Source organism: Delphinus delphis, chromosome 4 (assembly GCF_949987515.2).
Source record: "Delphinus delphis chromosome 4, mDelDel1.2, whole genome shotgun sequence".
Classification (NCBI taxonomy): Eukaryota; Metazoa; Chordata; class Mammalia; order Artiodactyla; family Delphinidae; genus Delphinus; species Delphinus delphis.
The window spans coordinates 125140335-125275465 of NC_082686.1; the positions used below are offsets into that span (position 1 = coordinate 125140335).

A 135131-nucleotide genomic window follows, 5' to 3' on the forward strand; every position below is an offset into this window, starting at 1 on the left:
TTTTCTTTCTTTTTTCTTTATTCTGGTCCACAGCAGTGAATTCCACCATTCTGTCTTCCAGGTCACTTATCCGTTCTTCTGCCTCAGTTATTCTGCTATTGATTCCTTCTAGTGTATTTTTCATTTCAGTTATTTTTCATCTCTGTTTGTTTGTTCTTTAATTATTCTAGGTGTTTGTTGTTTAATTCTTCTAGGTCTTTGTTAAACATTTCTTGTATCTTCTCAATCTTTGCTTCCATTCTTTTTTCGAGGTCCTGGATCATCTTCGCTACCATTATTCTGAGTTCTTTTTCTGGAAGGTGGCCTATCCCCTCTTCATTTAATTTTTTTTCTGGGGTTTTATCTTGTTCCTTCATCTGGCACATAGTCCTCTGCCTTTTCATCTTGTCTATCTTTCTGTGAATGTGGTTTTTGTTCCACAGGCTGCAGGATTGTAGCTCTTGGTTCTGCTGTCTGCCCTCTGGTGGATGAGGCTATCTAAGAGGCTTGTGCAAGCTTCCTGATGGAAGGGACTTGTGGTGTGTAGAGCTGGGTGTTGATGTGGTCTTGTGGGTTATTGAGCCCAGTAAAACTTTAATCTGCTTGTCTGCTAATGGGTGGGGCTGAGTTCCTTCCCTGTTGGTTGTTTGGCCTGAGGCAACCCAGCACTGAAGCCTACAGGCTCTTTCCTGGGGCTAATGGCAGACTCTGGGAGGGCTCATGCCAAGGAGTACTTCCCAAAACTTCTGCTGCCAGTGTCCTGGTCCCCTTAGTGAGACACAGCCAACTCCCACCTCTGCAGGAGACTCTCCAACACTTGCAGGTAGGTCTGGTTCAGTCTTCTATGGGGTCACTGCTCCTTCCCCCGGGTCCTGATGTGCACACTGCTTTGTGTGTGCCCTCCAAGAGTGGAGTCTCTGTTTCCCCCTGTCCTGTCAACGTCCTGCAATCAAATCCCACTAACTTTCAAAGTCTGATTCTCTGGGAATTCCTCCTCCCATCATTGGACCCCCAGGTTGGAAAGCCTGATGGGGGGGCTCAGACTCTTCACTCCAATGGGTGGACTTCTGTGGTATAATTGTTCTCCAGTTTGTGAGTCTCCCACCTGAAGACAGCAGTTATGGGATTTGATTTTATTGTGATTACACCCTCCTGATGTCTCATTGTGGCTTCTCCTTTGTCTTTGATGTGGGGTATCTTTTTTGGTGAGTTCCAGTGTCTTCCTGACAATGATTGTTCAGCAGTTAATCGTGATTCTGGTGCTCTTGCAAGAGGGAGTGCGCGCACAACCTTCTACTCTGCCATCTTAAGCCAGTCCTATCCTATACTGAAAAGAGAATGCAGTCATTTTGGCAAGTGTATTTTCTTTAATCGGAGTGAAGCTAAAGCAATGACTTTCAAACTTTGGTGTCTGTCAGAGTTTATCAGGCAGGGGTCTAGACATATGCATTTTTCTCAAAGCTGTCGGGAGGGACAACTGGCCCCAAGGCTATGCAATGGAAAGTTGTGAGGGCTGCTGTGGCTTTGGACCTCAGCAGACCTCAGACTGGGGCCCCATGTTCTGTGCCAGAAACCTGCACAGCTTAACCTGGGGCTTCTGGAAGGCTACCAAAACTTGTACCTTCATTGGACAGGAATGTTGTACATATATGCCTGCATAGGAATCCAACGTAACTGATTTACTGTCCTGTGTGAAAACAGTCAGTAATCAAATGGTTTCCTTTGCTGATGCTTCTACCTCTGACTTACTTCTCTCCTAGGTAAATGGGGAAGCGTAGTTCTTAGTATTCTTTTATGTTTAGTGGGAATCCTTTGTTCTTGCTGCTGCTCACCTTGTTGCTATGGGTTTGGAATGCAAGCCACCCTGGATGTCTGGCCCTAGGGTCTACAGGGAAGAATGACAGATAAGATTGTGGAGCCATCAAGTTGTTGGGGGTGGAGTGTACGGCTGTTGTCTTAACTGATGCCATCTTGGGCTCATCCAGTTCCTCCTGTCCTTCCACTGACCCTACTCAGGACTGTAGTACATGGGAAATCGCTTCTCTTTCAACAAGGGCTTGGTAGTAAATAGATATTGGTTAATGATTGTTAGGTCCAGGTGGCCTCTGTGCTCTGTTAGCCTCCAGTAATGAAGACCTTCACTGACATATTCCTGGCAAACCATGAAACTAGTTACTAATTCATAAATCTTGACTTAGGAATGTGCTTCCTGTTTCCAAGCATCTACCCCCATACCATAGGTTAACTATAAAATTGTCCCAACGGCCCCTCGGCGGTGCAGAGAGCAGCTGCTGCGAATGCCTCTGGATTCTTGTCCACCTAACCCTATTCAGCAAGTAAATTATCCTGTAATAAATGGATCCATTGATTATATGGAGCTGTCTGCCTCCTTTTTTGGTCTCAAGGTAACTTCTGAGTCACGTGGACACTTTTCATTCCCTTTGTCATCCAACAGCCAGCAAGTTTCCAGGCATTTTCTTTTATGTTTTTTTAAATTTATTTATTTTATTTATTTTTATTTTTGGCTCTGTTGGGTCTTCGTTGCTGCGCACAGGCTTTCTCTAGCTGCAGCGAGCAGGGGCTACTCTTCATTGTGGTGTGCGGGCTTCTCATCTCAGTGGCTTCTCCTGTTGCGGAGCATGGGTTCTAGGTGTGCGGGCTTTAGTAGTTGTGGCACGCAGGCTCTAGAGCGCAGGCTCAGTAGTTGTGGCACACGGGCTTAGTTGCTCCCCAGCATGTGGCATCTTCCCAGACCAAGGCTCGAACCCCTGTCCCCTGCATTGGCAGGCAGATTCTTAACCACTGCACCACCAGGGATCCCTCCAGGCATTTTCTTCTTACTCATTTTCTACTCCATGTTCAAACTCAGCCCTGTGGGATGGAAGGACAGTGACCAGAGCACAGCAACAATCCCCGAAGTCACATTTTCCAGAAAATTCTAACCCCCACACACAAATGCTCAGATAGTTACTGAGCTGATGGCTCCAGAATATATACTTATAACACTCATATTTGCAGTGAAATGAAATGGATAAACAGTAACATCCCTGACCAGTGCAAGTAAACATTTTATGGTGTAATACAGGAAGAGTCATGAAGTCATATTTCTGTCCTGTTTTGAGACAGTTGACCTTCCCATGAAAAGGCACATAGCTGCTCTGTGGCAGGAAGTGGGGAGAGGGCTGTGAGCCTCAGGACTCTGTCAATAGGAGGGACACGTCACTGAAGGTTAATAAGCAGCTAGTCGTGGACAGAGTGAACACTAAGAACCTCCTTACAGTGATTCCAGAGTTGATACTTAAAAGTGAACTTAGAATAATGCTGCGTTTGAGAATTTCTGCCCTCAGCATAGACTGGGGTGAGACAAGAAGGTGGATCCAGCCACCGGGAGAGACTCAGCTTACTTAAAGTATTTTGGGAAAGAGAAGAGAGGAATCGAGACCAGACCAAACACCCTTCCTCTTAGCTGTGTCTATCAGAAGATTTTCACCTCAGAACCCCAGGGTATAACTTTGTAGCTTGTTATACATAATTACTATATGCCCGAGTTAACTGTTTAGTAACCCAAGTAAAGTTACATGTCACAAGTTTTTTTGGTTACTTTTTTTTTTTTTCGGCTGCACCACACAGCTTTTGGGATCTCAGTTCCCTGATCAGGGATTGAACCCGGGCTCTCGGCAGTGAAAGCGTGGAGTTCTAACCACTGGACAGCCAGGGAAGTCCCACATATCACAAGTTTTAACCATTTTCCACAGTTTCTTTTCTTGTCGGCTTAAAGATTTCTGGACTGGGTGGGTCGTCTCTGCATTTAGCAATCGAGATTCTAAATGACTGGTAATGAATAAAAACAAGGAAGCAGTCTTCTTTACAGAATATTGCTCCAGCTTTATTTCTCTCTGGCAATATGCAGTCTCTCATTACCTCCAATATTCCTGATTATACTCTCTAATTTGTTTCTTGTTGACCCATGAGAACTGGCTCTAAACCTCTACTCCATGACATCAGAAAGGAACCACCCAGAACAGTGCTTCACTTTGTGACAGCAGGAGACATTGACTATAAAAGAGCAGGTCGTTCTGGCCGTGACCAGTCAGACCACCACGGAGCTATCTTTTTCACAGGAAGTTGTGTAACTCTGGAATTTCATCAGTGATTGTGGTCACGTACAGAACTTTGATAATGAGTCCCTGACCTGACCCAGTGCAGTGCGAGTTGGCTGAGCCTCTTCTCCACTATTGATCAGCTCAGGACTGTGCTGGGAATGATCGCGCAGGTAGGTCTTTGATCGCTCCATGCCCTTTGGCTGCCCATTAGTGGGTCAAGGTCCTGCTCATCACCTTCTGTCAGGTAAAGGAGTCAAAGGCAGAGGAAGAGAGAAAGCCAAAACTCTAATCTAGCAAAAGCCTTGATGGTATTGATGTCTACAGTGGTATTGAAAGGGGATTTTTTTTAATGGCATAAGGATTTCAATTACTCCTTCATTCCTGTTCTTTCGCTTCCCTTGAATGATGTAGAAATCAAAGCATATGAGTTATTAACAATGAAAAAGAACCACAATACTAGAATTAGTTTTGCAAAAGATTAAAGAATAGCATTCACAAGGTTTGATTACAAGAACATCACTTGGTGACTTTCTCGAAATGTCTTCCTCCCTTGTCTTTCCAGACCGATTCCCTCTTGCTTCTATTCCATGCCGGGCTAATATACTCAGTGCAGAACTCAGCACTTTGATTTGTGCCCTGGTCTTAATTTATAAAAGGTGACTGAGTGATGACACGAAGAGGCCAACACCACTGAAAGAAAAGTTCATTGTGACTCACAGTTAGTTCCCCTAGAAATGAGAGGCAGACGTGTCACACGGCCACACGAAGAGGCACCAAAATTGTTCAGAAGCAGGAACCAGGGGAAAGCATAGGAGGCCACAGCATTCATTGCGGTTTCTATGAAAAAGGCAAGGCAGGACACAAGGGACGGTTTAGGATTGGCTACTTTGAACAATTCCAGCGGGTTCTAGAGGCATAGGGACTGTATTTGTCTGGTACTTGTCTCAGGTTGATTTAGGGCAAGGGAAGCATTGGCTTGGTGTATGAAATCTAGATAAAGGAGGCTGTTGGCAATATGGACTTGGGATTGGCAGGTTTGTGTATAAAAGTCTGGCTCACCAACAAGTCGTTTATAATCTCTAGGAATTAACTAGCTCTGGGAGTGGCAGTCCCTCCCCAGCTAGTACGGTCCCCCAAAGATGTCAAAGCACCATCAAATATTGAAAATTAAAAACATAATTAATACATGTTTCATTTCAGAATTAACTATTTATGTGACTCTCTCCTCAGACTGGGCCTCCTTGGGACAAATAACTATGCCTTGTTTTCTATTGAATCCGAAGCACTTAGCGTAGTGCTTGACACATAGCTTAATAAATATAGAAAGAACAAATGAATGTTAACTATAATAATAGTCATTCATAATTATTAGATGGTTACTGTATGCCAGCACTGTGTAAAAGCCTTATAAATTTTCTCTCCTTTAATTCTCACAGCAACCAATTAGATAGATGCATTAGTTTTTTATTGCTGCTGTCACAAATGGCCACAGACTTAGTGGCTTAAAACAACATAAATTTATTATCTTACAGTTCTGTATGCCAGAAATCTGACATGTGTGTCACTGGGCTAAAATCAAGGTGTCAGTGGGACTGTTTCTTTTAGGAAGTTCTAGGGGAGAAGCTATTTGCTGCCTGCTCCCGTTTCTAGAGGCTGCCCACAATCCTTGGTTAATGGCCCCCTCCCATCTTCAAAGCCAACAATGGCAGGTTGAGTCTTTCTTACATTGTATCACTCTGACCTCTTTTGCCTCCTCTTCTACTATTAAGGACCCACCATGATAATCTTGGAAAATCTCCTTATCTCAAGGTTAGTTGATTAGCTTGCTTTAATTCCATCTGCAACCTTAATTCACCATTGCCATCTAAGATAATATATTCACAGGTTCCAGGGATTAGGCTGTGGACATCTTTCTGGGGGCTATTATTTTGCCTACAAGATATCACTATTAAAAAAACCACAAGGGCTTCCCTGGTGGCACAGTGGTTGAGAGTCCGCCTGCCAATGCAGGGGACGCGGGTTCGTGCCCCAGTCCGGGAAGATCCCACATGCCGCGGACTGGCTGGGCCTGTGAGCCATGGCCGCTGAGCCTGCGTGTCCAGAGCCTGTGCTCTGCAATGGGAGAGGCCACAGCAGTGAGAGGCCCGCGTACAGGAAAAAAAAAAAAAATTACTGAGTCAAAATATTAGAATCATTCTGTCAAAAAAGATAAAAATGACTTCATGAACAGTCTAAGTAACTAAGGAACTGATGAAAATCTCGGTAACAAAGACACTATTTTCATACTGAAGTTGCTAATAAAATTTATTGGAGAAAGGGGAGATGGGAATGAGAGGAAATAAAATGTCACTTGAATGTGAAAATAAAATTATTAGAATCGTGATTTAGTTTCTTTCCAGAGCTGTGGAAACAGTATATGGTTCCACCAAAGTATATGCATTGCACCCTCTCACCTCACTGTTATTGATACTATCACTGGAAAAAAAAAAAAAACTTTGCCAAATTGATGGCTTTCTCATTCAAAAAGTATCTTACTGTTGTTTAAATGCAATTTTAAGTGATTTGATTATGAGCAAGTTTAGATATCTTTATAGGTTCAATAGTCATTTGTACTTCATCTTCTATGAATTATCTGTTCAAATCCTCATGCATATATTGTAGGAATCTAGAAATTACGTTTAATTCTAAAGTATCTTTTATCAGATCAGATATAGTTACCTAAATTTGGTAAAGAAAATAAAGCTAGATTATCTTGGTCCTGTCAAAACAGTAGTCTGAATGAATGAGTGGTGTGTCACATCATGTAAATGTCCAGTGGATCAGATATCCTTATATAAACACCGAGTTTATTTAAATATCATCACTTCTAATTAATTTGGCGTACCTTTTCACTCGATTACAGTGTAAGTGCTTCCCATTCCAGCCCCAACGTGAACACTGATAAGACAATGAAATAACCAGATTCCAACATCTCTTGGATACATTTTTACAGTTTGATAGATCCCAGGAGGAAGGTCGTAAACATCAGTGGTACTCTCCCGAATCCTCAACAAAAAGACAAAACACAATTAAATAGCTTATAAGAGGTATCAGTCATTTACACACCTTACTGTTTGCGGTAACTCCTCATTTCTATGTACTTCATCAGATGACGATTAGAATGCATTAGGCATCACTGCACCTCTCCTCCGAATACAACTGAGAGTTTGGAGAAGGAAGTCCCAGAACTTCTTAGTGACAGGCCACAGGGAAAACATCTCGCTCTAACAGGATGCCTGTGCCCGTATCGGTGTTAGGTACCTTGTCAGCGTCTCACACAGAATGCTCTAGATTTCAGAGAACATCGGTTTCACAAATCCCAAAGGTTTTAACTGAAATATTTCTAACTAGGGATGTTGGTGATATGATGATGATCATTTCTCTAGATGTAGCTATCAGGAAAACTCATGGTTACAGGAAGAAGTGGAGCTACCTCTGCATTCTGGGGTTGGGCCTGAGGGCTGAGGGCTTTAGTGGCCAATTTCTATCTCATCTGTGGGCTACTTTGATTTTGATAAATGAAGCCCAGGGCCTGGCTAGGTTAGATTAGAAAGAGAGTAAGAGGGAGATGAATTTCTCTGTATAATAATATGGGAGGTATTTGGAGGATGGGGGATGTGTTGGAGAGTGCAGCTCAAGATGGGGTCTAGAATAATGTGAGGAGAGGAGAGAAGCCAAGAGAATGTGGAGAGGAAGAATACAGAGAAAGAAGTCTTGAGGGTGAGAATAAAAAGCAGGAGAGCCAGAGGTTCTCAGCCATGCATAGCGGAGGGATAATTAAAGACAAGGGCATTTAATGTCAAATGGTAACAACAAATGGTGATGCTTTCACTGTGTAATAACAATAATAAAAACCCTCTTATTTACCCCCCAAATTTCACTTGAAGTCTATGACCCACAATGGCCTTGATTTTGCGCTTGGTTAGGTGAGTCCTAAGAAATGGGGGTGTGTTCCAATTTGGAGCTGCACAGAGACATGAGGAGATACCAGCCACAGGAGGTGAGAAGCCAGAAAACTGAGCAGAAACAGGAAATGAGAGTTGGAGATGGCTAGAAGAAACTTAGGCTCTCAAGACTCCCTGGAGATATTAGAAGGAAGGGGGAAGGCTGAGCCTTCTCCCACTTGAGTCATTGCTATTTAGGGAAATTAATTTTGCATCTAAAGTGACAATGATATGCATGACATAGATATTTCTAAGATGTCAGAAAATTTGGAGAACAATATGAAACAATTTTAACTAAGAACTGACAATGTCCAAGGTATTAGTAAATGTACCATATGTACCTGGAGCCCTGGCACCGAAGGAAACCACAGCCTTAGGGAATAGGAAGTGACTGGCTGGCTTGTCCCAAGACCCAGTTAGTAACCCCAGGGGGCTGCTCTGCTGTCCCTAGATGTTCCAGGGAATACAGACCAGCAGCTGCATCATTGCTGGAGTACTTAAGTTTAACCTCAAGGGGAGGGGAAGACTATTTGAGTCCATCTGTGATGGGTTTGGAGTGAGTGGGCTAGAGTTGACAGCTGATGGTACCAGGTTCCGTGGTACAAGTAGGATAAATCTTTTTTTTTTAATAAATTTAATTATTTATTTATTTGTCTGTGTTGGGTCTTCGTTGCAGTGTGCAGGCTTCTCGTTGCGGTGGCTTCTCCTGTTGCGGAGAGCAGGCTCTAGGCATGCGGGTTTCAGTAGTTGTGGCACGTGGGCTCAGTAGCTGCGCCTCGTGGGCTCTAGAGCACAGGCTCAGTAGTTGTGGGGCACAGGCTTAGTTGCTCCACGGCATGTGGGATCTTCCCGGACCAGGGTTTGAACCTGTGTCCCCTGCATTAGCGGGCAGATTCTTAACCACTGCGCCACCAGGGAAGTCCCAAATAGGATCATTCTTAAGGGAAGCAACTTTCTGAAGAGGCTAAGAGTGAGGGGTTCTGGAGTCAGAGCCAGAGGTTCAAATCCTACGTTTAACACTTCCTGCTTGTTGGAAAGTTCTTTACCTTGTTAATCCTCCATTTCTCTATAAAATGGTGATAAAATAGTACCTCTTTCATAGGAAAGTTGTGTGGGTTCAATGAGAAAGCCATGCAAAATACTAAGCATAGCATCTGGCACATAAGGACTTAATAAAGGTTAGCTATAATCATCATTATAGAAATGTTACCATAAAGTCCACTTAATTTGACGCCTTATAATATTATCATTTATGTAGATGTAGCCCCTGAAAGATAACTCTGGTTTCTTTTCATCTCCACACAACACTTGGCATGGTTCTAGGAATATCATAGGCTTTTTTTTTTTTTTTTTTTTTTGCGGTACGCGGGCCTCTCACTGTTGTGGCCTCTCCCGTTGCGGAGCACAGGCTCCGGACGCGCAGGCCCAGTGGCCATGGCCCACGGGCCCAGCCACTCCGCGGCATGTGGGATCCTCCCGGACTGGAGCACGAACCCGTGTCCCCTGCATCGGCAGGTGGACTCTCAACCACCGTGCCACCAGGGAAGCCCTAACTTTAGGTTTTGTTTGTAAATTGGAACAACCATTATGGAAACCAGTATGGAGGTTCCTCAAAAAGCTAAAAATAGAACTACCATATGATCCAGCAATTCCACTCATGGATATATATCCAAAGAAAGTGAAAATACTAATTTGAAAATATACATGGACCCTAAAGTTCATAGCAACATTATTTATAATAACCAAGATAAGGAAGCAACCTAAATGTCCTTCAACAGATGAATAGATAAAGAAGATGTTATACACACACACACACACACACACACACACACACACACACACACACACAATGGAATACTACTCGCTATAACAAAAGAATGAAATTTTGCCATTTGCAACCACATGGTTGGACCTGGAGGGTATTATGTTTAGTAAAATAACTCAGACAGAGAAAGACAAATACTATAATATCACTTATATGTGAAATCTAAAAAATAAAACAAACTAGTAAATATAACAAAAAAGAAACAAACTCATGGATATAGAGGACAAAATAGTGGTTACCAGTGAGGAGAGAGAAGTGGGGAGGGGCAAAATAAGAGCAGGGGATTAAGAGGTACAAACTACTATGTATAAAATAAATAAGCTATAATGATATATTGTATTGTACAGTACAATAAAGCCAGTTTTATAATAACTATAAATGGAGTATAATCTATAAAAATTTTGAGTCACTATGTTGTACACCTGAAACTAATATAATATTGTAAGTCAACTGTACTTCAATTAAAAAAAAATATGGCATGGCTTATAGTAGGTATTCCACAAAACCAACAAACAAACAAAAACAGGAAAAAAAGAGCAAACATTAGCCTCACAGTCCTGCATGAAATCTTTGGGACTTTTCTTTCTCCCAAAGCAGTTACCTGGCTGCGTTGGAGCAACAGTGGACTAGTTTGTTTTCACCCCATGAGCATGAATAGAATACGGCCTTGAGGCATTGTTTCTAAAGACAGCATAGAGTTTCTCGCCAGGGCTAAGAAGTATTATGGGACCTAGGAAATAGAAAAAGGAAAATGTGTGGATAGTTGTTATTTATTTTAAATGATGAGTCATCTGTCCCCTTAAGTATATACACAGTGACTTATTCTTTTCCTTAACATGCAGCCAAATGAAACGAAAACACATTTAACAAATGGACCATTGCTGGTTTATGACACATGGTTTTTGCCTTTAAGTCATCTAGAATTGTATAAGCTCCAGCTCTAGAAAACTTACTTCGATGAGCATCAGTTAATGCCTATGAAAACACTCAATTTAGAAGTGGAACACTTTATTTTCTTTCTTGACCAACCTCATCATTTAAGCCTTTTATTCTTTTCCCCTTTAAGCCTAGTGGAGGATTGGGAGAAGCTGCAAGGCATCTTTATTGACCCAGGGCAATTATCTCTCTCACAAAGTAAAGACCGTTCATTTTACTCTCTCTCCCTTTCAACCCAAGCCAAGAACTGGAGGTATATAATTTGTTATAAAACTTCTTTCTATCTGGAGGCAGGTTGAATCTGTGGCTCTAAAAATTCTGAAACAGAGATGAACTAAGCAGAAAGAACTCTCCTTAAACTTGTGCTATAATTACTAAAATCAGAGCCTTGAAGAGACTTCGTGGACATTAGATGCTAGTGAAGTAAAGCGACTCTTTGCCTCCCGTGGCAATTCTACCTTCTCAAACACTATGCTTGTTTTTCCTTTGCTAAAAAGGGTGTTTTTTTTTTGTATAAATAATAAAGGAATCTAGAGGGTCCTATTTGGTTATTTATCTTAGTACATTTGGCCAGAATCCTAGAGAAAACAAAATAAAGATAAGAGCCCACTCAAAAGCACTGGGAACTGGATAGAATAGATCTCCCTCCAGGGGTTGCAAAGCCCAAGAGGTTGATGAGGAGCCAAGAAAAGTAAAAGTTTCTCCCCGTCAGCACGAACATCCATCTTCTCAGGGCTACAGTCAGTGATGAGAGATAAAATCTCTAAAACTGTAAACTGGCGAATATTCTTTTGATGGTACAGAATATGTATAAATGGCGTTTATAACCCCACAAGCTATAAAATAATTTTACCAAGGAGTCCGAGGTGATTTGCTTTTTCCTTCTGTGTTTGGAAGGAAGCATCTGTGCATTCAAAGTAAATTAGTTTTTTGTAAATTCCTCCAGTTCTGTTTGGGCCTTGTTCAAAATAGAGCTGGGATTCACTGTACAGAGAAAGTAGATACACAAAGAACATTTAAATTTACAGTGATCATGTGAAAAGAAAGCAAGAACCTACATGCATCTGTTTTAAAGTACTTGTAATTTATTTATAAAAACAATGCATACTCATTGTAGAAAATTTGGAAAATAAAGAAAAATATGACAAAGAAAGTTAAAATCTTCATAATCCCACCATCTCTATATAACCACTGTCAACATTTTCCATGGATATTTTTTCAGTCTTTTGTCTATACATGTGTATACAAGTGTCTGTCTGTATACTACCTACTAGTTTATCTACACATCTTCTTTTGGAATAAAATTTTAAAAACACTTGTCTGGGTTTTTTTAAGGCAGGTAGTAACCAACATTGCTTTTAAAACAACTGTGCTGAGATGCTATAGTATTGAGATGAGAGATGTCATTCTTGACTTTTTAATTCTATTATAATAACACAAAATGGAGTCCCCTGAGAAAAAGTGTTCCCTAGTAAGGAGTGATGGCTTGCAATGCTGAGACATCATCAAATTTCATAGTCAGGAGAATCATGCAAGCCAAAAGAATCTATTAATTCATACTTATTTTAGTCAATATAAAATGAGAGTTGAATCTAATTTTTGCTCTATGCCTAGATAGCCTTTTCACAATTAATACAAAATTTCCACTACATAGATTGAATTTACTGATGAGCTTAAAATGTAAGAAGAGAAAATATTCGCCTGATATAACATTCTTAGTTTTCTTAAATTTTCTGCGAGTAAATTAGAAAAAAAGTACTACGGGAAACATTATTTTTTGGTGGTTATAGAACTTGATATTTTCTGACATAAAACTTTCATTCAATAGACCAAAAGAATGAAAACGCCTGTAATCTTCAAACTGGTAAATATATTTAGCAGATGGGCCATCAGAAAAACTTTCTGTGCGCTTTTAAATGCCAATGTCACAGTAATGTATTTTAGTCTTAGTTTTTGGTTATTAAAGTTGGTAATATATCCTTAGGTGTTATTGAGTAAAAAATATTTATATAAAATTATTTAAGGATGTCATAAGAAATTATTAATTATACCCTCAGATCTTAGCAGGAAAGTACCAATTACACATGAGGAATATTTTTGAATTTTTGTAAAATTGCTCTTGCTATTGTACAAAAATTATTTTATAATTATGAGATAGTTAACAACACAGCTGATAACACCATCCACTGTGCTGTTAAATATCTCATAATTATAAAATAAATCCCTTTTAAAATTTAGCTCTAAGAAAAAGATAAGCAGTATGTTTTTCTTGGCAGTTGCTTCCAAGGCTTTTAGAGAAAAACTGTGTAGCAATGATCCTTAGGCTGAATATTTTCCAATAATTGTTATAATTATTTTCCTACCTTTATGTTATCGGTATCTTTTTATTATAGATACCTAAATCTTTTCAGGAGTAGTTAGGTTATGAAAAAGTCCAATTATCTTTATTTAACTATAAATATTTTAATTGCTGAATCATTACCTTCCAGCTGCTGCTAAATTATTTCCAGTGAAGAAATCTCTACCAGATGGAGCAGAGTTCCAAAAAATTTCATCAGCAGCAATATAATAACGTAAAACTTGTGTCCCAATAACATCTGTCGAAGGATTTTGGCAACTCCTTACATTGAAGAAGGTCTGCATACCCTCTGAAAAACAGTAAACCCAAGTAGAGAATGTTATGAAAATATTAAAACATTTTTCTTAGTCCATATGTATTTTAAAAATTGTAGCCAACAACATTGCAACTTCCCCTTCCTTTGAGAAATTTGAGGTATTTTCTTTATGGAATCTGTGTAAAAACCTGAAATGTATGAAGCAAGTATAAAACTCAGGAGGCCAAGATGAATGTTAGAGGAACATATATTAGTGGAGAATAATAACAAGCATTGGAACAGCTCCTACATGACTACGGCACCTGCCTACCAAGAGGAATTCGAGAGTCTGTTTAGCCAAAAGTATTTTCCCTTATGGGTCTGAAATTGTTACCATTAATTACTAATGAGTTAGTTGGTTTATTAGATTAACTAGTTGGCAGGCAGGAAGAAAATCAAGGCAGGTACATTTCCATGAGGGCATCAGTCCTGTGTTTTGATTTTAGAGTGACATTGATGGGAGAGTAAATTAACACAGACGTTTTGGAAGGCAATTAGGCAGCATTTGTTAAAATTAAAAACCCTTCCATTAAAAAATTTCACTTCTTCATAGTTAAGCAAGACACATATTTGCACATACATAAAAAGATAGACATAAAAAGGGGTTAGCTATAACAGTTAGTGAACCAAGAAGGTGAGAGCTATTTAAATATCTATCAGTAGGCAAATGGTTAAATAAATTAGGCTATGTCTCAAATATGGAAAACTATACAACTGCTTAAAAGAGTAAGTTAGAGGTATAGGGAATATCATGGAAAAGATTTCAAGACATATGGATGAGTGAAGAAAGCAAGCAGCAGAATAAAGAAAAACCTATTATATAAAAATAATAGCCTATTTTTTAAAGTTATATAATTACATAAAACTTATATGCAGTGTGATCTACTTATGTAGAACAAAACACAAAACAACAGCTGTGCATTTTTTATTTCTACATGTTCATATATATTGTATGAAAATGCATGGTAAACAGGTTTACAGGTATTCACGCAAACTTGCGTACAGGGATTATTCTCTGCAGAGGGAACTGGGGTGGTAGTGGGGTAGGGTTAGACTAACGGTCTATTCTTAAACCATTTCTCTAAAGGTGAACACAAAATCTGATTCTTCTTTTTCTTTTTTTGATAATTTTGGTAGTGTAAATACTCCCCCTTGGCCAATTTGAAGCTACCACAAGTTTATCAGCTGGCTTTTTTAATTCTCAACTCTCTGGAGGTCCTATGAGGTGGCTCCCAGATACCATATTAGACTTTCACTCTTTCTGTCTGCTGCCGCCACCAATTCTCCCTCCCTCCTTCGCTGCCCCCTGCCCTGGCTCCTTCCTCTTTCTTTTCTTCCTTTCTTTCCAACAAGTCTATTCATGTATTCTTGTAATTCCTAAAAACAAAACAAAACAAAAAACCAAAACCAAACAAACAAAAACACCCAAAACTGTAGGTCACAGGAAGAGAAGAAACACAGGGGAAGGCTATGGGGTCCATCAGCCAAACAACTTTCAGAAGCTTTCGCAACTGAGCCTAGGCTGACCCTATATTTTTCTGCAGAGTTGAGGAGGAAAGACCTGATTTAAAGGCAAGATCTGTAAACGAGGTAAATAGGAGGAGTGGGGCTGAGTGTACCTTTTAACCTTTAAAACGTATGTTAAAACAATATCCCTTTCTAAGTGAGAACCTTTTTATCATTAAACTCTGTCGAGTTATTATAGCTGTGTGTGGGTCTCCTTTTTCTCACAACTCTGGGAGGGACACAGCACTTAGGAAATCCCAATAAATACTTGTTGTTTAGTTGTTTAAATAATTAATTGAAGTATGATGCTAACCAACGTATGGGACTTAGAAAAAAGAAAGGTTTTTCTCAGAGAAGTAAACCCCATTTTTTTTTTTTTTTTTTTTTTTTTTTTTTTGTGGTACGCGGGCCTCTCACCGTCGTGGCCTCTCCCGTTGCGGAGCGCAGGATCCGGACGCGCAGGCTCAGTGGCCATGGCTCACGGGCCCAGCCCCTCCGCGGCATGTGGGATCTTCCCGGACCGGGGCATGTACCCGTGTCCCCTGCATCGGCAGGCGGACTCTCAACCACTGCGCCACCAGGGAAGCCCAGTAAACCCCATTTTTGTACAAAAAAAAAAAAAGAAAAAAATTCTTCAGTTCTAGTAACAATCATGTTTACTGATTGAGAAATAAAACAAAACATTTACATGATTATATGTAGAATTTAGTCATATTTAAGAATAGAGAAGATCAATAACTTCATAACAGGCCTTCCTATCATTAAATGTGAAGTGTGATTGAACAGGGAAATAAACTAAAATAAGTAGGTTTACTGGGTACTGGATTAGAATTACTTTGTCCTACATAATTCCTGGCTCTCATAGGGTTTTGGGTAAGTGTTTTAACCTCTTGGAACTTGTTTTCTCAATTTAAAAAAAAGGTGTGGGCTTCCCTGGTGGTTGTTTAAAGATACAGATCTCTGGGCTTCCCTGGTGGCACAGTGGTTGAGAGTCTGCCTGCCGATGCAGGGGACACGGGTTCGTGCCCCAGTCCAGGAAGATCCCACATGCCGCAGAGCGGCTGGGCCCCTGAGCCACGGCCACTGAGCCTGCACGTCCGGAGCCTGTGCTCCGCAGCGGGAGAGGCCACGGCAGTGAGAGGCCCGCGTACCGCAAAAAAAAAAAAATAAATAAATAAAAAATAATTTTAAAAAGGTGTAATAATACATGCTCTGTCTGACACTCAGGGTTTTCTTGTAAGGTTTACCAGCTAATGAATATAAACTTCTTTTTTATAAAAACAACAACAAAAATAGTCCCTATATACCTAAAAGTGTTTATTACCGTAAAGTTAAAGGTGTCAGAGATGTGGGTTCTGGTCCTAACTGTGTCACTGACTTTCCAAAAGGCCATCTTATAACCTCCCCAATGGCAGTTTCCCCCATTTGAAAGATGATGCATTTGTAATGGGTCGTAACCCTGGGAGTCCCCTGACCCTGTATTATGTAAAAGGAATAAATCCCTACCATGTATCTGACAGCCCAGCATCCACTCTCCAGCACCCTTGGCCACTAAGAAGGCATCTTGCATTGAGGCAGGGAAGACAGTAATGGTGTCTTTTCTGTGATTCCGAGAGATCAGAGTTTGTCCATGGGTAAAGATGGAGTGTGTGTCCAACACACCTCCCATGCCGATAAAATACTACTTGACCCTGTCCTCTGCACACATGGTGAGATTGGGCAGATTCCCATACATGTATCCATTTATTGCTGAAAACAGATGTAAATTAACCTATCAGGCATGTTAGATCAAGGCCACATGGTATACATTCTATGCATTTTCTCATCACATAAGCCTGGCAGTATCATCATTGTTCTCATGCATAATCTACGACAGGACTTGATTTGTTTTCCCAAAAAAGAGGCCATAAGCATTGTTTCTGATTAAAGCTGAGGAGCACACAAATTTAGAGGCAAGAGGAGGAAAAGTAAGCTAAAAAGTGGGAAACAGTGAAAAGGGGAAAAGAATAGAAAGAAGCTAAGTCCATGGAAGAAGAAAACAAGGACAAAGGTGACTGAGATAACAGGAGCATCTTTTCTGAAAGGTTCTACATAGAAACACATTTCCATAAGATATCTGGTCAGTTATGTCTTTGTTCTTCTATAATATTTTATTACCTTAAAATTACATCTTTGCTCTGCTGTCACCACCTAATTTTGATCAATATCAGATGTTAGAAACAAATGCATCTGTTTAACTTTACTTGCTATGAGACTTTGGAAACCGAGAGAATTTACTAGATGACTTGCCTATCAACCAGCATACCTGGGGTAAAAAACTGGGAAATAAAAACTCATTTAAACCAACTCAAACATAGGGAAATAGAATCATAGAAGTTAGAATTATAGGATATAATGAATGAGAAAGTTCTTTATAATCTTACAGCACATGAGATTTCTCTCCCAGAAGCTAGAAACTCTAGTATTAACTTGGCCAGATTCAGTATATATATTAATATTGTCATTCATATACCAGCTACGGTTTTCCAGTTATAGAAAACATCAGAACGTAAGACTCGTGGATATTTTTTTCCATGTCTCTATCCAGGGTTCCTGAAACAAAACAGCAAAACTTCCTCTTTGCAGAAATTCTTTTTGCTATGAAATAAACTGGTGATTCTAACTGATTCCACTCAAAATGTAAAAGGAAAATCTTGTACCTCCACAGACAGAAACCTAAGGAACTCAGCATGCAAGGAACAGGCAGACAGCCTCTCATCTCCCTGTTTCCTCCCATGCTGTGGTTTCAACACTTCTCTGTAGAAGGGTGACAGAGTTTTGTGTGAAGGTGACTAAGGTGACGATTACTGGGTTTGACTACCATCTAGTGTCCAACCTGCACTCCTGGACTTGAATGGAGGCATTGGACTCAAGATTGCCATCTAGAGCTCAGAGTTCCAGTGGCAACGTTACTTTCTTGACTGGAGAATCAAGGTCAAGCCAGGCAAAGAGAGGTCATTTGATAGCAAAATTCCACTGGACGAGCGAGGGAGACCCCACGTATCCCGGTTGGCTCTATTGCTACAATGAGATTTTTACAATGTAACCTCTTTTACAAGTCAGAATTGGTCCAAGAAGTCCTGAAGCCACATCTTTTAGAGTTTCTACATGGGAGTGGTACCTCCGTGTCATGCAGTTACTGTCATTGGGACAAGGCCCCTGAGTTTCTTCTGCAAACCACCGGTAAGTATACCCTGCCCCTGGTTCTAGCCGGTCATCTTCCTTTTGTGGGCCTGTAGTGTTATCAGGATAGAGAGCGCCTAGAAAACAACCTGCAGTGTTGTCACAGTAACCACCGGACGACACTGTTTTGCATGTGACCCACGCTTTCTCCATTAAGTCACGAATGGATGTTAATTTGTATTTTTAGAATAAAGTGTGCATCTCCGCCTTCCTTTCTCCCGCCTCCTGTCTCCCTAGATCCCCCTTACTTGGTTTCTACCTGAATGGCCAGCTTGGCCAGTTTCCAGACTAAATTGGAATGAGTCAGGCAGCATATTAACAGACTAGCATCACCTTTATTGATAGATTCCACGAATATTTACTGTGCACCTACTATGTGCTAGATCTTGGCTACAGAGAGCTAGGATCCTGAGTTGCCCTCCGTATTTTCTATGCTGCAAATCGGACTTTGGGACCCAGGGCCTCAAGAGCTTCCATGTCATCTACAAGCTGCCCACAGGCATCGGGAAGTGGCCTTCTGCATAGCTGATATTACATTGAGCTACTACCTTAGTCTGAAGCTGGCGTCTTGCTCTCTTTTTTTCCTTCCTCTCCTAGAATCTGGCTTCAGATCTCCACCTCCGGAAGCTGGAATCTGATAATTATAGGTAACATTCCTTCATTCAACAGAAGACTTTGAAGTGTGACCAACCTATCATTTATCATCTTTTGAGACGACCTTGCTCCATGTTGAACACAAAACCCTATTTGGTAGCTTTCTCTTCCCTTCCTTTTTCCAACACCATCAGGCAGCTGTGAGTGTGAATGTTTAGGGGAGAAGATACTTACTGTCTGGAAAATAGTGACTTCACCTGACAGTGGTGTTTTCCAAGAAGCTAATCCTCATTCGCTAGGAAATGGAAATGAGATGAAGGCGGAACAATATTTCTGCCAACCTAACATTTAGCTCATGACTGTCTCCTATCCATCCCCCAATTAGTTATTTATTTACATACGAGAAAAGTGTGTTTTCTTTTCCAGAAATTGCACTGGGTGCAGGGGGGAGGGTCCACTCATTTCAAATGAGAAATTACGGAACAATCTGGGATATAAAAATTAAAGACACCTGAAGTAAAAGTCTACATTCACCCCAAACTACTCCTAGTTCACGATTACCTTGCTTTTCCTGAGGTTTTGGTCTCATGCTCTTCACAAGCAACAGCTCAGGAATCTAAGGAAAGGGGACCCACTTACCTTCGTTTTCTTTAGTGCAGTTGATTCCGTGAGGATGGAAACTATAGTTTCTTGAAGCAAAATTTTTCACATGTACACAAATGACGTCTCCAGTCTCTGCTTTCATGATTGGACCTAAAAATCCCAACCAGGATGATTTTTCAATGATCGTTTGAAAGGTATCATCCATGTACTCAAAATACAAAGCCTTTTTATAAGCAGGTCCTATCCTATCTTGGCTTTGTTTTAGATATGTTTGGGACTGAAACCCTCTGTAAACAAACAAACAAACAAGAACTTGAACAATGTTTGACTTGAAAGAAAACAGTGTTAAATCTACTGAAACTAGAAGTAAGAAGCGTTACAGCCTAATTTTATAGAGCAAACCCAGACACTGGTGAAAATCTAGAAGGAGTCAAAAACAGGGTAGTAGGCAAGGAGAAGTTTGGAAGTTCTGGTGAAGAGATCAAATGCAAATATAGCAAGTAATATACATGGTATTTCGGTTTAAATCACTTACCAAATTCTTTGTACTGAACCACGAAAGGTTTCTAACCCTACCCTGAGGTTATTTTAGCTCTCAAGCATCAGATCAATTCCTACAAGTTAAGATTGTTTACACATTTCAATGATTCGTGGATTTGTTGGTAGAATTGGGGGCAATTTGGCACACAGAGTAAATCAGAACCCGACTCATAACCTCTAGATTCCCTCGTCCCAATGATCTGAACAGAGAAATCAAGAAGAGAGCTGCAATTTTACAATCTCTGCCATAGACTCCATATGGGAAGGAAAAGCGTTGTTTTACATCTTAAGCACCACTCAAACAAAATCGATGATAAATACAGAATTAGAGATAATCCCTGAAGTATGCATCATGAGGGCAAGAGCGGCAATAATCCCAGGAAGGAGCAATTTCTGATTTATATTAATAGCTGTCTTCCATGTCATGCTTATACTAAAAATTCAAAGGAAGCGGTTCTAATAGCAAATGTGCCCTGAAACGGTCAATCATGGAAAATTCTTTAGCAGCATTTTATCAGTGAATAATAATTATCAACGTTTGCTTCTGATAGCAGCTTTTTCAGTGTGAAGGTATTACTTACTGATCTTCTGAAATAGGCATTACATTGAGCATATATTTACCAGTAGGAGCATAATTCCAAGTAGTTTCTCTAATGCCTATGTAGTAGTGCCTCTCTATTGTCCAACCTGGAGAACTAATAAAAACCAGAAAGGTCAGTGGTAAAAGGATCTTCATTTTCAAACCTTGCTCCTGGATAGGCTAACTGAGTGATGTTTGTCTTCCTTTATTTGTGTTTGTTTACATAGATCAGGGTTGCAAAAGAGCTCATCAAACACTTCATCTACATATATGTCATTTCCATTCCAAATGCACTTAGTTTTCATTAGTCAGGCCAGGTGAAATGTTGCACAACACATAGAGAATACTGGTTCTTGACACGGTGTACGATGCCAATTAAGACCTTGTTGAATTACCGGGTAGATGGGCTACCCAGATCATTCATCAACCCCTAACGATTCTTATCTATTTCTGGATTATAGGAATCACCTCTAGTCTAGTCTAGTCTACAGACAGCCCCCGCTTTCTCAATTCATTATGTTACCGAATCAGGTTTATTTGCCCGATGGGCACCAAGTCAAATGCTGAGACACCAAGGTTTGCATCAAAGAAAAGGTTTCTTCGTGAAGCAGTCAAGCAAGAAGAGAGAAGAACAAGTTTCAAATCTGCCTCCTCAAAGGCGAGGGGCTTGGGATATTTAAGGGATAAAGAAACAGGGTGGTCTGAGACTTGGGGGAAGGTGATTGGAGGTAGGAAAAAGGTGAAGTAACTGTCGTTCTGCGCAGGTAAAAATGAGCTTCGTGTTTCTTCATGGGACACGTGTTCAGAAAATTGTGGCATTAGTATGTTCTGAGGGTGGAGTTTTTGGCCCTCTGATGTCAAAAGGTCACCTATCAGACACTTGAGCAGGCCCAGGTGAGGGTGGTCTCAACAGGTTTGAACTGGATGAGAGGTGACTCCTTGTTCCTGAAAAACAACTTGGGCACACACCTTAAGGCTCGTATGCCAGAGGTACTATTTATGGGGGGTGGTGAAGTGAGTCTTGTGGTACCTTGTCTAAGCTACGTAAAGCTTGGTGGGTATGCAATTTTGCAAGAACAAAGTGAAGACAGATTACAATTTTCTAATACCTAGACAAGCTAGTTATTGTCTAATGGATCTAACTAATAACTCTCCTCAGTTTCAAGCAGCTGTATCAAAGCTGGCAATGAACCACATACTAGTTTGCATTGTTTAAATTTTTATGTGGTATTTTCTCTACCCCGAATAGATTATAACTCCAATAGATTAGGGACCACTTCTTTTTGTTCTGTATATCTCCCAGAGATGTCGAGAAATAAATGTTAAATTTTAGGGAGACAAATAACTAGAGTGCCTTGGCCAGGATTACAAAAGTGAGGAAAAGAGTAGGAGTCTTTATTTGCCATCGATCTGTGGATCGTCATCTATTGGGATATCTATTACTATGAGGTGTTGTTTGAGACTTTACAATTTGAAAGCCACAGTGGTTTCAACAGTCAGAGTGCCGCTCTGATTTAGGTCTAGAAACCCACACTTAGAAATACTAAGGCAGCAAATATGGCATGTATTGTTCTGCAGCTTGGTTTTTATTCCTGAACTACAAGTCTTAGAGACCTTTATATATCACTACCTAGATGTCTACATCTTTCATTTTAATTGCGGCATATTTTTTTCTATCATGAATGTACTTCATTTATTTTTTAAAACACAAAAGATCAAAGTATATTTTTTTCTGGGGGTTCATACAGATAAATATGCATACTTAAGGACATAAACTAAATACAGTTCTGAGAGGAAGAGAGAGGATTATCATATTTAAAATGTTTTTTTATGAGGAGAGCACATTTCCATTTACTTGATTTAAAAAATCAACAAAATATTTGTAATTTGTTTTCTTTTTTGCATTAAAAAAAATGAGGCTATAAATATTTTCCTTATAAGCAACAGTTGCTAAATTCTACACAGGTCAAAACATGCAGGCTGGGGCTTCCCTGGTGACGCAATGGTTGAGAGTCCACCTGCCGATGCAGGGGACATGGGTTCGTGCCCTGGTCCGGGAAGATCCCACATGCCGTGGAGCGGCTGGGCCCGTGAGCCATGGCCGCTGAGCCTGTGCGTCTGGAGCCTGTGCTCCGCAATGGCAGAGGCCACAACAGTGAGAGGCCCGCGTACTGCAAAACAAACAAACAAACAAAAAAAAACATGCAGGCTGTCATATCACAACGTTTTTCACATTTGTGAATCCTTCGGAGGGTTGTAAGAGGAAGCTGGGGAAGCCGCCCACTGCTTTGGCAGATTTTTATGTCACCAGCAGATGTTGGGAGAAATTCAGAAAAGCTAGGCCTAGAGGGACCATGGTGGGTGGAGCAATCACCCACAAGAGAGCCATGAGGCAGGGATTCACATCTCTCACCCTTTGGGAAGCAGTTGAAAGGAGTGGGGAGAAGATGCATGTCAGGCATGATGCGTTTCACGAGAGAGGAGTTAGGGATGGGCTCTCTGACCTAAGTGAGGAGATCCAATCGGGCTGGAATTGTTGGATGCTACAGTCTCCCACATTTCGCTCTGGGTATGTAAGAACCTTATAACCTTCCCTGTCACTGTGACCTAGACCAGCTGCTGTAGAAGGATCCACCCATCAGGCAGAGGGACAGGATGCCTTAAATGGGTTTTCAGATGTCCCTTTATCGAAATTCTATAACTTCCTTCCTCTTTCTTTTAGGAACATTAATTTTACTTTGGAATGTAGACAATAGAAGAGCCATTCAGCTGGGATACTTTTCCCTCAGTAAGTACCCCAATAAGTTCAAAGAAGTCTAATGTATTCACTTCAAACAGATCTACCTCCAATTCTCACTCTGCCATTTACTAGGTGTGTGATTTGGGACGAGTTGCATAAACATTCTAAACTCCAGTCCCTTCCTACCTGTAACATGAAGGTAATAATAATGAAACCTCAGGGCTCCTGTGAGGACCTCTTCCAGCCTGACACAATGTAGGCATTCAAAGTTAGCATCCTCCCCTGAGACAATGACAATGGTGTTAGTAAATGTTCATTGTTCTTTTCTTTTCTTCTGAACAAATGACTAGGACTGGCTTCTGTTTTGGGGGGAGTGGGGGGGGCACTTTATCTTAGGTAATGTTGTATTTTATGGCTCATCCATAGGTAAATTATGTTTGCAGTCCTGTCCTTCCCTTCCTGCACAGCCCTCAGTAGATCAGTCTTTTGGTACAGCAGCATTTGAAGTTGGTCACCATTATTTGACTATATTCTTGGTTGGTAGCCCAAGACCATAAGGCAACTGATTTAGATACGCTTCGCTGAATCGGGTCCCAAGGTATGAGCTCAAATACCTTGGAGGGAAATTTGAATGCTTTCCTGGTTTTTCCATTCCATAACTGAAAATAAGTTTAAGGAATAAATTGAGCACATAAAAATATGCCTAAGGACCGAATGATAATAGAACTTTCTTTGTAAAAAGCTTTACAATATATAAAATACCTTACAAAACAAAAATATTACCCAAAGTCATCTTCAAAACACTCTCCCCTAGCTCCCACCCCTCATACTTGTTTAACAGATGAGGTATCTACAACTCAGAAGGTCAGGTAAGTTGCTGTAGGATGTAAAGTTTCCAGTTATGAAGCCAGGAGTCAAATATAAATCATTGGATTCCAACTCAAATGTCTCTTTCATGTGATCTTACTAATTGGCTCCCATAGTTGAAGAGTGTATACTTCTATATTATCAACAAATGTTAAGTTTTACTCAGAATGTATAATTCGAACCATATCTTCCAATAAGGCAAACCAATGCGATATAAATGGTGTGGGGACAAGATGGGGAGTTCAAAGACAAGGGGAAGATGCCAGCAATTTTTACACCCATTTCTATTATTTCTGTTACTTCTACCAATAACCACCACTTGTTGAAGTGGCCATCAGACTTTCCTTAGCCGCTTTCTAAACACTAGGTCTAACTGTGTCAGCCAATCCCGAAAGGGAAGTTTATTCAGCTCTTTTTCTAGAGGAAGAAACTGGAACTAGAGGGTTTTAAACAACTTGCTAAAGCAAGTAGGTATTATTGCTAGAATTTAAACACAGGCCTTAAAGGCTGGTGGATGCTCTTACTACTAAATGCTCTGCCTTGTAATCTAGGCTACTCTGTGGAAAACTATTTAACCTCTTTGAACTCCTCTGGGTTAGAGGAGGTTAAATAAATAGAGCAACTAGTAGCTGGGACAGATGAGTGCAGATAAAGCCCTCTGTCCTTTTCAGGTTAAGACTATATAAATTGCAAGCTTTCACAGTATGGGCTGGACTCCATGAAGGACCAGATGCCCACAAAACAAGGCATAGAAGGGCATAGAGGGAAGATATTGAGGACCGATGAGAAAGAGAAAAGCAACCCCTGACATCCAGAGCTGGCTTGGCACTCAAAGGTAGGCCTGGTGTTCTCCTGTTGGACATAAACAATTTCTAGAACACCAATATCAGACAACACCGCTGTGACCAGGATAGATCAAGACAAAAACAAGACCACTCCATAACAATGTCTGAACACACACGAAGAACATGAACATTGTCCAAACCTTTAGAATAACCAAACATTCCCGTAACCTGGCCATACTGATGGCTGCTTCTTTACCTATTACACCTTTAGCTTTAACCCTCCTACCTTACAGAAAAGATTTATGAAGACATCCAATCATACAATTACCCCTACTTCCTCACTGCATTCAATCCAGAGCAAAGCCCTACTTCCTTACGCACCCCCATAAATCACCTAACGTTAGTCCTAATCCTATAACAAGTCCTTTCTAGCACACTTTTTCTGAGATACTCCAGGTTCTCCATGGTGTGGGTTCTCTCACCTTGCAACGAGGAATAAACACAACTTATTCAACTACAGATGCATTGACACTTGTTTTCCCTAGAAAAAGAAACCTATTTCATGGCTTAAAATACTAACGTCATGACAAAAATTCAGAAATTTATGTCTCCAGCCTGGACCTCTCTGCTTAACTCGAGACTCCAGTACATATGGTTGTCTCTTCCACATCTTCATTTCATTGCTAATACAGTATATCTGAAACATCTATGTGCAGATAAATCTCCAGAAAGATCTGTGGATCTTTTAAAATACAAGTTCTGATTTTGTAGTTCTGGGGTGGGTCCTGAAAGTCTGCATTTCTGCACTGGCTCTCTGATAATGACAATGCTGCAGGTGCATAACCATGCCTGGAGTAGCAAGAATCCAACAGACACCTCAAAATCAACATGCCCAAATAACTCCTAAGAATTCTAGCTTTAACTCCAACTTGTAAAGAGCTTGGAAGCCATTACTGCCATTCTTATAACAAGAAACACTGGACAAGCCAGAATTCAACAACTTGTTTTGAACCCATCAGAGAATGGAATTTGTAGGGCAAACTGCTATCCTCACATCTGGAGAGTCAGGTGAATCTAGAAGACATCTGCTTACCGGGAGCAGAAGCCCCTGGAGTGTAATGTTAGGTACACTTGAAAGGTAATTTTAATGAACTGCTAGAGGCTGAGTATGGACTAGCATGAGAGTGAGAAACTCCAGGAGGCCATAGCCTCAGGGCCAGGCTGGGGGGTGGAGGATGGGCCATACTTTCATAGGTTTTATCTCCAGGAACCCCAGGAGGTTCTCAAGGTGAAGATCTGAGAAAGATCCCCACATGGCTCTGGAAGGGGAAGGAGAAAAATAAAACCAGTGAAATAGGCCCAGAGACTTCTCCATAGCAAAGGCTTATTCTCCAGAGGGAAGACTTGATCAGAGGCTTTTCCCAGAGGCATAAGAGAAGGGTATGTCTCTCATTCCAGCCCTCTATAGCCTTCCTGTTCATCTAAGGGAGAGAAAGGTGCTATACCAGAAGAAACACCTGTGAAGGTCACAGGAGAGAAACAGAGGCTGACTGAGATTTAGGGACTTCCCTAGCAGTCCAGTGGTTAAAACTCCACGCTCCCAGTGCAGGGGGTGCTGGTTCAATCCCTGGTTGGTGAACTAAGATCCCACATACTGTGTGGCGCAGCCAAGAAATTAAAAAAAAAAAAGAAAAAGACTATTGGAAGATTATAGAATGCTCTTCCTCTTTCATACCTTACCACTGTGCTCCAGTATAAAAAAAGCAGATTACAATTGAAAGAGCCACAAGACATGGTGTGTCCCTAAGAAGACATACTTAAGGTGGCCCAAAGTCAAGAGGGGAGACCAAAAAAAGAAAAAAAGGAGGCACTAGAAAAGTTTGAAGCCTCTGGCACCTAGAGCTACAGCAAACATTAAAAAACATTAAACCAAGCTCAGCTCCTAGCTGGATTATCATAAATCCTTATACAAAAGGCCTATTTACCTCAGTAGCCATAACCCAATACCACATCTTCCTCTTTAAACAAAAAATGACAAGCCATGACAAAAAGCAAGAAAAAAGTCTGAAGGGACAGAGCAGACTCAAATATGACAAAAATGTTGGAATTGTCAGACAGGGAATTTAAGATAACTATGATAAATATGTTAAGGGCTATGAAAAACATAAACAACATGCAAAAACAGATAAGTAATGTAAGTAGAGAAATAAAAATTCTAAGGAAGAATCAAAGGAAAATGCTAGAAATCAAAAACATTGTAACAGAAATGAAGAATGCTTTTGATGCTTTATTAGACTGGACACAGCCAAGGAGAGAATCAGTGAACTTAAAGATTAGTCAATAGAAACTTCCAAAACTGAAATGCAAAGAGGAAAAAAGAGTGAAAACAAACAAAGAAACAAACAAAAAACACATTATGTTGTACACCTGGAATTAATATAGTGTTATATGTCAATTATACCTCAATAAGACACACACATACAGACACACAAACAAAACAGAATATCCAAGAATTGTAGGAAAGTTTCAAAAGATGTAACATAGAGAAAATTGGAATGCCAGAAGGAGAAGAAAGAAATGGAGTAAAATAGATGTTTGAAGTCATAATGGTCAAGAACTTTCCACAATTAATGACAGACACAAACTACAGATCCAAGAGGAAGCTCAGAGAACACCAAAGACCAGAATAAATACCAAAGGAAAAAAAATACCAACACCAAAAATCCTATACCTAAACATATACTCAAACTGCAGAAAACCAAAGATAAAGAGAAAATCTTGGAAGAAGCCAGAAAGGGGAAATATCTTACCTATAGAGAAACAAGGATAAGAATTATGAAAACGAACTGATCTTGCTCATTCCCCCAAAAGCCATTCCAGTCATTTCCTTCTTCACCTCAGTTAGTGACACCTTCAGTATTCCAACATCCCAGGCCAAAAATCTAGGATTCATTCATAGCTTCTTTCTTTCTCACATTTCACATCCTGTCTGTCACCTGTGCAAAATATATTTAAAATGTAGCCACTTCTCACCACCTCTACTGATATACTTCCCTGGTATATTCCCACCATTATGCCCCTCTGGGGTGCTCTAAAGTCTCCTAAATAGTTTCCCTACTTCAACTGTTGCCTCCCCTCAGTCTATTCTTAATACGGCAGCCTGAGTGATACTCTTCTTTTTAGGAGAACAAAGAAAATTTCATTTGAGCCAAACTGAGGATTATAACCCAGAAAGCAGAACCATGAGTGATCATTTAAAAATATAAATCCCATCAGGTCACTCCTCCACTCAAAGTCTTGCAATGGCTCCTTATTTCTTGCAGAGTAAAATCCATAGTCCTTTCTATGGCTCTCAAAACTTCTTAAGGATCTCAGCTCCCATTACCTCTTTTCTCTCACCTCTCCTTTCCTCTCCTTTGCTTACTATGCTCCAGCCAGGCTTACCTCCTTGTTGTTCCTTGAACATACCAGCCACTCTTAACATAAGGCCCTTGAGCTGTCTTCCCTCTGCCTGATTGCTCTTCCCTCAGATATCCTGATGGCTCCCTTATTTGCCTCCCTCCAGTCTTAAATGTCACACTCCAAGTGAGGTCTATCTTGACCACCTGATTTAATATCGCCACCTGCTCCACCTCTCCTCTCCCCAGTGCTTGGATCCCCCTACTTTTTTTTAATTTAATTTTTTAAATTAATTAATTAATTAATTTCTGGCTGCATTGGGTCTTCGTTGCTGCACATGGGCTTTCTCTAGTTGCAGCGAGTGGGGGTTACTCTTCATTGCGGTGCATGGGCTTCTCATTGCAGTGGCTTCTCTTGTTGTGGAGCATAGGCTCTAGGCGCACGGGCTTCAGTAGTTGTGGCACACAGGCTCAGTAGTTGTGGCTCGTGGGCTCTAGAGTGCAGGCTCAGTCACTGTGGCACATGGGCTTAGTTGCTCCACGGCATGTGGGATCTTCCCGGACCAGGGCTCTAACTCGTGTCCCCTGCATTGGCAGGCAGATTCTTAACCACTGCACCACCAGGGAAGCACCCCCCCCCTTTTTTTTTGTCAATAGTACATATCATCTTCTAATTTACTGTAAAACTTTCCCCTTTACCAGGTATATAGGTTATTGCCTGTCTGTCCTTACTAAAATGAAAGCACCATAAGGGAAAGGTTTTTGTTGGTTTTGTTTGTTGATGTATCTACAGCACCTAAAACAGTGTTTGGAACAAAGCATGTGCCTAATAAATATTTATTGGATGAATGTGTTGTAGTATACCCTGAAACTGGCTTTGTGGCCTAGGAAAACAACAGCAGCAACAATAATGATAATAACAATTTGGGAGGTGCTTTCTTTGTGTTAAGCACTTTATGAGTTTAATACAGTTAATCTTGACAACCTCAAGAGTGAGGCAATTAAAACAGAAGGAAGGGAAGACTCAGCCCAGGTCACATAGCTGACTGGAGACAGAGCCAGGATTTGAACACCAAGACATTTCTGGCTCCAAAGCCCATGTTCTTAATCCACGTGCTGTGTTGGGAAAGCGGATTATTCTCTCTGCACCTCAGGCATTTTCCTCTTTATTATGAGTTTTTGGGCTGGATTACTTTTTTTTTTTTTAATTTTAGAATTTTATTTATTTATTTTTATACAGCAGGTTCTTATTAGTTATCCATTTTATACATATTAGTGTACATATGTCAATCCCAATCTCCCAATTCATCCCACCATCACCACCCCACCCTGCCACTTTGCCCCCTTGGTGTCCATATGTTTGTTCTCTATATCTGTGTCTCATTTCTGCCCTGCAAACCGGTTCATCTGTACCATTTTTCTAGGTTCCACATACATACATTAGTATACAATATTTGTTTCTCTCTTTCTGGCTTACTTCACTCTGCATGACAGTCTCTAGATCAATCCATGTCTCTACAAATGACCCAATTTCATTCCTTTTTATGGCTGAGTAATATTCCATTGTATATATGTGTACCACATCCATTCATCTGTCGATGGGCATTTAGATTGCTTCCATGTCCTGGCTATTGTAAATAGTGCTGCAATGAACATTGGGGTGCATGTGTCTTTTTGAATTATGGTTTTCTCTGGGTATACACCCAGTAGTGGGATTGATGTGTCATATGGTAATTCTATTTTTAGTTTTTTAAGGAACCTCCATACTGTTCTCCATAGTGGTTGTATCAATTCACATTCCCACCAACAGTGCAAGAGGGTTCCCTTTTCTCCACACCCTCTCCAGCATTTGTTGTTTTGGGCTGGATTACTTTTAAGGATTCTTTTGCATCCACAAAATTGTCACTCTGCTTCACTATTTTACTAACTTTGCTGATGGTTTTCAGATTATCAGTCAATGACTTGGTGGAACCAGGACCCAGTGGCTCTGTGGACATCATTTTGCAGATCCTTCCTAATGTTCCTACTTCCTATTTTCAAAAACAAATATGCACAACTCAGCATGAGAAATCTTTTTTTTTCCCCTCACAATACAGTGCTGACTAGTCCTGCCTATCCAGGTTCCCTGGACCTTTAAGGATGAGCAAACAGTGATTTTGCAAATCAATGTACTTCAAAGAAAACAGAACAATTTTAAACCACTAGATTAATCTAAACTAGCAGAGCCTTAACTCCTGCTGTTAGAAGTGGATCACGACTCTTGTGGGAGGGGAACTGGGGGAGCTTGATACAGCTCAGAGGTACTCAACTGCCCAGAAATACTGAGATATAAAACAGCAAGATCAATAAAGAAAACTGTACTGGAAAAAAAGTTTTTTGTCTTCTTTATTTACCAACTGTGAGCCATTTCTACTTCACTATGTATGTGAATGACATTCATATATAAGAAGTCATAGCTTCATTCATGTATTCAACATTCAGCAAATAGTTATGGAGAGTTTCTACATGCCTTGCCTTTCCCAGTTGCTCAGGGAGTAATGGCATTATAAAATCGGGCAGTATAATGACTGAAGAGGTCCTGTGGGTGACGGTACAGCCACAAGTAAAATATGGCCAGACAAGAACATAAACATTTCTTATGTGAGCCCTCAAATATATTGCCCAGTTTGTTTACTTACTGCATTACTAAAAAACCAACCCATCTTCAGTGGATGACTATTCACCATCTCGAAAGACAGTAAAAGGAATTATTGCCACAGAATTTCAGGCCGATTCCAGAGGATAAGACCACAGAACTGTTTGTAACCTTGACCCTATCATGAAAATGTCTGTGGAAGCTCCCATGGTGATGGCTTTGAAAATATCGACACTCACTTGGATATGCACATTTGGATGTGTATCTTATTAAAACAAAGTCACATTCATAATTCTTCAGCATGTTATCAGTTAAAAAATGGGTTGATTGCAAAAATTAGTTTTTAATTCATTATTTGGACCCCAGGATGACTTTTCTCCCACTGAAACAATGTTCCAAGCAGTGGGTGGATTCTACCTCTGCCCTCCAAATGCCACTGTAACCCCAAATGTAGATAAATAACCAGCGATAATTGTTACCAAAAATTCGCCGCTTAAAGTGAATTCATTTGGAACTGGAAACAAAATATTTTACTAGGATTTTATTGTTAGAAATGCAAACCAATTAATAAGCTTATTTTATCTTATATTAGTTTAAACCCTACTTTTTTTTTTTTTTTTTTTTTTTGCTTTACGCGGGCCTCTCACTGTTGTGGCCTCTCCCGTTGCGGAGCACAGGCTCCGGACGTGCAGGCTCAGTGGCCATGGCGCATGGGCCCAGTCGCTCCGCGGCATGTGGAGTCTTCCCAGACCGGGGCACGAACCCATGTCCACTGCATTGGCAGGCAGACTCTCAACCACTGCGCCACCAGGGAAGCCCTAAACCCTACTTTTTTGATTTGTAAAAATGACAGTTCCACATGGTTCAATCTAATATTTAACACAATTTTAATTTGTCTTGTAAGGCCGCACCAAATCTTAGAATCAACCAAAAATAAATCAAGATGTTGTTTAGATCCAAATGCTGTCATTTTTATTGACAAAATTTTAAGAGAGCACAATATGGAGTCCTTCATTTCACTTTTGGTTTTTGCAGCACTTTCACAAGTAGGGTTATTTTGCCTGAATACTATAGGGCATCCTAAGGGAATCTCTTAATCTATAATAGTCAAATCATTCTTTAGATATCATAACCTGTTATCATACTTTTTGACTTTTTCTTTAAATGTTTCCTATCATAATTCTGTCAGATCCTTATTTGTCAGAACCTTGTGTGTGATTTGGGTAGTTCCCCATTACTTTTAGTGACTTTCAAATCCTGCATTATTTACATTTGAATGGCATTCTATTTATAGCGCGGAGTAACAGATATACTGACACAATGGATTCGGAAAGATATTTGTGTCATATGGGAAGAAATGTTTAAATAGAAAGTGATATCATAAAAGGTCACTTTAAACAATCACTGGGTTCATACTTACAATTAAAATGGTAGAAGACAATGTTGGCTCTTTTATTAAAACGTTTAATTAGAGAAAAAGAAATAATGATTCTGAAAGAGCCCTTTCAAGGACTTTATATACAAGCTGGGTATCTGACTTCAGGGGTTAACAGAATCAATTCTTTCTTATAAATGACTCATTTGAAAAACATGGATTTATTCTCCTTGGAATTCATCTTTCAAGATACTTAAAACATATAAACCATAATAATAGCTGTTCTGGCACTTTTAACAGTCACATTTTCAAGCCCTTTGATACACATGTATTCTATTCACTTTTGTGTTTTACAGACTCTTTGTTTGCCCCCCTCCCACTTTTTAGTTTGAAATTTCAAACTACAGAAAAGTTGAAGGAGTAATTAATGCAATGAACACGTGTATTCCCTTTACCTGGATTCATCAATAGTTAACCTTTTGCTACATTTGTTTTATCTCTTTCTATAAATTTATTTTTTCTCTGAATCCTTTAAAAGTAATTTATCACTCCTAATACTTCAGCATGCATCTCCTAAGAACAAGGAATTCTCATATATCACCACAATATCATTATCACACCCAATTTAACATTGATACCAAAAACTTGACTAATATACTGTCCATAATCAAATTTCCCCAACTATTTCAATAATGTCCCTTATAGCTTCTTTTTTCTTCCTTTTCCTGACCCAGGAGCCAATCAAGGAACATATTTGCAATTGGTTGTCAGGTCTCTTAAGTCTTCACTATTCTAGAACAATTTCTTGACTTTTTTTGGCCCTTTATTATATTTACATTTTTGAAGATCACTAGGTAGCTGTTTTGTGGAATGTTCCACAATCTGGATTTGTCCGATTGTTTCCTCATTATTGGATTCAGGCTAACCATTTCTTGTTTTTCTTAAAACCATTTAAATTTCTTTCAACTTAAAATTAATAACTTAAAATTATATAAACATAATTTATTTTTAAACTTTTTTTGGCAAGAACATAGTGTAATATCATGTACTTACCGTTGTGTCAGTGTGCACTGTTATTGGTAATGTTACACACCTTAGTTTGGGCTCTCCTAAAAGTAGACCCTGAGGTAAGAATTTGGGTACAAGTAGTTTATTTGAGATGTGACCCCAGGAAGCACAATGAGAGAGTAAGGAAGTGAGACAGGGAAGGGAGGAAAAGCCAATAAGTGAGTGAGTTAACGCTCTAAGCATCTGGGGCTCATTCCAGCTGTGGATTTTTGAGAGACTGAACAATACACCCCCTCAGAATTATCCTAATGAAAGGCAAGGAAGTTATGGAATTTATCTACCAACTCTCACTGGTTGAAGGTCATTATGGGGTGTTAACCCCCAAGTACTTCTGGCCTGCCCTGTGCGCTGTGCAAGTGTGCTCCTTCACCTGGAGAACACCTTCCGGTAGAGAGATGCAGAAAGTCATCTGCCTGCCTGGAACTGTCTGCAGAAGCCCTACTGGGTGAACCGAGGGGACATGCAGGAGGCACTGACGTGTCTGCTCTACTCAATTTGGTCACTTGAAGAAGGTGATGCCTGCCAGATCTCTCCATTAGAAAGGTACCTTTCCCCTTTTTAATTAGTAGTTTCAAAGGTGATGCTTTGAGATTGAATACATATCTTACTCCCCAAACATACTTTCACTAGATGAGTTTAGTATTATTTACTCATCATTCATTAAAATAAGGGATCAAACCCTATTTCTGATCACTGAACTCCAAAAACCTATAAGTAGTGACAGTTAACCTCATCTGGGCCCCTGGACTCTTTTAGTCTGTCTCAGTCCTTCCCCCTGGCTATCTTCTTAGACATCCGGTCCAAAAGAACTCATCCTTAGGGTTTTTTATGGTATTGCAGAAGCTGACCCAAGACACCAGGAACTGCCTCTAGGATTCTTGCAAATGTTTCCTGTCAATCTCTCTGCCCTTACTCTTAGGGCTGGGTCTATCTGCCTCTGCTAGAGTAGGTGAAGAGGAAGCCCAGAGCTCAGAAGCAGAGCAGAAACTTGCTCTGTCATATCCAAGAACACCAAAAGGAACCTCATTTTCCAGTTCAGAGAGGCTGATGAAAGACCCCTCGATGACAGGCAGCATCTGCACTTCTAGAGATTCCTACCATGGTAGACCTGATGGATTCCCTAGGGCTGCAGGGTCAGCCAGTGTACCTCACCCTGTTCCCTGAGGCAGAGAATCCCACATCTTGCTCATTTCCCAGGCTTATTTCTAGGGTCTTTTTTCTGGTCTGTCAGTAATACCTTTAGGATCCTTGAGGCCTCATGCCCTGATGCCAAGAGAGCTCAGTGGTACTCAATCAGCAGGGTTCTGTGTTCTTCATCTACAAAGGAATCCTCAGCTCCCAGCCTAACGGAGCTCCAACTTCCATTCAGTGTCTTCTGCTGTATCCCTACATTAGATGCAGTGGTTCTACAAGTAGAGAACCAGAGTCTCGTTGAAGATAAAAGGGTGGAGGGGGAGTCCAGAAGTTGCTTGCCCCCAAGATGATCTACAGATAAAAATAAGTTTCTCTAAACATCTTTAGCATTGCTCAGATATATTAACCTTAGTGCCTAGAGTGACAAGTTATGAACTTTACCACCACCAGAGCTCAAACATCCGAAGCCACACGGAGGGAACTGCAGGACCAGATCTGGGTTACACAGAAGCTGGCTGACAAATTTTGGAGAATGAGATAAAGACCTCAATATTAATGTGAGTCTCTGGGTAGCTGTGCTTGGGGGTTTTCTTGAGCTAGAATTTCCCAAGACTTTCAATAAAACATTTTGTGTGAAATCCACAACTGATTGTTGAAGATCCAGGAACCAACCACCAGGGTGACACTAGAATCTACCTTGGTGAACACAGCTCATCCCCTGGAAAGTAAATTGTTTTATTCTGTTTCATTTTTAAGATTTTACCTGGGTATCTATCCCTAAAAAATATGCTGGGTTTTTAAAAAATTTTTTAAAGATTTTTTTTGATGTGGACCATTTTTAAAGTCTTGATTGAATTTGTTACAATATTACTTTTGTTTTATGTTTTGGGTTTGTGGCCGCAAGGCATGTGGGATCTTCGCTCCCCAACCAGGGATCGAACCTGCACCCCCTGCATTAGAAGAGGAAGTCTTAACCACTGGACCATCAGGGAAGTCCCTGTTGTTTATTTATTTTTTATTTTTTTAAGCTATTTTTTTGATGTGGACACCATTTTTAAAATCTTTATTGAATTTGTTACAGTATTGCTTCTGTTTTATGTTTTGGTTTTTTGGCCACAAGCCTTGTGGGATCTTAGCTCCCTGACCAGGGATTGAACCCACACCGCCTGCGTTGGAAGGCGAAGTCTTAACCACTGGACTGCCAAGTCCCCCCTGTTGTTTATTTTTGAAGAAAAAATAATAGTGAGCATAAACCAGTTTGTATTCAGAGAGGCGACTGTGCCACTCTTGGATGAACGTTCCTGGGAGAAGATAAGCTGAAAGTCTCCAGGTCACAGTCTGGCTCCATGGTCCCCCTCCAGCTCTCAGGAGTGAAGTGAGTGCCCTTAGGAGATCCAAACAGCGGAGAACAGAAAGGAGGGCAGGAACAGCTTCAGCACGTGGTTAAGCCAAACCAAATACAGATAAACATCGCAGCCAGGCTTGCTGTCCTGACATTCAAAGGATAGTACGTTGGCAGCAGGGCCCTTGCTGAAGACTGCCTTGGGCATTTCTGTCTGTCAAGTCACACTGCTCCAGTGAGCTGGTTGCTCTACACCTGGCGAACAGGTGTTGCTCTGGAACAGTCTTCCCTTCTTTCCGTGGATTCCGCTAACCTCTCTCCTGTGTTCTACGTTCTGTTTCCTGAATTCTATTTCTTCCTCTTCTTGAAGGAAGAAGAATTCTTTCATTGGTGGAGTGCATTTTCCAGAAGCTTCTTGGAAGGGGGATTTTTTTGAGAACTGACTCATGAGAAAGTATCATGTATCATAGAAATAATTTCCTTCAGAATTTAAAAGGCATTGCTCCATAGTCTTTGTCCAATTTAGCTGTTCGGAAGCTTAAAGCCAATATACGATTCCCTATACTTTATATGTGACCTGTTCTTTCTTCTCTGGAAGCACATAGACGACCCTCTTTCAGCTGGAGGTTTTTAAACATCATTTGGTATAACCTTTCCATCCGGATTCTCATGCTCTGCCGTTTCATGAAATTTTCTTGAATTATAATGATTTCTGTCCTCCATTTTCTCTGTTATAGAAATTCCCGTTATTTAGTATTGGACTCCTCAGACTGACAGGTTCTTTATTTTTCTCAGTTTTAGCACCATTAAAAAAATATATCTTACTCTCTCTGCTCTAGTGTCTGAGTAACACCTTGACTTCATTTTCCAAATCTTCTACTGACTTTTTTGTTTATGCTATCTTTTTAATTCCCAAGAGTTCTCCTTTTGTTCTATGAATGTTCCTTTTTATTATTTTTATTTATTTATTTATTTTTTGCGGTACGGGGGCCTCTCACTCTTGTGGCCTCTCCCGTTGCGGAGCACAGGCTCCGGACGCGCAGGCCCAGCGGCCATGGCTCACAGGCCCAGCTGCTCCGCTGCACGTGGGATCTTCCCGGACCGGGGCACGAACCTGTGTCCCCTGCATCGGCAGGCGGACTCTCAACCACTGCGCCACCAGGGAAGCCCTGAATGTTCCTTTTTAAATAGCATTCTCTTCTTTTTTCATGAACACAGAATCTTCTCTTATCTTTCTGAGGAATGAATTATATATATATATATATATATATATATATATATATATATATATATATATATATATATATATATATATATATATATATATATATTTTAAGCTTTCTTTTCTCCAAGTTGGTTTCCTCCAAATTGGTCTTTATTTAAATTTGTTTTGGTCTCTAACTTCCCTGTAGGAGGCTTTCATCAGGCATCTGGGGATCTCTGTCTCTCTGGTGATGGCAATGAATGGAAGAAAGAGCTGATTGGAATTGAATGTGTGTGTGTGTGTGTGTGTGTGTGTGTGTGTGTGTGTGTGTGTGTGTGTGTGTAGGGCTTGTTGGGTCTGAACTTCACTGCTGCGTGGTGAGCTGGGTGAGCCATTTATTGAGGAATTTAAATATCATTGAGGAATTTCAAATTATTTATAATAGTTTCCTATTGCTACTGTGACAAATAACCACAAACTTAGAGACATAAAGCACAAATTTCCCGTCTTAGAGTTTTGGAGAGCAGAAGTCCGAAATCAGTGGCGCTGGACTAAAATCAAGATTTCAGCAGTCCCGGATTCCTTCAGGGAGCTCTAGATAAGAATCCGTGTCCTTGACTCTTCCAGCTTCTACAGGCTGCCTGCATTCCTTGATTGATCCCCTCCCTCCATCCTCAAAGCCACCACTGTAGCAGCTCCTCTTCTCTCCGATGTCCGTTTCTGTTCTTACATCTTCTCTCTGAATCTGATACTCTTGCCTCCCTTGTGACTACACTGGACGTATCTGCATAATCCAGGATAATCTCCCCATTTTAATATTCTTAATTTAATCACATCTGCAAAGTCCATTTCGAGGTAACATATTCACAGGCGTAAGGATTAGGACATGGACCTTTGGGGAGGGGTATAATTCAGCCCACCACAGTAAGAATCTACATTTTTCCTCTTGCACTGGTCAGACTCCTTAGAAAGAGGCTCCAAGTTGGAAAGTAAAATTCTGGCTGCTAGCATTCCGAGAGCTGAGTGGGTTCAGAGGGCTTGGAGGTGGGAGTGCCTTAGCATTCATCGTTCAGGATATACCAGTCACTAAATCGCTTTGGTTCTGGTGTAGTAGACCTATCTTTGGTGAATCTGGGTCTCTCCAATTCAGAGACCCTCTATTTTACCTTTTCCAGAGAATAAACTTTCAGATGTCTGCCCCTTCCCGGTGGCATGGAGAGGAGAGGGGATACAGGGATGCACCCAATTCCTCTCATTTTAGAGGTCTTCCTTTACTTCCAGTTCCAGAGGAATCTGGTGTTATCCATTTGGGAGTCTTTTGAAGATTCCAAGGTGTAAATCAGGTTTTCTCAGTTTCCTCCAGTGATAACTTGGGATTTTCATGTTTCTTGAGTTGTTTTTGTCAGTTACATATCATCAGTATGCTTTGTAGCTTCCAAACTTTTATTGCTGTTGTCTCCTCCCCTAATTTCCCCATATTTGTTAGTTTATGTCTTTAAAAAACCAAAACACTTTATTGTAAATTTAATGTGATTTTAGGCAGGAATGAAATTGGAAGTATGTGTGTGTGCACGTGTGCCTACTTGCATGCATGTGTGTCTTTTTATATTAACCCAGAAAAATCATTTAATTTGTATTGCTTGTATTCCTTGGGTCAGGCATGGATCGGCTCTTACTTGAGTGGCCAGGTTTGCGAATCCTCCACACCTGCCCCATTACGCACCCTCAAGCTTGACTCCTTGCCTTGGTTTTCTGCAAGTACTGGAATCTTATCCCTAATTCCCATTTTCATCTCACAAAGCAGGAAGCAGAACTGGCAGGAGTCTTTCTGAATATACGTAGTGTTTTTCATAATAGTAACCTTGAATCGCCTCTATTCCTTGTAGCTTTTCAGTGGGATGGAAGTGTATTGGCCAGAGGCAGGGGTTTTAGGAACCTGAGTATGATGGTGATTATGTTCACAGTCTCAGAGCGTGTGATCAAAGGAAGTGCTGGTTTCTCCTTCACTCTATCTAGCCTAGCAACCTCTTACCTTTGCCTGTTTTCTCTCCCCAGATTCCTGAGCCTGTGCTGTCCCTGTGACCCTGTGACTTTCTTCCACCCTCTTTCCCTTCTGATGTATTTGTGGCATTTCCAAGTCCAGCCATTTCAAATCTGCCCCAGCTGCACTTGGATTCAGATTTAAGTCACCATGGTTCTAAGACCTTTATATGTACTAACTCACTTAATCTCCACAGCAACTCTATTATTATTCCTGTTTTACAGATTCAGAAGCTGAGACACAGAGAGGTTAAGTAAACTTGACCAGGGTCAACCAGCTAATCAGTCAGAGCCCAGATGTGAATCTGAGCAATCTGACTCCAGAGTACATTTTAAACCACTATGTTCAGGCCACTTATATATCTTATCCATGCCAAACACTGCTTTATATATATAAAATATATAAACTTATATATAAATGTATATTATATGTTATGTAAACATACATATATAATAGATAGATATTATAAGTTAGTGTACATAAATATAATCATTTAATCCTCATGAAACCCTAGATCAAGCAAACAACCAAAAAGAAAAGATACTGAACATATGAACAACAAAATTAACAGCTTGAAGTAATGGACACATGTAGAATCCTACACCCAATATTTGAAGAAAACATAATTTGTAAGTACATAGAACACTTATAAATATTGGCCATGAAACAAGTCTTAAAAATGTTCATAGTATCTGAATCATATATAACATATTCTGTGATCAAAATACATATAAAGTGGAAATCTAAAAAAATTTTTAAAAACTCATATATTTGGGAATTTTAAAGCATATTCATAGCTTGAAAAATAAATCATAAAGAAAAGTAGAAAATATTCATAACTGGATAACAAGTTAAATACAACATTTCAAAACTTGTGAGATGCAGCCAAAGCAGTACTTAAAGAAAAATGCATAGACTAGTCCCCACCTTGTCTGTGGTTTCACCTTCTGTGATTTCAACTGAGGTCTGAAAATATTAAATGGAAAATATTAAGTGGAAAATTCAAGATTCAATTAAATAAGTTTTAAATTGCATGCCTTCTGAGCAGTGTGATGAAATCTTATGCTGCCCTGCTCTGTCCTGCCTGGGATCCCCAGCCATTGACATCGTCCACTCCTGACATCCAATCATCATCAATATCGTCATGGCCCAATAATCCATGAGAACCGGAAGCAGATGATCCTTCTTCTGACATAGGGTCAGAAGGTCAATAGTAGCCTAACTCTACATCATAATCCCTTCATCATTCATCTCATTGCATCATGACATTTTATTATCTCATGTTATCATAAGCAGCAGCGGAAGAAGGGTGTGTACAGAACAATAAGATATTTTGAGAGAGAGATCATATTCGCAAACTTTTATTGCAATATATTGTTATAATTGTTCTATTTTATTATTAAGTATGGTTTTTATTCTCTTACTGTGCCTAATTTGTAAATTAAACTTTATCATAGGTTTATAGGTATAGGAAAAAAAATAGTATGTATAGGGTTCAGTACTACTGGTGGTTTCAGGCGTTCGATGGGACCCTTGGACCGTATCTCCAGCAGGTAAAAGGGAAACACTATAGTCGTAAATGCTTATTTTAAGAAAAGAAGAAAGGTTAAAAATTAATAAGCTAGGCTTTCAATTTAAGAAGTCACAGGGCGAGAGAGAGTCATGGACATATACACACTAACAAACGTAAGGTAGATAGCTAGTGGGAAGCAGCCGCATAGCGCAGGGAGATCAGCTCAGTGCTTTGTGACCACCTAGAGGGGTGGGATAGGGAGGGTGGGAGGGAGGGAGACGCAAGAGGGAAGAGATATGGGAACATATGTATATGTATAACTGATTCACTTTGTTATAAAGCAGAAACTAACAAAAAAAAAAGAAGTCAGGAAAAGTACAATGAGAAAGAAGCAAGGAAAATAAGAGAGAGATAATAAATATAGGAGCATAAATGAACAAAATGGAAATCATTCTTAATTAGGATTAGTTGGCAATATTCAATATGAGACTTAAAAAATGGAAAGAGTATCTTCTAAAAAAGGTAAGGAAAAGGGCTATCACACACATAGCTTCATGTCCAGTTCTTTCTTATTTTAAGGTCCTTAAATGGATTTTACAGAAAGGATTAGAGGATACTTGCTTTTTAAATGACATTTTTTTTTCTAATTCTTCAAGTAATGCAAGGAAAATTCGAAAATATAGAACAATGTAAAGACAAGAAATATAACTCATAGTCTCATCATTTGGTGATAATTATTAACATTTAGGTATTTTCCAGTCATTTTTCTACGTATCTGAACGTTTATACACATCTACATGTAATTGTATGCTTATTTTAAGATTTGGGTTCACACTGCGCACAAAGATTTATATACAGTTTTTACCTAAAATTGCATCATCAGCATATACGCTTTAAATATAAAATTTGGGTGGCTGTGTTGATATTTGATTTACTGATAGATATACTGTACTGAATTTGACTGTGCCCCTGTTGTTAGACATTGTTTCCAGTTCTGTGGTAGAGTCATTCAGCTGACATCTGTTCATGGTCCACTCAATGTATGGTACCATAATGAATCTAAACACAATGGAGACAGTCTTAGTGACAAACTGGTGGGGTTGACCTGCCAGAAGTTCATTTACGAGAGGACTGAGGAGCATTTTGGAGAAAGAGGATGCTGCATATGACAAGCTTGTGGGCTTGATAGAGTAATCAGATACTCTCTGGCTGGCTTTCTTCCTCATCCTTTGTTTTCCTGGCAGCAATGTCTGCGTGGCTTCATTTTTGGTTTCATAATTCAAATTTTCAAGCAAGAATAACCACCAATCTCATTTGGACAGTGTTTCACTTTAGGCTAAATCATTGGCCACTAGAGTGACAATAGGCTGCCCATGGCTTGGGTGCCGGTCCCAGTTCTGTCAGCTAAGTCCAGGTCATGGGGGTCATGTGGTACCCAACATGGCTTGCTTTCAAGATGCTCACTTCAGCAAAGGCTGTGGACAGGGCAGCTATCTTAAAGAAGGCTATAGGTTGAGCAGACATCAAGGAGAGAGGCATTCTCCAGACTACTGGCTACCACTGCCAGGCAGGCGTTGGTAGAGCAATGTTGACGGTGTCCATGGAGGAGGGCAATGGGGAAGTGGTGGAAGTGTTAAGGCCCAATGGGTCCATGATGGAGACAGGTACTCGGCAGAGCAGCCATGAGGAGCAGAAGAGCCTGGCATGAATGTCCAACATTGAGTGTCTCCTATGTCTGCTTTGGGCTAGGCCCTACGGATGATGGAAAAATATAAAACATGACAGCTGTCCTCCAGAAGGTCATGCCAAGTATAAGTAGAAAGTTCATAAATGTTTTACTTTAAAAATTTTTTTAAAATAAATATTTAGTGGTAACTCTCCATGAAACAGGTATCAACTGGTCAGTGGTCACTTTCTATAACCCACTGAGCATGTCCTCAACTGCTCATTCACTTCAAGTCTACTTCTTGTAGCTCATCAGACTCACCACCAGGAGTAAAAAAATAATGTCAATTAGCACAGGGAGATCAGCTTGGTGGTTTGTGACCACCTAGAGGGGTGGGATAGGGAGGGTGGGAGGGAGGGATTTGCAAGAGGGAAGAGATATGGGAACATATGTATATGTATAACTGATTCACTTTGTTCTAGAGCAGAAACTAACACACCATTGTAAAGCAATTATACTCCAATAAAGATGTTAAAAAAATTTTTTTAAAATAACGCCAAGAGCTCAATTAGATTATATAAATTTGTGTACAACATTTTGTGGCTTATCTATCTCACTGCTTTCCCCACTGAACATTGATTGAAGTGTTATTCTGTGATGTTCACAGATAGTCCATGTTGGAAAACATTTGGAAAAAGTGTATTCCTTTAAAAGTTGGAAAAATAGCAAACCTTTTAATAGTAAAAATATGTTTTTTTAAAAAAAGTATTTTAATAGTAAAACATAATAAAGAAAACTTGGAAAATATAGACAAGTAGGAATGGTCACCTAGGACCCAAATCAACCACAGCTGACATTTTTGTGTAAATCCATCTAGATTTAGTTTTTATCCTGTATTTTGGTTATTTGGTTTTGTTCTGTTTGTTTTGGATAGTTACGCTTATACTGTAAACATCAATTTGTAATCTGCTTTTTCACATAGTACTACTCATAATCTTTAAATCATCATTTTACATAATATTACAACTAACGTACCATGCTTTATTTAATCCTTCCCCTAAAGTTAGACTTTCTGGGTATTTCTAATTTTCCAGAATATTAAATAATTTTCAAATATATGTAGTTGCATAAAGTTTTATCTCGTATTCTTATTTATTTTCATAGGATAGGTTATAGAAATTGGATTTATTTGATCAAAGGGTATGAACATTTCTGAAGATCCTGACACATATAGCTTTAGAAAAAAATTCTAAATGGAAGGCACTTCCGGTGAGGACAATAAATACCAACTGGAGAAAAAAGCCATCATCTGAATATGGCCCTCAAGTCCAAACAATAGACACAAGGTAGATGACCATATCTTGATAAAGAAAAACATTCTTGTTCTTATTCAAATGATTCCAGGCTATAAAAAAAGAAAGAAAGAAAGAAAGAAAAACAAAGTAAGTAAACTTGATTCATAATCCATAATCCAAGTAGCAACTTAAACTTAGAGTTTATAGGCAAAACATGATAGAATAGGAAAATATCTATTTGAAACTACTAGGAAAGGTATTATACATTATATGTTGTTAAACAAGATACAAGATGTCTCATTCGTGATTTCTCTTTACTCTGGACTTGATGGATAGGTTGAGCAGTTTCCACCATAATTAAATTAACGTTAATATTTTAGCAGATGAAGCAGAAGTGGTTTCAATAGGATAAAGACATATTTCTCTTCTTCAAAACCACTCACTAATGACTCAATATAAAAAAGGATTATTTGAATGTAGCAGCATTCAAAAGAGAAATTATATCACTGGGATTAGGTTGTGAGCCTTCGACTATTTTATGAACAGGGACATTCTCAATAAATGGTAAGATTTCTTTGAGCTTTGAGTTATTTCTACATAGAAACATTGCTCATTTAAAACACCTGTGGTGTTTTCACCATACAACATGGAATGTGATTTTATAGTTATTCCATCGATTCAATCCATTTAGATAAGCCAACAGACACATTGGAATATTAGAAAAATTGAGGTATTAGAGGTTGAGTAAACATGAGGGCAGTAGGAATAGAAAGAAAATGATGGAATTCTAAAATCCTTCCAACAAGATCCATTGAGTCCTGGCCAGTGGGGGTAAAATGGAGGAGGTACAGGTGCCAGTGGGGTTCTGTTACCTGGATGATGACTGAATAGGTTCCACACAGTATCTTGGACAACTGGATGACTACTCTGATGAGGCAGACAATCACTTGAAGACCACTGAGAGCTATGAGAATAGAAAATAAGATGATGTTCCACTCCACTACATGTGCTGGTTCCAGGCACTGAATCCATACGCTAGAATCTGTAAGGAAACTGAGAGAGACGAAGGAAATGGTCAACATGATGCATGGCCACGCCTAAAGACTTGGTCCAAGGAAGAAGGCTACAAGTTTTCATATGTCTGGGAAATTAAGATACTGATATATGATTAAAAAACAATATTATTATATGTGAATGAATATATAAAATTATTCAGATACACAATTGAACACACAGTATGCACAGCACAGGGCTATGCTTATTAGGAACATGGTACCTGCCTCAGACAATTCTAATTCACTTAGGAGGCAAGATGCATACTGAAGAGTTCAACAGCAATGAAAGGCCTCACGTGTCAGTACCAAGAGAGGTAGAGATTGCCCATTTCCCAGGAGTCCAGAGTTAGCCTACGCTATCAGGGACAGGGCTGAGCTAGCGCTGGATATAAAATCACACAGGTGGTAAAAGAGCAAAGAGAAATGATGCTCTTATTCTTAGACTCTGTCCCAAAGCCTTTTAGAACAATGGTTCTCAAATTCGAGCACACATCAAGATTATCTGGAAAGCTTGTGAAAATGCAGATTGCTGGGTCCCAGCCTAGAGTTTCAGATTCAGAAGGTCTGGATGGGGTGGAGACTTTGGGTTTCTATGTTCCCAGGTGATGTTGATGCTGCTGGTCTGGGGTCCACTGTGTGTTCTGCAGCTCTTAAAAAGATTGAGATTATGAGGTGGAAAAGCAAAAGACTGAATGGTTTAATCAGTCTAGCGTAGCACAGGATTTTGAGAATTAAACCACCTCCACGTTTAAGATAGTCTTAAAACCATGCTGAATTATCCTGTCTTTTGCCCACTTCCAGGTCAGCTATGGCCATTAGCATTTCTCCAAGAGTGACACTCTCTTTGTTGAACTAAATCGAAATTAAAAACTGGTCTCCTCAAAAAAAAAAAAAATCCCGCCCACAAAAACAATCAAGCCCAGTTACAGGGCAGAGCTGTTTGTAAATATCTTGTTGATAGCAAGATGTCTTTTTTCAAAACAGCGATTCAAGCAACCTTGGTGCCAGCCAAGTGGTCCTTAACTCTCTCTTTCCTCCCTTTCTTTATTTCTTATTCTCTATGCTCTGGGACATTCAGAGGCACTCTGAGAATTTCTTGGTATTGTTAATGGACCTTAGGTCTCAAGGGGTAAACAGCACTGAATATGGAGGCAGAACTCCTGGATCTGTAGGATCTTGGCCAGGGATTTTACCTCTTTGATCTGGACAATGGGTATAAAATATCTAACCCTAGGGTTATTGTGAATATTTGATGAGACGTATGTAAAAATGCTTTGGAACCTATAAAGCACAATACAGATGTAATTTCCTGTTATCATTTCCCTGGACCCACTTCCTACACCCTCCTACTCCTAACTCAGTCTCTGACACCAGGGAAGCTAATCCCTTCAAGATCCTTACTCTAGACTGTTCCCAGTATATACTCTGCACAGATCATCCAACACTTTAAAGCAAGATGCCTTGCAGGATTTCTCTTTTTCTCCTAGGATACAGTCCTATTTATTCTTCTTGTATCAACGGAATGAGTCATAAATGCACTATCAGGGTCTGGAAGGAATAGAGAAATTTGCCCTGATACTCATTCTCTCCACAATTTCTATACACCGTTCTAACAAAACATGTACTTCGTTATGTTATAATTCTGTCTATAGCTGTATCTGTGTATCTAGTTCCTCACTACACAGTGTACTGTGAGAACTCTGTTGGGATTTATGCATCTCTAAATGGCCATGTCTAAGGCCTAAGGCAGTGCCTGGGGCATTGCAAAGATCAACAAATGCTCTTAAATGAAACTGATGCAGGATCCTCGCTGGTCACCATGCCAGTGGCTGAACTTCATGGCTGAACTTGCTGTCAACTTGGCAGATGGAAGACCATCATGTGGTATAGAAGGTTATGCAAAGTAATGATTTTAATAATAAAATCTGGCATGTCGAGAATTTATTAAATCTAAGCTGTGCTTTACTTCTGTTTAATTTTCAGTTCTGTGAGGTAGGAATGATTATTATCTCCAGTGTACAGAGGCTCAGAGATATCCAGATATTTGTCTAAGGCCATACAGTTTGTAAGTAGGAGACGGGAGACTTCAACCCAGATCTACAAGCACTGAAGCTCTGTGCTCTAAGGGCGATGTTCATTCTAAGGCTTCCATCTCAGCAGAACGTTCTGTCAAATCTGTGTGAGTTTCTAGAGGGAAGTGAACCTGTGTAATTTATCTTTGATTGGCTAGCACCTAATCCAAGGCAGGGACATAGTAGGTGCTTAATAAATATTTGTTGAATAAATGTACATATGAAAAGGTGATTTGGGCAATTTTCAGCTGATTTGTTCAACATTAACAGCTGTTCCACCTTGCGTTCACCAAGCCTTGGAAACTTCTTTAGGGGCCCAGAAACTTAGCTTCCCTTCATGGCCTCCAATTTTTCACCTCTAAACACGGAATCAGGTGAATACAAATATCTAGGGCAACTTTAAAGGAGGAATGAAGAGGCATGTGGGCAGCCTGAGATTCCTGCATTGAAATTGGAGGCTTACTTGTTTTGGGGGTGGGGAAAAGCTGGTGGCATAAAGAACGACTCTTTGTACCCAGTGGGACTTTCTACATTAGGGTCCCCTTTCCTGAGCCCTTTCAATCCCAAAGGAGTGTCTCCTCCAAGTGTTCAGAAAGACCTGAAGTAATTTTCTAGGTTCTCCTGACCTGAGGGAGAGCTCTGCTCACAGCATGGGGTAGACACTTTAGAATAAAGGCAGCTATGGGCACAGAAGCAGTTGTGCTGTGCAGGCTGAGGTGAGCAGGTAAAGCTCCAAATGGATGTGGGCTTTGAACAATAGAGCCAGCCATGGGGATTTGAGAAGAAAGTGTAACTTCCCCAGGGAATGGTACCGACACTCCCTCATTTTATTCCATTGGAATTGTCTGTGCAGTACAAGACAGGGAGAGATTGAGTAGATCTTCTTGTATCTCTGTCTGGGCCCTGCTCCCTCCCGAGCTGGTAGGGCCATGAGCCAGCACAATGCCAGTGTGAGGCATTCTGTGATCCAGGACTGGGTCCTTCAACGCTTGACTGAACTACCAGCCTTCGGAGCAAGGCTACCCCTAGGACTCTTGTTCAGTACATGCCCCATAAGCTCTTGGCTCCTTCCACAAACTCCTGCACCTACTCATGTCCCTGGATCTCACTTGGCTGCCCACCTTGCCTGGTTCTACCTCCGTGTGGCCCCTAATGGTATAGCTCCGGATAGCACCATCCAACGGCACTGTGATTCTCTCCCAGCCAAGCCCTTTCACATCTGTAACAGACTCCATGTCCAGCCTGGCCACAAAACAAGACTGACTTCCCAGAGCCACCCAAGCCCCAAGCTCCAGCAATTACCAGACCCCAATAACGACGAAGCCCCGTTCTGCAGTACGGCAGAAACATGCCTTTCATTCAGAAATGTCCACGACAGCCTTAAAATAGTGAATGCATGTGACATTAAAAGACTGGAGGAAAAAAGATCTAAACAGAGTTCAGTGTAGGAACAAATTGGTCTGGACATTAGCAAACTATTAGGAACATTTTGGACTAAGGTAGACACAGAACCGCTAAGTGATCATGGAAAATGAGTATGGGTATGCAGCCAGGTGTTTCTGACTTTCAGACCTCCTCCCAAATCAGGGAATTATTCCTTACCGTCCTGCAGTGCCTTCAAAGGCGTACTCCCAGCCATCAAGGGTGCGGCAGTAAGGGCCCTGAAGAAGGCCCAAAGCAGATATGACCAGGCAGTATCCAGAGAAAGCAATTCCAAGGGCAGAAAAGATCATCGACAGCAGTGTCTAAATTAAACATAGAAGGAGGTTAGTGCCATAGAATGAGACAAGGGGATATTGTGACTAAGGGATCAGATAGGTAACTTCCCCTAGTCATCCAAGCCTACTGCAGCCTGTGTAATAACAAATGTCCACAGAAAAAAAGGAAACATTTAATCCAAACCCACTTGATCTTAAAAATAAGTTTTTAAATGATTTTTTTCTTTGGCATTCCATAGAGAAAATTAGTTAATTTACTAAATTTCTCCCCTTTTTTTCTGGAGCTTTGATATCGAAATAATGATCAACTCATACATAAATGCAATGAAAGGATGTGATCAATCAATCTATACTTCTTTATTGAAGACGTTATTTTCTAGGTAGGGTGGATTCTCTAAGAATCAAAAGCTATGATCCTTGTTTTTCTCTTATGAAGATGATATTTGAATATGTTCGCACACAGGAATATGTGGAAAAATATCATGTGTTAGCCTAGATGGTCATGTTTATACTCAAGTGAGCATGGGATTGAAGGGGAGGTGGGTATTTTCATTTGAGTAGAAAGAATGAGCAATGTTCACCGACAGATCCATACAAGCTAAGTTGTGAGACTAAGTAGATTGATCTGATCTAAAAGGGATTCCTACAGATGAGTAGAGGGGAGAAGCTTGGCATGGTGCTAAAACTGAGAAAGCAGGGCTGATAAGACACAATCCAGCCCTTATATCACTTATAACGTGAGTGTAACTTGGGAGATCCAGGCAGAAGGTGGCCTTGGATGCCGGATCAAGGAGACTGGACTTCATCCTTCAGAGTAAGTGGATTTTTCTCCCACAGCCTTTGATTAAAATTTTTTTTCATGTCTACAAAAAAGTTGAAAGTATAGTACCTCTTTCTTAGACTCAACTTTTGTGACTATGCTACCATTTTTGCTTGCTCTCTCTCCCTCTCTCTCGGTATGTATATGTACATTGACAAACACATATATTTATTTACATTTTTGTCACTTAACCATTTGAAAGTAGGTTGCAGACATTGGGATATCTCACCCCTAAACGCACCAGCACTTACGTCCCAAGAATAAAGATATTCTATTATTCTGCAATGGTTTTTCTTTTTTTGTACAGGATCCAATGAAGGTATAGGCACAAGGTTACATCTCTTTGGTTTCCTTTAATCTACACTAGTCTTGCTGCCTTTTTTCTTTCAGGATATTAAATTGTTTTTAAAGAATCCCAGCCAGTTGTCTTGTAGAAAGTCCCACATTCAGGGCTTTTCTGATTGTTTCCTCACAATTGGACTTGGATTAAACACTTTGGCAAGAACATGTGATTGGCGTGGGTACATTATGGGCCTCTCACTGCTACTGATGATGCTAAATTTGATCTCTTGGTTAAAGTGGTGTCCTTCAGATCTATAAATGTCCATTTTCTACTTTGCTATTAGGAAGGCATTTGTGAGGTAATACTTTGAGACTGTGTCATATCTTGTTCCCTAAAGACATGTCAACAGGTGGATTTAGCATCTACTGATGACCCTCATGTTCACTGATCACCGATTATCACAATAAGCGGTTGTAATGTACTGCTTTTCTAATTTTTCATTTCTCCTGCATTTGTAAGTTATCATTTTTCTGTACAGAAGAACTTTTATTTCCCGTTTCTCTCCTCTGCCCCTCTCTTTCTGTAATATTGTGGACGCATGGATTTTCTAATTCATTATGTTATAACTCATAATTGTTATTATTCCTTTCGATGCTCAAATGGTTCAAATATGACCAGTGGGAACATCCCTTCAAGTCAATTCCTGTACCCTTCAATATACCCCTATCATTCTTTGAACACTTCCTTGCTTCCTCGCACAAGATGTCCCAAGATCAGTTTGAATTTATGCTGCCTTAGACCTGGAATAGCTCTTTTTCTAACAAGCCATGGAATTAATTTTTGAGCAAGGAAGTGACATGAACCAATAAATGATTTTGGAAAATTACTCCGGCAGTGGGGCTCACCAGCCAGAAGTGAGAGAGCCCCCAGATAAGAATTCCATGTGGAGAAAACGTCAAGTTGTGGCAACAAAGACACGCACTGGACAAAAAGACATTGAGGAGGAAATGAGTAGCTGGAGATGGGCTGAAAAAAATTCCAGAGTTTGGGACTTGAGTGAAAAGGAGACAGAAATAGCGATGCCAAGAAAAGCAGTATTGCTTGGGAGAAAATTTAATTTAGTTTAAAAAATGTCGATTTCCAGTGAGAGTAGGATGGCCAAACAGAAACATGCAGTGGCCAGTTGATAAATTCAAAAGCTGAGACCAGAAAAAGAACAAAAAACCTGCAAGTTTTGGAACAAAGTTTATATCAAATTATATTTCTTTGCTGGAGTTATTTTATAAATGTAACATCAATACATGATCATTATGGAAAATCAGAAAAAAAGTATTTTAAAAACACAAAGAAGTAAAGAACAATTATGCTTTTTTCCTATTTGATACTAGTAATCTCATTGGCAACTTCACATATGACGGAAAGCTCTTTCAAGTTATGTTTTCATATTGATTATTAATAGAGTTTTGCCTTGTCATGGGATGAGATAAATAGTTTTTTTTTACAGTAGATTTCTGTTAGTTATACTTTGTAAAAAATATTTACCTATTCGCTAATGTCATCTTTGAAAAAGGAAGAAGGACGTTTTCAAAAGATTGAGCTCCTTATTTACCAAATGGCCTTAAGCAGTTTGCTGGAAAGATCAGTGAAGAATTTCTCCATTTGGTGAATTTACAACCATAGCATAATATATATATATGTATGTATACATGTATAAATTACAATCTAATGAGTGGATACAATTGCACAATCGAAGTAAGCCTCAAAATAAAGTGGGAATAAGAATCTCTCTGAGTCACAGTGTCATTGTCCGTAAAACGTAGATGATGTAGATGGTTACAGCGCCTACATAATAGGGCTGTTTCAAAAATTAAAGGATACAATGCATATAAAAATTATTTGAAAAGTGAAAAGCATAATCAAAATATTATCTATTATTTCAAGTGCCCTTATTTGGCCAGTATTTGTTTTCCAGTGCCCACAGAATGTTGGCAGAAGAGACGACACCACAGAGGAATGGGGTTCAGTTCGTGCTGCTCCAAAACATGGCATCTTGGCATATTAATATCTTAAGCCGAAGGAGTTTGTGGAAATGGCAGAAGCGGGAAGTTCACTCTAACCTCCCCGACCTTCTCACCCTTCTTCCCTGAAACAGGTCATAAAACGCCCAGGTGAAAGATACCCTCCCTGCACCTGGAGGAAGGAAGACATTCTTATTACCAGAGACTAAAATTTGGGGCCAAGAACTCTGTATAAATAAATGTTGTTTAACTAAACCTTATTTTCCTAGTTACTTCTTCACCTTTTTCTATCCCTAACCCAAATCTCTCTGTCTTGTTAATTCTTCACAAAGTTATTATTTCTTTATCTAAAAAGTTTAGATGCTTCCTGCTCTAGTCACATCTTCGGGGTCTTCATTCTCTTGTGAAATCACACATGTATATGTAAAAATTCAATAAAATTTGTTTGCTTTTCTCATGTTAACCTGTCATCAGATTAATTTTCAGACCCAACCAGGGACCCAAAGAGGGTGGAGGAAACTTTTTTTCTCCTCTGCAAAATGAATCTTAGATGACCTAAATTTCCATTCCAGAGCTTCAGAAGTTACAAACTGGTGCAGACTCAAATTTGGCCTGCAAGATGTGTTTTACTTAGTTTAAATGAGAATTAATTGCCAACATTTTATAGTTGTGAAGTTTTACTTAAAACTCCATATTTCTACTTCCTATTGAAAATAGAGAATTATTGCCCAATATTGTAGTGGTAGCAATTGGCTGGACCTGAGTAGCAGCTCCTTTTCTTCCTTAAATAGAAAATTTGCTCTAATGTCTACATATTTCACTGTCATCAGGTATTTGGCATCTGGGGGCATATCAGTTAGGACCCCTATCCTAGAGCATACTTTGAAAGAACCAAGCAGAAAATCCAGGGAATCCTCTCTCCCTTCCTCCTGCTCTTTCCACTGAGATGCCAGTCATCTCATCCAATGTTGACTATGACAGTGTCCAGACTCTACGTTATTTCTAGCATCCATTTGTGCTGGAGATGCTAATCATGAGTTAAGGCAAATTGAACACATGGATTTTTATTAGATACTTAAGGGTACAAACATTTCTTTTCTAGAAATTCCCTGAGTACATAGGTTAAAATTTACCTGAATCCATTGCTTCACCTAGACCATTTTGAAAGCTTTTCTGTAGTATAATACCAACAGTTACTGGGGGATGTTTGATTCAATTGGTTAAGAAAGTAGACTCACACACACACACACACACACACACACACACAGAGGGAGAGTATTTTGGTCTTCTAATTCTTCCCCACTAGGGGCACAATGGTGAATTAAACAACGAATTTAATCTTCCAAAAGCAACAGTCAACTAAAGTAAGCCATACCATCTTGGCCGCATATTTAAATGCAATTGCACCTCGGACCAACTAAGTCAGAGTCTCTGGGGGTGGGATTCTAAGGCCAAGCTCCCAGATCATTGCAATGTGCAGACAACATGTGGAACCACTGCCGCAAAGAATGCCTCCCAGACCTCTGGCAAAGCTCCTCCTAGTTAATGAATCATATTCTCTTTGAGTCACAGGTGACTCATCTATAAAGCAGGAGTAGCAATGATATAATTCATTGGGTAAATGTGAACAAACTATGAAGTGCTATGCAAATATGAATAAATGATGATGACAGGAGGAGGGGGAGGTGGATGATGGTGGAAATACAGGAACCCAGTGCCTATGTGTTGAGCATAGGCTTAGAAAATGTGGTTGTATTGTTCTCTCTTCACTCTATTTTAATTATCTTTAAAGTTCTAGCTTTAAAAATGTACATCATATATACCCAACTCTGAGATAAATCTAATGCTGTGTGAAAGAAGCCAGATACAGAAGACCAATACTGTATGATTCTATTTATATAAAATACAAACTAATCTATAATGACAAAAAGAGATCAACGATTATCTCTTGGGGGTGATGAAAATGTTCCATATCTTGACTATGATGCTAGTTTCATGGGTAGAGTTAACTGTCAAAACTCATGGAATTTTACACTTTTAATGGATGGCATCTATTATATGTAAATTAGTCTTCAATAAAGTTGATAAGGGAAAAAATAGACTCACAGAAACCCAGTTAGGAAAAGGTAATCTTATTTTCTAATTTCACGTATCTTTAAATATTGAATTGCTAGAAGAATATCAGTAGAACAAAAGTGGAGGAAAACGGTAGACAAAATAGATAATATTTGGAGGAAACTCTTGGGCTCTGAACTGAAAGGATGATGGAGAGGGTACAATAGTGTCAATATTTTCACGTCCCCAAGTGAGAGGAAAGAAAGCCAGAGCACACTCAACCATCCTCAAAACACTATTGTTCTTACCATGTATTTTTTGCTGCAGTTTTCACTCTGGCAACATTTATAGTTGTTATCATTCTCCAGTACAAGAAGAATTGCTGCTACTATAAGCATCTATAGTAGGGAAGAGAAAAGATATCAGAAATGGAATACTAGTTTGCATTCATGCTCAGAATCAGAGCACAGTGCTTCAGAGCATAGACTCTGGGATCAGGTAGCTCTGGGTTCAAATCCCGGTTCTGCCACTTAATAACTGTATGCACTCCAGAGTCCTTTCCTACAAAATGGTGCCGAGAACTCACCTCTTTGGGTTGTTATGAGCTATTGTACGTAAAATTTTGAATAGTGTGCTTGATTCATAACATGTGATTGATAAATGTTAGCTGTTATTATAGTTATCAGTTATCAAAAGTTAATGATTAAGGAGGGGCAAATGGTATGGACATGAGAATACCACCCTCTGCAGCAAGCGTGCACTTCTCACTGACTCAGTTGTGGAGGACAAAGGAAAACCATTCACCAGACTTTGCCATTTGCCAGCCTCTTTCTTTTTACTGCCCTCTGGGAATCCAGGTGAAAGGTATGGTTACTCTGAAACTAAATCTCTTAATCCAAAGTAAAGTAAATTCAATGTCCCCGAGTATTCAGATCATCTTAGATTCAGATTTTCCAGTGGGTTTTGTCTGTATGAAGCCAACAAACTGGGAGAATTCAGTGTATTCTACTTCCCTTTCTTGGTATCTTAGAGAAAGGGCTCAAGTTCCAGAAAGAACATGGATTTCTTTACTATTGGGTTGGCCAAAAAGTTCGTTCAGGTACAGAAAAACCCGAACTATCTTTTTGGTCAACCCAAGATTATAGTCCTTGGTTTGGGCAGGTATGGACTGTGAATTGCTTCTGGCAAATTCTCCACCTATCCTTTCCTTCTATTGTTCAGTACTGAATCTTGTAGTTGAGTTCATTGTTATTTTACTCCTTGTAGTGAATATTTCCAGTTTCCAAATTCCTTCAGCCATGATTTATTTATCTATCCATTTAGTTATTTATCTATATTCCTCTCCTTTCTCCAAAAAGGATTTGATCTTGAAAGAATATTTTTCAAGAATTCCTAGACAGTGAAAACTAGAGAATAGGTTCTTTTTACAGTTTTAAATTTTACATGGAATATAAGCAAACAGTCCTACATTCTCCTCCTTTCAACACCATTAATTAACACAATTTTAAAGAGATTCTGGTTTAACTTTAGTAATGTCTTGCAAATCTTCCACTTAGTACAATTATATATTGAGAGAAACAATGACAAGATAAGCCACAATAAACCAGGTGCAGTAACCAGCCTCATTACAATATTGTTAGAAATAATTAGACCTAGATCCTAGAGTCCTGTGCCAAAGGAGAAACACAGGCATAGCCCGTGTTTAAAGAGAAACTTCTCTCCCTTTTTGTTGTAAAATATAGCTGCAATACAGAGGGCTCAAGAATAATGGAGGAAAATTACCCAAAATACCACTACTCTCACATGTTTTTAAGTATGTACTCCAACATGTGTATATTTTACATAATTTCAATCATAATGTATTCACAATTTTGTTATATCTTTTTTCACTTAATATAAAATAACATGTGTTTTCCATGTTACTACATGTTCATAACTACAATTTTCATCCTTTATAAAGTGAATGGACCATAATCTATTTTGCCATGCCTATGCTAGGATGCTTCTAGTTTTTTGCTATTATAAATAATGCTGCCACAAACATCTATGTATAAATTTCTTTCCTTATTCTGGATTATTTCCTCAGAATGTATGCTCAGGTTTAGGATTACCAAGTCAAAAGACATAAGCATTTTCATGGATCTTAATATATCATATGAAAAATGTCTCCCAAAGGCTTGCATTTATTTATAGTACCACCACCAACAGTCATTATGTACCTAGCACATAGCACCTTCAGCAGCACTGTGTATTCATATTTCAAAGTTTATTAATTTAACGTGCAAAATGACAAATAAATGAAACTGCTTTCCAACATATTTATTCAAATGTTATAATAATTAAACACCCACAAAGATGTAGAGATAGATTATAATGGATTTTCTTTCTTTTTTTTTTTTTTGCATTCTTGTTGGTATAGAAAGCTTACCGTGCACAGTGTGTTTTTTTTTTTTTTTAGAAATGATATGATCAGGAAAAACTTCTTTTCCTCTGAGTTGCCAACATGATTTACTATCAGTTTGTTTTTAAAGAGCACAAAGTCATCGGAAAAACATCCATGGATTCTTACTGTGCATACTTTGATTTAGTTTTCATCAACACCCACCCAGAGACATTGAGTAACTTGCTTTAAAGTCTCATGACACAAATGACAGCGCTTAGACTGGAACTCAAGTTTGTCTGAATCTTCAAATCTCTGCTTTTCCCACTGTCTTAATACCACTCCAAGCTAGAGAAATCCTGAGTACAGACAGAAAATCCTTTCTAGGAAAGAGCAATGCCACTGGAGATTAAATAGCATTAGTGGACACACAGCTTTCATGAGGATATAATATTTCTATAGGCCAGTGTCCCACCAACTTTCATTAGGACTAATTTCCTGCATTGCTGGAGCTACATAAATAAGCAGCTGACTGAAAACAAAGCTACCCTCCAAGTCCTCATGGACTACCTGCCTTTTCACCCCCCTCCATCTTCCAAACCCAAACCAAGGATTAGAAGAATGATTTTTCCATGATTCATCATTTTCACTAGGAACAAGTTCATGCTTAGTAAAAACTCCCCCTTCTGCAATCCCAAGTCTCCAAAGTCACACTTACCATAATACCTGAGAAACAGATTCCTTCAAAATACCAGACGTAGTTGGTGAGTTTATTGCTGGATGCATAGGAAGCTTGCCCATTGGGGAAATACAATAATATGTTTACAATTATACTCCAAAGTGCAAGAGGAATCAGCAGACTACTCAGGCAGCTTCCACATTTCCAAGACCCCATGTTACCCTGCTCAGAACCTGCAGGAGATTTCAAGAGTGTAGAATTACATCAGGCCTGTTTTTCTTCCTTACCTGTCTCCCCCCTGCCCCCTCCCCGAGATTACCTACCACTTTCTGGGTCAGAGCCCTTCAGTTCATATTCATGAGGAGCCCAGGACTCGGACAGAACTGCAGCCTGCAATCTGTCGGTGTGGAAATAGTGGTTTACTGTTTGGAGAACAATAGACAAAGATCAACGGCTGAAAAGCTGAGCTGGTCTTCATCCTGTGCCAAAGGAATGTGGTGTTTTTACTGCTTTTTAAAATAAGTCATTTTCCTCTGGATTAGAGCACTCAAGACTGAATCCTGGGCATGTTTGCAGAAGGAAGTTGGAGGGGGGCGGTTGGAATGGAGTCTGGCAAATTTCACCCCACAGTGGACAGGGGGTTAAAGAGAAAACCACCAAGGAATCTTATATTGGCACCGGATGTGCGTTTTGCTCAAATATTCTGACTTTATGTATCTGTCTTTTATTCAGTGTTCTTTATTGTGTGCTCGCTACTCACCAAGCACTGTTTAAACTGCAGGGGGCACAAAAAGGACAAAGAAAGGGAAAGACTGGTGAGTTAGGAAAACAAGACATCACAGTTGATGAGTTTATTGTTATAAGACGGGTACTGCTTTCCTCTAAAGAGTTCACATCTATTATCTCTACCTCGCAATAAAATAATAACAGGAATAAATTCATATCTCTTACTGCCTAGGAAAAAGAGATAAAAGAATTGGGGTAATTTGATTAAGACTTTATGAGTAATAAGTTTGAAGTGAATTTAGGAATTCTCTGTTCCAAATTATTATTATTTTTTAAACATCTTTATTGGAGTATAATTGCTTTACAATGGTGTGTTAGTTTCTGCTTTATAACAAAGTGAATCAGCTATACGTATACATATATCCCCATATCTCTTCCCTCTTGCGTCTCCCTCTCTCCCACCCTCCCTATCCCACCCCGCTAGGTGGTCACAAAGCACCGAGCTGATCTCCCTGTGCTATGCGGCTGCTTCCCACTAGCTATCTGTTTTACGTTTGGTAGTGTATATAAGTCCATGCCACTCTCTCACTTCGTCCCAGCTTACCCTTCCCCCTCCCCGTGTCCTCAAGTCCATTCTCTACTCCCTTCCAAGTTATTGCCCTAAATTTAAAGAGCTACAGATCCTGTAGTTCTGATGACATAAGGAGAATATTATGGGAAGGAATCTTGGCACTAATATGTTAAAGATAATGTAGACAGTGGTGTAAAGCATTCAAGGGTTGGAAGGCAACTATACTCCAATAAAAATTAATTTAAAAAAAAAAGAATTCAAGGGTTGGGAATTCCCCAGCGTTCCAGTGGTTAGGACTCTGTGATTTCACTGCCGAGGGCCCGGGTTCAGTCCCTGGTTGGGAACTAAGATCCCACAAGCTGCGTGCCACAGCCAAAAATGAAACAAAACAAAACAAAAGGATTCAAGGGTTGCCTGACCTCATTGCCACTGTCTGCTGGTAACCTCAGAACCCTGCTTAACTTAACTTTCTCAAGTCTCAACTTCCTAAGTTGTGAAAATGGGGATTAAAAAACAGTACCTTCCCCACAAAGTTAATGTGTGGGTTAACAGGATTATGTGTGCAAAACACAGTATCAGGTGATAGAGAAGGAGCAGGCAGTAAATGGGAGCCGTCATTAATAATAAAAAAGCAGTTATAGGAACATGATGGTCAAAATGGTACAGAGATCAGAAGTAAAGTCTGCTTATTTATTCCTCTCAATACCCAAAGAGTTTTGTATCATGAACCCTGAAAATCTTAACCCTAGAAGTATTTTTTTTAATAAATTTATTTATTTATTTATTTATTTAGACTGTGTTGGGTCTTCGTTTCTGTGCGAGGGCTTTCTCTAGTTGCGGCGAGCGAGGGCCACTCTTCATCGCGGTACGCAGGCCTCTCACTGTCGCGGCCTCTCTTGTTGCGGAGCACAGGCTCCAGACGCGCAGGCTCAGTAGTTGTGGCTCACGGGCCTAGTTGCTCCGCGGCATGTGGGATCTTCCCAGACCAGGCCTCGAACCCGTGTCCCCTGCATTGGCAGGCGGACTCTCAACCACTGCGCCACCAGGGAAGCCCCAGAAGTATTTATATTTAATTTGTATTATCCTCCAGAAAGTATTAACACTCCATAACATAACTGCTTTTAATTCAAGACAATAAAAATTTATTTTTCCATGAATACTTTTAAATTGTATTATACTTATATTTTTTAAAAAATGGAGCTACTTGGAGCCACACTGGGATTCAAATAAAACAAACTAGAAACTAGTAGTCAAACTATGGTGGGTTCCAAAGAGGTTTCGTGGCACCCCCTAATGGATGTGATTTTTTTTTCTTCCTCTAGTGTTTTTAGCAAAGTGCATCAACAAAGTCTGGTCACTAGATTCCGTACCCCCTCCCCCCAGGGCCATAGAAGCAACCTAAAATCACATTTACTAGAGCTTTGGGGATGATGGGGAAAGCAACAACGTCTTTGGTTGAATATTTATTGAGTACCTGCTATGTGTCAGGCACTGTTCTAAGAGTTGGGGAGAGAGATCAGTGAACAAGAAAGTCCAAAATCCTTGCCCTCATGCAGCTTACATTCTACCATAGTGGAGACTAACAATAAAAAGTATGTATAAGTAACACATATAACTTATCAGGTAGTGGTAAGTGTGGCTAAAATAAGTCAAGGAAGGACAAGCAAGAGTGCCAGAGAATGGGGCTGGGGATGACATTTCTGATGGGGTGGTCAGGGAAGATCTTGCTGAGAAGGTGACATGAGCAAAGAGCTGAAGGAAGCAGAGGGTGTGAGTCCTGTAGAGAACTTGGGGCAAAGCACTGTAGGCAGAGAAAATAGAAAGTGTGCAAAAGCACTGGGGTAGAATGAACCCCAGGGAGGAGACTACTGTCACTGCAGCCAAGAGAGGGAGGGGAAGAGCAGTAACATCTGAGATTAGTTTTGAGTAGAAAAATGACTTGACACGTTAAAAGGCTCACTCTGGCTGCGGTGTTGTGATTAGGCTGTGAAGGGTATGGGTGAAAGAAAGGAGATGAAGCCATTTCACCAATCCAGGCTTCCCATGGGAGATAGTGGCTCAGACCTTGACAGTAGTAGCAGAGATGGTGAGAAAAGGCTGGATTCTGTCTATAATTTGAAGATAGAGCCAACAGTATGTGGTGACAGCTTGAATGGAAGAGAAAGAGAGGAGTCAAAGATGGCCACGTGGTTTGGGGCCTGGGCAACGGGAAGAATGAAGTTGAGCAAAACAGCAGGTTGAGCAGGGTTGGAAGGGGAATGAGGTGGTCAGTTTCAGACATACCAAGTTCTGAGACACTTATTAGTAATCCAAGAGGAAATGCCAATTAGGCTGTTGGATACAGAAATATGAAGCTCAGGGAAGAGGTCTGGGATGGAGTATGTGAGAGTTGTCAGTGTATACATGGTATTTAAAGACATGAAACACTATGCACGAATGAGTGTAGTTAGGAAAGAGACCCAAGGACTAGGTCCTGGGAAGTCCAGTGAATTGAGTTTGGGGACAAGAGGGGGAGTCAGCAAAGGAGACTGAGAAGTGGCCAGTGAGTTAGAAGAACGAAGAGCTTATCCTGGAAGTCGAGTTCCTAGTTGAGAAAGAAGTGATCAATTAGAGTTAAGGCTGCCTATAGAGCGAGTAATGTGGGAGGACTGAGAAATGGCTATTGGACTTAGCCATGTGGAGGTCATCAATGAGCTTGATAGAAGGACCTTTAGTGGTGGGACAGACATGAGTCTAACGGGAATGTGTTCATGAGAGAATGAGAAAAGAGGAATTGGAAACAGAGAGAAGAGGTAACACTTTTGGAGAGTTTAGCTGGAGGGAAAGTGGGAGTCCAGGGAAAAAGTTTAAAGGAAAAAATTATAGCACATTCCTATACTGTTGGGAATATTCTTGTTGAGGGTTGGGGAGGGGAGGAGAGTGGAAGAGAGAAACTGGGGAGAATTGCTAGAGCTGTGTTCTTGAGTAAATGGGAAGCAGTGGGAGTGTGTGCACAGATGGAGGAGCTGGCCTGAGCTAGCAGCCTGGGCAGCTCTGTCTTAGGAACAGAAGGAAGACAGAGCATAAGGAATTGGAGAGGTGGGAACTTCTGATTGCTTCTGCTTTCTCAGTAAAACCAGAAGCAGGTTTATCAGCTGAGAATGAACACGGAGAGAGGATGTTACAGGTTTGGAGGGAGAGGAGAAAGTGTGAAACAGTTGCCTAGGAAAGCAGGATGGTGAAAGGTCTAGAGAGATGTGGCAGATGCTGGCAGGCACTGAGGGCCCTCTTGAGGTCATGAATTTACAGTGAGACTAGGCAGCATGGTCAAGTGCTTTTCCCAGTGCAGTTCAACTGCAGAGGTGTGGGCAGAGAGTAGTAAGAAAGCTGGAATCAACCAGGATTGGAAGTTTGCCAGGCAAGTATCATAAAGAGAGGGGAGGGGACAAAGGAATCAAGAATATATATAAGAGAGTGATTATAGTGATGGACTGTGGAAGGAAGGAGGGAAGTAAGGACAAAAGAATATGAGGGACAGTAAAAAAAGGGGTTGGATTTGTAGATTGTGTGTCCCAGTATGGTTGAAGAATTACTGGTTTTGAGTAGCAGAGAGATAAAGAGCTGGAAAGATGCAGGTGTAAGCTATTGCATATGGAATGGTTTAAGCTACAAGGTCCTACTGTATAGCACAGAGAACTATATTCAGCATTCTGTGATAAACCATAATGGAAAAGAAGATAAAAAAAGAATATATATATATATATATATATATATATATATATATATATATATATATATAAAACTGAATCACTTTGCTATACAGCAGAAATTAACACAACATTGTAAATCAACTATACTTCAATTAAAAAATGGAAACAAAAGAGATCTGGAAAGATAGAAGGCAGTGATTGGGAAGAAGGGATGCTGGAATTAGAGATTAGGATGTTTCAGTAATTGGTGGAGACAGTCTAGAGGTATATTTTGGGCTGAATTTTGCTCCCTTGAAATTCATATGTTGATGCCACATAACCTCAGAATGTGACTATATTTGGCGAGAGGGCCTTAGTTAGAACAAGGCTGGTAGAGTGGGCCCTAATCCAGTCTGACTGATGTTCTTGTAAGAAGAAGAAATTTGAACACACAGAGAGATACCAGACGTGCCTGTGCACAGAGACATAGGAGTTCACAGCAAGAGGACAGCCATCTGCAAGCCAAGGAGAGAGTTCTCAGGAGAAACCAAACCTGCCAACATCTTGATCTTGGACTTGTAGCTTCCATCGATGTGAGAAAACACATTTCTGTTGATTAAGTCACCTATTCTGTGGTATTTTGTCATGGCATCCCTAGCAGACTAGTAGGTGTGACCATGGGAGTGAGTGGCCTAAGTAGGGTGGAAAGCAGGAGGATTGGAAGAAAGCAACTGAGACGGCTGGATATTGGAATGGTTCCTTGCAATGAATATTAAAATCAACTATTATAACAATGGTAGTTTGGGAGAGAATGACTGCATTTGGAAAGCCAGCTGCAAAACTCTTCAAGGAACCAAAGGAAGTAACCTTGAGGGGGAATGAACTGAGGGTGGGAAATGATCACAGTATCATCCAGCATTGAAATTTACAGTCTCTCCAGTCAATATTGAACCACCCCTCTCCCATCAACTTTTAAGCAAAAATGTTAAAAAAAACTGAAACTGTTTAATTTGGCTTTAAATATTTCTCACCTTAAGACATCAGTCATAGAGATTCTAACAGGCAATGAAATAAGGTAAAAAGGAAGGGGGAGAACAGAATAATCCTGAAGAGGGTAACTGGCTACCAAGAAACCCAGAAAGAACAGTGTTTTGCCGACTTATTTGCAAGGTTCTAAGAGGGTTTAGTTGAGACTTCATAAGTTTTTATTGTCAATATTTTGTACTTTGGAGAGGAGTGATTAGGAATACCTTTTGTTAATGGGACTTCCCTGGTGGCACAGTGGTTAAGAATCCGCCTGCCAGTGCAGGGGACACGGGTTCGAGCCCTGGTCCGGGAAGATCCCACATGCCGAGGAGAAACTAAGTCCGTGCGCCACAACTACTGAGCCTGCGCTCTAGAGCCCATGAGACACAGCTACTGAGCCCGCGTGCCAGAACTACTGAAGCCCACACACCTAGAGCCCGTGCTCCGCAACAAGAGAAGCCACCGCAATGAGAGGCCCGCACACCGCAATGAAGAGTAGCCCCTATTCGCTGCAACTAGAGAAAGCCCATGCACAGCAACGAAGACCCAACATAGCCATAAATAAATAAATAAGATACAAAAAAAAAGAATACCTTTTGTTAAAATTTATGGAGGGTAGAATCCTTGAGCAGTTCCCACCTATCAGTGCTGTGGCTTCTAGGAATTTTCAGTGTCAGTGAGGTGAGCTCCCAATCAGGGCCCCCTTCAAAATAATCATGATAAATTGACATCTCTTGAGTATCTTTGTGCTAGGCACTGTGCTAGAAGCTTTCACATACGTTAAAAACAAACAAACAATAAATTTTCACCATGACTCTAAACTGAAGGCATTAACTCCATTTTGCATGTAAAACAATGGATCTAAGAAAACTTTTTTAAACTTCCAGGAACTAGAAGTTAAGCCCAAGATTTAAAACATATTCTTTGAACTCTTCCACCATGTTCACCCTGGCCTGACACACGTCTAGGCGTTAAGCCCCTCTTCTTCACTGCAAATAGGTTTCAAGTTTAGATATTTGGATTCTTTGGTAGTGGCTGCCTACATTGCTATTTTGAAGACACACTGGTTTCAGTGGGAGAAGCATACAGGCCAGATAAATGACTGATGTCTGCTGTGGAGACGGGGTCAGGGAAGGGAAACATGCATGACTAGTATATCCCAGTCTTGGTCAAGCCCCAAAAGATGTCTCTAATGATGCTTTCATGTCACAGATAGTTATGAAGATTTGGAGGGGGGTTGGTGCAGGACCAAACACCATTTGGAAGACTGTTCAGCAAGGGTGACAGAAGTGAATGAAGAGGATATGACTGGCTGAAAAACTTGATAAAATTGTGAAAAGGGGACATAAGCAATTTCCTTATCTTTGGTTATCCCATTAATCAGAGCATCTAATGAAGTCTCCCTGGACAATTTTAAAAATTACTTAATTTCTCTCCTAAGAAAACTCTTTCTTAACCTGCCTCCTGGAAAAAAAAAAGAAAAAGAAAAGATGTGTACTCATAAAAAAAAAAAAAAAAACCTTCCTGAAGCCATTTGTCTCCAGTGAACTCCCGATTTTCTTGTCAAGGAATTCTTCCTAAATCAGGATTTTCGTGCTGGTCCTCCAGGAACCGGGAAGAGTCACCGGGCTGCCATGCTTATTGGCTGCTTTTGGCCTTGGCTTCCTGTTCTCAACAGCGGAGCTGAGGAAATCCGCAGGATGCCTGCTACCAAGGGACAAGGTGACTCAAGAGGAAACACTCCACCTAAAATAGTCCTTGTGTACAGTCTCAGAGTCACTCTGGAAACAGAATTAATATATCATCCCGGAATTAATTCCATAGGTGGTTGGAAGTGGAGAAGAAGGAGGTAACTGAAAGAAGTTTATCAAAGGAAAAGATTTGCCGCCAAGATAAAAGCTGAACTGCAGCAAAGGCTAATATTCAGAAAGAGAGTTCATCCTGGGAGTTCAGAGGGGATGCACTGTGATTTCCCCCATTCACCGTGGGCACAAAGCTCTGATCCCGGTCCAACCCAGGGACCCACTGGGAGTGGATGTTTCCTTCAAAACACAGTAGGAAAGCAGCAGCAGAATAGCTACGTAAACAAAAATGGACCATTGCGATGCAGTCTTCTTCGTTTTTGTGTTTATAATTCTTTCTCTAGAATTATCTGGCCCAGAATGTCTATAGCGCGGCTGGATTCTAGATTTGTTTCCAGCTAATGGTAAACATCTAGCATATTGCCTCCTGAGAGACGGGAAGTCATATACGATTCATACCCAAAGTTCCCTGAGCAATATTCTGCATTTGGAATGACCTCTCAGACTCTTGTCGTACCTGCCCTTTACCCTCTTCTCCCTGACTCCCAGCCCTCTAGAGTCCATTTATTCATTCCAGCTCTTCACAGTGAAGAGAAACCATATTCCACCATTTATTCTTTAAATAGGTATTGAGCAATTACTACGTAGTGGGGAGACTACTGAGGCGAAGAACACCCGTCCTTGCCCTCAAGATGCTCTGCTCAGAGTCTGATAGGGGAAATACAAAAGTTCAAGAGCTTTGGAATACAAAATATTGAATCTCCAATAGATTTAAGCATAGGCTTCTGGGAAGTACAAAAAGTCCCAGGAATTTTGAATGGAGCTGGGGTTTCACAGGAGATTCCTAGGAAGGGCAGGGACAGAACTGAGTCATTTAGCTTAACAGAAGCATGTAGCTGAGCAAACTGAGACTCAGTCAAAGATAAATATACACTGGGGGATAAATGCAGTGTATAAAGCTCGACTGGATCTTGGTCTGGAAGACAACACGATGAAATACATTTTGGGGACAGTTGGAAAAATACCCATATAGATAGTGTTAGACTATATTAGAAGTTGTTTTATTTTGGGTGTAGAAGTGGTGTAGTTATGTAGCAGGTTGTTCTCATTTTTAGGAGATAGATACACCTGAGATGGATTTAGCAAGTGGTTTAGCAGCAATATGAAATTTGAAATAGCTTTGCAGAAGAAGAAGGGGGCGGAGGAGGTGAAGGATGGATATATGGTAGATAAATGAAGCAAATGTAACAAAATGTTAACAATTGTTGAACTGAATTTGGATGTTCATTGCACTAGTTTTTCAACTTTCCTGAATTTTTGAAAATGTTCATAAAACATAGTTGAAGAAAAAAAAAAGTTCCCTGGTAGATAGTTGCATAAATGCCAACACTACCCAAAATTCAGAGGGTGCTTTCATCTTGGGAATACAAAGTAGAAAATAAATGCTCTGCCCAAACAAGTGCCTTAGGCTGCACAGAAGCACTGAGGCGGGACAGAGAGTGGTCCACTCTGCAACTCAGAGCAAGTAGAGCTCGGCTGTGTCCAGCTGCCCGAGTGGAACACAATGGATGGATGTTGTTGGGAGGGTGCGTGAGAAGGAGCTCAGAGCTCGAAGAGTCTGAGCTGTATGTCAGGCCGGAGAGTCTGGATCTTATCCTGAGGAAGTCAAAGCCACTTAAGAATGGAGGGCATTTTAGAGTCTTGGTCTGGTTTCAGTTTGAAGGATGGATCAGAGTTTGGAAGGCATGGAACGAAGAGGTCATTCCAGAGACTACTGCAGTAATTCCATCAGAATTAAAGAAGGCCAAAGGCAGAGCAACAGAAATTCTCATTTGTTGCTGGTGGGAATGCAAAATGGTACAGCCACTTTGGAAAACAGTTTGGCAGTGTCTTACAAAATTAAGTATACACATACCGTACAACCCAACAATCTCGCTCTGAGATATTTACCCAAGAAAAGTGAAAACATGTATAGGAATGTTTAGAGCAGCTTTTTCATAATCACGAAAACCTGGAAGCCTCAACTGGTAAATGGATGACTACATTTTACCTTCATGAATGAATACTATGCAATAAAAATGGAGTGAAGTACTGATACTACAACATCATGGATGAATCTCAAAAGCATTATGTTAAGTGAAAGAGGCCAGACTACATACTGTATGACTCTGAGAAAGACAAAGCTATTGGTATAGAAATAAGATCAGTGGTTACCAGGGGCTGGGGTGGGGGTAGGAGTTGACTATAAAGAGGCACGTAGAACTTTCTGGGGTGATGGAAATACTTTATATAGTATTTTTATTGTGGTGGAGTTGACATAGTCATATACGTTTATCAAAATCGTATACCTATAAAGTGTGAACTTCATTATATAGAAATTATATCTCAATATGCCTCACTTTCAAAAAAGGAAAAGAAAAAGAATAATATGACCTGAGGACTGACTGGATAGAGAATAGGGGAAAGAAGAGCAAAATATGTTTCAATGGTCTAGAAAACAGACGTATTAATAAAAGAAGTGGTACCTGATACAGTCAGTTAACTGCTGCAAGAATGAAATGCTGAATAAAGTTATATTGAGGAGTATTTCAGAATATATTAAAATATTTTCAGCCATTTTTATATTACTTTAGCGGCCAATTTGGCACAAGTGTGAGGAAAATGTTACTAACTTTTAAAAGCATGTAATGGATTCTCAAGAAGAAATTTATGCTCTGGGAACACATAAAGTCTCTCTGTGTGTATATTTGCATGCCCATGCCTGTCTCAAAGCATCTGATGATACTCTTCCTTGGAATATGTTTTTCACGGATTTTACATGTTCTTTAAACAATTAAAATGTATACAAAATGCTTTCTTAGTTCTAATTAATGAAAATTACTAAATATTAATTTTTTAAAAAGAAAAATGCCTATAATACAGTGGCAGAAGTGGACATAGAAATAGTTTGGAGAGAATTTAAGAAGGTAGAGTTTTTCCAGGAAGTGATTTTTCAGATAAGGTATGTTTGCACATAGGGATACGGACCTATCAAGTAAGAATACTACTATATTATTTGTGAAGAAAAAGACTGGAAATAATCTCACTCCCTATTAATAGGAAACTGGTTAAATAAATTATGGCATAATTTATGCCATATAATGGCAGTCTATAATAATGGAATACTATACAACTGTTAAAAATGAGATAAATCTATATGCAATGATGGCTGAGTTAGACAAACACTGTATATAATATTGCTATTTATATAACAAAAAGGTATGATCTATCTATCTGTCTATCTATCTTTACACACACATTATATAGGCATAGAATGTCTCTACTACAAGGAACTGTTTTATCTGTCAGGATCCATTCAGGAGACAGAAATTACACAATAATTTGAATAGTGAAGGTTTAATATGGAAAATGATTAATAATTTACTAAATGGGAATAAGAGAATTCTGAATAATACCCTAGGGCTTCCGACACTGAGAACACTTAGCTGGTTTGAAAAGCAGTGGAGTTTACCTTAGGGCTGTGAGAAACCAAGAGTCTACTCTTGAAAACTGTGCTCACAGCATGGAGGCAGCAGACAGAGAACTGCCTGGTGATCAGGCTTGGCTTGCCAGGATCACCCCAGCAATGTTTTTTTTTCTGGATCTGTCACATCAGGCAAGGGAAACAAAAGAAAAAATAAGCAAATGGGACTTTATTAAATTTAAAAGCTTTTCAGAGTGAAGGAAACTACCAACAAAATAAAAAGACAACCTACCGAATGGGAGAAGATATTTGCAAATGTTATGTCTGATAAGGGGTTAATATCCAAAATATATAAACAGCTCATACAACTCAAAAAACCGAATAACCCAATTAAAAAATGGGCAGAAGACCTGAGTAGACATTTTTGTAAAGAAGACATACAGATGGCCAATAGGCACATGAAAGGATGCTCAACATCACTAATTATCAGAGAAATGCAAATAAAATCCACAATGAGATATCACCTCACACCTGACGTAATGGCTATCATCACAAAGACCACAAAACAACAAATGCTGGAGAGGGTGTGGAGAAAAGGGAACCCTTGTTCACTGTTGGTGGGAATGTAAAGTGGTACAGCCACTATGGAGAATAGTATAGAAGTTCCTCAAAAAATTAAAAACAGAGCTACCATTTGATCCAGGAATTCCATTCCTGGGTATATATCCAAAGAAAATGAAAACACTGATTTGAAAAGATGTATGTACCCCAGTGTTCATAGCAGTATTATATACAACAGCCAAGCTATGGAAGCAACCTAAGTGTTCATCAACAGATGAATAAACATATATATATGTGTATGTATATATATATAAAATATTAATGAAATATTACTGTCATAAAAAAGAATGCAATTTTGATCTTTGCAGCAATGTGGATGGAACTGGAGTGTATTATGCCTAGGGAAGTAAGTCAGAGAAAGACAGATACTTTATATTTCACTTACACATGGCATCTAAAACAAATGAATGAATATAGCAAATAATAAACAGACTCATAGGTATAGAGAACAAACTAGTGGTTACCAGTGTCGGGGGGCAAGATAGGGAGAAGGGATTAAGAGGTACAAACTACTATGTATAAAATAAATAAGGGGCTTCCTTGGTGGCACAGTGGTTGAGAGTCCGCCTGCCGATGCAGGGGACACGGGTTCGTGCCCCGGCCCGGGAAGATCCCACATGCCGCGGAGAGGCTGGGCCCGTGAGCCATGGCCACTGAGCCTGCACGTCCGGAGCCTGTGCTCCGCAACGGGAGAGGCCACGGCAGTGAGAGGCCCAAGTACCGCAAAAAAAAAAAAATAATAAATATAAATAAATAAATAAATAAGATACAAGGATGAAAGTACAGCACAGGGAATATAACCAATATTTCATAATAACTTTAAATGGAGTATAATCTATAAAAATATGGAGTCAACTATGTTGTACACCTGAAACTAATATAACATTGTAAATCAACTATATACTCCAATAAAAAATAATGATAATAATAAAAAAGAATACACTAGGTCTGAGAAAGAGTACCCAATAAAGGAATGAACCTGGAAGACACAGAGGGGGCAGCCCCTCTGATGGTGTAGTATTTTGCTGGGTTGCCTCAGGTCGGAGCTGGTCCACGGTTGACAAACTATAAGTCACAGGGCAGGCTGACAAGCTGAAAATTCCTCTACTGGGGAAACTGTAGGCTGAGGCTGCTGGGAAAGAAATCACTAGCTGGGGGGTGCTGATGAAACTCAACGGGAAACTGCCTCATGGGAAGAGCTGTGGAACTTGTGGGAAGCTGGCTGGGCCATGACTGGACTCACTGGAAAGCTGCCAGGAAGCTGCTTCACAGGCTTGTCGCTGAGCTGACCCTGGGGAACTGGCGGGGGCACCCACGGAACTTGCTGGGGTGAGATCCATCGTTGGGTCTCCCACATACCAGCGCAGCACCACAGGAGCAAGAAGAACGCAAAGCCCACTAAATCCAGGAAGAGAAGCCCATTTTTCCTCCAGAGTCCCTTCAGCGTCCCCTACTGGCCAACTTTAACATCGTGTCAGCCGGAAAATGAAAGATGTGTGATTATCACAAGCAGAGAAATGAAGGGGGGATTTGGGTCTAAAGGGCAATAAATTCATAAATGCCACGGCTGGTAACAATTGTATCTGGGGAGAAAAACTGGTTGATCAGGCTCAGATGTGAGAGAAATTTACTTTTCACTGCACATCTTTCTCCTGTTTGATTTGCGGGAGGGGCATCACAAATTTTCTTTAACGCATTATGCTGAATTTCATACCGTAAAATAAGAATGCTGTTGATGATGGTAGTATGCCAGTCATTATTTCAAATGCTTTTACTGTATTAAATCACCTAATGTTTCCCCAAAGCAGTTACTCTTATTAGACCTAATTTTTATACTGGAAGAAACTGAGGCAAAAAAGAGATTAAATAATTTGTCCAAGATTAGCTGGCAAGCGATTGAACTGTGATTGATAATCTCGCTGCAGAATCTGTGCTCTTAATGACTAAGTCCTACGTCTGTCAGTGTTTACTTTGGCATAAAACATAATGAACGAGTTATGAGTCCCTTATACTACTCATCAGATATTCCCCTACCTCCCATCTCTGACTCCCCTTAGGGGGGGGTGGGGTGGGTCACGTGATTAATGAGTTGTGTGTGTTCATTTCGTTATTTGTGAGAGAGCCCCAGTAACTCCCATTCTCCTTTTGCACAGACCCTCTGTGTTATAACTGTAATGGTTAGAGAGCATGAGCAAGAAATGAACTTTTGATTTTCTAAGCCCTTGATACTTTGATGCTGCTTCTCACTGAAGCAACATCTAGCTTACTTTTACTGATATAAATGATGTGTTTCTGATTAGAGTTAAATAGCAAACTGTGTTTTATAAAATGCCAAATAAGATATATTACTTATCCTAAACATTTTTATCTTGAAATATTTTGAACTTAGAAAAATTGAAAAAATTAGAATTATACAAAGGTCACTGTTTATCCTTCAACTAGATTCACAGTTGCTTATGTTTCGCTCCCTTTGCTTTATGTTTATCATTGTACTTCTTTTTTTCTCTCTCTCTCAATCATTTAAAAGAAAGTTGCAGACATCATGAAGCTTCATTGGAAAAACTTCCACAGGCATCTTCTAAGACCAAAAACATTCTACATGACTGCACTGAAAATCTTAGTTCCTAACAGCATTAGCATACTTACTTTTTTGCTTTATTCTACAATATATAAAAAACAACTTTAGAATTACAATTCTGATATTACTACCAAACATAAATCTATGAAGTAGAGTTTAAATATTTTGCAATCCTTCTTTTCTTTAGAATATAAGACCCTCAAGGATGTGTAATTGGGGTACTGTGTTTAGTACAGAGCAGAGTAATTCAAGTAACTTTGAACACAGCCCTCTGTAAATCCTTAGTGAGACATGTTCTGGGGTCAAAAGGGACTGCAAAAAAAAAAAATCTTGATAATAATTTGGTACAGAGATTCATTTGCTTCTTTTTATAGTCAATTTTAGGGTTTGCTTTTTAAAATCTTTTTATTACATTTTTTTAATGAACAACTTTTACTTGGTTCCAAAGTCAGAGCAATATAAAAAAGTATACTCAAAGAAGTGTTACTCTCATCCTTCCTCCACGCTGACCTCTCCAGCTTCATAAACAGATGTTTTCCTTAGTCTCTGTTTTATCCTTCCTGTGTTCCTTTCTTTCTTTCTTTTTGAAAAAACAAGCAAATATATATACATATCCTTATGTTCCCTTAGTTTTTATATGGTAATGTACCATATGCACCTCATTTTCTTTTCGCTTAACAATACATCCTGGAAATCACTCCATATCAGTTTATAGAAATCTTTCACATTTTTTTGTTATGACTGCATAAGGCTCCGTCATGTAGCTGTACCACAGTTTGATTTATTAGTGGCTGCTTGGATTGTTTTCAGTATCTTACTATTACAGACAATATTGTAATGAAGAACATTGTACATGCATTCTTTCATATTTGTCGAGGTTTACTATCAAGATAGTTTCCTAGAAGGGGTTTTTTTGGGTAAATACATAATTATTATTGTTAGATATTGCCCAATTCACTTCACCAGGGGTTTTACCATTTTGCATTATCACTCGCATTGTCTGACAGTGCTTGTTTCCCCACAGCTTGCTGGCAGAGTGCATTGTCAAATTTTTGAATTATTGTCAATCTGGCAGGTGAGAAATAATATCTCTGTATAGTTTTAATTTGCATTTATCTTATGATGAGTGAATTTCAACATCTTTTTATATGTTTGAGTCATCTATGATACACCTGAAACTAACTCAATATTTTAAATCAACTATACTTCAATTTAAGAGTTTCCTCTGTGCTCCACGTCAGCAGCTGGGTTCGTGCAGAACTAATTTGACTGTTCAAAGACGGGTGACATTACTTCAGACTACTCATCTTGCTGATGCCATTGGGAGAATTGGAACCAAAATGGCGAGGTAGAAGGACGTGCTCTCACTCCCTCTTGCAAGAACAGCAGAATCAGAACTAGCTGCAGGACAATCATCGACAGGGAGACATTGGAACTCACCAAAAAATATACCCCACATCCAAAGACAAAGGAGAAGCCACAATGAAATGGTAGGAGGGACACAATCACAGTAAAATCAAATCCCATAACTGCTCGGTGGGTGACTCACAGACTGGAGAACAATTATACCACAGAAGTCCACCACTAGAGTGAAGATTCTGAGCCTCACGTCAGGCTTCCCAACCTGGGGGTCCGGCAACGGAAGGAGGAATGGCTAGAGAATCAGACGTTGAAGGCTACTGGGATTTGGTTGCAGGACTTCAACAGAACTGGGGGAAACAGAGACTCCACTCTTGAAGGGCACACACAAAGTAGTGTGCGCATTGGGACCCAGGGGAAGGAGCAGTGATCCCAGGGCAGACTGAACCAGACCTACCTGCTAGTGTTGGAGGGTCACCTGCAGAGGGGTGAGGTGACCATGGCTCACCAATGGGACAAGGGCACTGGCAGTAGAAGTTCTGGGATGTACTCATTGGCGTGAGCCCTCCCAGAGTCCACCATTAGCGCCACCAAAGAGCCCAGGTTGGCTCCAGTGTTGGTTTGCCTCAGGTCAAACAACCAACAGGGAGGGAACCCAGTCCCACCCATCAGCAGTCTAGCGGATTAAAGTTTTACTGAGCTCTGCCCACCAGAGCAACAGTCAGCTCTACCCACCACCAGTCCCTCCCATCAGGAGACTTGCACAAGCCTCTTAGATAGCCTCATCCACCAGAGGGAAGACAGCAGAAGAAAGAAGAACTATAATCCTGCAGCCTGTGGAAAAAAAATCACATTCACAGAAAGATAGACAAGATGAAAAGGCAGAGGGCTATGTACCAGATGAAGGAACAAGATAAAACCCCAGAAAAACAACTAAATGAAGTGGAGATAGGCAACTTTCCAGGAAAAGAATTCAGAATAATGATAGTGAAGATGATCCAGGACCTCGGAAAAAGAATGGAGGCAAAGATCGAGAAGATGCAAGAAATGTTTAACAAAGACTTAGAAGAATTAAAGAACAAACAAACAGAGATAAACAATACAATAACTGAAATGAAACTACACTGGAAGGAATCAATAACAGAATAACTGAGGCAGAAGAACGGATAAGTGACCTGGAAGACAGAATGGTGGAATTCATAGCTGCAAAACAGAATAAAGAAAAAAGAATGGAAGGAAATGAAGACAGACTAAGAGACCTCTGGGACAACATTAAACACAACAACATTCGCATTATAGGGGTCCCAGAAGGAGAAGAGAGAGAGAAAGGACCAGAGAAAATATTTGAAGAGTTTATAGTCGAAAGCTTCCCTAACATGCAAAAGGAAATAGCCACCCAAGTCCAGGAAGCACAGAGAGTCCCATACAGGATAAACCTAAGGAGAAACACGCCGAGACACATAGTAATCAAATTGGCAAAAAGTAAAGACAAAGAAAAATTATTGAAAGCAGCAAGGGAAAAATGACAAATAACATACAAGGGAACTCCCATAAGGTTAACAGATGATTTCTCAGCAGAAACTCTGCAAGCCAGAAGGGAGTGGCATGATATACTTAAAGTGAGGAAAGGAAAGAACCTACAACCAAGATTACTCTACCCAGCAAGGATCTCATTCAGATTCGATGGAGAAATCAAAAGCTTTACAGACAAGCAAAAGCTAAGAGAATTCAGCACCACCAAACCAGCTCTACAACAAATGCTAAAGGAACTTCTCTAAGTGGGAAACACAAGAGAAGAAAAGGACTTACAAAAACAAACCCAAAATAATTAAGAAATGGTAATAGGAACATACATGTCGATAATTACCTTAAATGTGAAGGGATTAAAGGCTCCAACCAAAAGACACAGGCTTGCTGAATGGATACAAAAAGAAGACCCATATATATGCTGTCTGCAACAGACCCACCTCAGACCTAGGGACACATTCAGACTGAAAGTGAGGGGATGGAAAAAGATATTCCATTGGGATGGAAAAATATATTCCATGCAAATGGAAAACAAAAGAAAGCTGGAGTAGCAATACTCATATCAGATAAAATAGACTTTAAAATAAAGAATGCTACAAGAGACAAGGAAGGACACTACATAATGATCAAGGGATCAATCCAAGAAGAAGATATAACAATTATAAATATATATGCACCCAACACAGGAGCACCTCAATACATAAGGCAACTGCTAACAGCTCTAAAAGAGGAAATCGACAGTAACACAATAATAGTGGGGGACTTCAACACCTCACTTACACCAATGGACAGATCATCCAAAATGAAAATAAATAAGGAAACAGAAGCTTTAAATGACACAAGAGACCAGATAGATTTAACTGATATTTATAGGACATTCCATCCAAAAACAGCAGATTACACAACATTCTCAAGTGTGCATGGAACATTCTCCAGGATAGATCACATCTTGGGTCACAAATCAAGCCTCAGTAAATTTAAGAAAATTGAAATCATATCAAGCATCTTTTCTGACCACAACGCTATGAGATTAGAAATCAATTACAGGGAAAAAAACATAAAAAACACAAACACATAGAGGCTAAACAATACGTTACTAAATAACCAAGAGATCACTGAAAAAATCAAAGAGGAAATCAAAAATACCTAGAGACAAATGACAATGAAAACACGATGATCCAAAACCTATGGGATGCAGCAAAAGCAGTTCTAAGAGGGAAGTTTATAGCTCTACAAGCCTACCTCAAGAAGCAAGAAAAATCTCAAATAAATGATCTAATCTTACACCTAAAGGAACTAGAGAAGGAAGAACAAACAAAACCCAAAGTTAGCAGAAGGAAAGAAATCATAAAGATCAGAGCAGATAAATGAAATAGAAACAAAGAAAACAGTAGCAAAGATCAATACAATTAAAAGCTGGTTCTTTGAGAAGACAAACAAAATTGATAAACAATTAGCCAGACTCATCAAGAAAAAGAGGGAGAGGACTCAAATCAATAAAATTAGAAATGAAAAAGGAGAAGATACAACAGACATCGCAGAAATTCAAAGCAACCTAAGAGACTAGTATGAGTTTCTGAGGCAGAATCTGTTCCATGCTGATCTCCCAGCTTTGGTGGTTGCTGCCAATCGTTGGCAATCCTTGGTTTGAGCTGCATCACTCTAATCTCTGCTTCTGTCATCACATGGCCTTCATCTCTCTGTGTGTCTTCACAAGGACTTCTTATAAGAATACTAATCATTGGATTAGGGCCTATCCTAATCCATCTAACTAACCATCTTAACTAATTACATCTGCAAAGATCCTATTTCCAAATAAGGTCACATTCTGAGGTTCTAGGTAAACATGAATTTGGGGTGGTAGGGGGGACACTATTCAATCCACCTAAGCTGGGAGAAAACCAAGGAGTAGATGCAACATGGAAATCAAGAGGAGACAATTTCAAGGTTCAGTAGGTCCAGTGCCTTGGAGAGGTCAAGTGAAACGTGCCCAGAGGAGCATCCCTTGCTGGCCATCCTCTTGCCTTCCACTATCCAACCACCCAAACTGCCTTCCAGTTGCCCCAAACTGCAGAGTGTGTCCTGCCCCCAGGTCCTGTCCTTGCTGTTCCTACTGCCTGGAACTCTGTCCTCACCTGTCCTGGCTCATGGGCACCATCCCATCCTTCAGGTCTCATCTTAGAGCCCACTGTGCAGGCTTCCCATCCATCTTAGACAAATGTTATATATCCAGTACCTTTCCCTGTGCTTGGCACATAGTTGATTCTTAATAAATATTTTTTGAATGAATGAATGTATTAAGTAAATGACATTGTACAAAGCACATTATTCAATAAGTTGCTTGTTTGCTGTTGTCATCATTTGCTATTTTTTTCTTCTTAACACTAAATCAAACAGCTTACCTCCTGGTACTGATTTACATAATGAAGCTCTGCTCTAACCTCCCTTGGAGTGTGGACTCTCAAATTGGATATTTCATTGTTCATTTCTCACCACTAAGCTGTCAGTTAAAGTTAAGTTAACTCATGGAGTCTGCCTATACTGACGCATCTTAAAGTAAATTACAGATGATATGATAGTGGGTTAAAAAGTATATTTTATTTAGCACTTATAGGATGCTTACAATGTTCCAGCTGTTTTAAGCATTTTATCAATATTAACTCATTTAATTCTCATAAAAATTTAATGAGTTTTAGGTACTTTTATTATCTCTATTTGATGGAAGAGGAAACTGAGGCCCAGAGAGGTTAAATTACTTGCCCGAAGTCACACAGCAGGTAAGAATTAAAACGGGATTCAAACAAGGTAATGTGACACTAGAACGAGCCTGTGCTCTAGCCTGCCTCTCAATATATCTTTGACCTTTCCTTAGATGGGCAGCTGCCTTTTTCATATAACCTTTTTCCTGCAGCGTGAGATGGAGATCAGCCTGCAGGTTTCCCCTATGGTCCCTAACAACAAACTCCACCTCTACATCCAGCTGTTCAGCACAACACGCGTAACCCCATAAGAACACACAATAACACGCAAACGCTAGACAGTCCCAGTCAGACTTAGGAAAGTGTTAAAGTAGCCAGACTGGGTCCAAGATGGAGTTTGCTTCCATGTCAGCAAACCAAAACTTTAGCTAAGTTTCTATGCTGGGCTCTCCCAGAAAAGGAAGGTCTACATCAACCAATCACTGCTCACCTGCTCGGCATGAGGTACCTGGCCCTGTTCTGAGGCTTCCCTTTGCTCTCTGTAAGGAAATAGCCTTGCAATAACCAATCTGCTTTTGCCCAGTGTAACCTCCTTGTTCCTGCTCACATTGGTCTATAAAACCCCCTTGAACTGTACAACTAATTGGAGCTCCTTTCTATCTGCTAGATAGCATACTGCCAGATTCATGAATCGCTGAAAAAAGCCAATAAGATCTTTAAAATGTAGTCAGTTACATGTTGTTCTTTAACAAAAGAAATGTTTTCTAAAATCACCATAAACTGGAAGGAAATAATTCTGCTAAAAAAAACCCTAAAAACTCAAAACCAAAACAAAACAAAAACCCCACTCGATTTACATAACAAATTAGACCCCTTAATTTGAATGCTGGTTACTTTTCATCCTCAGTAAAATTGCATGGACCCTTGTGCTTTATAATTGCATAACAGAAACTCATTACAGTAATTATTTCTCTGCACAAAAAGGAGTCATTTTACCAGGCAGGTCCACTCCCTAGATAGTGTTTTGCAAAAGGTTTATCATGATAAGTTACTGATTAGGATAGAAAATAGAGTGCACTGCAGTATTGCTTTTGTGAAATCCTGCATATAGAATTGCTTTGTAAAATGGTCTCAATGATCACAACTTTGCTACAGTGTGGTGGAAAACTTAGCTCAGGACAGCAGAAACCATAATATACAATTTTTTTACAGTCTCATAAAATGCAATGTCTAATCTCTACTGGCTATTTGATTTCATTCCTATAGTATTTTATGATTCACAAAGTATTTTCTCGACATCATCTCAGTGACCTAAGAACAGCTCTGTGGGGTTTGCAGAAGAACATTTTCATCTCGTAAACACACAGATAACCAAGTCAAGATGACACAGGCATACTGACTTGCCCATACTCTCTTGGCCGGGCTAGGGCAGAGCTGCCCCCGGAATCCATCTTTCTAACTACAGCTGTTCCACGCATCCCAGAGCTGCTGGCTGAGGAACGTGCCCTGGTACCAAAAGGACTCACAAAAGCCTCATGGGGATAGAATTATTTGGTACTTCAGTCAATTTTTAGTGCCAGTTTTTTAGCACCCTCTCCCACTGCTTGTTTCCAAGACAACTCCTAGTTCAGAATGTGGATATATAAGGAGAAAGACATCAACAACTTCCCTGGTTGCCTGTAACCCAAGGACAGATCTGCTCACTCTTCATATTCGGTTAGACCAGCGGGTCCCAACCCTGGCTGCACATCCGTTCATGACTGAAAATCCTGAACCCCGAGGCATACTCCAGATCAACGGCATCAGACTCTGTGGGGTTGAAGTCTGAGCATCAGTAGGTTAAAAAAACCCCAGGTGAGTCTAATATGCAGCCAAGGTTGAGATCCAAAGAGTTAGAGAAATATGATGAATCTAATCTGGTCTAAAACCACAACTCTTCATTAAATGGATCAACTCTTGATTTGAACATAACGAAAATACATCGAAGATCGGATTGGTCTACAAATTTTGGACTCACTATCATTATTACAGTAAAGCTCAGTTTATAGAGCAGTTTTACTCGTCATTACACTTTGCCAGTATTCTCTGATTAAAACCTCCCTGGAGGTGGGTCTTCTCTCCAATTCACAGGAAGCTGAGGCACTTGGGACTCAGTGACATGCCCGAGATCACACAGCTGCTAAGGGGTGGAACTGAGATTCAAATCCAGCACTTGACACACCTAACTTCAGAGCAACACTGCCTCCCGTGCGAATGACTGATTTCAAGAGCTAGTTCTATGTTTGGTTGTTGGCATCTGTCTATCTATGCCTCTCAATATCAGCGGTGGCAACTGACACTGGCTCGGATCTTCCTCCTCTCTGCCCTTCCTGTGCTTGCTTCCTGCCAAGCAGGCTCCTTGATGGGGAGGCTATGTTTTGCTCTGTACCAATCTACCTTCCAAGCCCCCAAACATGGTGGGACTTCCATGCCCAGCCCCACCTGACACATGGTGGGGCTCACACGCTCCCTATTGTTTGAATGTATGACATTCCAAGCCATATGGTCTATACCCATTTGACTAGTTTACACAGTCATATTCCTAATAAATCTATAAATGCTTTGAGAAATCGATACTGTGGTGTTCAGCTAGAAATCAAATGAAACATTTCTTAACTAGAAGCCTGTAGTGAGTAGCATGAATAACTTTCCCAGGAGATTCTTAAAACATTAAACAGTTCCATAGAAAAATGTAGACACTTGCACTAAAGTTACCTTAGAGTGAAGTATAATGACCGCAGAGGGGTCCCGTTTGAAAGTCAAAAACTGGGTCCTTCCACTCTTCCCTCTTCGCCCTTTTCAGAAAACAAGTTGGCACACCTTGCAGTGAAAGAGGAAACAAAACTTGTGTTCAGTGGCCTGGAGTGCGATGCTCAGGGCTCCAGCAAAACCGGCAAAAGTCAAACTGACATGGTTATAGATTTTCAGAAATGTAAGTAAAGTCTATTTATAACCTTTGTTTTAGAATGTATGTAACCAGTATGAATTGCTCCAACAACTCAAAGTATCAATACTGAAAAAAATCGCTGTAGCCCCACCTGGCCTAGAACAAGAGCGTCAGTGTCTCCCTTTTGAAGTGCACACTCTCTCCAGTCGTTCAAGTTTGGACACAGGTTCGCCAGGCATCCTCAACCCCAGGGGCAAGGCGATTGGTCCAATGCTGTCTTTACTTCTCTCGACCACATGGTGTCACTGTTGAAGACCAGTTGGTTCACCTTAAAATGCTTTCTGTGAGGAGCCCTCAGGATGCCAGTCCCTGAAGGAGCCACAGGGGCTCTTCACGGAGGACAGTGCCCTCCCTCAGCACTCCGCTTTGCCAGGGCCCCCAACGTGGCTGCCCTTTCAGCTAAGCTCTTTTAGTTTCTGTATACCCAGAGCTGGCTCCTGAAGCTCTGAATCAGAAAGGACTCCACTGTTCACAGAACTCCCTCCCATCCTTTCTCTCTAGTGATGGCCAAGGGGCAAGGTGCCCCCCAACTTCCCAAACATAAAGGGTCTCTTTTTTTTTTTTTTTTTTTTTTGCGGTACTTGGGCCTCTCACTGTTGTGGCCTCTCCCGTTGCGGAGCACAGGCTCCGGATGCGCAGGCTCAGCAGCCATGGCTCACGGGCCCAGCCGCTCCGCGGCATGTGGGATCCTCCCGGACCGGGGCACGAACCCGTGTCCCCGCATCGTCAGGCGGACTCTCAACCACTGCGCCACCAGGGAAGCCCCTAAAGGGCCTCTTTATATTGCCTTTCCCTAGGCAGTCTAGGCCACTCACCCTTTACTTACGTGTCTGGAGTGGCTTAAATGATATGTATCCTCTTAAAGGAAAACTCCCCCCAGGAGTCCACAAAGCTATTTTCCATCCTGGTCCATAAGGGAAAGTAGCTTGTACTTTTCTCACTAAAGAAATGAAGAGATACAAGAGAAGATTATTCTCCTTTTACAGGGTTAAGATAAAATAACACAAAATATATTTCCATTCTATCGTTTTTACTTTTCAATGAAGTTATAGATTTATAATACAATAACTTTGTGATAGTAAATGTATCCAACTCCTTGAAGGTGTTTTTCCTTCTGTTTCTCCCCAGCCCCAGCCCTGTCCTTGCTTTTTACCATATTCTGCTTAACTATGGTCTGGTCTAACGCCGTGTTTATTGAGAAGGGAGTGAACTTGATCAAGTCAGGGGCAAACCTGGGACTCAAGGTCCTGACTTCTAGTCCAGTGCTCTTTCTGCCACACAGCTCTGCATCTCTGCCTCTGGAGAATACTGCCAGGCTGGGATGGTCAAGGATTTTCCTAGAGTCTGGATGAGAGATGGAAATGAGTCAAGGTAGATGGTCAAGGCAGACCCCTCAGCATCTGTTCTAGTTTTCTGCATCCTTCCACTGAACACACATGTCTTTTTCCAGGGACCAATGAGTTCCAACTGCAGCTGACCTTTGGAGAAGCCTCACCCTGCTGTCTACTTTCTATATCTCTCTCTCTATCCTAGGCACATAGTACCACCATGTGGGGTTTCCATCAAAACTTCTAGCAAACATGTATGATTGTCTTAGCCACCTGGAATTCCTCTTCTCTCTGCTTGGGGAACTACCCTCTAGCTTTCCATGGGATTCTGATGGGTTTGGGCAGTCCCAACCACCCCTTGTGTAAACATATGACCCACACCCAGTATCAAGGCCTAAAAGAACAACCAGCCTCATCTGAGGTCTTAAGAATTATAATTCAGAAGACACAGATTCAAATAAAACTGAAAGAGGGTTCTAGGGAAGAGAAAAAGTCAAGGACTTATAAAGACAAAAACCACAAGGTGGTTAAAGTTACCCAGAGAGGATTGTGATCAACTCTGATGCAAGTCAGGACATATTTGTCCTTAAGGAATCACAACTAATTTTAGGGTAGGGGTTCGATAAGTAGATAGGCCATCATGAGTTATTTTAGAGTAAGTGTCCGATAAGTATCTGGAGTAGGACAGTGCATGGTCAAAAGGTCAAATTCCATACAGGTTGAGACATGCACGAGTCATACTTTTTCAATGGCTTCCTGGCTCCATTTTAGAGAGTTCTCTTGGCAATATTGACTCCATTTCTATTTTCCTCCCACACCAGACAGTCAAAATACCCTAACTCCAGGGCCACAGCAAGTTGGTCTTTTGACCCAACCAAGGCAATATGGCCCTTCCCTGGGATTTTATTTATGGACACTAGGAGAGATGAGTCTTTCCTCTGGGATCACGAAGCTGGGATGATAAATCATTTAATTGAGGGATTATTTGACACTATGCATTTCTGCCCATACACTGTCATCTGTAATAAATGAGGTCAACGCGCCAGGTGATGCAGAGATAGGAGATGGAAGAAAGGAAGAGAACAAAATGTATAGACAGCCTTGGGGGAGGCCCAGAGTCCCTTGAACTGATTGTCATGCCAGTCGAGTCTCTATTACATTTAACATATTTCCCCTTTCAGATTTTTCCTCTGTGTGGTATAATAAGAAATATATTTGGTCTTTGTGCCTGATTTCTGGGCTCCTAAAACGCTTGGAATTTCCTTAGTGATAGGAATGTTTTTGTTATTCATAATGAACCCCTTTTGGTCGCACCTGAGCTTGTGCTGATGCAGTGACTTAGGGTGAGGCCCCTAGAGAGCCTCGGGATAGAGCTGGTCACCAGAAAGACGAAGAAATTCAAAGGTTAGAAGATTTAGCCCCACCCATTGACCTCCAGGAAGTAGGAGGAAGGCTGGACATTAAGCTTTATAAAAACTCTTGAATAACAAGATTTGATGAGCATCTCGGTTGGTGAGCACATCAAGGTACTGGAAGGGTGGTCCAGCCAGAGACGGAGTGGAAGCTGTGCCTCCCCTGGACCTTGCCCTAAGCACTTCTCCCGTCTGGCTTTTCCTGAGTTATATCTTAAGAGTAAACTAGCAAACATTAAGTAAATTCTTTCCCCGAGTTCTGTGAGTCATTCTAGCAAATTATCATGCCTAAGAAGGGGATGGTGAGAACCTGCAACTTATGGCCATTTGGTCAGAAGTATGAGTGGCCAGGATTTGCAACTGGTATATCAAGTAGGGGCAGTCTTGGGGAATTGAACCCTTAAATCTGTAGAATCTGACACTAACTCCAGGGACTTAGTATCAGAATTGAATTTAATCATTTGACACCTGATTAGTGTCCAAAGAATTGGAAAACTGTTGGTGTTGGAAAATACCCCATATTTTGTCAAACATACATATAATAGGTTTCCTTTGTTTGAGACTCTAATTTTATGAAGAGAGCTGCATAGCTATTCTGTGCTGGGAACAGAGGTGTGAGCGTGTCAAATCCCTAGCCACCATATTTCCACTGTGTCTTCCTGAAACCCATGCATGGGTGCTCCCACACTCCTTCAAATGGGTAACACCCCCATCCCAGAAGCCATCCCAGAAGTCCTCTGTGTGCCCCTTCCTGCACAGCCCACATCTCCTTCCCTCTTCCCTAAAAATAACCATCATCCTGACTTTAGAGTAATCATTTTTTTACTTTTCTTTACAGCTTTATCACCCAAGTGCATCTCCAAACACTAAAATTTATTTTTGCCTTTGTGTGTGTTTGGGGGTCGGGGTTGGGTATTGGAGAAAGACTATGTCTTATACCAAGGAAGAGGGTTTTACAGTGGGCAATGGCTCTCAAGCTTTTCAGGGCAGTGGTTCTCAAGCTTGAATAAACATCAGAATCATCTAGAGTGTTCATTAAAACACAGATGGCTCACTGGGCTCCACTCCCATGTGGGCTGATTTACTACTTCTGGAGTGAGGACTGAGAATTTGCATTTCAAACACCAGTTCCCAAGTGATGCTAATGATGCTGGGTGAGGACCACACTTTGAGAATCATATACTCAGGATATGCGGGGTTATATCCAGGGATGCCGTAAATTCATCTTATCATAAGCAGGCTTCTATTTCCAACAATACTGTGAAAATCTGGATTCGATGTCTCCAGAATTTCATAATGCACCTGTTTATTCTTTCCGCTATGCTGAATGATAATGATTTGCTTAACCGGTCCCCTTGTGCCCGGCCAGAAGAGCCTAGGTCTGAGATCCTGTGAGCTCTTGCTGTATGTGGAGCTCCCATCTGGTGCCAAACCACTGCTCTACAAAGGCCAGAAGAACTAGGGTGGCCAAGTTCTCTTGGGTGACTAGCCTCTAGAGTTTGGATGCATTTCTTTCAAGAGAGATTACTGAAATCCTAAGATTCTCCATTTTGCTCCCAGAAGCCAGAAAGAAAGATTCTCGTTTCCAGCCACACCAAATAGTCAAACACAAATTGTTCTTTGCAACATCCTTTCACCTTCATTCCATTTGCCACTCCAGCGATACCGCTGAATAAACTGAAACCATGAGTTTGATGGTGGTACAAACATAAGTGCAGACTCAATCTCTTCTAGCAAAATTCATATGAGGTAAAAAGGAAAGCGCTATAGAAGGGGGAAAATCTAACATTTTTTTCCTACTTTCTTTTCATCACTCCATGTGTTGGGTGTTGTGGTAGCCAGTCTCCATGATGGCTCCAGTGATCCCTGCCACCTATGTTGTCCCCTCCTATCTTATACCAGGGTTGGCCTGTGTGACCAATAGAATACAGCAGAAGAGATGGCATGTAACTTCCGAGATTAGGTATAAAAGCCTGCAGCTTCCATCCTCCGTCCTGGGCATGCTCTCTCTCTCTCTCTTTCTCTCTCTCTCATGACTCATTCTAGGAGGAACCAGCTGCCTTGTGGCAAGCAGCTCCGTGGAAAGGGCCGCATTGCCAGGGACTGAAGCTTCCTACTGAGAGTCACATGAGTGACCTCGAAAGTGGATTCTCCTCCCCCCAGTCAAGCCTCGGATGACAGCAGACCCCGATGACACTGTAACTACAGCCTCTTGAGCCATCCTTAGCTAGAACCTGAGCTAACCTGCTCCTGGATTCCTGGCCCCGTGAGGGAAAGAAAATGTTTATGGCTTTAAGCTGCTAAGTTTAGGGGTAATCTGCTATGCAACAGTTAATAATAAATAGAGGTGCTTTTCCAATGATACCCCACTTAAGCCTCTAACAACCCTGAGGGATTGTTATTGTCATATTTCACTGAATCTAAGATGCCATTGAGGACTTCCCTGGTGGCGCAGTGGTTAAGAATCCGCCTGCCAATGCAGGGGACACGGGTTCGAGCCCTGATCTGGGAAGGTCCCACATGCCGCGGAGCAACAAAGCCCGTGCATCACTACTGAGCCTGCGCTCTAGAGTCTGTGAGTCACAGCTACTGAGCCTGCGTGCCACAACTACTGAAGCCCGTGAGCCTAGAACCGACGCTCCACAACAAGAGAAGCCACCGCAAGGAGAAGTCCGTACACTGCAACGAAGAGTAGCCCCTGCTCGCTGCAACTAGAGAAAGTCCGTGCGCAGCAACAAAGACCCAACGCAGCCAATAAATAAATAAATAAACGTTCCTTTAAAAAAAAAAAAGAAAAAGATGCCATTGATTTCAAGATGCCCCATTTATTCAATGAACCATTAAGAAAGGAAAGAAATGCTGTTAGACTATGACATGCCTTCACTTGTAAGATGTGCTCCAATTTCAGGTATATGTAACAAAAATGTGCATCTTAGAATTGATGATGTTATCTGCTTTTTTTTAATTTATGTTTTACCTACTTTCAGATTTATTTACTTATTTATTTTTACATCTCACATATTATCTGCTTTTTAAGGCAGGAATTTCTTCTCATGCACTGGGGAAATGACAGCTTTCTCTTCGTCCCCATTATTTAGCTTTCTGTGGAGTAGCTGCTTAGTATACACCCGTTAAGAGGTTTTGTTTTTACTAAAAAGGTCAACATGACCTCTAGGGCAAAGCTGGACTCAGCACAGATCTTGTTCTTAATTATAGATCTACATGGGAAAATTCTAAAAGACATAAGTTCTCCTAATTCTCATGTTAGGTTCCTTTCTCAGGTTCCTTTCTGGATTCTTAATCAATGCTGTCCTGTACATTTCCTCTTTGTGATGTGCAAATGTACTGCATATGTGGCCCTTTAACACCAGCCGGAGGCAGCTCCCAGCTCCTTGGAAGAGCTGACGTGAGGGTCCACGCCAGCATTCTCGCTTACTTTATCTGAGCCAGACATTATCACTCCCACCGGACGTATGAGGGAAGACACATTAAGAAACTTGCTTAAGGTAACAAAACTAGAAAGCGACAAAGGCTGGGGTTCTAGGAAGCTGTTCTTACTGCTACGTCTCCCACATCACTAGGCCTTCTCCAAAGAGCAGTGGTGTGGCCTCTCTCCTGACCTTAAATGATATTTACAGCAAAGCACAAAAGGCTGCTAATTCCTGTGAGAGTTTTCAGTCGTCTCTGAATACGTCTTTTACATGAATAGCATGCTGTCTTTCATCTTGGGAACACAGAGTGTTTCGTAAGTGTTATCTCATTAGTCTTCACAGCACCAGACCTTTTCAAACAAATGAGTTAATGTTTGCAGAAAAGTCCTTGAGATTTGAAGACTATAGGCACAGCATGAAGGTACAACATTGTTCTAAAGCCTGAAAAGCTGTCGTGGAGTCACAGCTCTGGAGACCTCTTCTATGAAAATGTCAGACTTTCCAAGGGATGGAGAGAGAGGCAGAATTGGAGGAGATAGAGGAGGCAGAATTGGGGGAGGCAGAGCCAACAAAGCCATCTGTGGTTTGGAGAGGGAGTAGATCTATCGAGCAGAGCTGCCAAAGGGGATTCCGTTGGCAGCTCTGATCAGTTATTAGCGATTGCCTGATAAGCTGAGTATAGAAGGATCCTAAGGCCATGTCTGGGCTCATTGGGAATGATTGGTGATGTCCTCCATGGGGACAGGACTGGAGCGTTTAAAGCATATGTTCCAGGAAGTTGCCCTTCTTGCTACAGATCAACCTGGGCTGCCTATTAGAATCCGCTGAAGGGCTTTTTAAAAAAATACTGGTACCCAGGCCTCATCCTAGACCAAATGAATCAATTTCAGGGAGTGAGGCCTGGATATCTATATATTGATATTTTTTAAGTGCCACGTGATTCTAATTGATATCCAGGTCTGAGATCCACTGAAGTGAGATTTTCACTTTCTAGGGCAGTAGTTATCAGCCTTGACAGTACATTGGGATTACATGGATTGTATTAAAAATGTATTGATGTCTAGATTGCTAGCCTGAATGTCCTGATTCAATTGATCTGGGGGGTGGTCTAGACACTGGGAATTTCAAAAGCACAGCAATTTTTTTTTTATAGACAATTTTTTTAGAGCAGTTTTAGGTTTAATTTTAGCAAAATTGAACAGAAAGTACAGAGAGTTTGACTCACAGATACCCTCTGCCCCCGTGCAGATACAGCCTCCTCCATTATCAACATCCTCCACCAAAGTGGTACATTTGTTACAACTGATGAACCTACAAGACACATCATAATCACCCAAAGTGCATTGTTTAAATTAGAATTCACCCTTGGTGTTACACATTCTATACCTGAGCACCATTCTTCCATCTGGGACATCTCCACAAACCATCAAACTCTGATGTTCTCTCCTGCATAAGGAGCCCTGAGGATGTGGACATGAATATTTCTCTCATTATACAAGATGAGACTCACCATTGCCTCTAGGGTGACACTTCCCTGGGCCAAAGAAACACCCAGTAGTTCACAGTTGACCTGACTCAAAGGGCTCCCTGACCCTCTGGCCATGGGCGCTGAAGACTGATTCATCGAGCTTGCCTTTGCAGAAACTGGTTACTAATATGTCATTTCATTTCTGTCTCTTTCCAGCCTCCAGCTTTGCCTGTGATACAACCATGGCATGTCCTTTCCCCTAGTACCTCTGCACCCACGCACAAGGGGGAGTATTGGCAAATGCAGGTGGAAGTTGTTTTTCAACCTTTGCAGGGCTTTGTAGGTTTCATATTCCACTGCCCATACTTACATACAAGCCCACCTCGTGATAAACACATTTGGACTCAGAAATGGAGTTGGTGGGAGAACTGGCTTGACCCTAAATTATGGAGGGATGAAATATCTTATGATTGGGTTATTTATATCTCTGAAATTCTCCTGTCTCTCCTACTCAGAGAGGTCTCCCACTTGGAGACTAAGACAGCTACAATAGAAATTTTTTCTCCAAAATTGTGACATTGGAAATTAGGACTCCCCCAAAACCTAGGGAGCTGGATTGCTTAAAGGGTACATAATATTTTCCTATAGAATTGGAACAAGATGTACAAAGGTGGTACCCTGCACACCTATTCAAGAGCAGAAGAAATGAACAGAGTACATATCAGAGATCCTGTCCATTGAACAGGCAGCAGCTAATTATACTAAAATTTTTCTTTTCATCCTAAGCTCCCCGTTGTCATTGAAGGATTCCTCTGACCTCTAACCTCTATGGTTCTTTCATGAGTTTATCATGTTTCTAGCTCTGTGCTTTCCTTTTCACCTGCTGTTCACTTTCTTTCCAAAGCAGCAAACTTAGGGTCTGATAGTTAAATAATTTGGGAAGTTTTGAGTTAACCAGGCTTTTACAACAAGAATCTTAGAGCTTAGGAAATGCGTGTGATGAATCTTCAGGAAGATTTGTATTGAAAGCACTCTTTTCCAGGCTTTTTTTTCTTTTTTTTTTCCTAGACGTTTTCAAGGACATGTCATAGGATATCTGTTTAGTTTAGAAGATGCTGATGAAGTTTCAGATACAGACTGCTATCTCTTCCTCTGTTCTGGGTTGAATTGTGTTCCCTCAAAAAAGACACACTGAAGTTGTAACACCCAGCACCTCAGACTGTGACTCTATTTGGAAATATGGTCTTTATAGAAGCAATCAAGTTAAAACGAGGTCATTAGGGTGAGCCCTAATGCAATACTACTGGTGTCCTTGTAAAAAAAGGGAATCTGGACACAGAGATAGACATATACAGAAGAAAGACGATGTGAAGAGGCACGGGGAAAAGATGACCTTCTACAAGCCAAGAAATTCCTGAGGCTACCAGAAGCTAAGAGAGGCCTGGAACAGAACCTTCAGAGGGAGTGTGGTCTTGCTGACACCTTGATATCAGACTTCTGGCCTCCAGAAAAGTGAGACAATAAATTTCTGTTGTTCTAAGCTATCCAGTTGTGCTATGTTATTATGGTGGCCCTAGGAAACTAATACATCCCCTAATATCCATTCTTCTAGTTAGATGGTAGGCAAATTGGGTTCATTTTTTTCTCTCTCTACTTCTTTTTAAAACATTTGAAAATTTTTATAATAAGCTTAAAAATAACAAAAATATTCATTTTTCTCCTCTTCCACTGTCATAGAATATCAACTTTTAGCTAGGCAAATGGGCAACTAGGCTAGAGGTCAGCAAACTCTTTCTGTAAAGGGCCAGATAGGGACCTATCTTAGGCCTGGTGGGTCATGTGTTCAATGTCACAACTACTCAATTCTGCCATTGTAGCAGGAAAGCAACCATAGACAATATGTAAACAAATAAGCATGGCTGTGTCCCCATGACTCTATTCACAAAAACAGGCAGCAGACCAGATTTGGCCCATGAGCCATAGTTTGATGACCCCTGATCATTGAGCATCTATTGCATGCTAGGCTCTGATTTAGGAGCTGGGGATACAATAGTAAGCAATATAGTCAAGAACTCCGTCTGCTGGAACTTGGAAAGCTCCAAGCTGTGTCTTCAGCTCCTTGTGCAGTGCAGGCCACACAATGTGCAATCCAGAAATATCGAACCAGTAAGTGATTGACAGTCCCCTGGCAGGAAGAGATGAACCAAGCTTTGGTGTCTCTGGGCCAAGGGGAAACTCTGGGCCCCCTGAGTTGCTAACTAAAGCCCAACGAAAGAATCTCCATTGACAGTTTGATTCCTTAACAAGGCAAAAACAAACCAGCCTACATCAATAAGTTCTTATAGGCACCAAAAAAAAAAACATGTACAAGAATGATCATAGCGACATATTTCCTGGAAACAACCCAAATAGCTGTTAATATAATTATGGGTAAATCAACTGTAGTATATTCAAACAATGGAACACCATACAGCAAAGGAAATGAACAAACTACTGCTACATGAGGTGACACAGATGAATCTCAAAAATATTGCAAACTGAAACCATCTACTCCCCACCCTGAGCTTGGATACTGAGGACTGACACCATAAACCACTCCAGGGCTTACTGTTTATTAGGATTTTATTATTCCATAGTGTTTGTTAGCATAGCTTTACTATTCCAGGACACTCTTGCCCAGGCAAACAACTTTATTGTTCATTATAGGAACTTCCTGAAAGACCTATCATCTCGTCAATAGAAAATATCAACCGTTTCCATCTCAATAGTCTTTGAACCTCTCACCTCAAAATTCTTGCCTTACTCTTCCCAACAATCCTAAAAGATATCATAATTCTTGTTAATCCTATTCAAGCCTTCCCATCAAAAGATTCACCTTAAACCAGAATTAAAATCTCAAATTCAACTTTTCCTTCCCCCTCCAACACACTACCAAAGGTCTTTCAAGGTGGTGTTCTCCCTGACGGCAGTAGGCAATACACTCAGCTTTGTCTTATGAACAGATTGTCCTGGTGATATGCCAGGAGCCAGCATTCAACAGCATAATGTGTAGTGAGAAAAACCAGACACCAAAAAAACATGCTTTATGCTTCAATTTATATTGAGTTCAAGAATAGGCAAAAATAATCTATGCTGATGGAAATCAGAACTGTAGCTACTCGAGAGGTACGTATTGCCTGGGAGATGACATGAGAGAGTTTTCTGGATGCTGGAGATGTCCTGTATCTTGATCTAGATGGTGGTTACATGAGTATAAACATATATAAAAGTTCGTTGAGAAGTACATTTTGTGCGCATTTTACTGCATGTAAAAAAAGGAGGATTTAGTAAAAGATTAAAAATTTTTTGTTAAAGTTCAAAATTTAATAGGTGTCAGAGATTATGGGGAGAGCTGACTGTAGTTTTTAAATTATTACTTTAGTCAAGGGGTCGCCTTAAATGACGTGGAGTCAGGTATTGTGAGAGATCCCAACATGGCGACCTCGGTTTTGCTTTCAAACCCTTCTAGGCATCATGTACACCTGAGACAGGAGAGGTCACTGCCATTGGCCTTGAACCCTGCACATGAATCGGTGATATTTGTACACATGTAACAAAGGAGGTTGTGGTGAGAATTAGCAATTGGAACACACAGTCTTCCACATACAGGATGCAACTTGTGAATATAGACATCTTGAAACAGCCCTTCTTAGGGACTTACAGTGTTACTCCTATAAAAACCTAATGTGTGGGATATTGCATAACGGGACTCACCACCCCTTCCTCTATTGTAAGGGTGTGGCTACATCAGTTAAGATTACATCCAGAATTGTGTTGACAAAACTGGGGGTAGAGACAGTGTAGATGGGTTCTGCTCTCATTATTTGTGGGATTCACCCATGTTGTCTCGTTTGCAGTAGTCTGTTCCTTTTAATTGCTATATAGTAGGAAAATGTGTGTACATATGTGGTGAGTGTGTGCGCGTGTGTGTGTGTGTGCGTGTGTGAGAGAGAGAGAGAGAGAGAGAGAGAGAGGGAGGGAATCTGTTTGATCTGTTCCAAGAATTGACATGAAATACAGCTCCAGAAAGGCCTAGCAGACTTCTATAACTGCAGTATTCAAAATAAGTATCTAAATTGACAAAGATATACACACACACACACAGAAATATTTCATGTGAAAAGGGAAGGAGGAACAATTTGTACTACTTTTGGGTAGGTGACTCAGTTCCTCTACTTGTTCAAACGCGTTGGATCATTTTCACAAACCAGGCTGAGCCAAGTCCTATAAACCCACGCTGTTGTTAACCCTCCTCTCATCTCAGAAAAATAAAATGAGGAAAATTCGGGCTGTGCTACAAAATGTCCTGGTAAAAGGCCAATGCTTAAAGTAGAAGTATTTCATTACTTTCATTTTTAAAATGAAAAAACAGATACGTATTTGATATTTATAAAACATCTCATTTAGTAGCTAGACGACGTAGATACCATGTACTTATGTTTCCCAAACACAGGGTGGAAATTATGGTTTTCCCCATAATATTTTTTAGCCTGTAGTCACTGCCAATCTCACCTGGCTCATCCCTCCACCTAACTGCAGACACAATTATTCTCCAGTGTTTACCATGGAAGGATTCCTCTGTTCACCCACAAGAACAATGGTTTTCTCGTACACTTGGGAAGTGTCCTTTAAAGACTGTGGACTGTTCCCTGAATTTTAGGAGCTGAATCTTTCTTTTCTCTTTTTTGTTTTCTTCCCCAAAATAGTATATGTTTATAGGAGACACTTCAGCAAGTATAGATAAGCAAAATGAATCAAGACAAAAATCACCCAGAATCTGATCCAAATTACTTTTTAGTGTGTGCATATATTATAAATATAAATATGCATAATATTTTACTGTGTTGACTACATTTTATCAAACCAGTTCCTTGTTGTCAGACATTTAAGCTCTTGTCATTTTTCTAGGTATAAACAATACTCCCAAAATTATCCCTGGAAACTGAACATCCTTGATGATTCTCTTAAAATAAAGGTCTAGGGTTTCCCTGGTGGCGCAGTGGTTGGGAGTCCGCCTGCCGATGCAGGGGACATGGGTTCGTGCCCCAGTCCGGGAGGATCCCACATGCCGCAGAGCGGCTGGGTCCGTGAGCCATGGCCGCTGAGCCTGCGCGTCCGGAGCCTGTGCTCCGCAACGGGAGAGGCCACAGCAGTGAGAGGCCCGCGTACCGCAAAAAAAAAAAAAAAAAAAAAAAAAAAGGTCTAAGGGTAAAACTATTGGGTTAAAAAGGATGGGCAGACTTTCTAGATTGTCGCTTTTCTGAAAAATTGCACCAAATCCCATACCCGTTCATACTAGGGTAAGTGTCAGAGGAAACGTAATCAAAGAGATCTCACACACGTACAAAAAAGAGATTGTAGTGAAGGTGCCATTCCATCAATTTCCTTAGATTTCAATTCAAGAGATTTCCTTTATGCAGGTGGTTATTTGCACATCTGGTAAGTACGGTAAAATGATCCTCAGAAGGAGCTATCTAACCTTGAGGCCACGTGTGCTCTTCAGGTGATTCAGTTTCTACTGAAATTTTTGTTTTTATGTTGCCAGGTGATGATAAGCTGTTTCGGTACAATCCCTGAGGGAATTTCCAGCTGAATTGAGGGGTTTAGAATATTACAGACCCAGAGTGTGAGCTCTGAATAGAAATAAACTAGGGTAGAAGGGAACTTGTGTGAGCTATTTCCTCTGGACAATGGCAATGTCTACTGTGAAAGGATTTACAAACTAGAGGAAACGTTGAGTCACTCAAATCTGGGCTCTGATGGAGATGACTGAGGTCACAGGGGTCTGTCAAAGCTCCCTTTGGTGGGCGGAGAGTCTGAGTTCCAGTATTGAAGGAGACGAGACTCCAGCACCTGGGCAGGGGCAGCAGAGGAGGTGGAGGGGGCCAAGGAAAGAAGTGGGTTTTCATGTTAGACTGACCTGGATTTAAGCATAGTTTTATCACTTGCTAAAGATGTGGCCTTGGGTAGACTACTTAACCTTTCTGGTCTTAGACTCTATACAATGGAGACAAGTATCCCCTACTTGGGCTGTTGAGAGAGTTCAGTGAAATAATGTGTGTAGAAACGAAGTACAGTAATTGACACAGAACTCAATAGTTGAGTTGCTATTATTACTATCATGGTTAATAATCATGATTTCCATTTCCTTTGAGGATAGATTTAGGAGGGAAAAATGCTTATGACTGATCATTATGCCTATTTTTTGGATGCACGTGTTCTTAACCTGGTGTCTAAGAACTCCTAAGAGGGCCATGGATAGATATCTGTGGTGGGAGGAGGTGTTAAACTTGGATGGGAAAAAAATTTGTCACTGTTTTTATTAACGTCTAATGAAAATGTAGTATTTTCTTTATTGTGACTGCAGGCTACAAATCACAGCAGTATCAGCAACACTGATTGTCCTTTGAACAACAACACAAAATTACACATCTTTCAGTATCACATTAAAATTGTTGCATGTATCTCAAAATATCATTCAATTGGAATCATATTTCAAAAGTACAGTAGTTCTTAGACTCCACCCTCCTTAGCCCACTGCTAGATCACACGTGATCATTGTTTTCCAGTCTACAGATGTTGGTGTGATGGAGCTGCCTATCAAGACAACTATCTTATAATTTTAAAAACTATTTTGATAAAATAGTCAGATATCTGGGTTTACTTTGTCGTCCTATGTCTCTGTTTTATGCATTTTAAACAGTATTCCTCAAAGGAGTCCATAAACTTCACCAGACTGCCAGAAAGACAGAGGCAGGAGACCTGGCTCTTAGGAGGAGTTCTGCTGTCTAACAGCCAGTGAAGCTTCTTTATTCACTAGTTTGCCTGTTGCATAGGCCAATAAACTCCAAAAGCTGACAATTTCTGAAGACAGTTCCCAATAGGTCAGGGGATCCTGTCACTGGAGAGAGCCTAACGATACAACAGATGTAAGATATCGAGAGAAAATGTCTGTTACATTCCTCAGGAGCTGGATGTCTGGAGCACCCAGTGGAAAGGAAGGTTGCCTAACTAAGATGATGGCCCAAATGCAAGGATAGCAGAGGAAGATGGAAGAAGAGGGAGAAGATGAAGAAGAGAAAGTGGGATAAAGAAACCAGAAGACACAAAGCCCCTAGCAATGGAGACCGTACAACCTGCAGACTGGAAAAAAAAAAAAAAGGAAGAAAAAAGGAGGAACTTGGAACAAAGGATGATGAAACTAAACAACAAAATGGTAGTGAATACTTTATTTGTTGTATTTAAACAAGCAAATTGGGGGGGGGGTGGTATTTCCTCATGGTCCTCCCGCCCTTCCTCCCCCATGTTCCCATGATGCTGATCAACTGCTTTATTCCGTTCCCCATCTTTCTTCTTGTCCAATTATCCAGGCCTTTCTCTTTTTAAATCCATGATCCTCAGTCTTGTCTTTGAAGGACGAAAAGCTTTCCACGTGTTAGGAAAATTCAGGATCTGGTAGTCCTTGCGACAACTCGCTGCACGTGTATTTTGACTCATTCATTTGGCTTCGTGCATTCTCAACCTGTCCTCCCACGCCAGGTAAGTATCTGTCTCTTTTATAACACGAATCAATTCAAAAGGCCCCTTGTTAGAGATTTGCAGGCAGGCAAATGGGAAACACCATATAAACAGTGAAAAAATACATCTTTTCAGGTTGTTGGATTTTCTCCTTAACGGTCTTAAAAAAAGCAACTAGAAATCTTTCATTTCATAAACACATGCACATATAAATATTTACAGTAGTAATCAGAATGTGATATTTATCCTTGTAATGTTTCTCAAAAAACATGACCTCGGCCAGAGTTTATCTCAGGTAGGCTGAGAACTGTCACTCAGTTTGTAAATTACCTCCAGAGTGTGGTTTATTTTCTTATGCCTAAAAAAAAAAGAATTTCTTTGCTAAGTTCAAACACTGACATCCCATGAAGATGCCAGTCTTTACACACACTTATAAAAGTAGAACATGTGCTGTATGACACACTAGTACAAAGTTTTACAAATTATTACAAGTAAATTATATAAATTACAGTGACATTGAGGAAGATTGTAGTTTTATCTTGGGGTGGTTCTTCTAGCAATCATATTGCTGTAAAGAAAATGAAATAAGCATCAGGTTCTGATCAGGCAAACAATGATGACATTTCAGTGCTTTAAATTCTTGTTTTAAGCAAACGTAAAGCAGACTGATCTCAGCTTCAGCAGAGGTTGGGTCAACAATACTGAGAGCTTTGACAATGCTCACAAAATGTTTCCTAAACAAACCAGACTGTTGTCCTTCCCCAGTAAAAGCTGCAGAAAGAGGCCATGGAAACTGCAGTTTACGATGCTTGGCTGGCTTTGAATATGCTTGGGGTGGGTTTTTAATCTCAGGGATTTAAGAGATAATGCCTTGGGAGTTTCACACTGATGGGGGCTCAAGGCAGGCAACTTTTGAATTAAATGCTACAGAGTTACAGATTTGACTCATCTACATTAAAAACCTTGCTCTTTGAAACTGTCTTTTGTCTTACAAACAAACTTAACAGATCGGACCCGCAGTGTCTGGGAAGAAGCCTCCCTACAGTGACTCAGATGGGAAACCCAGTGGGACTCTTGGTTCCCCCCACTCAGAGGACAGTGTCATTCTGCCGAACCACTACAGCAATTTTGGTCGTTGACACTTATGCCCGTCCCCCAGATGCACCAGCGCCGAAGTGCAGTGGGTTCTCACCTAATTTAAACTCTGCCTTGTAGGAAATTCAAGGCTAAAGATAGATTATTTTATAGTAATCCCAAGAGCATTCTTTGCCTCCCCCGCCGCAACCATATTGCCTGGAAACGATTCCAAATTGAAGGCTTTCCACTCCGCTGTTTTCTTGGAAATTTGGCATGCTCCCAAGGCAATTATTAGTTTTGCTGTATTTGCCTGATAAGGAAATCTAGAATTTTATTTTAACTTCCCCTCAAAAATCGTAGAAAGTTTCCATCTATGTTCAGCAAAGTTTTTCACGGTAGCAATGGGCTTTTTGTTTTCATTAGGTTTTGTCTTACTTTCAAAGAAAGTTAGGAGACCTTGAACCAGAGAAGTGAATGCTTAGGAAAATACAAATTAAGTAAGGTTTTCTTTATCTAATCCTGCTTTACAGAATAAGACATTAAAAAAAAAATTGGACCAAAGCTGGACTTCCATCAATTCAGTAATATATGTTTTTTAGGAAAATATAGAAACAAAACCTTTCCTTACTAACAAATGCGTATTTCTCCTCAAAATCATATCCCCAGGAAACAAGTGCTTCCTGGTTTTCTTTCACAGTGAAAGGCTTTTAATGAGCTGCTATTCAAAGGCTACTAGTGATTCTCTAGGCTTAGCTGTTTGAGCATTATTGTGACTCCTTATTAGGAAGGAACTGTAGAAAACCCAACAGAACAGCAAGTGCTGCGTACAGGTTAAGAGAAGGAGCTGTGGCACAAAATGACGCAGGGTTTGAAGCCTGTTACTTCCTTACTAGGTGATCTTAGAAATGTTGCTCAATCCCTGCATCATAGGCTTTTCTGGAATAGGGGTTTAGCACAATGCTTAGGGCCATGGATGATGGCTGTTACTTGCGTATACTAGTTGGGAATGTGAGAGCAAGCAATGAAAGGACACTTCTTTTGTGTCTCTGCAACCAGAGCAGGGGCAGTGGGTTAGATCCTGAAGGGGCACTCTGTCTATGGGTGACATTGTTTTATATTCACAGGGCCAGCTACAAAAAACCAAGATAACCCGGTGACTGTGACACTCAAGGAAGCTTACTATTGAGTGCAAAACTGAATGCTGTAAATACTATGCCACAAAAATGGAAAAAACACTGGTAGTTGGAGCAGGGTTTGATGTTGGCTTTTTTCTCTAGGGTGAAAACTATGGTGCATTTTTACACAGGTTCTTACCTGTTGGCGAGAGCAGCAATAACCACAGATGCCCCCAAGCACTCCATTTATTATTTGAAAGAGACATAAGATGAATTCAATTCCACCAAGTGCCAAGAGGATAGAAAACAGAGAGACATTCCATTCCACTGCATGCTTGGGTTCAATGCATTGGGACCATGTGGAGCTATCCAGAAGGTAACTGTGGATAAAAAGAGAAACTTCTGACATATGGCCACACCCAGTGGGATGTCTCATAAGCAGACTTTTTGTGTGGTGTTCTTTCATTAATCAATAGATTTCTTCAATGCCCTATATCAGATTCTTCCAATCCAAGTCATTCCACGAAATGAGGAATTTAGCCCAGATCTTGTTGCCGTAATAAACAAGAAATTCAACAAAGATTATGGAACACTCGGTGTGGGTTAGACATCAAGACAGAGCTGGGGATATAATGGCCTGGGTTCTGTCCTGGAAAAGCATCACTTAAGAGAAGAAACAGTAGCTAATCTCAGTGTAACCAGTACACTGATCAGGTAAACCAAGGGTGAAGGGGCCATAGAGGAAGGACACCTAACTTAGGCCAGGGAGAAGAGCTGCTTATGCATCTGGTCCACAAGTCTGAGCTCCATGAAGGTAGGAACCAGACCTATTCATCATTGTATATCCAATTCCCAAGCCAGTATCTGACACATAGTAAGTACTCAACACATTGGAAAAGTCATCGAATGATGAATAACAATCCGAAGTCACTGTAAAATGTTAGCAAACCACACTGGGGTCATTATCTGAACATATATATTCTTCACGAAGTAGGATTCAATCACGTGGGAAAATCTAAGATTGACTTAATTCCACTAAGAGATCTGGTATCATTCTTTCCTTATCACTTCTTCCTACCACAACAGAACAAAAGGGCTGCAAATTAGAGACCTCGCTTTGGAATGGTTCATTGAGCCAATCAGAAATTCAATTTGTTGATTACATACAAAAAAATTCTGTTCTCCTGGTCCCGTCTTTCTGCATATAAAGTGGAACAAAAATCCATAATTTCAGAACACAATATAAAAAATTTCTCTGGCTCCCCTTGGCTACTGAGCAACTAATCACTGGCTTGTTATTCCCCATATTGAAATCTCTGGACAAGTTGAAATTAGGAATAACACAGAAGCAGGAGGTTTCTTGCAGAAGCTGGGGTGGATCACGAGAGGGGCTATAAAATAAGCAGCTATAAAAAAGTTGAATGATACTCTCACCTCTCCTTGGATTAATCAAAATGTATTTTAGAGGTGGGTTTGTGCAGTAGATCATATGTTTTTGTATACATGTGTGACCAATTTGTACTGGTACATTCAGTACGTTCACAACAAAGCATGAAAAGTATGAGCTGAAAAATCGTGATCAATAACAATTTTGAGCACCAAAATTTCAAACTCCTGTGAGTGCTGATTTTCCTTCAGAAGCTACCATTGGGCTGTACCTGTTGAAAGCTAGTAGATAATATTAACAGCTAAGAATGGCACTGCTCATGCTGAGTCAGCTTCTGTGACAAATATTTTATACATAGTATCTTATTAATCCTCCAGACAACTGCCATTGGCTTTATTTTATTACAGATGAAATAACTGAGGTGCAGAGAGCTCAGTTCACCTTTTCCTGGTTACTGAGACAGTAACTGCAGAGCTGAGATTGAGCCCAGGTCTATCTAATTCCATATTCATGGTCTGATGGCTTCATTATATGCTACAAAATTCATGGGAGACAAACATTCTTGAAAATACAAGGGCAATTCAAATTCACTATTCTTATTATTTTCACTCACGAATCTCATTACTAAACCTTTCAAAATTCAAAACAGAATGTCATTCATTTATCATTATGTACATCAGTTTCCATCAGCTATTTCTGTTCTTTTCTCAATAATGGATAAGAAATAAGTATCAACATAAAACAATGGAGCCACTTAAATTTTCCTGATGTTAAAGTCATGAATAAGATCTGTCTTATACCGCCTGATCACTTTAAATAAAGGATGTGTTATACACAGTTATTATGTTATATGTGAGTGTGTGTGTATCTTGGGGGGGGTAGTATGATTGACCCTGGGCTTTGGTTAAATTCATATGGTTTTCATCCATATTATATAAGGATTCCATAATATTTTCTTAGAAAATAGTAAAATTAGCCAATTGCTCTGGCATAGTATACACACTGTATAAGCACAAACTTCACAGCTAGGCTGCCTGGGTTCAAATCATGACTGCCATGTCTTAGCAATGTGACTTTGGATAAGTTACTTCATCTCTCTGTGCCTCCACTTCCACATCTGTAAAGTGGAAGCAATAGTGGAAGTCACCTCATACCGTTATCACAAGGACTGAGTCAGTGAATCCATTAAAAAGCTTCTCTGGGTCAGGGACTGGGCATTCATCCTCCGATACCCCTTGCCTAAATTGTGCCTGAGTTAGTGAGAATAAACCTGGTTGAGAGGATGGATGAATGAATGGTTGATGCCTTTTTAGTTTGATGGGTTTACCACTATACACACGTGGTGGATAAGAATGTGCGACCTGAGGGGGGTCAATCACTTACCCTCCCTCCGTGTTGGCAAAGGTGTAGTTCCATTGGCCACTGGCATCAAGACATCTTGGTCCTTCCGCTAAGCCCAGAGCTGCCACAATGACGCAGTAGCCAGATCCCGCGATTCCGATGAGAGCGGCCAGTACAGAAGAAAACATCTAGGGAGAGGAGGATCACCAGAAGTGAGGCACAGAGCGTTGCAGCTACCTCTTAGGGACCACTTCCCCACCCGGCGCAGGAAAACCTACCGCGCATCTTTTGCCGCAGTCTTCGTGGCCGCCACAGCCGCAGCAGTCGTCCTGTTCCAGCCCCATGAAGATGAATGCTGGCAGGAACATCTGTTTAGAAAACACGCAAATTAAAGTCATTGTCTTTCCCCCGGTCCATAGGGTCAGTCAGGCTCAGCATCTTTTGGTAAAATAGTTTTCTTTCTGACACTGTTGAATGTCTTTGGGTTAGGTTGACAAAATATCTCAAAGAATGGAAACGCTGAGGAGAGAAAAAACGCTCTAAAGGGTAATATCCCTTTGTTTTCATGTAATGTTTCACATTAGGTAGGGTCAGGTTGTAGCATGGGAGGGGTAAAATAATTACCTATACATGTGTTAATCCGTAAGAGTTCATAACATAGTTCCAGAGGCAAACTCTGTTCGGAAACTATTAAAACCTGTCTTTTAAGTCTGTTGGTTTGTTTGTTTTCCCTTGAAAAGCATAGAAGATAACAACAAATCTTCAACAGAATAACTGAAACTTTTTTATAAACAAGAGAGATGAAAGCTCTGTATAACAGAGGTGAAGTGCTTCTTTGAAGACACATTGCATGGTTGTAGCTTCACAATAAAGCTCTTAAAATAACATAAGTTTGACATACTTTGAGTTCAAGATCAAAAGAAGTTTAAACAAGCAAGGTGTTGTCTTAAAGACAAATGATTATGAAATTAACTATACCTCAAAAAATAAAACAAAACAAAAACAGACCTGAGAACTAGTGGGGAAAAAAAAGACAAATGATTATGTTAACATGATGGTAATGCTTAAATTCAAAGCAGATTTGCCATACCATAGTTAGTGTATTAAGTCTAAGTATCTTTTACTTGACTAAGAAAAATGTTCTGTGTGGTATTAGCAATTCCATAAAACTTCTGTTCAAAATTCTCAATCCCAGCATTTCAAAGAGGCAAACTCAAGTTTGTTCACATTATTTCCATGCTGTGGTTGAAACTAATACTTTCAGCTCCCAGGTTGGCAGGCAAATTCCTCTCACTTCACTTCAAAACAAACCTTGGAACAAACAACACATTCCACTATTACGTTCAGACACTGATTTGCTGCTAACTGAAGGCTTTTTCCTAAATGCCACACACCAAGCTTACATAAAGGAGAACATTTATAGTCCTTTTTCAATAGCCGTGCACTCACAATTCAATAGTTTTCTCTGTCACTGATGCCTGAGAATAAACAGCAGAGAATTTGGATCCAAAACTCTGTTGATTTAGACAGAGAACCAATGGACTTCTCCCAGCTCCCCAGAGCAAAGGTTAAATGACTACCTGCTCCGGGACTAGAAACTATAGTTTTTCAAAACTGATTTAAAAGCTAGTATCTGTTTCTAGCTGTAAAGTAAGAGAGTTTAGCAAAAAAGTAGTTCACTTTTCATTGAAAGGGGATTTTGTAAAACAACATCTAATAAAATCAATACACTATATCTATCTCAACTTTTGTATCATCTGCTTTCAAAAGAAGAATGAACAAAATTCCTGGATTTGGAAACATGCCTCATAGAAAACTTTCTATGAAAACATCTCGTCTAACAAGAAAGAATGCTTTAAGGCTGGAATGATTCTGAATGACTTACCAGCAAACCTCCTCCTATGATGCCAGAGAAGAACCACACAAAGTGGCTAAGATGGTCTTCAGAAGCGTACTTTGTTTCCCCATTGGGAAAGTACAGCAAAATATTAGCTACGATGCAGACGATGGCGAGCCACACCAGAGAATGTCCGATGCATCGTGCGCACTTCCCGTAGCACATAGTGGCAGCGTTTATTTTTTCCCCCTTCACTCTGCGCCTTGGCTCGGTGATGGCCCAAATCAGATGACAGCGTGCCCGTCTGCCGAGAAAGCAAAAGACATTCTCAGCCCATTCCTGCAACCTCTTAAATACTCTGAGTTCTAAGTCACCGGGTGGATGAGGTTCTTGGCTTTCATTGGTCCTGATGGCAGGCTCCGGTTGGGGGCGGGGGCGGGGGTGGAGGACGTGGGGGAATGTCCCGCCCTTCAAATGAAATCCTTGGGACAAGCGAAACCAGGGGCAGGACTTGAGAAACCGCCTCAGTCATAGGCAAGAGAGAAGATGATTAATCCTCCACAAGGAATTCACTGTGTAACTCCTTCGCAGGATTAAAAAAAATCCACAGGAAAGTCTAATATAACTTTCCAGTAAGTGCCAAGCGTCCACAGCATGACAGCTCTGGTTGGGGCTGTGATTTTGTTCCATGCAGCTGTCTGGACAGCTTCCAGTCTGAGGGCTCTGTGTTCACTTTCACCTCTGCACCGATTTAATCCGAGACCTGGGGCAAGTCTCCTGAGCTCTGAGCTCGTTTCCTTATCTGTTAAAGGCAAGGTGTCCAAGCCATCACCCACGGATTTAAGGATGCTTTTGGGGAAAATTACAGAGCTGCCTTCTTTCCTCTGCCTCTGGTGTGCTCGGCAGGACTGCGCCTACTGTCCAGCCTTCCCGGACATCTGCCTCCAAAACAAATCTGGCACCACAACAAAGGTGGCATTAGTCAACACAAAGGGCTCAGGCACCGTTTTATTCCTGAGGACTGCTGTCAGGCGAAGGGTTGCCAGGAAGGTCTAAGGGAGGCCTAAAGTCTGGGAGAAGGATTAAAAAGAATAAGAAAGAAAAAGAAAGGAGCGGAAGAGAAAGGAACTTGGCAAGCAGAGTGGGGAAACAAGATTGAGAGCGTCTGGAATTACTGGGAGAAACACACATGGTTGAGCAGGGCACAGGGGCAAGCGGTAGTCTACCAGTCAGATCTGTCGCAGGCTCCAAAGGCAAAGCAGAGAAAGGATGTTAGACTAACTTTCTGATATGGTTATCTTGCAGAAGGAGGGATCAGATTCTGAATAAGTTTAGCCCTTGAATAGCAGGTGGCACCGGCCAGCTGGGTGGGGGGAGGACTGAGTGGCCAGGTGAGGCCAGGAGGACTGGAGGGACCCCATCACCAGGACAAAATGGTGAGTACCAAATAGAGGCAAAAGGTCAAGGAGCTGTTAGTTCAAAAGAGGAAGGTGAGCCCCACTGGTGAATCTAGAAGCTCAGGCCGAGGCCAGAGTCTGAAGGATTCGGATCAAATCTAGAGGGCAGGACACATACCAACACTGAGCGGCCAGCTGGGGTTAATGATGTGGGATCCAGACTGGGAAAAGGACCCAAGAGGAAGCATATGGCCTGAGTGTCCTAAGAAGGATGAGTGTCCAGAGTGGCCTAAGAAATAGATGGATGGAAAACTGAGTGCAGACAGGGAAGCCTGAAACCACCCCCCTGCTCAGTTATAAGGAGGTAGGTCTTCACAAGAACATCAACCCATCCCCACCATGCATCCAAAAACCAGGCACACGTGCCCTCTGTCCTGGCTTTAAGTCCTACTGGAAATGGGATTCCACTGGTGTCAGGGTCTGGGGTGGCAGTGCAGGTGAATGACTGGGTCCTCTGTTGAGGCATCGTCATTCTAACCCTCACCTCTGAGGACCTATCCCATAGATAGAGGTTAAAAAGTGGAAGAGAGACACTTTGACGACTTTGCCTCCAAGTGCTTAAATCCCCCTCCTCCTTCTCTACCCCACCCCTACTGTCAGTGGTGCAGGGAGAAGAGAGGGAGGGGGAATTGGAAAGAGAAAGTCTGAGGTGACAGCCCAGCTCTGCTCTCGGCCAGCTTTGAGCGTCAGGCAAGTCGCGTACATTCCCGGGACTCTGTTTCCTACTCGCTAAGACAAGGGGCAGGACTCAGTCAGTGCTTCTTAAGTTTCTGAGTCTTGTAATGGTATGGACCCCCTCCCCAGAAAAAGAAATGTACGTATATGCAAACTCACACATTTTTCTTTCCACTCCTGGGGGTTCACGGACTCCCTGAAGCCCATTAGTGGATCCTTTCCCACATTTCTCAAGGTGTGGCCTGTCCAGAGACCACTTGCATGACAGAGGCAGGTTCCTGTTCCCTTGATGGACGTCCTGAATAGCAATTTACCAGGATGGGGGCCAGTCACCTGCATTTTTTACAATCATTTCAGGTGGGTCTTATGTTCACTCAGGTTTGGGGGTCACTGGTCCAGTCCACAGCCCAGGAAAGTCTCATTTGTATTAGACGTTCTCTAAGGCCACTGTCACCTCCAATGGCGCCTCAGCTCTACCAGAAGACAGTGCATGCACGAATTGTGGCGACACGTCACAACTTGGCATAAGGTGCTTTCAGGCTTGAGCTGACAAAATTCTCTTGTAATATAGAGTCCCTTTCCCTTGCCCACCCTCTGCTTCTACCTCTCAGCTGATAACCTAAAGCAGGGTCTTTTCTGTTTCAGCCCTCGCTTTAAGACCAGATATGGTTTTCTGGACAATTTCTTTAACCACTTGGCTCTGGTCCTAGCCAGACTTTGCCCAACAGATGACCCTGGCGTTCTTCCTGGCCGTGAACTCTCAGTTTCCTGTGCAGACCTGCTATCGTCATGGGTTTCTTTCCACTCTCCAACTCCCACCGCTGGTACTTCCCCCACCTCTACCTTCCTGTCTTCCTTGTTCTGAGTCTTATCTTCTTCCAGGGCTTCAAGCTATAGGATTCTGCTCATACATCACCTCAGAGAGGCCCTTTCCTAGGACCCTACCTTATGATGCTGTGCCCCGCCTCAGTTACTCTTCATCACATGCCCCTGTTCTGCTATCATCCTGGAACTTATCATCCCTGAAGTTATTCTATGTATTCACTTGTTTCCTTTTCTGTTGTCTGTCTTCCCCTCTCCTCCTGACTAGTAGGTGCTCTGTAAATGTTTGCTGAAAATTGAATGAATAAATAAATGAATCAATGACTTTTTAAGGCTATTCTTAAGGCTATTCTTTTTAAGGCTATTTTTAAGGCTGGTACTCCAGCCCCTCAACTCTATTTTGCCTCTCTGTGAGCCCACAATCTCACTCCAGAGCCCTCTTAGCTTTCGAGTCCATAGTACTGCTCCTTGATCCTGCCACTGTCTGGCTGTTTGCTTGGGGCGAGTTATCAACGATTCTGTACCTCAGTTTCTGTCATTCGTTTGTTCACCAATGTTTATTGAGCTCCTACTATGTTTTCTAAGTGCTGGGGATGCAGCAGTAAATAAACAAAAATCCCTACCTTTAAGAAGAGTCCATTCTATCAGAAGGAGACAAATAAAAAGTAGTGCTAAAGAAATAAAATGCATTGTGTGTTGGTGATAAGTGCAGGAAAGTGGAATGAATGGGTGAGGAAGAGGGCCTCTGAGACAGGATAATAATAGAACCTACATCACAGAGTTACAATGTATGAAGTGAGTCAACGTGTCTAAGGTGGGAAGCACCTGGCATTTAGCAATCACACCTTAAATGTTACTTATTATTACTATTTTCATCAACACACTCTCCCAGGCGAGATGTCTCTACTCCATTTACGATTCATTATATCTACGTCCCTAATACTCCATCACTCCAATATACACTGGCTCCCTTTATTATTTTTTGTGACTAATTTTTAAATACTGGAGCTCCTACATTTATTAAAAGTTCACTTTTATCTCCCTCATCGCATCTGGAATCAACCTCAGCTCACAAATACCTTTGGAAAGAGTGGTTTATACTGCACTACAGGACTGCATGTCCCTGAGCACATTTTGGGTATGCTGTCCCACTGCCAGAGGGCCCTGTCCTTCCTCCCTGCCCCATTCCATCCCCACAGCTTTGTTCCCTAGGCCGAACTCATCACTTTTCCGTGACACCTCCCATCACACCCCTGCCCACCTCCCAGAGGCTCATCACTCCCACTTTGCCCTTAACACACCCCCATCGAGCACCAATCAGACCACGATGCACTAATACGCATCCTCACCAGCTTCCCCAGCTCCACTGAGGTCCTAGAGAGCAGGTTATCTTTTCTCCTTTGAAGGCACAACAGCTAACACAGTCAGGCATTTAGTTAGCTGCCGATAAATATTTGCTAAATTTTGTTCAAATACATAGGGAAGTTGAATATGGTCAGTTCAAAGTTGATTTGCTCTTAAGTGAAGCCAAAATGTCTTACGAAAAGTTAGGCAAAATTGGCATTTGTTATGTTTAAATTAGAAAACTTTCAGTTTTACCCGTCATGCACATGAGCAGCTGTCATGTGCCTCTTATAACGAGCTCTCCTAACCTTTTGACGTGTGGAATGTGACTTCAAGAATAATTCCAGGGAAAACTCCTTTTGATAATATCAAGATAATATCAATGTAAGCATAGGTTGTAATGTTGGAAGAAGCCTCAATAGAGTGAATGGTTCAGCTCCCACCCCTTCACAGAATCTTTATGGTCATTTTATAGTTAAACCCACAGGGATTAAAGACTCTTCCCAATGTCATCTAGCTAGTGGGCAGTAGAAAGCGGTTACCTTTAAGAACTAATGTCAGTGGTCTATGATTCTACGTGGTTGTGGGATTCTAAGAGGAAGATTTTAACTCATATCTCTTTCCTCCTGGTTGCGTTCTTCCACGTGTATTTTGCCTTCCTTGTTGGGAAAGCACTAGTTTCTCACTCAACTGACACTTGAAAAACATAACCATTCATAAATAATAGCCATACTCATTAGAGCTCTTTTGATTATAGATAGCAGAAGCCAGTTCCAGCTGCTTTAACCAAAGGGACATCAGTTATGAACTCCAAAGGCAGGGATGCGGATGGGATGGTGGGAATCATGGACAAGGGGAACCAAACTCTGTGGGAAATCCAGAATGTCCTCCTCAATCTCCATCTTATGTTTTTGACTCTTCTGTCCATGACTTCATTCTTTTTTTTTTTTTTTTCCCTGTACGCAGGCCTCTCACTGTTGTGGCCTCTCCCGTTGCGGAGCACAGACTCCGGACGCGCAGGCTCAGTGGCCATGGCTCACGGGCCCAGCAGCTCCGCGGCATGTGGGATCTTCCCGCACCGGGGCACGAACCCGTGTCCCCTGCATCGGCAGGCGGACTGTCAACCACTGTGCCACCAGGGAAGCCCTCCTTCTTCTTAATGAAAACTTGTTTTCTCTCTCACACAAAAGAATATGGCTACTGATGATACCCGAGTTTACATTTTTCTCTGTTCAAAAGACCCATCCGAACCCCAGATTCTGAGGGAAGGGAGTTGCACTGGACAAGACTGGGACGTGTGCCCATGCCTGGGGGACCTGAATAACTTGCTTCAATAAGCCATCTCTGCAACCATGTATATGGAGGAGCAGGCATCTTCAGGGAAAGGTGAGCGTTGGACCAGGTGAAGAAGCCAGGGGCTGTTCTTTACTTGAAATTGAAATCAGGGTATCCAACCACAGTAAGAAGAAGGCAGAGAGAGGGAGCAGTGGTGAGCCATCCTACCCACAGCTTCCTGGCTTTCCCCTCACTTTAGATTGTAGCTCAATTTAGTCTTGGGTTGAAAATAAGCTTCTTGGCAAACTCACAATGAGTCACCAGTCCACACCCATCAGAATGGCCACCCTCAAAAAGACCACAAATAACAGATGTTGGTGAGGATGCAGAGAAAAGGGACCTTGTACACTGGTGGGAATATAAATTGGTGCAGCCACTGTGGAAGACTGTATGGAGGTCCCTCAGAGAACTAAAAATGGAACTACTATACGATCCAGCAATTCCACTCCTGGGTATATATCCAAAGAAGACAAAAACATTCATTCAAAAAGACACATGCATCCCAATGTTCACAGCAGCATTATTTACAATAGCCAAGGTATGGAAGCAAACCAAATGTCCATCAACAGATGAATGGATAAAGAAGATGTGGTATATATATACAATGGAATATTATTCAGCCATAAAAAAAACGAAATAATGCCATTTGCAGCAACATGGGTGAACCTAGAGATTATCATACTAAGTGAAGTCCGAAGGAGAAAGACAAATACTCTATGTTATCACTTATACGTGGAATCTAAAATATAAAACAAACAAATGGAAATGCAAACAAAAAAATAAGCTTCTTGGACCAAGATTAAAACAGAGTTCCATTTTTTCCCCTCACCCATTTACTTCTCAGTTCCCTCATCTCCATCTGGTAGTCTTAGCTGAACATTTCACAGCCATCATTTTACCCCCTCATCAAGCCAGGGAACTCCCTGGCCTCATTGCCATTTTCAGACAAGACACCTGCTGGGGCACCTGCTCCATATTCTGAAGCTCCAGATGTGGGTCTAGCTCTGCCTTCTTGGGGGCTGTCTGCTCAGAAGGCCTGGCCTGCCCCCTTGTGGGACGGGTGAGCTGAGGGTGTCCGGAGCACGCCTGTGACAACCAGCGCACAAATACTTTTAAGAGAGGAGGATTGGGCTTCCCTAGTGGCGCAGTGGTTGAGAGTCCGCCTGCTGATGCAGGGGACATGGGTTCATGCCCCGGTCCGGGAAGATCCCACATGCCGCGGAGCGGCTGGGCCCGTGAGCCATGGCCGCTGAGCCTGCGCGTCCGGAGCCTGTGCTCCGCAACGGGAGAGGCCACAGCAGTGAGAGGCCCGCGTACCGCAAAAAAAAAAAAAAGAGAGCAGGACTCTTGTTTTCTGATTTGAGTATCATTTCCTTGGGTTTTGTAACAGAGCCTGCCATATGAGATGGTGGAGGGCTTCAAAGATCATCTGAGTCTCAATGGACAATGGCCTGTGGGTTTCTAAAACCATACACACTGACAAAGCCCAAGGGAAACAGGGACTCTCCGAGGTGGGGCTGGGAATCTGCATTTTAAGAAAGCTCCCCAAGAAATTCGATGCGCAGTCAGAGTTGAAAGCCACTGATGCAGGTGACCCAGCTTTCTAGTTATTTTATAAATGAAGCCACCGAGGTCCAGAAGGGTTAATATCAGTTCAGAAGAAAAGCCACAGATAATTAAAACAAAAACAAACCCTAAAAAATGAAAAGTGATGAATTCGTCTGTGTTTATGGAACCCATCAACCAGGTGCTTCCCTTTGTGGTTCTCTTTTACTTCCCCAGATCCCAGCTGCCCTTTGAGGAGGGTGACAAAAACTGTTATCAAGTTATTGTGCAGTAGAGGAAGGAGGAAGGGACAATAATGTATAGACACGTGCCCGTTCTCCTGCGTGGTGATGGAGTCTTGCAGCTGTCCTGTGGGGAGCTGTTTCCAGGTGAGGAAACGGAGGCTCATGTGGGTTACGCGTGCAGGCTGAGGTCACGAGGCTGGTGAGTGACATGTTCCGGACTCCTACTCAGGTATATCTGACTCAGACCCTCATGCTCTTCCCTTCACACATTTGGCTTTTTTCTACTATTTCACCACACCCTCTCCAATGAAAAACGTTGACCAGATTTAAGGACTTTTAATTTGGCAGTTCTAAATAACGTAATTCCCAGACATTAATCATTTGGGTTCTATTGTAATTAGATAAATGATTTTCAAGTTAACCTGGGAGGGGGAAAAATTAGGAGTATGGGATTAAGAGATACACACTACCATGTATAAAATAGATAAACAAGGATTTACTGTATTAGCAGAGGGAAGTATAGTTAATATTTTGTAATAACCTATAATGGAAAAGAATTTTTAAAAATAATATAGTTATATACATATACACCTATAACCAGATCACCTTGCTGTACACCTGAAACTAACACACTATTGTAAATCAATCATACTTCAATTTAAAAAAATAAATGAAAATTTAAAAATAAAGTTAGCCTGGTGTTTTCAAATGAGACTTTCCACCAATGTGGGTTGAATGGTCAGAACCCTGGTGGACAGCACAGGGCTAAGCCTGTGGAGGGTATTCTATGAACTTGGCTTTATTGTAGCAGAATAGAACTGTCAAAAATCAAGATATGTGTACCACTCAAAGTTTAAAAAAAGAGTAATTTATTATTTTTCTAGATTCGGTATAGGAGAGAAATAATAAAACCTATTTTCAATTCCTTTACCCTAGTCTAATGTGTAAAAGGATTTCCCCACTTGCCCTTTGAGCTTATATAAAAAATATGCTTGCCTTTTTTTTTTTTTTTTTGTCAGAAAGGTTAGTGTGGAATTCCCTCCCCTGCTGCTTTCCTGTCATTTAAAATTCAGCCCAGTGGAGCTTCTGCCAGCCAGCAGTTGAAGATCACATAAGGAAGTGAGAGTGGTTGGCTCAGAGGTGATTTTTAGGTACCACTTTCCAGGAATCCCTGGTGACAGGGGATTGTGTGTGTGTGTGTGTGTGTGTGTGTGTGTGTTCTGAATAAAAAGAATCTTCCTGCTGTACAGTTTTTAGTTGTTTCTATGACTTCAACACTCTCCAAGATTTAGGTGGAAGCATAAATAAGAGGCAATGTGAACCTTCTCCAAGTAACCATTCCAAGGTGGTGAGTTAATCCTCTACCTAGACCTCATGGCCTTGCCACTCTAGCCAAACTGGTTTCGTGGCTGTCAGTCAAACTCCAGCGTGGCACCATTCCCGCTGATACTGAATGAGCTGAAAACTTGGGTTACTGTTGATTTTGCCCTAGGGAATTTTACTCAGAACAGCATTACAGCAGTGGAGTAGTTGAGACTTGGGGTGTGTGTGTGTGTGTGTGTGTGTGTGTGTGTGTGTGTGTGTGTGTGTATGTGAGAGAGACAGACAGACAGACAGACATCAAGGAAACATGGCAGACTTGGGTTGGCTCAAGGGCTCAGTTCTGGCCAAGGTGGACGCTGACCTTACTTTCTATCTCCCTGTTCATAGTCTCTACCTGGCACCAACGCAGGAGAACCAAAGTCCAAGTGAGCACTACCCCAGCATCTAGTACAAACACCATGCCTCAGATTTCCTCCCCAGAAAGGGAGTTGAGATTCTAATTAGCCGAATCATCTCATGACAACTCCCTTCATTGTCGTAGGCTACAAAAACACAATCACGTACTCTGGGAACCCTGATGGGAAATGTATTCCATTTTCAAGTTAAACAGTTAGCCTGGCCTGTTTCAAAAGACTGGAAGATTCTTTAGAGTCATGGTTTCTCAACAATGCCTTCACAATGATTCAGAAATTACTTTTTCAGATTTAAAAGGTGAGGAATACTTGGGCAAGAATTGCAAAGGGCCTGAAATACCAATTTGAAGCATAAAAATCATCTAGAATATTTCTAATGCATTTATTCCTTGCCCAATAGGAACAAAATAAGCTTCTTCAGTAAGAGCCTTCAGGATAGCTGTCCCTTCGAGTAATTAAATCAGGAATTTGGGCTAGAGATACCAGTTGTCAAGAAGATATTATTAAAAGCAGGTTCAGGATGTAGAAACCCTGCTCTGCCTTGCAGCTTCCTTTGCAGATGCAGGTTCTGGTTGCTCTCTCTCCCCTTCATGAGAACAAAAGGGAGAATGATTACAGGACCTTGTCCTTCTTGACTACCTCCTCCTCCAACTTCCTGACTGTCTTCTCAATAGTCTTGGTGTCTTCTGAGATGACTTGATGTTTTTAGAAATCAGAGTCCCAGACACAGGTTTGGCATGAGGCTTGTGTGAGTTGCTTTCTTTCTTTCTTTCTTTCTTTTTAATGAAGAAGGAAGAACATGAACATAAATGAGTGCAAAGCATTTTTTTTCTTGAATCACATATGTGACATTTCACAGGAGGTCTTCTATCTTCTCACAGTATATTAAAGACAATTTAAAAGTTATTGTGGGGAGTTCTTAAAGAAAAAAATTTCCATAAGAAGAATGAAGATCCCTGACAAATTCACTTTTTATTTATTTTCTAAAAAAGATGTAGATTAAGGTTTTCCCCTCATTTTCATTCTTCCTTCAGAGCTTCTGGTCAATATGAAGATCCTTCATTCAATAAATATTTACTGAATAACTACTGTATGCCAGGCCTGAGCCTGAGAACTTTACATGCACACCTCATAGCAACCTTTTGAGGTAGGCACTGCTATAAACACCATCACACGAGTGATCGATTATAAGAGACTCTCCCAAGGCCTTGCAATTTGTCCACGGTGGGCATGATTTGAGTTCAGGCAGTCTGGATCCAGAGCTGACCCTCTTAACCACTACACCATATTGCCTCCAATCCAGGAGGCTTGGTCAGGTGAGAACAGGTATCGTCACAGATGTTAATACCATTATAAGTAAAATACACCTAGCACCCAGGTACCGGTTTCTAAATATTGGGTTGGCCAAAAAGTTCGTGTGGGTTTTAAGATGTTATGGAAAACCCTGAATGAACTTTTTGGCTAACCCAATACCATTCTCCAATAAAAGGAACCAAGACCCTTTGGAGAAATGGCTGATTCTAGGGCTGAATCAGCAAAATACAAGATGATTCTGGAATATCTTGTGCTCTGTGTTCTTTTATGTAATAGTCAGTTAGATGTGGCCACAAGAGGAGACACAGTGGAAGCCTGGAAAACAAAATGTATTATACTCACAGCCCTGGAAACAGGATGCCACCCAGGGCCACATGGAAAAGACACTAGGGTGGTCAGGAGGCCGAAGGGGCAGATGTGAGGGGACAGCTTAGGCCACCATTGGTGGCATTTCAAGGGCAATGCAAGGCAGGCAGGGTAGACAATTAGAATTGGCTAGTTTGAATAATTTCAGCAGGCTCTAAGCTCTAGGGATGGTCCCTAGTTGCCTGGCACTTGGCCCTGGGATGGTGAAGGCAGAGGAGTATTTCCTCCTGGAGTCATGGGCCAGATAGGGGCTCTCTGGCTCTGGACTGATGAGTTTGTACGTCAAAGGCATGCTGGACCTTTGCTATCTCTGAGAGCTGACTGGCCCCGGGAGGGGTGGTATCTCCCCAGCCAGAAATGTTCTTAAGATACTGAAACATCATGATATAGAGAAAATAAAAATATAAGCAATACAGCCAGAAAGTAAGGAAGTGCTTAAGGGATGATGGGTCCCTGTCAAAAGGACACAGGGGCCAGTTTTAAACAGCTTTCCCAGGCCAAATCTGGGACAGCTTGAGCATTAGCAATAGATTATGACTTGTTGAATAAAATAGGAATTCACAAGTTTATAGAGACATTGATTCATTAAAAGTTTGATGAAAATGTAATATTGACATTGTATCAAAGTATCTCCCTACAAAATGCTTACAACTTATAAAGGGGAAAAGAGTAACTGGAGAAGCCTGATGGACACAACCTTAATCAAGGGCTCCAAGTTAACAGCACCAGTAGTGAGACTAATGGATATCGTGAACCACTGGGTAGGATGCAAGGAGGTTGCAGCATCACTGTGGTGGACTTCAATGTGGCCCCCATAATCCCACCTCCTGGTGTTCATGTCCTTGTAGAACCTCCTCATCATGAGTGTAGGTGGGATCTGCAACGTCCTTCTAATGAATAGAATATGGCAAAGGTGAAGGGAGTCATCCTGCGGTTATCTTACATCATATCAGCCTCCATCTTGGCAGCAGAGCCATCTTAGAGTCTTGCTCTTCTTGCTGACTTTGAAGAAGCATGAGCTCTACAACCAAAAGGAAGTAAATCCTGCCAACAACCTGGGTGAGTTTGGGAGCAGGTCCTTCCCCAGTAGAGCCACAAGATGGGAACTCAGCCCTGGACTGCACCTTGATATAGCCTCACAGAGCACTCAGCTACGCTGAGCCCAAAGTCCTGACCCAAAGAAACTGTGAGATAATAAATGTGTATTGTTTTGTTTTGCTTTTATAAATTAATTTATTTATTTTAGCCTGCATTGGATCTTCATTGCTGTGCACGGGCATTCTCTAGTTGCAGCAAGCAGGAGCTACTCTTCATTGCGGTGCACAGGCTTCTCACTGTGGTGGCTTCTCTTGCTGCAGAGCATGGACTCTAGGTGCACAGGCTTCAGTAGTTGTGGCACGCGGGCTCAGTAGTTGTGGCGCACCAGCTTGGTTGCTCCACAGCATGTGGGATCTTCCTGGACCAGGGCTCAAACCCGTGTCCCCTGCATTGGCAGGTAGATTCTTAACCCTGCGCCACCAGGAAAGTCCCATGTGTATTGTTTTAATCTGCTAAATTTGTGGTAATTTATTTTGCTGTATAGAAAGTGAGTACAGTCACTTCTACAATATTCCTGCCAAAGATGCCTGCAATCTTCAAATGTGTCAGAGGGATGAAATAAGCTGGACTGAAGGAGACTAAGGACACATAGCAACTAAATGCAAGGGATAATCTTGGATTGGATCTTGGACCAGAGGGCAAAACCTTGTTATTAAGGACATTATTGTGACAATTGGTGAAATTTGCATATGGACTGTGGGTTAGATAATAGCATCTTATGAACGTTGAGTTTCTTGATTTTAAGCATTGTACGGTGATTATATAAGAAAATGATAAAGTGAAGATAGCCAAAAAACAATTGGTGAATCTGGATAAAGCCTACCTAGTAGTGTTTGGCACTATTCTTGCAACTTTTCCATAAACTTGAAATTATTTCAAAATAAAAATAATTTTAAAAAATTTAATGTTAGATTTCACTTCAAAATTGTACTGGAAACAATTCAAAAGCCCTATTGTCACTTTGGGAAATTCAAGGGACTTGGGGACCACTGTCATATAAGATAATTCACTACCAGAGTCACATAGATATAAACAATGTGACTAGTACAAAACCTTTGGTCACCTTGTATGGGTCTGGTGTGTGCTGTCAGGAATTTGACGTACAGACTTGCCCTTTGGGACTAAGCCTTACTCGTTATTCGCCTAGGAGCGATGGTCCTTGGGTTGGCGTGCAGGAAAGTTGGTGTGGTGCTATGTAGTGAACCCTCTGGGGCACTGCCCAGATCCCCTTTGGGCCTGAGGCCCTTGTTCCCTGGCTGCTGAGAGTGTGCTGGGCGCGTCAGCCATCCGCAGCTGAGGCTTTCTGTGGGAATTGCTCCCAGCCTAAGGAAGCTGCCTCACCTGAGGGCAACCCAGTTCTAATGACTGATGAGGAAGAATAGGCCCAACCTCCTTGCGTCAACTGGGACAACGTGGAAGGGCCACCTTAGTTCCAGGGCTGTCTGTGGGAGCAGCTCAGGTCCCTGCAGGAGCCGCATCCTAGTTCAACTTCTCCTGTTGCCCAGTCCTGTTTCCTCCACTCCCCTCACAGGTGACGATCCCCTCCCTAAGAAACCTTCTTCAAGGCAATCTCCACCCCAAGTCTGTTTTCCAGGTAAGCTGACCCTCAGCACCGGCCTTCTTCCAACCCATCGACCTGCCTCATGACCACATAGCCAGGTTGCCTGACTACACAGCTGCTCCTTCCTATGGAATATTTCTGATCCATAACAAATGTGAATTTTAAAATTCAGGTTCTTTTTTTAAACAATGTGGCAATAGAACCTGACAGAAATGACGTATTTCTCAACCTTCTGGGCCACAATGTCCTCATTCAGGAAAAATTGATCTCTGATGATTTTGTTGACTTTAAAACTTTTAAACATAACAAAATTAGGCAGAATAATATAAAATGAGGCCCCCGCGGATTCCCTCAGCCAGCTCCAATAATTAGACACAGCCAATCTTGCTGCGTCGATAACTCAAATACTTCCTCTTTTCCATATTATGTGAAGCATCTTCCAGACATCAAATTATTTCATCTGTAAGTTTTTCAGTATGTATCTTTAAAAGAGAGTGGATCTTTAAAAAACATAACCACCAAAGCATTATGTAAAATATTATACATTAGTAACACTAATTCCTTAATATCATCAAATGTCCTTTCAGTGTTCAGATTTAGTTGTTTTGCTTCATTTGTACAGTTAGTATATTTGAACCGAGATCCAGATAAGGTCTGCATATTATGATGGGTTGATCTGTCTCTGAAGTTTCCCCTCTACCTGTTTTCTTTTCTTCCTTTCCGTGTCTTTCTTGAAGAAAGCTGTAGAGTTCCCCACAGTCTGTAAACCTGTATTGTTTAACGTGCTCACCTGCAATTCCTGCAAATTGGTAGTTGGATCTGGGGGCTTCATCACATGTGGGATCTTTTTTTTTCCTTTTTTGGCAAGACAGCCTTTTAGGTGGGATTATATTCTTTCATTAGGAGCCACCTAAGGTCTGGTTGTTTCCCATTTAGTGATGCTCACTGCTGTTAATGATCAATGCCCAGATAAATACTCATTAGGAGTTACAAAATGGTATATTCTATTGTTACATCTTCATTTATTAGCTGGCCTACTTTGAAAGTAGAGAATTTTCCCCTTGTCCATTATTTGGTGACTCAGTGACAGAGTTTCAATAAGAAATTTAGCATACCAGCGTTCAAAGTAAGTGGGTTCCTCATCATACTCAGAGTATGACCAATTAATTTAATTTTGTCTAATATCATGATGAACTCCTGGAGGTCATGATGTACTTCAGGCCATTGCATTATTATCTTTACCGTTACTCAAGATGTTCACTCTCTGGTCAGTGGGAACCTCTTCTAGTGGAATCCTGGGTCTTCTGCTATATGGCCCTAGTCGTCTTTGGTAACTTCCCTGCTATTTGGTATAACAAGATATACCAGGCTCATCTTGTACATTTCCTGCCCTAGACCTGGAATCAGTTATTTCTCCAAGAAGTTCTGGTTCTTTGTAGTGGGAAAGGTATTTCAAAACCACAATATGGGCTCAGGAAAACATTCACCGTCTTTTTTTTTTTTTAATTCCTATGTTGGAGGAAGTTGGATGAAGGGATTCTTTTTATACCCCTCTGTATTATTTGAATTTTCATCATGTGTATTCATTCTTTTAATTTATTTATGGCATACAATAATACATAAATATATTTTTTACAAAAAGTAAAAATTCTTTCACACCCTTCTGGTACCACTTTCCCACCAGAGATAACTTCAATTATCAATATGTTGTGAATTCTTCCAGATTTTGTCTTAGACAGCATTGTTACTTAAATAAGACTTCTGTCCTAAGGATTCCAGATTCTATTTTACTCTACTCAGATGATTCAAAGGGTTATCTAAGGTAAAAATGCAATGGATAGCAATTTAAATCTTTATTGGGACCAATAACTAGGGCTTCTGTGTTGCCAACTCCAGGGGGTGCTGTTTACATCACAGACTCTGTGACTGATTCCTCCTGGAATTTGCAGCACAAAATACACCTACCAACAAACCAATAGGAGGGTAAGCAAAGGACAGAACATAGAGAAAATGGCTCTTGAATATATGAAAAAATGCTCAAGTTGGCTTTTAATAAGAAATATGCAAAATACAACTACAACAAAGTACCATTTTTCACCTCTCAGATTGGCAAAGATTAAAGTGCTTACTAGCCCATCACCATTCAATGCTGGTGGAATGACGGTATTTCTGGCTGTTTGACAATATGCATTCATTTACAAATTTATCAACACTTGCTAATTCAAAACATTTCTAGGTATTTACAAATATATACAAATATCCTTGACTGTTTAGGAAATGGTGTATGTGCAAGGCAGAACTTCTTAACAAGAGCTCCACAGAAAAATTTAGGGAATTTATCAACTTGAATGGTAAAAAAATTGTTTTTGTTTTCACTAAACTCTGACTGAAATTTATCATTTCCTTTAATTATGAAACTAGGCAGGAAACCATAATAGTATCAGTCTGTGCCTCTGTTACCAATAAAAGTCATATTTTCTGTCATATTACAGTTGTAGATATTTTGAAATATCATTTATGCTCATCCGTACTTTGAAATTAGAGTAGTTATTAGACCCATTGCTAGATCTCATTATCTAATTCATTAATAAACACATATATTTTTAAATAAAAATATTTTCATAATTACATTTCAGTATAATTGGTTTACTTTTGATACTAAGGATTTTATTTTATATACTTGAAAACATCGTGGTGAGAAGAACGTTTATAGGCTTCACCAGACTGTCAAAGGGGTGCCTGGGCACAAAAATAAGTTAGGAATAAGATAATTCATAGCATCATGTATATCATGGCAAATGATTGGACGTAGCCCCAAAAGTACATTGCTACCATGAAATACTCTGCAGCTGCAAAAAAAAAAGAGGAATCTCTTTATCTAATAAAATGAAACAATATCCCAGATATTGTAAAGACAATAAAACAGTGTGCAGAAGGCCTCGTGTAATATGCAACTACTCATATAAAAAATGAGGTGGGGGGAGAATATGTAATACAAACGTCTATCTGCTTGTAATGTGCATGAAATACCTCTGGAAGATAGACAAACAACTGGTAGTACTGGTGGCCTCCAAGGATAAGAACTGGGTGGCTGGGACCTGGATTGTTAGGGAGGCTTCTTCCTGATACACCTCAGAGTACATTTAAAAATTTGAAACTGTGAATGTACGATCTATTCAAAGAATTCAAATAAATAAAATGTAACATTTAAAAACTCCTTACCAGAGTCTGTCGAGGGGATTGATACACAGCAGCACATCTTAAAGTCCAGTCCCCGCCTGGTCTGTGAACCTCAGCCTGTCCTGCAGTGAGCCCAGAAGGTTCTGTCATTTCAACCCCCTACTCAGCCCAAACCCCCAATAAATGTTTTCTAAGACTTCCTTAGTTCTCACCTTTCCTTCCACCTTTAGTTTTTTATCTTCCAGAAGTAAAATTTAGCCTATTCCATTGCAAAGAGACAAAATATTCCCATCTTGTCTCACAAACCTAGCTGGCATCAGTGGAATTAATATTAGTGGACAGTGAAGGGAATTAGGTGAATATTCACAAGTTAATCATTTTTTGTCTCCAATATTGTTTGTTCACCTTTTCATAATATATTTATTTTAAGGTGAAGTGTTGCTCATAGAATGGGGCAGAGTTTTAGTTGTGTTATTTACAAGGAGGGTCTAGTTGCTACTATTTGTAAGAGAACATAAATATTATGGTATTAGATCACTAAAATATTTCTTCTTTCCAAAACTTCTCTCATGAATTTCCTACTGTTTCCAAAAAGGAAGCCAAGTTTCAGCGTAATACACTGATGACCACATTTGTCCATAGGTCTTTGGCAATACAGGGTACATTCATACTACCAAAGTAAAATATTTTGAAGGAAACATTAAGGCTGCGTTTTGAAGAGCAATGCTAGCATGAATAATGATTGCCAAAATTATGCAAGTGACAAAAGAATTGTGTTTATAAATATTTGTTTGGCACTTTATGGTAACAAATGTTAATTCTTGAGATCTGGGTCAGCAGAGAAAAGACTTTTATTTTTTGGAAAATATATTGCTTAGAAGTAGACTTGAGGTTCTTTGTATGCTAAACAAAACTATAGCAGGGTTTTGCCACAAAAACTTGAACAAATCATTTTAAATTAAAACATAACCTTATTGTTTTTATGGTGGACTCTGGGAAAATATTTGAGGTCTCAACAGAAACTTCCAGCTTGTTTTCGAGTCAGAAATGTGTTTTCTTTGGAGTCATGAACAGGATGAAGAAAACTGGGACAGCTGCCCAGGCCCCATGCTTTGAGCCCTTCCATGCTGCAAAGTGAAATAGTGACTGCAACTGTGGGGACATTCAGGGCTGCCAGTGGAAGCGGGGTGGGGACATGCTTTGGGAGGAGGGAGATAATTTCCCGTTACTTCTGCAAACCTGTGTAACGAGGTGAGCTGTTAAGAAAGGAATAACTGGTATTTCCAGTTCCTTTTCCCACCCATGACACACAGTACAAAGATTTCCCTGGATTGTGTTCCCCAGAGGAGCACATGGAAATTGGGGCTTTGAAGTTGAAGCCACAGAAGCTAACTAATTGAGGTGGAAGGTTAGTTTTCTTCAGGCTGGGAGTGGACATGTGCATAGGAACCAGGCAGATCTTTGGAGGAACCTGGGACTGGGGCTCCCTTGCATGTAAGTGCCTAACAGGAATTATTTCAGGATGCCTATTAGAGACTCAACACTTACCTCCAAGCTCATAGGAGACCCTGAGGCCCTGGGGGGCTCTGTGGGCCTGTGTGTGGTAGAGGAGTAGACCACCATGAGGGACATCTCTGGTCTGCCTGGAACATACTGCCTGACCAGTGCTTTGGAAAACTGCTGAGCCACAGCGGATGGAGTAGCTGATAAGGACTCTGCAGGCTATGCCAACCCAGATACCAGGAAATTCTTGAATGAACCCCTGGAGGATAAGAGAGAATCCCCCAAGCATGACAGAGGTTGAATTTTCTGCCAGTCCTGTAGGTGAAAGTACAGAACCAATTTCTCTGATGTAGAGAAATGTAGCATTTAGACACAAGTAAGTGGCAGAGTAACTTTCATACTTGTCACATTGAAAATATTTATATACAACCAGGCATAAAGCTCACCTCCCCTGTATTACTTCACACACACACACACGCACACGCACGCACACATTTCTGTCAACATCTTGGAACTGAGACTGCTTGGAATCAATTTGCTTCCCCTCCTGTCCTTACACATGCTTCAGTCTTCATGTTGCCTGTCACATTAGTCTTTCATTTGCTGGCTTCATTCACTTATTCATTTAATTCTACAGAAAATCTTGAGGGCCTAATATTGGCTTATAACTCAAAGGCATAGTTCTAGTCATGAGATGTTCACAGTCTAGAGCATGACGTTGAGTAGAGAGTGAGAGGGTCTGGGTGGATGGGCAGCGAGAACAGTTCATGACCCTAGAAGGAGGACAGGGGACTTCCCTGGTGTCCAGTGGCTAAGGTCCAGTGGCTAAGGTGGTCCCAGTGCAGGCGGCCCGGGTTTGATCCCTGGTTGGAGAACTAGATCCCACATGCCACAACTAAGAGTTCGCATGCCGCAATTACAGATCCTGCGTGCTGCAACTAAGACCCAGCGCGGCCAAATAAATAAATAAATATTAAAAAAAGAAGAAGAAGGAGCAGGACAGAAGACTTTAGCAGTACAGAGGGACAGTTAATCCCATCTGGAATGAGAGGAGGGGTCGTGCTAAATTTTTGCAAGAAAATGAGGCCTTAGCAGATCTTGAGGTTGTAGGGAGTAAATGGGAACAGGGAGAACATTGCAGGGAGATGGATTAGGCAGGGCACATGCATGGGGACATGAAGAATATCATCTGCTCAATGAACCACAGAGTTTGACACTAAGAATACAAGCTGTAAGAGGAACAACCACATATTCTTTCTACCTATTGCTGTTTCTGAACATTATGCTCTATATACTTCCCTTGGCAGTCATCGTACTAACTTCTCAAAGATTCTGCCCAGTGTGGATACATGTAAGAAGAAATAGCAAGCTAAGCAAAAGGATTTCCATCAGCAAAGTAGAAGCCTGTACTATTGGGAGCGTTTTATTAGACCTATCACATGGAAATTCTGAATTCCTCTTGATGTATATAGATAATCAAAATATATTAGTCAAATACTTAGAGCCTTTCATTTCTATTTGTAGATTAAAAATTGTAATATAATGGTATTCTGAGAAAAGCACATATTAGCAGATGTTACTGCAACAAATATCTTCGCTTATGTGAACAGATTTAACATATAATTTAGTGCTTGTCAACTGAAATTAAAATTATTAAATTATTTCCTGTATAATTTGATTACCTATGGTCGAGAGGACACAGAAAGCTGAGTAAAGGGCATGGTTTTCCACATAAAGACAAATGCTGTTTTCAGACTCAATGCAGAATGTCCTCTTCAAGGTAAGGTCTTGTCCTTGGCTAATTCCTCTACACAAATATTCCTTCCCTTTCCACTTTACTTAAGCCATCTCTTCTTTTTGGAAGTGTCCCATTAACCAAACTCAGTGATTTTAGCAGCTTGGTCATTTTTCCAAGAAGAAAAAGGGGAATCATTTTCAATGAAAGGTTATTGCCCTTGAGCTGTTTGTCAGTTCAATGGACCAAGTAAAAAGTTGGAAGAGTTGATGAAATTAAGGAATTATTGCCTCAACCTTGCTTTTTCCTTAAACAAAAATAAAGTATTGAAACTTTTGTTCCTTAGGAATAATTTAAGATTTTCAGTGAGTTTTCCTTTAGAGTAAGTTTTTAAAACTTTATTTGAACCATAGACCCTGTAACAGCATACTGATGTTTATACCCCTTCTAAGAGTAACGTTTTTAAATGCATAAAATAAAATACATATGATTACAATTAAAATAAATAATTATACAAAAATACAATGATGAAAATTGGTTTTAAAACTTCATGATAACATGTGTGTCTTTATTAACACATTAAATAATAAAATCCAGCTCCAAATCTAGTAGCTACAATATTTTGAGGTAGTGATGAATGTAACGGGTATTTTCAAGGTATCTACAACAATTGTAATGTAATGGGAATTATTTCTCTTGGTGACAGACTTACAGGAACAGTGAATAATTACTATGGTTTGAAATCTATATTCATAACTGAAGGAAATGTTAGAGGTTCAGGAAAAAAATTTTTTCTTAACATCTTTAGTGGAGTATAATTGCTTTACAATGTTGTGTTAGTTTCTGCTGTATAACAAAGTGAATCAGCTATACGTATACATATATCCCCATATCCCCTCCCTCTTGCATCTCCCTCCCACCCACCCTATCCCACCCCTCTAGGTGGTCACAAAGCACCGAGCTGATCTCCCTGTGCTATGCTGCTGCTTCCCACTAGCTAACTGCTTTACATTTGGTAGTGTATATACGTCGATGCTACTCTCTCACTTCTCCCTCCCTGTACCCTCAAGTCCATTCTTTACATCTCTGTCTTTATTCCTGTGCTACCCTTAGCTTCTTCAGAAACTTTTTTTTTGTAAGATTCCATATATATGTGTTAGCATATGATATTTGTTTTTCTCTTTCTGACTTACTTCACTCTGTATGACAGATTCTAGGTCCATCCACCTCACTACAAATAATTCAATTTCACATTTTTTATGGCTGAGTAATATTCTATTGTATATATGTGCCACATCTTCTTTATCCATTCATCTGTGGATGGACACTTAGGTTGCTTCCATGTCCTGGCTATTGTAAATAGTGCTGCAATGAGCATTGTGGTACATGACTTTTTTTTTTTTTTTTTTTGCGGTACACGGGCCTCTCACCATTGTGGCCTCTCCCGTTGCGGAGCACAAGCTCCGGACGCGCAGGCTCAGCGGCCATGGCTCACGGGCCCAGCCGCTCTGCGGCATGTGGGATCTTCCCGGACCGGGGCACGAACCCGTGTCCCCTGCCTTGGCAGGAGGACTCTCAACCACTGCGCCACCAGGGAAGCCCATGACTCTTTTTGAATTATGGTTTTCTCAGGGTATATGCCCAGCAGTGGGATTGTTGGGTCATATGTTAGTTCTATTTTTGGTTTTTTTGGAACCTCCATAATGTTCTCCATAGTGGCTGAATCAATTTACATTCCGACCAACAGTGCAAGATGGTTCTCTTTTCTCCACATCCTCTCTAGCGTTTATTGTTTGTAGATTTTTTCTTTTCTTTTTTTTTTTTTTCTTTTTTTTGGTACACGGGCCTCTCACTGTTGTGGCCTCTCCCATTGCAGAGCACAGGCTCCAGACGCGCAGGCTCAGCAGCCATGGCTCACGGGCCCAGCAGCTCCGCGGCATGTGGGATCTTCCCGGACCGCAGCACAAACCCATGTCCCCTGCATCGGCAGGCGGACTCTCAACCACTGCGCTACCAGGGAAGCCCTGTTTGTAGGTTTTTTGATGATGGCCTTTCTGACTTGTGTGAGGTGATACCTCATTGTAGTTTTGATTTGCATTTCTCTAATGATTAATGATGTTGAGCATTCTTTCATGTGTTTGTAGGCAATCTGTATATCTTTTTTGGAGAAATGTCTATTTAGCTCTTCTGCCCATTTTTGGACTGAGTTGTTTGTTTTTTTGATATTGAGCTGCATGAGCTGCTTGTATATTTTGGAAATTAATCTATTGTAGGTTGCTTCATTTGCAAATATTTTCTCCCATTCTGAGGGTTGTCTTTTCATCTTGTTTATGGTTTCCTTTGCTGTGCAAAAGATTTTAAGTTTCATTAGGTCTCATTTGTTTATTTTTGTTTTTATTTCCATTTCTCTAGGAGTGGTTCAAAAAGGATCTTTCTGTGATTTATGTCATAGAGTGTTCTGCCTATGTTTTCCTCTAAGAGTTTTAGAGTGTCTGACCTTACACTTAGGTCTTGAATCCATTTTGAGTTTATTTTTCTGTATGGTGTTAGGGAGTGTTCTAATTTCATTCTTTTACATGTAGCTGTACAGTTTTCCCAGCACCACTTATTGAAGAGGCTGTCTTTTCTCCATTGTATAATCTTGCCTCCTTTATCAAAAATAAGGTGACCATATGTGCATGGGTTTATTTCTGGGCTTTCTATACTGTTCCACTGATGTATATTGCTGTTTTTGTGCCAGTACCAAACTGTCTGGATTACTGTAGCTTTGTGGTATAGTCTGAAGACTGGGAGCCTGATTTCTCCAACTCCATTTTTCTTTCTCAAGATTGCTTTGGCTATTCGGGGTCTTTTGTGTTTCCATAAAAATTGTGAAATTTTTTGTTCTGGTTCTGTGAAAAATGCCATTGGTAGTTTGATAGGGCATGCGTTGAATCTGTAGATTGCTTTGGGTAGAATAATCATTTTCACAATGTTGATTCTTCCAATCTAAGAACATGGTATATCTCTCCATCTGTTTGTATCATCTTTAATTTCTTTCATTAGTGTCTTATAGTTTTCTGCATATAGGTCTTTTGTCTCTTTAGGTAGGTTTATTCCTAGGTATTTTATTCTTTTTGTTGCAAAGGTAAATGGAGTGTTTCCTTAATTTCTCTTTCAGATTTTTCATCTTTAGTGTATAGGAATGCAAGAGATTTCTGTGCATTAATTTTGTATCCTACTACTCTACCAAATTCATTGATAAGCTCTAGTAGTTTTCTGGTAGCATCTTTAGGATTCTTTATGTATAATATCATGTCATCTGCAAACAGTGACAGTTTTATTTCTTCTTTTCCAATTTGTATTCCTTTTATTTCTTTTTCTTCTCTGATTGCTGTGGCTAACATTTCCAAAACTATGTTGAATAATAGTGGTGAGGGTGGGCAACCTTGTCTTCTTCCTGATCTTAGTGGAAATGGTTTCAGTTTTTCACCATTGAGAATGATGTTTGCTGTGGGTTTGTCATATATGGCCTTTATTATGTTGAGGTAAGTTCCCTCTATGCCTACTTTCTGGAGAGTTTTTATCATAAATGGGTGTTGAATTTTGTCAAAAGTTTTTCTGCATCTATTGAGATGGTCATATGGTTTTTCTCCTTAAATTTGTTAATATGGTGTATCACATTGATTGATTTGCGTATATTGAATAATCCTTGCATTCCTGGAATAAACCCCACTTGATCATGGTGTATGATCCTTTTAATGTGCTGTTGGATTCTGTTTGCTAGTATTTTGTTGGGGATTTTTGCATCTATGTTCATCAATGATATTGGCCTGTAGTTTTCTTTCTTTGTGACATCTTTGTCTGGTTTTGGTATCAGGGTGATGGTGGCCTCATAGAATGAGTTTGGGAGTGTTCCTCCCTCTGCTATATTTTGGGAGAGTTTGAGAAGGATAGGTGTTAGCTCTTCTCTAAATGTTTGATAGAATTTGCCTGTGAAGCCATCTGGTCCTGGGCTTTTGTGTGTTGGAAGATTTTTAATTATGGTTTCAATTTCAGTGCTTGTGATTGATTTGTTTATATTTTCTATTTCTTCCTGGTTCAGTCTCAGAAGGTTGTGCTTTTCTAAGAATTTGTCCATTTCTTCCAGGTTGTCCATTTTATTGGCATATAGTTGCTTGTAGTAATCTCTCATGATGCTTTGTATTTCTGCAGTGTCAGTTGTTACTTCTCCTTTTTCATTTCTAATTCTATTGATTTGAGTCTTCTCCCTTTTTTTCTTGATGAGTCTGGCTAATGGTTTATCAATTTTGTTTATCTTATCAAAGAACCACCTTTTAGTTTTATTGATCTTTGCTATCATTTTCTTCATTTCTTTTTCATTTATTTCTGCTCTGATCATTATGATTTCTTTCTTCCTGCTAACTTTGGGTTCTTTTTATTCTCCTTTCTCTAATTGCTTTAGGTGTAAGGTTAGGTTGTTGACTTGAGATGTTTGTTGTTTCTTGAGGTAGGATTATATTGCTATAAACTTCCCTCTTAGAACTGCTTTTGCTGCCTCCCATAGGTTTTGGTTGTCGTGTTTTCATTGTCATCTGTTTCTAGGTATTTTTTGATTTCCTCTTTGATTTCTTCAGTGATCTCTTGGTTATTTAGTAGCGTATTATTTAACCTACATGTGTTTGTGTTTTTTACAGTTTTTTTCCCTGTAATTGATATCTAGTCTCATAGCACTGTTGTTGGAAAAGGTACTTGACACCATTTCAATTTTCTTAAATTTACCAAGGCTTGATTTGTGACCCAAGATATGATCTATCCTGGAGAATATCCCATGAGCACTTGAGAAGAAAGTGTATTCTGTTGTTTTTGGATGGAATGTCCTATAAATATCAATTAAGTCTATCTTTTTTAATATGTCATTTAAAGCTTGTGTTTTCTTATTTATTTTCATTTTCAATGATCTGTCCATTGGTGAAAGTGGGGTGTTAAAGTCCCCTACTATGAATGTGTTACTGTTGATTTCCCCTTCTATAACTGTTAGCATTTGCCTTATGTACTGAGGTGCTCCTATCGTTGGGTACATAAATATTTACAATTGTTATATCTTCTTCTTGGAGTGATCCCTTGACCATTATGTAGTGTTCTTTGTCTCTTGTAATAGTCTTTATTTTAAAGTCTATTTTGTCTGATATGAGAATTGTTACTCCAGCTTTCTTTTGATTTCCATTTGCATGGAATATCTTTTTCCATTCCCTCACTTTCAGTCTGTATGTGTCCCTAGGTCTGAAGTGGGTCTCTTGTAGACAGCATATACATGGGACTTGTTTTTGTATCCATTCAGCCAGCCTGTGTCTTTTGGTTGGAGCATTTAATCCATTCACGTTTAAGGTAATTATCGATATGTATGTCCCTATTACCATTTTCTTAATTGTTTGGGGTTTGTTATTGTAGGTCTTTTCCTTCTCTTGTGTCTCCTGCCTAGAGAAGTTCCTTTAGCATTTGTTGTAAAGCTGGTTTGGTGGTGCTGAATTCTCTTAGCTTTTGATTGTAAAGATTTTAATTTCTCCATCGAATCTGAATGAGATCCTTGCTGGGTAGAGTAATCTTGGTTGTAGGTTTTTCCCTTTCATCACTTTAAATATGTCCTGCCACTCTCTTCTGGCTTGCAGGGTTTCTGCTGAAAGATCAGCTGTTAACCTTATGGGGATTCCCTTGTGTGTTATTTGTTGTTTTTCTCTTGTGCTTTTAATATTTTTTCTTTGTATTTAGTTTTTGATAGTTTGCTTAATATGTGTCTTGGCATGTTTTTCCTTGGATTTATCCTCTATGGGACTCTCTGCACTTCCCAGACTTGATTGAGTATTTCCTTTCCCATGTTAGGGAAGTTTTCAACTATAATCACTTCAAATATTTTCTCAGTCCCTTTCTTTATCTCTTCTTCTTCTGGGACCCCTATAATTCGAATGTTGGTGCATTTAATGTTGTCCCAGAGGTCCCTGAGACTGTCCTCAAGTTTTTTCATTCTTTTTTCTTTATTCTGCTCTGCAGTAGTTATTTCCACTATTTTATCTTCCAGGTCACTTATTCGTTCTTCTGCCATGATTGTATTCTGCTATTTATTCCTTCTAGAGAATTTTTAATTTCATTTATTGTATTGTTCGTCATTGTGTGTTTGCTCTTTAGTTCTTCTAGGTCCTTGTTAACATTTCTTGTATTTTCTCCATTCTAGTTCCAAGATTTTTTATCATCTTTACTATCATTACTCTGAGTTCTTTTTCAGGTAGACTGCCTACTTCCTCTTCATTTTTTTGGTCTGGTGGATTTTTACCTTGCTCCTTCATCTGCTGTACATTTCTCTGTCTTCTCATTTTGCTTAACTTACTGTGTTTGGAATCTCTTTTTCGTAGGCTGCAGGTTTGTAGTTCCTGTTGTTTTTGGTGTCTTCCCCCAGTGGTTAAGGTTGGTTCAGTAGCTTGTGTAGTCTTCCTGGTGGAGGGGACTGGTGCCTGCATTCTGGTGGATGAGGCTGGATCTCGTCTTTCTCGTGGGCAGGACCACATCCGGTGGTGCCTGCGAACTTATTATGATTTTAGGCAGCCTCTCTGCTAATGGGTGGGATTGTGTTCCTGTCTTCCTAGTTGTTTGGCATGGGGTGTCCAGAACTGGAGCTTGCTGGTCGTTGAGTGGAGCTGGGTCTTAGCGTTGAGACGGAGATCTCTGGGCGAGCTCTTTTTGATTGATATTACGTGGGGCTGGGAGGTCTCTGGTGGTCCAATGTTCTGAACTCAGCTCTCCTGCCTCAGAGGCTCAGGCGTGACACCCAGCTGAAGCACCAAGACCCTGTCAGCCACACGGCTCAGAAGAAAAGGGAGAAAAAAATAATGAAAAAATAAATAAATAAATAAAATAAAATAAATTTATTAAAATAAAAATGTAATTAAAAAAGAAAAGAAGAGAGCAACAAAACCAATAAACAAATTCACCAATGATAACAAGTGCTAAAAACTATACTAAGATAAATATAAAAATCAGAAACAGGTCAGTTGCATACAGCAACCCGCAAGTCTGCAGCTGCTCCCAAAGTCCACCACATCAATTTTGGGATGATTCATTGTCTATTCAGGTATTCCACAGGTGCAGGGTACATCAAGTTGATCGTGGAGATTTAATCTGCTGCTCCTGAGGCTGCTGGGAGAGATTTCCCTTTCTCTTCTTTGTTCGCACAGCTCCTGGGGTTCAGCTTCAGATTTGGCCCCACCTCTGTGTGTAGGTCACCTGAGGGCATCTGTTCTTTGTTCAGACAGGAGGGGATTAAAGGAGTGCTGATTAGGGGGCTCTGGCTCACTCAGACTGGGTGGAGGGAGGGGTACAGAATGTGGGGTGAGCCTGTGGCGGTAGAGGCCGGCATGATGTTGCAACAGCCTGAGGCGCGCTGTGCGTTCTCCCGGGGAAGTTGTCCCTGGATCACGAGACCCTGGCAGTGGTGGGCTGCACAGACACCCAGGGGGGAGGTGTGGATAGTGACCTGTGCTTGCACACAGCTGTCTTGGTGGCTGCAGTAGCAGCCTTAGCATTTCATGCCCGTCTCTGGTGTCCGCACTGGTAGCCGCGGCTCATGCCTGTCTCTAAAGGTCGTTTAGGTGGTGCTCTGAATCCCCTCTCCTCATGCACCTCCAAACAATGGTCTCTTGCCTCTTCAGCAGTTCCAGACTTTTTCTTGGACTCCCTCCCGGCTAGCCATGGCGCACTAGCCCCCTTCAGGCTGTGTTCACACAGCCAACCCCAGTCCTCTCCTTGGGATCTGATCTCCGAAGCCCGAGCCTCAGCTCCCAGCCCCGCCTGCCACGGCGGGTGAGCAGACAAGCCTCCCGGGCTGGTGAGTGCTGGTCAGCACCGATCCTCTGTGTGGGAATCTGCCCACTTTTCCCTCCGCACCCCTGTTGCTGCACTCTCCTCTGTGGCTCAGAAGCTTCCCCCCTCCACCACCTGCAGTCTCCGCCCACGAAGGGGCTTCCTAGTGTGTGGAAATCTTTCCTCCTTCACAGCTCCCTCCTATTGGTGCAGGTCCCGTCCCTATTCTTTTGTCTCTGTTTTTCCTTTTCTCTTTTGCCCTATCCAGGTACGTGGGGAGTTTCTTGCCTTTTGGGAAGTCTAAGGTCTTCTGCCAGTGTTCAGTAGGTGTTCTGTAGGAGTTGTCCCACATGTAGATGTATTTTTGTTGTATTTGTGGGGAGGAAGGTGTTCTCCACATCTTACTCCTCTGCCATCTTGAAGGTCCTCCTCAGGAAAAAATTTTAAAGGAATGTTTTCTTCATCCAATCCCATGGACTACTGAATTCTGTCCCTGCACCCAGACAAAGGACTCTTGTTTTACAGGGGTCTGGGATCAATACATTGACTCCATTTCTACTGTTAATGTGGAGAGCACCTTAATGAGACCCATCTCCCCATGAGAAGGCAAGAGGTATATTCATTCCCTCAGGAGATGGGATAAGGAAGAGGAAGGTCTACTCTTGCGTTGTTCTTTTAAAGCCTGTATGCCTAAACTCTGTATTCAACCTGTTAAACACTGTAAACTCATTCCATACACCTTCCCTAATCCTTTACAATTTTAAAATTTATTAAAAAAAAAAAAAAAGCTTTAGCCGAGAGACAGCACAGTAGAGTAAAACAAACATGAGCCTGCCAGAGAACCCTTGTGCCCCAGCTTCAGCTCCTGCACCACCTTGGTAAGTCCCCGGACTTTGATCCTTGGCTCAGTCACCATAAATCAGGCACAATGATAGCTACCTAGCAGCATTACGGTGAAGTTTAAAGGTGGCAACATCTATGAAATTTGTAAGCTCTGAAGAGCTGTGCAAACACTACAGAAGTTCACTGTATATTTACAGAGGACTGGGTCTCCTCTATATGTCTTTTTCTCACTGTGTGTACAGACCATGGCCCCAGAGAAAGTTAAAGTCAATAACAGCACATTAAGGAAGAAGTGTCCCTGGCTAGGGACTGGTACAGAGTGTCAGAAAGGTAGAGAGTTTCCTCTGCACCTGGTGCGTCTCAGAGCTTCTTTCCCTGCTGCTTTCTGGCTGGATAAAACCATCCTGCTCCGCCAGCTCCCACAAGAAGAACACATAAAGTTTCCCAAGTTTGCTTTAAACACTGAAGTATTCATCCATACACCCACAAATAGTTATGAAAGATATTAGAAATGGCTTTGCAGGTGCCAACCAATTGGAACTGTAGAGCCACCAGGGAATACAATGGCTCTTCTGTTTTGAAATAAATATTTCAATGTGCAAATATTTGTGGGCATTTTGTTAAGCCCCTGTACACATGGCTAACTCTTCAGCCTATACTCTGCCAAATGCCAGTAATACAGAGACCATATTCCATTTTATGTGAGCAGTTATTCTTTTAAGATTTGTACATGTATTTTAGAGAAACACACTGAAGTATTTTTGGATGAAATGATATGAAGTATAGATGAGTGAGATTGACCATGTGTTAATATTTGTTGACGTTGCATGATGGACGTGTGGGGTGTAATTATATTATTTTTTCTGCCATTGTATATGTTTGTATTTTTCCATTATAAAGATATTTAGAAGCTTTACCTGTACATAAGGAAAAACAAGGTATTCCACATTCATGTTAAATAAGTGAAAATAAAGTGAATTAGTGAAAATTTAGACTCTATCAGGTTCATCTGGAGAGATGGTTGCTATGCACCCTAGCTTGTCCTAAAATTTGTTTTAGCAATATTGGCACTATTATTTTACAGATAATAACAATGAACATTACTTTAGGCAGGAAAGCACATAAAACATGATTTTTTTGCTCTGTCTGCACCTTTTTCAGCTAGACTGATCTGATTGCCAATGACGATATCCACCAGTTGTATCTGTTCAAATATGTGCTGGTCTTTTATAGTAAAACTTAGAATAGCTATTTTTTCTGAAAACACATTGAGCGATCAACAAAGTGATCAATTTGAGGGACCTGTGTCCGAAATATATAGTATATATTTAAAGTAGAATTAAAATTCATAATGGAGATACTGTTATTTACTGAGTATTTTAGGTAATTGTCATATCTTTAGTACATGAAACACATATGGCAGCCTCAGTACTATAAAGATATCTTTTAACAGCAAGTTACAAGTGAACCACAATTTGAGATAATATATCTTTATGTAAATAATTCACCACTTTACCTTATAGCCAAGCCATAGATGCATTATTAAAAGGATTATCTCCTAAGAACATGAAACTGGTGATTGCAGTTTATTCAGGCAACGCGTAAAATGGCATTAGCCCATTTTACAGATGATCCTAGAGATGAAATTTGAAGAAGTTTAAAAAATGCTCTTCTGCAGGTTGTTTCATCTCTATTTTCCTCAGTCTCATTAAATTTTTATATTAGGACAAATACAGCACATTTAGGAGTGTTTGCTAAAATCCCAATGAAATGTATTAGTTTCTGCATGTTATTTAGGTTATAAAAAAGGAATATTGATCCCTTCTGTCACTTTTATGAATATCACTATGAATATATATTGATATTTATGAATTCCATATTTCCATGAAAATCTAAAATATGAATAGTAACTCTTTTCTCCCATTCCATGTCAAAACATACAACTTTTGATTATAGCAATAGTGACTTGCTACCACAAAGACCAGCTCCCTATGTAATCGGTTCCTCTTCTCCAAGAATCAAGAAAAATCTTTCTGGGACTTCCCTGGTGGTCCAGTGGTTAAGACTTCTCCTTCCAATGCAAGGGTGCCGGTCTGATCTCTGGTCGGGAGCCAAAAAGCCAAAACATAAAACAGAAGCAATATCATAACAAATTCACTAAAGACTTTAAAAATGGTCCACATCAAAAAAAAAAAAAAGAAGTATTTCTGCACCACCCAGGAAGCTGATTCACGACAGAAATCAACAAGCTGTTAGATAGCATTCTATATACCATTCAGGGTCTTAATGGGGCAAATTGGGTCAAGGGTAGTTGACCAAGTTTTAAATCCTTTAAGAACATCTAATGAATAAGAAAGAAATCATAACTTCTATATCTTTATCAAATGCTGATTTGATACTGTTTCGGTTTTGATTGCTTTGATCCAGCTTATCACGTAAAAAGAGTCCAAAAAAACAAGTCGGTTTGGCCATGATCTAAAACTTTCAATCACGTGTGCATGGTATTCGCAACTGTATTTGCTTTATTACTTAGAGTGATATTTCGCTCAGTGCAAAAAAAAAAAGCGAAGTAAAAACTCAAAAGGAATGCAGTAGGTACAGTCCTTACTAATAATACCTCTATTTATGTAGAACTTTATGGTCTTCAAAGCCCTTCTAAATTCATAACCAAAATGTCGAGAAAAAGGTTGTATGATTATTATATTTATTAACTAGACTTGAGCTATTTCATTTGATGCACGAAACAGTGTTAGTACAGGCAGAGCAGGTATTGTTACCATTTTACAACTGGGAAAACTAAGACCCAGAGAGCTCAAATGACTTGCCCAGGATCACAGAAAATGTGGCAAGCCTAGAAGTAAACCTATGTCTTCTGGATCCTAGCACTTTTTCCCTCCTGACATGCCATACCGTTTCTAAGATAGTTATGAATGATGATTGACCTTAAATTATTTGTCTATCTTTGGAAAACGTTTTTTCTCCCTGGATCCCCAGCTGCCTGGCACCAGCACTCTCCTCAGGCTCTTGGAATCATGATTAACAGGAGGGGAACAGGTGGCAGCTTGGCCACCTGCCACATGGAAAGACTAGGTCACTTCCTCATCGTAAAGGGCTTCCAACCTCAGATTTGTCAGGCATTCTAAAATGGAGAGAAAAACAAATCCACCTCTGAAGCAGATGGAAAAATAAACACCTAAGTCGGTATTTTGTGTTCCAGATGAAAGCGTCATTCTAAAGGTAAATAATTGTTATTTCTAGAAAGAGAGAACAAAATTTCAGTTCGGTGTACCAAAACTATGGCCTCATCCATTAGGGTCACTGATGCAGAAGCAAGTAAAAACTATTGAAGGTCTGGAGTTCCTATATGACTAGGTAGTGCTTAAATAAATATTTGGTTCCCATCGTACAACTCAGTGTTTAGCCAAGTCCAAACATACTGCTGCCAACATTTTAAAGTCAACACTGATATCTAAAATAAACACAGGCTGACTATCACACACTGGTACTTTGATGAAAATGTATTGTGCAATAGCTCCCTACAAAGAGAAGCTCTTGGGCTCTTTCTCTGGTTAACTGTTGATTATTCAGAAGAATGGTAAGCCCCCTAAAATATATTTTTTTAATTCATTCATTCAACAGAGTTTTGTTTGTTTGTCTTGTGTTGTCGTTGTTTTTGTTTGTTTTTTGAGCACTTACTCTCAGGAACTGTATGAGATTTTGCCCTACTTTCAAGTTCACAAGTTAGCTTGCCACAGTTTCATAGATGCTGACACAAGTGGTGAGATTCCTGGGTCAGAGACAAAGGACTTTATCACTTGGAGCTGTAGGAGTAGCCAGTGTCAGCATTTGAGAGAACTCTGAGCTTAGGGAGACCAGGTCTCTTATACTGAACAGTAGGCATGCCAGCTTATTGCTATTGAAGGAGACTCCCTCCCTCTTCTAAGGCAGTTTGCTACACCAACATCCTTGAAAAATATTGCATAGCAGAGGCATTCAATGCCTCTACATGGAAGATGTGTAGAAATGTGAGAGATCTATGGAGAATTGTCTCCTGACACCTCTTCTCCACCAGACACTGTGATAGATGCTAAAGATATGAAGATTAAAAGAAAGAACATGCTGGGGCTTCCCTGCTAGCGCAGTGGTTGAGGGTCCCCCTGCCGATGCAGGGGACACGGGTTCGTGCCCCGGTCTGGGAAGATCCCACATACCGCGGAGCGGCTGGGCCCGTGAGCCATGGCTGCTGAGCCTGCGCGTCCGGAGCCTGTGCTCCGCAATGGGAGAGGCCACAACAGTGAGAGGCCCGCATACTGCAAAAAAAAAAAAGAAAAAGAAAAAAGAAAGAACATGCTATCTTGTTCCTGATAAATCTAATAGTGCTAATAGCTTCAACAATGACACTGAACTCTTAAATTCTGTCCACAGAAAATGTGGGAAGTACAGTTTGTTCAGTATTGCTCCCTAACTTGATTCTTATAATCAAGAAAATTGGTGGGGGGTTCCACAAAGCAGAAATCCTATCCTTTGGGTCCCAACATGTTTGCTACTGAAGTGTTAAAGTGATAAGTGCCGGCAAAATGGAGCTAACACATTGCAATTGCATGAAAGTGCAATATTTCAACATTTCCAAAGTATCCAGTTTGTGGCATAATGATCCCAATGCCATAAAGGTAAAGGTCATTGGCAGGGGAAGTAGATAACAGTGTTTAAAGAAAGAAGTGGAAACTGATAGAAAAATATTATGAGGGAAACCTCTCTTAATTGTACTGATAGGACTTTGCTATAAAAGAAATAAGTCAAGCCACACCAGAATTCACACCAAAATAGTTGGCTCTAGAAAATGAAACAGTGACAAAAGGCCTTTAAAACATATTTTAGAGGTGAATTTTTCTGTG

General features: G+C 40.6%; 2 protein-coding genes and 1 long non-coding RNA gene across 7 annotated transcripts; 1 reads left to right on the forward strand and 2 right to left on the reverse strand.

Moving 5' to 3' along the window:
- Positions 1–626: 626 nt before the first annotated feature.
- LOC138414059 (uncharacterized) lies at positions 627–51963 on the forward strand. 4 transcript variants are annotated; one of them, XR_011246454.1, is made up of 6 exons: positions 627–802; positions 4101–4252; positions 18085–18208; positions 18806–18855; positions 23248–23313; positions 51509–51963. It is a non-coding gene; the product is annotated as an uncharacterized lncRNA (long non-coding RNA). The 4 variants fall into 4 exon arrangements; XR_011246453.1 differs by having other exon boundaries at positions 18089–18208; XR_011246452.1 differs by lacking the exon at positions 4101–4252.
- On the reverse strand, positions 43338–57038 carry TM4SF18 (transmembrane 4 L six family member 18). 2 transcript variants are annotated; one of them, XM_060011402.1, is made up of 6 exons: positions 56992–57038; positions 56708–56901; positions 53918–54007; positions 48318–48460; positions 44461–44641; positions 43338–43698 (listed from the first exon to the last, which is right to left on the reverse strand). In XM_060011402.1, the coding sequence occupies exons 2-6, from the start codon at positions 56882–56884 to the stop codon at positions 43684–43686; spliced, it is 606 nt and encodes a 201-aa protein (XP_059867385.1). In that variant the 5' UTR covers positions 56885–56901; positions 56992–57038; the 3' UTR covers positions 43338–43683. The 2 variants fall into 2 exon arrangements, with proteins under 2 accessions (XP_059867385.1, XP_059867384.1); XM_060011401.1 differs by having other exon boundaries at positions 43338–44641.
- Positions 57039–94586: 37548 nt separating this feature from the next.
- On the reverse strand, positions 94587–101988 carry TM4SF1 (transmembrane 4 L six family member 1). The gene is made up of 5 exons (XM_060011404.1): positions 101696–101988; positions 100089–100178; positions 99853–99998; positions 97282–97462; positions 94587–95458 (listed from the first exon to the last, which is right to left on the reverse strand). The coding sequence occupies exons 1-5, from the start codon at positions 101870–101872 to the stop codon at positions 95444–95446; spliced, it is 609 nt and encodes a 202-aa protein (XP_059867387.1). The 5' UTR covers positions 101873–101988; the 3' UTR covers positions 94587–95443.
- Positions 101989–135131: the final 33143 nt, after the last annotated feature.

What these genes read in the sequence shown, in the direction of transcription:
- TM4SF18 (XM_060011401.1), bottom strand. Translation starts at nt 56,884, where the DNA reads ATGGGGTCTTGGAAATGTGGAAGCTGCCTGAGTAGTCTGCTGATTCCT. An exon ending in ACTGCAGCAAAAAATACATG is followed by an intron (nt 48,461 to 53,917) that starts GTAAGAACAATA and finishes TGTTTAATTTAG; the next exon opens with ACACTGCTGTCGATGATCTT. An exon ending in TTTGAAGGCACTGCAGGACG is followed by an intron (nt 44,642 to 48,317) that starts GTAAGGAATAAT and finishes CGTCTCTCTCAG; the next exon opens with TTTCCTTACAGATTCTAGCG.
- TM4SF1 (XM_060011404.1), bottom strand. Translation starts at nt 101,872, where the DNA reads ATGTGCTACGGGAAGTGCGCACGATGCATCGGACATTCTCTGGTGTGG. An exon ending in ACTGCGGCAAAAGATGCGCG is followed by an intron (nt 99,999 to 100,088) that starts GTAGGTTTTCCT and finishes TCCTCTCCCTAG; the next exon opens with ATGTTTTCTTCTGTACTGGC. An exon ending in TTTGCCAACACGGAGGGAGG is followed by an intron (nt 97,463 to 99,852) that starts GTAAGTGATTGA and finishes TTTTATCCACAG; the next exon opens with TTACCTTCTGGATAGCTCCA.